At 42.5% G+C, this 144,179-nt stretch overlaps 1 non-coding gene across 1 annotated transcript; it reads left to right on the plus strand.

The window, feature by feature from the left end:
• The first annotated feature begins 13,548 nt into the window (after positions 1 to 13,548).
• Positions 13,549 to 13,622, plus strand: Trnat-ugu. Its single transcript has one exon. It is a non-coding gene; the product is annotated as a tRNA-Thr (tRNA).
• The last annotated feature ends 130,557 nt before the right edge of the window (positions 13,623 to 144,179 follow it).

The following is a 144,179-nucleotide window of genomic DNA, read 5'->3' on the forward strand; positions in this document are numbered from 1 at the left end:
ACACAACAGTCAGATAACGAACTTGTACGAGAACTTGGACACAGGGTGCACTACCTGGCCTCCACCAGATGGCCCGACGACCTACGCGAATAACAAGACTACACATCTTGCGTATATATTTTTATATAATTTTAATTTTAATTTTGATTTTAATTTATTTTAATTATATTTTAAATCTTATTGTATTTATTATTTATTTATTTATTATTTTTTATTACTTATTTATTCTATTATTATATACAGGTTATTACACAAAAGGTACGGCCAAACTTTCAGGAAACATTCTTCACACACAAATAAAGAAAAGATGTTATGTGGACATGTGTCCGGAAACGCTTACTTTACATGTTAGAGCTCATTTTATTACCTCTCTTCAAACCACATTAATCATGGAATGGAAACACACAGCAACAGAACGTACCAGCGCGACTTCAAACACTTTGTTACAGGAAATGTTCAAAATGTCCTCCGTTAGCGAGGATACACGCATCCACCCTCCGTCGCATGGAATCCCTGATGCGCTGATGCAGCCCTGCAGAATGGCGTATTGTATCACAGCCGTCCACAATACGAGCACGAAGAGTCTCTACTACATTTGGTACCGGGGTTGCGTAGACAAGAGCTTTCAAATGCCCCCATAAATGAAAGCCAAGAGGGTTGAGGGCAGGAAAGCGTGGAGGTCATGTAATTGGTCCGCCTCTACCCATCCATCGGTCACCGAATCTGTTGTTGAGAAGTGTACGAACACTTCGACTGCAATGTGCAGGAGCTCCATCGTGCATGAACCACATGTTGTGTCGTGCTTGTAAAGGCACATGTTCTAGTAGCACAGGTAGAGTATCCCGTACGAAATCACGATAACGTGCTCCATTGAGCGTAGGTGGAAGAAACTAAAATGAGCTCTAACATGGAAATTAAGCGTTTCCGGACACATGTCCACATAACATCATTTCTTTATTTGTGTGTGAGGAATGTTTCCTGAAAGTTTGGCCGTACCTTTTTGTAATGAATGAGTGTGAGAATGTGTTAACTGTAATATGTATGAGTGTGTACAATGTATATATCGTGTGAATGTGTGAGCGAATGGAAAAAAATGAATATATATATATATATATATACATATATATATATATATATATATAAATTAAGGAATAAAAAACATTAACATACAGTCAATGTATTTTTAAATCATTTAAAAGCAGAAAAAAACAAGACAACCGAAAAGCTATCGTTTTAATGTCAATTTTTATTATTGAAGGCGTAGCCGCATGGCTTGAGCTTCTATTTTAAGACTGGGCAATCGTAGATGCCCCAATATATTCAGCAGCGGCGGCTCTGGACCTCAGTTCGTCAGCGCACCTGACGATGCCGACATGTCTGATCGCCGAAATATTGTGCCCGTTGGACACTATGGACCGGCAGTACACCCGTGGACTGTTCGAGCAAGAAATACGCCGGGAGAAGTTGAAGAATCACAACACTCAACAACATTGCAACGGTTACGGAAAAATAATGTGGACTGTGAGGCGTAGCGCCGTATAACGATCGTGCCTTGGAGGCGGTTAAGTGGGAGATGTGTCTCAGAGCTGGAGAGTGACAGATGGTGACGCGAGACTGGACGTGCACGTAGTTTATGTATCAGCCGATAGAGGACAGTATTGGATAGGGGACTGATTTAGTTTCGATTGTGACCACTAGAGTGCACTAAAGTAATAGAATGTTTTTCGTAAACTGTTCTAGTATTTTCATAAAGTGGTATTATGTCTTTTTGTGTATTTAAAATGCTATAAATATGTTTTAGCAGTATGAATGATGCGTGAGTATGGTTTATGGTTAATATGAAGATAAGTTGTAAGTAGGCTGTTTATGTTTTCTTATTGACAACGTTACGTAGCGCTCTGTATGAAAATCACTGGCTGTGCTGTGTGCAGTCTGTAGCCAGTTTGCATTGTTGTCAGCCATTGTAGTGTTGGGCAGTTGGATGTTAACAGCGCGTAGCGCTCTGCAGTTGGAGGTGAGCCGCCAGCAGTGGTGGATGTGGGGAGAGAAATGGCAGAGATTTGAAATTTGTAAGACTGGGTGACATGAACTGCTATATATATTATGACTATTAAGGTAAATACATTGTTTGTTCTCTATTAAAATCTTTCATTTGCTAACTATCCCTATCAGTAGTTAGTGCCTTCCGTAGTTTGAATCTTTTATTTAGTTGGCAGTAGTGGCGCTCGTTGTATTGCAGTAGTTCGAGTAATGAAGATTTTTATGAGGTAAGTGATTTGTGAAAGGTATAGGCTAATGTTAGTCAGGGCCATTCTTTTGTAGGGATTTTTGAAAGTCAGATTGCGTTGCGCAAAACATATTGTGTGTCACTTTAGTGAATATTTGAGTACGTTCAGTTTTGCTCAGCTGTTTGAAAAGCAAATAATGTAAGAGGTATATCAGCACAGTAATCGAGAAAATGTTCTAAGGGGACGTTTCATAAATTGTTTAACGAGTTATGTAGTAGGATTTAGTGTGGGAACATTACGAAGAAGTATGGATATGGACAAAGGGGATTTTTGTAGAATAAATTTTTAAAGTAAGTTTATGGTAAAGGGAAAGTTAATTCAGGTATAAATAACAATAGTAAATAACTTTATGCATAAACAAAACTTCAGCATAATAGATAATTACGTCGGTATAAAGTGCAGGCGTTAGGTTTACTATTTTGCGATTGGTTATGGATGAAAAGCGCGGACTGACGCGGGAGAATGTTGTTTTGCTATTGGCTGTTAACTAAACTGACCAATGGTAAAGCAATATTCTTCGCGCGCCTTTCTCTGCTGGTAGAGAAGACTTAAGAGTATTCTAGAGGAGAGTCGAAGCCTAGCCATGAAAGAGATCGGAAGTGTGCAGTAGTACTTCCGATGGAAATGATAAGTTGCCGGATCTAGCAGTGTTTCATACATCAAAAGTGTTGGAAAGTGACGGCATAATTATTCCGATGTGTGTGTAGAAATTTCGGAATTTTTAAGTGAATTTTGTGACGACAAAAGACATATATTCCGCGTGACGTATTGAGCAGGTCGGCGGCTAAAAACTATGACTGCATTTGGTACCGGCAGACTTAATATTTGGCGAGCATTCTCAATCAAAAACAATCAGTATTTTTATAGCTGTTACGTTTTCGGGAAATGCAACACCATAAACTTGCTAACATGATTGAAAGGGATTATGAGTGACTGTGTTAAGACTAGCACGGGCTTCGCAGTGATACTTGTTCACCTAAGTTTCAGAATATATTAATTGAGGACAAAATTTACAAACTTTCATTTCGTGTTTCTCCCGAAACGTAGATTAGTGACTTAAATTGCAACCTGGTTCACGTCGAAGTACAGTAGGTTTCACTCGACTTTCCTCCTGATGATCTTCTGAGACAGTGTTCACAGGTAGGTGCAGGTCCGTCGTAAAGGGTCGGAAAGAACCGCGCAGCCGCAACTGGTAGGAAGTTCTAAGTAAAGAGACACGTATCGTTTTGACTAGCTGAATATCACGAGTGCAGGTACTTTCTCATTCGTACATCGCACCTGACATTTTACGCAGCATCTGAGCCAGGATTCGGTCACGCGCACGCTCGTGTTATAAGCAACACAGTTTTTAGTACTCTTGGAAGAACTGTGCCAATCGTAGACTGATAAAACATCCGCTGAACGTTGATTATTTTGTGCTCTATGCACCGTGTTTTTGCATTGGACGCCGTCATTTAGACAGCAACCTGATACTTCACAACGGACACGTACTTGGAGTATAAATACTGATCACGTCCATTATGGAATAATGTTAATTGTGAACGGTGCAGCCCCACCCTGTGCGAGTGTTTAACGAAATACAATGAGTTCTACCAGTGCAACTTGGTATGTTGGTGTTGTAAGCAGGCTGTTTAGGTTTTTATATTGGTAACGCCACGTAGCACACTGTATGAAAATCACTGGCTGTGCTGTGTGCAGACTGTGGCTGGTTGGCATTGTTGTGATATTCGCTATTGTAGTGTTGGGCAGTTGGCTGTTAACAGTGCGTAGCATTGCGCAGTTGGAGGTGAGCCGCCAGCAGTGGTTGATGTGGGGAGAGAGATGGCGGAATTTTGAGAGCGGACGATCTGGACGTGTGTCCATCAGAAAGAGTAAATTTGTAATATTGGATATCATGGAAATACAGTGAGTTCTACCGGATCAACTTGGTATTGTTGGTGTGAGTGGCTCCTCTCCCTGCTAGACAATAGTTAGTACAGGACACATCAGAGCAGGCAGTGCAGAGAGCAGCAGATTAATCGCCACGGGAAGGACCAGGTACATGGGTTTAGGCACAAGGTCGTTAAATATCCAACCCAGTTTCTGTGTCTAGGGAGTGTTGTACAGTCGCGACTGCTAAAGGCTAGCTTTTATTAGTACTGCCGCGTTTCCTCCCGGGCGGTTGCAAGCTGCTCTTCCACAGAATGCCCTCTGGAATTCTCTGTATGGTTTCTGTGTCAGAAAAGTGAACTCTTTAACCAAGAAGAACCACCACCTCCAGACGCCATTAAAAGGCAAACTCCGCCGCCAGAGGGCGTACGGCTCACTGCCTCAGCTCCTTCAGGGCTGCCGGCCTTCTTCGAGTCTGGGAGCCGCAGATAACTCTACGAAATCATTTAAAATCCACACCTTTCAGCCAGTCACACTCAGTAACCAGGTGTAGCTCCTGCAGAATATTGTCTATCAGGGCTTTTCAAAAATTTATTCCCAGCAGGTACTTTTAAACAACTGCAATGCTAGGAAAACCACTCGCCCCTGAGTCAGCCTTGCAAGCGTCCACGCCAACCCACTTAGGAGGATTAGGCAAAGACATGACCGTCATCTCAGCGCTCGAGAAAAAAAAATCCCTTCCCACATTATCGGAAACTGACCCTGGACACCAAAATAACGAATCAGACGAGAACACAGGTGTGGGCTCGAAGTGATATGTTACACAGGTCAGTGTCAAAGATGTTTTATCTCCGCCTTCAAGTTGTCGTGCCTCCATTGGAATGCATTTTGTAGTAAAAATCAGTTGCCATGACTTAAATAAAAATGGTTAATTGACAGAAAAGTATCTGCCACGAATACATCTCAGTAGGCTTCAGTGCTCTGGCGTAAAAGTTTTTAACAAGCTCGAGTCAGACATATTTAGCTACAAGCAGTGAATCCTTACCAATTCAAAAGAAATTGAATAAAGTAAGCTATTGGCTACACCTTCTGGAAATTATCTCATTTTCTGGCTTCAAGTACTGAAAATACTTGCAAGCTGCCTGATGAGGAGCTTTGCCGAATGAAAACATCATCTATTCTTAGAGAATGGGGGTTAATGTTGTCTTTGATATATATCAGGATATTAACAGATGATAACCTCACTCTTCTTCACCTTCTGCCGTTTTTCTGCGAGCTCGGAATTATTAAATGGGTTTGGGCAATGTTGGTGGCCCCGGATGCCCTTCCCTACACCATACTGCCCCGCCTCCCATTCCCCAACGGGGTAGGGATCTGTGTACCCCGTCCATCTGCGTCTAGTGTAGATCTCATACGGAAGTCTGGTGATCTCTTTCTAAGGGTTCGTGTAAAGTGTAGCTGAGGCGGCCAGTGTCTATCAGCCCACATTTACTTACGTGGACGTGGAAAACCGTCTGAAAACCAAATCCAGGCTGGCCGGCCCGCCACCTCTCGTCTTCCATCTGGAACCCGATCGCCTACCCTTCTCCCACAGGTGGCGCCTTATTGCGCTCGACTGTCCAAGTGAGTATTAATCCATTCGCACTATACAAATAGATGCACGAATACTTATGTAAGTATATATACACAAGTATGTATCACCTTTCCTCCTGGATCGATCTGAACCAAACTTAGTGCTAATATCACTTATTTCTGGAAAGAATTGTTCTGGGGCGTAAGAATCACCTACCTACCGAATGGGCTGGGATGGGCATGAAGAAGCAGTGCAGCCCACAATGCACCAATATCAGTACTCTATTCATCCAGTATTTCAGAATGAGAGCACTTACAACAAACTTAATGTATAATTTCAAACATTCACGAAATATTATCTCGCTGAGAACCCCCACAAATTAATGAAAGGAAAAAGACTATCTCTTGCTACATTTTCATGGTTCAGGAATAAAACTGCCACAACAATAAACGCTGCATTTTATTACTCCAATACTACTAATTGCATTTTTCAGACATTATTTATATATACCGCAAATGGTCGAGCAAAATTATACACTACTGGCCATTAAAACTGCTACACCACGTAGATGACGTGCTACGTCCGCGAAATTTAACCGACAGGAAGAAGATGCTGTGATATGCAAATGATTAGCTTTTCAGAGCATGCACATAAGTTTGGCGCCGGTGGCGACACCTACAACGTGCTGACATGAGGCAAGTTTCCAAACGATTTCTCATACACAAACAGCAGTTGACCGGCGTTGCCTGGTGAAACGTTGTTGTGGTGCCTCGTGTAAGGAGGAGAAATGCGTACCACCACGTTCCTGACTTTGATAAAGGTCGGATTGTAGCCTATCGCGATTGCGGTTTATCATATCGCGACATTGCTGATCGCGTTGTTCGAGATCCAATGTCTGTTAGCAGAATATGGAATCGGTGGGTTCAGGAGGGTAATACGGAACGCCGTGCTGGATCCCAATGGCCTCGTATCACTAGCAGTTGAGATGACAGGCATCTTACTCGTATGGCTGTAACGGATAGTGCAGCCACGTCTGGATCCCCGAGTCAACAGATGTTTGCAAGACAACAACCTTCTCCACGAACAGTTCGACGACGTTTGCAGCAGCATGGACTATCAGCTCGGAGACCATGGCTGCGGTTACCCTTGACGCTGCATCACAGACAGGAGCGCCTGCGATAGTGTACTCAACGACGAACCTGAGTGCACGAATGGCAAAACGTCATTTTTTCGGATGAATCCAGGTTCTGTTTACAGCATCATGTGGTCGCATCCGTGCTTGGCGACATCGCGGTGAACGCACATTGGAAGTGTGTATTCGTCATCACCATACTGGCGTATCACCCGGTGTGATGGTATGGGGTGCCATTGGTTACACGTCTCGGTCACCTCTTGTTCGCATTGACGGCACTTTGAACAGTGGACGTTACATTTGAGATGTGTTACGACCCGTGGCTCTACCCCTCATTCGATCCCTGCGAAACCCCGCATTTCAGCAGGATAATGCACGACCGCACGTTGCAGGTGCTGTACGGGCCTTGCTGGATACATAAAATGTTCGACTGCTGCCGTGGCCAGCACATTCTCCAGATCACTCACAATTGAAAACGTCTGGTCAATGTTGGCCGATCAACTGGCTCGTCACAATATGCCAGTCACTACTCTTGATGAACTGTGGTATCGTGTTGAAGCTGCATGGGCAGCTGTACCTATATACGCCATTCAAGCTCTGTTTGAATCAATGCCCAGGCGTATCAAGGTCGTTATTATGGCCAGAGGTGGTTGTTCTGGGTACTGATTTCTCAGGATCTATGCACGCAAACTGCGTGAAAATATAATCACATGTCAGTCCTAGTATAATATATTTGTCCAATGAATACCCATTTACCATCTGCATTTCTTCTTGGTGTAGCAATATTAATCACCAGTAGTGTATCATTCTATGACACACAGTTCATTAGATATGAGGTCAAATACTGCGTTTTGTGAAAAACTGCCGCATCATGCATGACGTTTTTATTTATTACTTCTTTTCTACTGAATGTATTTACAACACATTTCTCAGACAGTAGACAGAGTTACCGTTGGTTATACTTGCAGCCTTGTACGAAACATAGTTCAGGAGACACGACTTGATAAAAATTGAATTGCATGAAAACTAAACTGTGAGGCAGAATTCGGTAGAGATACAAGTGGAGTGTGTTTACAAATACATGTGAAACATGAAACTCTCTGACAGATTATAGCTGAATGCTGAACCGAGACTCGAACTCAGGACTTTTGCCTTTCTCAGGCAAGTGGTCACCTGACCGAATTACTCGAGCATGACACTTGTGCAATAAGTTAAATACGTGTGAAATATATTTGAAATGTGTATAGGTGGGCAAAGCCACAAGTAAAAATCTCATCCCAAACCTCTGGCACAACTTCAAGTAAATTTGTCACACACACTAGTTATGATCTGAAAAGAAATAGTGTGGGGATATAAGAACCACAAGCTTGCTGTAGGGGTGGTGGTGATAATGCAGAGAGAGAAATGGGATAGTGGAGATGGACAGAGAAGGGAAAGGGGAGATAGATGGGGTGGGATTGGGAGAAGACATGGGAAGAAGAAGGGGAAGAAGGAAATGACAGAGAAGGAGATGGACAGAGGAAGGGTGAGGATGAGATGGACAGGGGAGTGAGGAAGCAGGAGACGAATAAAAAGAAGAGGAGGAGGAGATGGATAGAGGGAGAAGGAGGAGATGGACAAATGGGGAAGGAGCAGACCAACAGAGGGGAAAGGAGAGGATGTGTTATGCAGAGAGGGGGTGGGGGGGTGCAGATGGACTAATACAACATTGGAATAAATACCAAGAAGGCAACGCAGCCAGTAGGAGATAAACAGCAGATACAGAATTTAATACGAGGGCTATTCTGAAGTAAGGTCCAACAGGTCATGAAATTGACATGACAGTGAAAATCTGATGAAGCTTTACAAAGATGTGTTGGGCAGTGCCTCTGGTACTCGTGTAGATGACGTTATATCGCTCTTTTTATTTCTGACCACACACTGAGCATGTAAAGATGTATAGAGAATCATGTCTCCTGCGAAGTATGGGTGCGCACTGCAACGTTTCGCCTGATTTCATGCGACCCCACATAACGTACCTGTCGCGCATTTCCTTCTTCATGACAGTTCTCGGCAGTAAACTGCAGGGGCAATTAGGATGCTCCCGCAGCGTTTTCTATGGAAAGTGTTTGATCTGCCACCATACAGCCGAGTCGTGGTTCCCCTTGAGTTTCATCTCTAGCTATGAAGACAACATTCTGGCTCAGACAACGAACTGCAGTCCAGTATAGAGAAGTGTCAGAAAGCATAGGCAGATGCGTTCTACGGCGAGGGTGTTGAAAAGTTGGTACAAGGCTGTGACAAATGTCTCAGTCGGAGTGGCGGCTTTGTAGAGAAGCAGCTGCAGTGTGTAGCAAACTGTTGAAAATAAAACATTTTTGATTTTCACTGTGGTTTCCATTTAGCGACTGATCGGACCTTACTTTCCGAACAGCCTTCGTGTAAATGAGAAAAAACAGATTTTTCTCTTTATTAATTAAAACTTCCGGGCTGAATTGCCGTGGTCCATACATAAAACTTCTTCTCCTTTCTATGTTTGTAAACTGGCATGCGGTGGCGGCGATGACGATAGACACGATGCCGAGGCCCACTGTTTCAATGCTGTTCCAGATAGAGCTGGATAACACCTTTGTGATATGGAATCATGCTGACGAGGAACTGAGTGAGTTTTTGGTGCACATAAACAGTTTCAATCCAAGGGTACAATTCACCATGGAGAAAGAGAGTAATGGACAACTAAATTTTTCGGATGTATTGGTTATTAAACGGGCAGGTAGGACTTTAGGGCACAAGGTATATAGGAAAGACACACACACCGATCGTTACCTACATAAGAATTCGAATCATCATCCTAGGCAGAAGAAAGGAGTCATAAAAACTTTAGTGGACAGAGCTAATAACATCTGTGAGCCAATTAACTTGCAAGATGAATTAAGCCATTTGCAAACAGCTTTCAAGAGGAATGGGTACACTGACAAGGAAATAGATCGAGCACTCCACCCTAGAAGAAAAGTGTCCGAAAATACACGACAACAACCGTCGGCTGGAAAAGTTTTTCTTCCATTTATTCATAACATCACGGACCGTATTGGTAAAGTTTTGGCCAAGTTTCAAGTGGAGACAATCTTTCGACCTACCAAGAAAATTAGTGAAAGTTTAAGATCGGGGAAAGACGCACGACACCCCTTAGCTACCGCAGGTGTGTATAAAATTCCGTGTAGCTGTGGCATGGTTTATATTGGAACAACTAAAAGGAGTGTTAATATCCGGCTAACGGAACACAAAAGGAACTGTAGATTGGGACAGATTGAGAAATCAGCTGTAGCGGAACAGGTTTTCAAATACGGTGATCACGAAATAAAATTTATTGAGACAAACATGATAACTAGGACCTCACATTATTATACTCGCATGTATAGAGAAGCTATAGAGATCTACAAGCACGGAAATAATTTTAATAGAAAAGAAGGGGGATTAAAACTAGACAAGATATGACGTTCGACTTTGTACCAACGAAGTGACAATCGATTACCTGTAATCGAGAGAGATGGCACTAGCCAGAGATAGTTTTATAAAGTCGAAAGCACGTGACGAGTGGTGGCGCCATCTAAGCGCTCTACATAAGTGGGACCACCAGCGCCTAGCAGCCAGTCGCCGACTCACCTCAGAAGATGTTGCCCGCAGCCTGCAACGAAACGTCAATAGGAAGGAGAAGAAGATTTATATATGGACCACGGCAATTCAGCCCGGAAGTTTTAATTAATGACGGCGCCGGCCGTGAAAGCTTACATGCTATGATTAGATTTTTTTTCTGTTGATTGCAGCATGTTAAATATAGCATAAGCAAATAGAAATATCTTCCGTTAATTTGGCGAAAGTTAATTATTAATACAGAGTACAAAATTAGCTTTCAATAGCTAATTTATTTCTTAATGTATACTCTGAGGTATTCTATAGCTATGAAGTAAGCAACGTCACATTATTGAATCTGTGCTCATTTCCGACTGTCCTTTCTCAGTAGAATACACTTCCCGTTTGTTACAACAGGAACTGCTCAACGTTTCAGCTTAGCGCTTAATGTGTTGTTAATGAAGAGTGTTTAAAACGAAACCGATACCGTGATTGCGTCACTTTGTTGGCGGTCTCTGTTACCTGATTGAATTTTGTTTCCATCTATTTTACGATCATCCCTCAGCAAAAGCGGTTTGTCCGCACTTTTTCCAGCATCATCAGCGACGGTTTTCCTCATTATCCCTTTGTGCCTTTGGTCTACGTTAGTGTGCGCAGAGCATCCTCATAGCAACATTGTCGATATCTGATGTGGGCGGCGTTGGTGGGGGGAAGGGGCAGGAGACATTGGAAGCCGGGCGAGGCGGCGGGGAAGGGGGAGGGGGAGGGTAAGTGGGAGGGGGTGGGAGGGGGGGTAGGCCATCGAGCACGTCATTAGCGCCCCAGGCCGATACCTGATAACCCTGTGGCGAAGGCGTCTCCTGGGAGCGTGTGCAGCTCCGTCCTGGCAGCCGTTCCTTCTCCCTCCTCCTGACGCAAAAAAGCTCTCATCGCGCTTGATAACATCCATCTGTATGGCTTTACAACATCTAAGTGTGCGCAACTCCTTAAGAAACAGCTGATACACCGACGATCTCGTTTTTGGGTAATCTATACCAATATAAACCAGTATAAATGGTTCAAATGGCTCTGAGCACTATGGAACTTAACATCTTTGGTCATCAGTCCCCTAGAACTTAGAACTACTTAAACCTAACTAACCTAAGGACGCCACACACATCCATGCCCGAGGCAGGATTCGAACCTGCGACCGTAGCAGTCGCGCGGTTCCGGACTGAGCGCCTAGAACAGCGAGACCACCGCGGCCGGCATAAACCAGTATAACTGCCATGTTTATCTGTTTAAACACGCTTGTCTCCGAAACTACTTGACAATTTTTTATAGGATTTTCACAGACAACATGAGCGTAGCTTGGGGCAATGTATAGGCTTTATTTCATCAAAATTGGAACACGAAAGAAAGATATTGTTGTGGTGTCACCGCCAGACACCACACTTGCTAGGTGGTAGCTTAAATCGGGCGCGGTCCATTTAGTACATGTCGGACCCGCGTGTCGCCACTGTGTGATCGCAGACCGAGCGCCACCACAAGGCAGGTCTAGAGATACGGACTAGCACTCGCCCCAGTTGTACAACGACTTTGCTAGCGACTATACTGACGAAGCCTTTCTCTCATTTGCCGAGAGACAGTTAGAATAGCCTTCAGCTAAGTCCATGGCTACGACCTAGCAAGGCGCCATTAACCGTATCTGAAGATAGTCTTATTTGTATTATCAACAGCGCTGTACCACAACATGGAATAAAGTTAAGTATTCAAGGAGCTGCATACTTTTCTTATGAGAATTCACTACTTATCCTGTTCCAGAATTCACGCCCGTCTGCGTTTGATAGCGTGCATTTGGGCCGCCTCTATCTACAAGGTGTTGGCACATTTGCCAACACATCAATTGTAATTAATATTTTATAAAAAAGTCTGCTCAGTTTAATAGTTCGGATGTTTACCTCAGTGACGTGATCACCATGGCATAGTATACAAAAGAACAATTAGATGGCTCTGTTAGTTTCGTAGTACACAAAAGAACCAGTAGACAGTGCTATTAGTCTTTTTAACTCAGTGACAGGTGTACTGAATATAACGCGAGTTAGGGAGACATATTTAGTCTTTGAAAAAGCTAAATCCTCTTTGAGATTAGAACATTATCACACTTATTCTTTGAAAAAGCTATATCCTCTTTGAGATTAGAACATTACCATACTTCTGAAAATGCTTTTATTGTTTGGTATGTTCTACTGAGAACATTATCATATATCTGAAATGCTTTTATTGGTTGATATTTCTACTTAAGACGATTCAACGCAATGAATACAATACTTATACGTTGATAAGCCATAACATTATGACCATTTATATACTAAGATGGTATCTGTTCTTTCAGACTTGTCCGAAAGAACGGATATCATCGGTGACCATGCAACTCGTTAGAATGAAATTACAATGAAATGAACACCCTTAGCTGCTTAAAGGCGTTGACATACGTCAACGGGGACAGACGAAAATGTGTGCCCCGACCGGGACTCGAAACCGGGATCTCCTGCTTACATGGCAGACGCTCTATCAATTTTTTTTTTTCATCTGCTCTGGGCGGACGTCGAAAGACACCCGTTTCAGTTTGTTGTTGATCCATTAACTCCGTTTTTTTTATTACAGAGGGCAGCTAGCCCTCTGACCGAACACGCTGAGCTACCGTGCCGGCAGTCCATCTGAGCCACCGAGGAGACAGAGGATAGCGCAACTGCAGGGATTTATCTCTGGCACGCCTCCCGCGAAACGCACATTCTCAACGTATTGTCCCGCACTACATTCGTAGTAATTGTAATTTCATTCTAACGAGCTGCATGGTCCTGCTCTTTCGGACATGTCCGAAAGAACAGATACCATCTTAGTATATATATAGTTATGGCTCACCGGCCACTTGACCATCATCTTCCTCTGTGCGAATGCACAAACAGTGCCCGAACTCTTACGGGAATCGGCAACGCGCCGCGAGTAATGAGTATAATGGGCGGGAGCACTACGAATGTAGTGCGGGACAATACGTTGAGAATGTGGGTTTCGCTGGAGGCGTGCTATCCTCTGTGTCCTCGGTGGCTCAGATGGACAGAGCGTCTGCCATGTAAGCAGGAGATCCCGGGTTCGAGTCCCGGTCGGGGCACATATTTTCATCTGTCCCCGTTGATGTATGCCCACGGCTGTGTGAAGTTAAGGGTGTTCATTTCATTGTAATTATGACCATTGCCCACTGCGGCGTTGGACGCAGCCGGGTGGCGTTGCGGGCACATGACGCGGTAACAGAAGGATGTGGTCCGGAACAGACACGGATGGGGGATCATCCTAACGAAGATGTGGGCTGCAAATGGGAAAATCCATTGAATAATCGACTTGGACAAAGGGCAGATTATTATTACGCAGAGCCTGTGAACGTGTATCTCGAAAACCGAAAGCTGGTCGACAATTATGTGCTACTGTCGTGGGCATCTACGGAAAGGGTTAGAAGAACAGTCAAACTACCACTAGACACTGAATGATCGGACGTCCGCGACTTTTCACAGAACGTGGGCTTCAGAAGTCTGTCTGCTCTGTGAAGTAGGATAGATCGTGATTTGTGGCATCTCTACCTAAAGAGAACAACGCTGGTGCACACACAAGTGTTTAGAAGCACATCGTTCATTGTACTCTGTTGAACATGGAACCACACAGCACACCACCGTTAGGTGTCCACATGTTGACCGAAAGACATCGTCAATTACGACTGCAGTGGTCACGGGACTATTGGCATTCGACCGTCGGTCAAAGGAAACGTGTTGACTGTTCGGGTGAATCACGTTTTTGCTATACTAGGTTGATGGTCATCTCCACAAACGTCGTCATTGACGTGAACGGCGGGTTGAAACGTACAGCGCGCCACGGATGCAGGCTGCTGGAGGCAATATTATATTACGGGAGACATTCTCCTGCGCTAGCATGGGACCAGTAGTAGTAACCGAACACACGCTGACACCTACGTACCACTTGCATCCCTTCGTGCTTGATGTCTTCCCTGACGGCTCTTTATTCGCACGAAGCAATGGCCGCTATCGACAGGGGATCAAAAGTTGATTTCGTATTTATAGATTTCCGGAAAGCTTTTGACACCGTTCCTCACAAGCGACTTCTAATCAAGCTGCGGGCCTATGGGGTATCGTCTCAGTTGTGCGACTGGATTCGTGATTTCCTGTCGGGGAGGTCGCAGTTCGTAGTAATAGACGGCAAATCATCGAGTAAAACTGAAGTGATATCGTCCTGGGACCTCTGCTGTTCCTGATCTATATAAATGACCCGGGTGACAATCTGAGCAGTTCTCTTAGGTTGTCCGCAGATGATGCTGTAATTTACCGTCTAGTAAGGTCATCCGAAGACCAGTATCAGTTGCAAAGCGATTTAGAAAAGATTGCTGTATGGTGTGGCAGGTGGCAGTTGACGCTAAATAACGAAAAGTGTGAGGTGATCCACATGAGTTCCAAAAGAAATCCGTTGGAATTCGATTACTCGGTAAATAGTACAATTCTCAAGGCTGTCAATTCAACTAAGTACCTCGGTGTTAAAATTACGAACAACTTCAGTTGGAAGGACCACATAGATAATATTGTGGGGAAGGCGAGCCAAAGGTTGCGTTTCATTGGCAGGACACTTAGAAGATGCAACAAGTCCTCTAAAGAGACAGCTTACACTACACTCGTTCGTCCTCTGTTAGAATATTGCTGCGCGGTGTGGGATCATTACCAGGTGGGATTGACGGAGGACATCGAAAGGGTGCAAAAAAGGGCAGTTCGTTTTGTATTATCACGTAATGGGGGAGAGATTGTGGCAGATAAGATACGCGAGTTGGGATGGAAGTCATTAAAGCAAAGACGTTTTTCGTCGCGGCGAGATCTATTTACGAAATTTCAGTCACCAACTTTCTCTTCCGAATGCGAAAATATTTTGTTGAGCCCAACCTACATAGGTAGGAATGATCATCAAAATAAAATAAGAGAAATCAGAGCTCGAACAGAAAGGTTTAGGTGTTCGTTTTTCCCGCGCGCTGTTGGGGAGTGGAATGGTAGAGAGAGAGTATGATTGTCGTTCGATGAACCCTCTGCCAAGCACTTGAATGTGAATTGCAGAGTAATCATGTAGATGTAGATGTAGATGTCATCTTTCAGCAGTATAACTGTCCGTGTCTCGTAGCCGGGACCGTGGTACAGTGGTTTGAAGAGCGTTATACTGAACTCACGTTGATGGCTTGGTGACCAAATTCGCCTCATGTAATTCGTATGGAACCCGAGTGCGTCACTATCATGTACCATCACCGCATACGCAGATCGGAGGCCCGTTATTTCCACGAATTACGTGGCCTGTGCTTAGACCTTTAACGCCACATACCTCCATAAACCTGCCAACGAACTGTCGGATCACTGATACGCAGAATCAGTGGTGTACTTAGTTCAAAAGAAGGACAAACGAGCTACTGCGTAAAACAAACAGCAAACACCGCTCTACAGCCCTTGATGGCCCAACGGTACCGACCGTTCGCCGTGTCATCCACAACTCTGCTCATGGGATGCAGATACGGAGGGGTATGTGCTCACCACACTGCTCTCCCGACCGTTGTCAGTTTTTGTGACCGGAAGCTATTAAGCAGGCGGTCACAATATTTTTGGATCATCAGTGCATAGTCCTTAACGTATTTAAACCACATATCCACGCCAATATGTCTGTTACGTTTTCACCCCTGAACCACTGAGCCGATTTCAGTGAAATTTGGTGTGGAGATAGCTTGAACTTTCAGGAAGAACATAGGCTATTTTACAAAGCAAAAGAAAGAAAACGGAAAAAATAGTCTCATAATATGGCGAAGTAGGGAATGGAACATCTTTTTTTACATCACTGAACATTAAGCATGGTTGTTGTTGTTCTTGTGGTCTTCAGTCCTGAGACTGGTTTGATGCAGCTCTCCATGCTACTCTATCCTGTGCAAGCTTCTTCATCTACCAGTACCTACTAAAGCCTACATTCTTCTGTTGTGTTGTGTTGTTTTTGGGAAGGAGACCAGACAGCGAGGTCATCGGTCTCAATGGATTAGGGAAGGACGAGGAAGGAAGTCGGCCGTGCCCTTTGAAAGGAACCATCCCGGCATTTGCCTGGAGCGATTTAGGGAAATCACGGAAAACCTAAATCAGGATGGCCAGACGCGGGATTGAACCGTCGTCCTCCCGAATGCGAGTCCAATGTCTAACCACTGCGCCACCTCGCTCGGTACATCCTTCTGAATTTGCTTAGTGTATTCATCTCTTGGTCGCCCTCTACGATTTTTATCCTCCACGCTGCCCTCCAATACTAAATTGGTGATCCCTTGATGCCTCAGAACATGTCCTACCAACCGATCCCTTCTTCTAGTCAAGTTGTGCCACAAACTCCTCTTCTCCCCAATCCTATTCAGTACCTCCTCATTAGTTATGTGGTCTACCCATCTAATCTTCAGCATTCTTCTGTAGCACCACATTTCGAATGCTTCTATTCTCTTCTTGTCCAAACTATTTATCGTCCATGTTTCTCTTCCATACATTGCTACATTCCGTACAAATACTTTCAGAAACGACTTCCTGACACTTAAATCTATACTCGATGTTAACAAATTTCTCTTCTTCAGAAACGCTTTCCTGGCCATAGCCAGTCTACATTTTATATCCTCTCTACTTCGACCATCATCAGTTATTTTGCTCCCCAAATAGCAAAACTCCTTTACTACTTTAAGTGTCTCATTTCCTAATCTAATTCCCTCAGCATCACCCGACTTAATTCGACTACATTCCATTATCCTCGTTTTGCTTTTGTTCATGTTCATCTTATATCCTCCTTTCAAGACACTGTCCATTCCGTTCAACTGCTCTTCCAAGTCCTTTGCTGTCTCTGACAGAATTACAATGTCATCGGCGAACCTTAAAGTTTTTATTTCTTCACCGTGGATTTTAATACCTACTCCGAATTTTTCTTTTGTTTCCTTTACTGCTTGCTCAATATACAGATTGAATAACATCGGGGAGAGGCTACAACCCTGTTTCACTCCCTTCACAACCACTGCTTCCTTTTCATGTCCCTCGAGTCTTATAACTGCCATCTGCTTTCTGTACAAATTGTAAATAGCCTTTCGCTCCTTATATTTTACCCCTGCCACCTTCACAATTTGAAAGAGAGTATTCCAATCAACATTGTCAAAAGTTTTCTTTAAGTCTACAAATGCTAGAAACGTAGGTTTGCCTTTTCTTAATCTAGCTTCTAAAATAAGGCGTAGGGTCAGTATTGCCTCACGTGTTCCCATATTTCTACGGAATCCAAACTGATCTTCCCCGAGGTCGGCTTCTACCAGTCTTTCTATTCGTCTGTAAAGAATTCGCGTTAGTATTTTTCATGAAGTCTGAGGGTATTTCGCCTGTCTCATACATCTTGCTCACCAGATGGTAGAGTTTTGTCAGGACTGGCTCTCCCAAGGCTGTCAGTAGTTCTAATGGAAAGTTGTCTACTCCGGGGGCCTTGTTTCGACTCAGGTCTTTCAGTGCTCTGTCAAATTCTTCACGCAGTATCTTATCTCCCATTTCGTCTTCATCTACATCCTCTTCCATTTCCATAATATTGTCCTCAAGTACATCGCCCTTGTATAAACCCTCTATATACTCCTTCCATCTTTCTGCCTTCCCTTCTTTGCTTATAACTGGGTTTCCATCTGAGCTCTTGATATTCATACAAGTGGTTCTCTTTTCTCCAAAGGTCTCTTTAATTTTCCTGCAGGCAGTATCTATCTGGTTAAATATGTTGCAGAATGTATACGTCGCGTAACGTATAGCTGCTTCAATAGCACAATGGACAGATGTGCGCTCCTACCCATTGCTCGGTTATTACAGTGTGCATGTCGCTGTATCACTTGTTGGGGCCATTGGGAGGGGTAGCAGTCGCACATCACGGGCTATGCCTACCCGAACTGGAAATCGCGTGAGGGCAGCTGACGTTATTGGGTGTACAGTAACAGCTTACTCACCATTTCTCATCTTAAAAAAAAAAAGTTATGTGATTGCAGCCACTGGTAACAGCTAGTACCAAACAAAAATACGGGAACTGGTACCAAGACAAGATTCAACTCTATATCCTTCAGAGAATAATGTCAGATAATTTCAGTTAGTTATGGAGGACGAAGTCCTGTTTGTACAGGGTGAGCAAAACGAAACTTCCCCAGAAAATATTTCAGACACCGGAAGATGGCAACTGTGAACAGATGATGTAAATTGAGTTGTTTGTCTTACGGTTCATGAAATATTTTCTGGGCGAGTTTCGTTTCGACCATCCTGCACAAAGCATTTGGTCCAATAACATTCATCTTCTTAAGTGACTGTCCTACACTCAGCATAACCACCTACCATAAGTTTTTCCACAACTTCATGTTCCATACTGCAATCCATAAACACTATTATCTTGATGTACGATGGTCTCCTCACTTTTCGTGATTTAATTCTTCTTAAATTCTAGCGTGCTATGCACGATAAAATTATCGTATCTGCGTTTTTTTAAAAAAAAAAAATTATATTGTGTTCCCATTAGGACCACTTAGACGTAAAACGTAACGATGGTTTTATGCAGTTAACATCTTATGGGCAATTTTCTCCAGTATCACTTTGATTTGATTCTGAGATCATTCGTGGCCAGATATAGCCTTCTGTAGAACCGTGCGTGTGCGTGTGCGTGTGTGTGTGTGTCGTACTCGGAAAGTTTTTCTTAATTAGTAATGAAATTATATGGCACTGTTCCTGTTGAACTGTTACTATTTGGAACACGCACTTAAGGCACTTAAGAATTATCCATTACTTAATGGAATAAAACTGCAACTGATTTGGCAAATGCAGCATTTTACTTTGAGAAACCTAGAATGAAAATTTAGTTCTTGTGTTTCTAACAGTGTGAAATCAGCCTCTCGTTCGCCATTGGCCAGGTAAGAAAGTCTAATGTTATTTCAAGCACATATCTTTTCTGCAGCAATAATTCATATTTACCCATTGGAATTCCGTTATCACAAATTATCAATTAGTCCTAGTAATATTTTATTCTATAGTCTAATTTGGGTTATTTTGTTTACCGTCCCTCCTGTCTTCTCATTTATTAACTGCTTAACTTTAATATCTGCTGATTCGTTTCGGTGTAAGTCTACCGTTTTATACTGTGTGTCTATTTCACTATCAAAAACGCTTTTACTCTACCAGTATTTCGTAAGGCGTGCTTTTTCCGAAGGCATTCGGCAACGTTCTAAGCTTTTTGACGATGATTGACCATTATTTACATCTCCACACATACTTCAGACCAATTGCACACTGCATGGCGGGAGGTACACTGTACCCATTGCTAGTCGAATCCTCTCGCAGATCAGTCCAAGGAAGAGTTGTTGCCTGTCCTCTTCTGCACTCACCCTGATCTCCCTCATCTTGTCCTTAAGGTCCCCACACGAGAGGAATGTTTCAGGTAGCCGGATCGTTCTGCAGTCTGCGGCAAATTCCGGTTCACTAAACTTCCTCAACAGCGTTTCGTGAATATATCGTCTTCTTCCCTCCGAAGTTTCCCATCAGACATCACACAACATTATTGTAACGCTCTCAAAATGATCGCAGTCGCTGGTAGTAAATCTCGCACGCACGCTACTGATTTGCTTCAGTGTCTTCCCTTAACCCGACCTAGTGGGCACCCCAAAAACTTGAGGAGTCGGAGACAGCGACTAGTTAGCATAGTTATTGTTTCTTAATTTTTCTGTTTTTTGTGCAGTACTTGGAGAGATCATGGTGAATGTGACGGATAGCTTAACCTTTTGGCTACAAAATCATGTAGGCTCCATTAATTAAGCACATGTTTCCGTAATCGCAAAAACATTTTCCCAAAAGCTTGCAGATCCTTCAAAAAATAAATTTCTTGTGACAAAATAGTACTTGAACAAAACTAAATTGTGCTTAAATGTATAAACAACAGTATGAATTTACCTCTATGAACAAACAATTAATTCTTCAAGAAAAATAATTTAGTTTTATTATTATAGCCACCTATAGTTATTCAAATGAATTAGCTAAATGTTTTAAATCAACCACGAATGTAAATGTTGGGCGTTCTTCTCTTTGAACGGGGGGGGGGGGGGAGGGGGGAGGGTTCAATTTACACATAATTTTGCTTTGGTCATATCAAACTGAGTCATCCTCGTTGGGCCGTTTCCAGTTTTTCTCCCTTTTGACCAAGGTGGACACGTGAATCTCGTTGCTAAAGGTTCGATGTCGATGTCTCCTAAATCAATACTGTTTTGTGGACAGAAGCTTTTTCTCTCTTCTAAATTCACCATATTCGAGCTTAGAATATGTTCAACGATCCGATAGCAGACCGATGCTTCGGATATTGCTCTACAATTTTCTGCAGCTATCTTCTGGCAATAGTCTTGTAAACCCCATCAACCATGAACCATGGACCTTGCCATTGGTGGTGGTGGGGGGAGGGGGGGGGGGGCTTGCGTGCCTAAGCGATACCAATAGCCGTATCGTAGGGGTATCTGTTGAGAGGCCAGACAAACGTGTGGTTCCTGAAGAGGGGCAGCACCCTTTCCAGTAGTTGCAGGGGCAACAGTCTGGATGATTGACTGATTTGGCCTTGTAACACTAACCAAAACGGCCTTGCTGCGCTGGTACCGCGAACGGCTGAAAGCAATACAGCTCTAATTTTCCCCGAGGCCATGCAGCTTTAAAGTATGGTTAAATGATGATGGCGTCCTCTTGAGTAAAATATCCTTGGGGTAAAATAGTCCCCCATTCCCCCATTCTGATCTCCGGGGTAGGGGGTGGCGGACTACTCAGAACGACGTTGTTATCAGGAGAAAGAAAACTGGTGTTCTACGGATCGGATTGGACCGTGGAATGTCAGATCCCTTAATCGGGCACGTAGGTTAGAAAATTTATAAAGGGAAACGGACAGGTTAAAGCTAGATACAGTGGGAATTAGTGAAGTTCGGTGGCAGGAGGAAGAAGATTTCTGGTCAGGTGAATACAGGGATACAAATACAAAATCAAATAGGGATAATGCAGGACTAGGTTTAATAATGAATAAAAAAAATAGGAGCGCGGGTAAGCAACTACGAACAGCATAGTGAACGCATTTTTGTAGCCAAGATAGACACGAAACCCACGCCTACCACAGTAGTACAAGTTTATATGCCAAGTAGCTCCGCAGGTGATGAAAAGACTGAAGAAATGTATGATGAGATTAAAGAAATTATTTAGATAGTTAAGGGAAATGAAATTTTAATAGTCATGGGGGACAGGAATTCGATAGTAGGGAAAGGAAGAGAAGGAAAAGTATTAGATGAACGAGAAAAGAGGAAGCCGCCTGGTAGAATTTTGCACAGAGCATAACTTCATCATAGCTAACGCTTGGTTTAAAAATCAATAAAGAAGCTTGTATACATGGAAGACGACTGGAGACACTGGAAGATTTCGGATAGATTATATGATGGTAAGACAGAGATTGACTAGAAGAAGGGATTGATTGGTAGGACATGTTCTTAGGAATCAAGGGATCACAAATTTAGTATTGGAGGGCAGCGTGGAGGGTAAAAATCGTAGAGGGAGACCAAGAGATGAATACACCAAGCAGATTCAGAAGGATGTAGGTTGCAGTAGGTCCTGGGAGATGAAGAAGCTTGCACAGGATAGAGTAGCATGGAGAGCTGCATCAAACCAGTCTCTGGACTGAAGACGACGACAACAACAACAACATCAACAACAGCAATTTCGATGCTTAGTATCGCTTCTTTCTACTTCCAAAACATCACTGGTTAGCAGTGCGCTCTGGTACCGCACCAATGAGTTGCATACAGATTCAGTAGTTACCGGCATCTAGTGTGTTATTATCACCAAACCGAGGCGGTAGCGTGGAATGAATTGTCTTCCGTTCCTGATCCTGCGTCAAGGAAACCTTATATTTAGGGACATGAGTTACTATTGAAAATGTGCCGTCTACAAGTTCTTGAAATGTACAATGGAAATTTAGAATCTCTCTGCAGAGAAGCACCACAGTCTATGGAGGGACTACTGTAAATAAGGTGCAAACCACACAGTTAATTCGTAGTTGTACTTGTGCTCGTCATTAGTAGTTAATGTTTCATTGGCTGGGTGAAGCACTCTTCACAAAAAGACAATCACAGAAGACAAATAACGCTCTAAGGGTAATTTATCCCATGGACCCTCCATATCGAATCCAGTAAAGTAAGAGGCCAGAAATGGGTTACAGGAAAAATGAAAGTAGCACAAAATGTTGTCTGAATAACATTTACATCCTTCGTTTCACGTTACTTCGAGAACTGTAATACTTAATCGTTGGAGATTAGAGGGAATGTAGCTACAGTCTATATCCAGAAAATCATTGCTGTAGTGCTGTTCGTGGAAAAAAATGCTTTTCAGACAGAACATAAGAAGAAAAGAGAAGAACATTTTTACTTGTAAACTAGGGATGACTGAGGGCTGTTCTGGCTGACTGGACAGCCCAACATGGAGGAGGCCGATGAAGAACTTCCTTTCGGTACACTCAAGACATGTATACACTAGCTAGTCACTTCTTAAATCGTAGGATCGTCTTTGCTATTTCAAACAGCATAGCTAAAACAACTCGATACACAGATACTAGAACGCAAATATTTATCTATAACTTACGACTGTATGTCCCCAAACGTTAGAAAGAAACTGAATTTTCCAGGAAATTAGGATTTATCTATTGACAGCGGTGTACAATAATCAGCTGTATATTAACCGAGAACGATCACTGTCTTACAGTCGCCGGAACTATACCAGATATTACGAGTAGCTTTCGTTCGTAAATAGATAAGACTCCGAAATTTCGTGGAAAAATCTATTGCGTTATTCTTATGTTCTAAGGCTTGTAGGTGTTGGAAACAGAAGGGCGATATTTCGGTTAACAGAATGACTGTCGAAGAACATTAAAAAAAAAAAAAAGCCACAACTTTTCCGTGTTTCTCAGTCGTAAACGTGAATGAGTCCACGCTAACATTTCTGGACCCATTTCTGGTAGCGCTGGACGACCTTGGAAGAACGAGGACCCAGACAGACCTGTGGTGAGTTGTGAGATATCTGCACAGGTTCTTTCGCCGATATATTCCCGCAACAAATATACTTCATAACGATTCCATCGATCCGTAAGTATTCTAGCAGTTTGCAAAGGCAATATGAAGCAGGCTGCAAAGCCAAATGTCAAACCTAAACGGCAGATTGTTTTCGGGACGGACTCACCAACGGAACTGGCTCGCTGCCTGCAAGTATACCCGCAGTGCGCCTTCACACGTTCTACAGAAACGCGCAAGACGACAGCTCTGAATTCCTCTTAAAAGGCACCGCCGCTTGCCCTCAAAACCTGTTCTCTAACGCAGATACCCATCTACGACAAAAAACACCTGCGCCGTCGATCCCACTTTAATGTGCCCAGTCTCGTCCACGTGAACAGCAAGATTCTTTAGCATTATCCCATTTTTAACAAATTCTTTTCTCGAATCTTCTCTCCTAATAATCAGACAATCCCTATAGCTCAACTTGTAAGTAGGCTGTTTAGGTTTTTATATTGGTAATGTCACGTAGCGCTCTGTATGAAAATCACTGGCTGTGCTGTGTGCAGTCCGTGGCTGGTTGGCATTGTTGTAATATTCGCTATTGTAGTGTTGGGCAGTTGGATGTGAACAGCGCGTAGCGCTGCGCAGTTGGAGGTGAGCCGCCCGCTCCATTTCCCTATGTACAGTTACCAAATTACTACTTTGAACGTCTGTTAATTCATTACACAGTGGTGCTGATAAGCTGCGCTCGTCGTCACTATTATTTCTCAGTTTACTTTGGAGCCTAGTGTTACGTTTTTCACACGCCATTATTGTCACAATATTTCACACGATAACACATAAAAGCACAATTTGAAGAGCAAAATAAGAAAACACATTAACATAGCACTGAAAATAATATCTAGTAAATTGCAAGTGCAGCTGCGAAATACTTGATGCAAATCTACAAGCATGCCACAACTGTTTTACTGTACAACAATGAAAAACTACAACTACAAAGGAAATTCTCTCTATAAATACGCGCTAGCAATAAACAATACCTACACTAATTACACAAACTACAAGAAAAAGTCAGAAGATTCCAGTGAGGTATCCTCGGCTAAGGGTCAACATATGAAACGTCCCCTTAGAAAAATTATTCAATTACTGTGCTGGTAAACCCCTTACGTTATTTGATTTTCAAACAGCTGAGCAGAACTGAACGTACTCAGACATTTCTCTATTCATTCTGATCAACACTAAACTGGCACACAATGTTTTTAGCGGAACGTAATCTGACTTTCAGTAATCTCTACAAAGGAGGGCCCTGACTGACAATAACCAATACCTTTCATGAATCACTTACCTCACAAAAATCTTCGTTACTCGAACTACTGCAATACAGCGAGCGCCAATACTGGGAGCTAAATAAAAGATTCAAACTACTGAAGGCACTAACTACTGATAGGCATAGTTAGCAAATGAAAGATTTTGATAAAGAACAAACAATGTATTTACCTTAATAGTGTTCAAAAGTCATCATATATATATCAGTTCATGACATCCAGTCTTACAAATTTACTGTCTCTGATGGACACATCCGCTCTAAAAACTCCGCCATCTCTCTCCCCACATCCACCACTGCTGGCGGTTCACCTCCAACTGCGCAGCGCTACGCGCTGTTCATATCCAACTGCCCAACACTACAATAGCAAATATTACAACAATGCCAACCAGCCAACAGACTGCACACAGCACAGCCAGTGATTTTCATACAGAGCGCCACGTGGCGTTACCAATATAAAAACCTAAACAACCTACTTGCAAACTCAACGTCGGTCTTCATTCTCAAATTTCCAGTTCTTTGAACATAGTCCTGGGAATGCTCGTCAGGTGGTACAGAGACCTCTTCCAGCCAACTCTTAGTAGCACCAATATGAGCGCCTTTACCAGAATACCATACGTGCTAAACTATCACTAAATCAAGACTATTATCTGTTACTTCCATAATCTTCGTGTCTTAAAGCTTTTAATAAACCTCCTTTTCCAAGAACCAGACCCCCATCAAATTGGGGAATGATCAACAAGAATAAGAAAACAGAAAGAACTTCCAGATCTCGGGATTCGAACGTGAACTTATGGTAGACAGTGACAGGAGTTGGACAAATAATGGAAACACCACGAAAAATGCGTGCTTCATAATCAATACAGAAGCCTGCAGGTTGCGCTGTTGTGTTTCACGGCGAACAGCACTTGTGCAATCTCTTCAGTACGTAGCAAAAAATGGCTCTGAGCACTATGGGACTTAACTTCTGAGGTCATCAGTCCCTTAGAACTTAGAACTACTTAAACCTAACTAACCTAAGGACATCACACACATCCATGCCCTAGGCAGGATTCGAACCTGCGACCGTAGCGGTCGCACGGTTACAGACTGTAGCGCCTAGAACCTCTCGGCCACCCCGGCCGGCAGTACGTTGCAACTGTCAATCGTCGTCAGAAGGTGTTCTGAGTACTTGTGAGTGCGTTATGTCGGAGCTGAGTGAACGTAGGAAGGTGCTTTTGTCATCACGGTACCCGAAGTGTTTCGTGTTTCAAGAGGCACCACCTCGAAGATTTATAGAGGACACAGGGAATGCGGAAAAGCATTATCCGCCAAGTCACAGCGCTGACGACCGTGTGTGTCGTGTGATCGTGTCGGACGGTCATTGCAGAGGATTGTGACGAAAATTAAGGGGACAACGACTGAAAAAGTCACTGCAGAACTGAACGTCACACTTTCGAACACTGTCAGCTCTAAAACCGTATGAAGTGAGTTGTGGGGCGAGTTGCAATTCGAGGACCGCTCATCAATGCTGCAAATGCCCGTAACATAGCGTGGTGACGCTGAAGTTATGAAACCTAGACTATGCAGTAGAGGAAGACAGTCATTTGGTCAGATGAGTCGCGTTTCATACCGTTTCCGACTACTGCCCGACTTTACGTCCCAAGGGTGAAACATGGCGGGGGCTTGGTGATGAGTTGGGCAATCGTATCGTGGTGTTCCATGGGCCTCACGGTTACTCTGCAAGGTGGCGTTACTGTCAATGATAGTGTAGCTATTTAAGTTGATCAGGTTCATTCCTCGGCACGATCTTCTCTTGCCAGTGGTTATGCTGTCTTCTGACACGACTGCGCTCCTTTCTTCACACAGCTCTCATCGATCAGACCTGGTTTTGTGAGCTCAGGATGAATTGTCGCATCTGCGCTGGCCAACACATTAACCAGGTTTCAGTTTCATATGGCCTACGTGGTCTACTTGTAACGCCGGAAATGCATATCCTCCTGTTTCCATCTATTGTACTATAAATTTATTTTCTTATTTTGTTACCTGAAGATATGACTTTTCTGTGTCTTTATATATTGTAATTGTTTAATACTTGTATATATACATATTTATGCATTTATGTCGATGTATAATTGGATTGTTTTGTAAATATTATTTGTATTTTTACGCTGGGTCTGACCTAGGGAAAACTATGCTATCGAACGATTACATCGATAGGTTGTGTGGAGAACCAAAGTGTTTAGGATCTTTGGTAGTGTTAACTCTGCCGCATGGAGCGCGGGCAGAGGGAGTCTGGCTGCAGTAGGGCGATGGAGCAGGTGTGCTGTGTGATGCTCCCGCGAGTTGCTGCGCTTTCGGGGTTTGGCAGCATGTAATTGCGCTCGACTTGCTATGATAGTTTCTGACACGGTGTCGCGGACGGGAAGCATTAGCTGGCGCACATCAAGAGCCCGTTTTGCCTGGTGACCGTGTCGAGAAGAAGGCGTGCCAACATCCAGCTTCTGCAACACCGACGGCCAACAATGAGTGACTATCGGCACCTCCTCGATCGACGACTTCAAACCTTCAATCAACCAACAAGGAAGACTGGAAGCACGTTAAGTTTTAGAACTGTATGGCAGACCTCAGCTTTTCAAACTGTTCAATTTGCGTCACAAAATTACAGCAACATAGCATGAACCTTTGTTGCTCGTTGTCGCAATTGCATTACCAAGTGTGGTCCCTTCCTTTTCTGGAATGAACCCGAGTGTCGTTGAAATTCAAACGCCAGCATTAAAGTAATATCATTCGATTTCACTGCTTTAATTTCAAAGTTCAGTTAAAGTATTCATAGCTGGCTACAATATTTAGGTTACACAGGCACAAATTAAGAGTGCGAGTTTTGTTACCATATTTTAGCTTACCTGTGACTGCAGCTCAGCTTGGTACGTACTAAATTTTACTATTGTTAATTGTTCAGAATCATTTAATTCAAGTTCAAAGTTAAATCTCTTATTTCTAAATTGCGTAGATTCAAGTAACTTTTGAAATGATTGTTGAGGTAGCCCAAGACTGACCTTATTTTATTGAATTTCTTAGTGCTTCAGAAACAAACCACACTACTAATTTCAGTCACTAAATTAACTTTCAATTTTCCGGTTTTATTAATTCTTTTGCTAAATTAAGTCAGAGTGTAGCGAAATTTATTATTTCTGACAAACATTGCGTTTTCACACAACACGTGAAAACCTTCAGTTGCCACGCTTTTAGTGCTAATTATATGTGCATTAATCTTTCATTTTCAGTTATTATAGTAGTTGTCCATAGGACTGGCGACCGTAATTTTCCCCAAATTTCAAATATCTAATTAACGTCAATTAATTGTTAACGTAACAACCGCACATTTGCTTTCTTTATTAAGTTTACCCTTTCCTCAAAATTAATTTCCACCAATTTTATTTGCATTTTTCCTTTCATTTAGGTGTAACCCTTTCCTCCCTCTTTACCGACAAATTAACTTCGGTGATGGTTGCTTTTCCCAAATTTCCATTAGGTGTACGCGGTTTAATTTTTCACTGTCATTAAGGTCGATAAGTGAGGGGGAGGTAGCATACTCTTGAGAGAACGATGGGTGATCAGTATCCGCCCCCACCATCGTAACCTGAACGCGCCACTATTTAGCAAGAAGAATGGTATAAGATTCATTTGGAAACCATACAAAATCTGTGTTTATCCATTCCGAGAGTGCTGTAAGCTGTTTTGAATGGTCACTGTTTTCGTACGTTCCATAAGGCTAGTAATGTGCTGCATTTTATTCGCAGAACACTTAGAAGATGCAACAGATCTACTAAAGAGACTGCCTACACTACGCTTGTCCGTCCTCCTCTGGAGTACAGTTGCGCGGTGTGGTGTCCTTACCAGATAGGATTATCAGAGCACATCGAGAAAGTTCAAAGAAGAGCAAGACGTTTTGTATTATCGAGAAATAGGGGAGGGAGTGTCACGGACATGATACAGGATTTGGGGTGGACATAATTAAAACAAAGGCGTCCCTCGTTGCGTCGGGATCTTCTCACGAAATTTCAGTCACCAGCTTTCTCCTTCGAATGCGAAAATGTTGCCAACTACATAGGGACAAACGGTAATCATAATAAAATATGGGAAATCAGAGGTCGCTTCAGAAGGTACGGCTTTTTGTTTTTTCTTTCCTGCACGCTGCTCGAGAGTGGAATAACAGAGAATTATTGCTAAGGTGGTCCGATGAATCCTTTGCCAGGCATTTGCGTGTGATTTGCAGTGTACCCACGTAGATGTAGATGTCTTTGCTGTTCCAATGTTTCTGTCCCCTCCTCGTTCATCTTGCAACAAACAGTGTATTACGACATAAGCGCGCAGGCTTCCCTAGCTGGTTTCAACTTTTATTAGAATGTTGCAGCGTGTGCTGATGCTGGAGGATATTACAGAAGACTTCGTCCGCTTGTGAACCAGCCTAAGGCTTGACCCTGCCACAACTACCCCCTCTTCTCAAACAAGCCGCGACTATCGCACACAGCAAGGCTAATCTGCCTCCGTAAGCAAACTCATTATCAGATTCCGGTGTGGTGACGATCGACCCGAGGAAAGGAGATTAAATTTCTGGCAGCAGAACAGCCAATGGTCGGAAGAATTAAGCTAGAAAAATGAGTATCTATGGTGCCGTACACTTGCCGATCACCAGGCTGGGCGTCAGGGATCCAGGACCAACCAGAAAGCGCCCGCGATGTCTGAAGGAATCAAATGTGAGAGCAGCTTCGGGCATAGCCCAAGGAAACGCCATAGGACGGTTACCGTTAGCTGCTCGTAAGAAAATCTAACGGATCAGCGTCGTGAGAGTGTTCCCGTACGATGCTGTTGTGTGTATCGCTACACCGGAAAAAAATATAGCGATACTCAAGAAGACCTGCTCCTGAGACAGACAGATAATTCTCAAAACAACAAGTGTGGTAATGAATAGGTGGAAGTATCCATTACTGATTACTCCTTCGCGAAGTTATGCTACCTTCAAAGCAAAATCACCGGTGATGGACGAAGCACGATGGACATGAAAAACAGACTAACACAGGGAAAGAGGACAATCTTGGACAAACAGGTCTACTAGTACCGTATATAGATTAGAATTTGGATAAAATTTGTGAGAATGTACGGGTGGTTCACAGTATTGTTATGATACTGAAATATGGACTCTGGGGAAACCAGACCAGGATAGAAGAACTTTGAAAATAAGGCGGACTGATAATGTAAGGTATGACGAGGTTCCCCGAAGAATCGGCAAAGAAAATAACCTATGGAAAATACCGGTAAGGAGAGGTGCGGGATGATGGAAGATGTGTTAAGACACCAGGGAATAACCTATACACATGGCACTAGATGGAGCTGTAGGGGGTAACAACTGTTGGAGGATAACGAAGGAGGAGATGAAGAGTTTGGCGCAAGAGGGGAGTTCGTGGCGGACCGCATCAAATCAGTCAGGAGACATTATTTCTTTTACTTTTTTTTTTTTTTAAAGAGACTCTATCGTACTACTGGCTGTGAAACATGGGAAACTGCAACAGCCGAAAATATCTATGGCTATGCTTCCAGGAGGAAGAGCACGCAAAATTAATTGTAAGAAGGGTAGATGAAAGAAAGAATCATTGGACGTATTCTAAGCAAATGCAAATAATTATCGGAATTCCTAATGGAGAGAGATTTTCAGACGTGAAACTAACTTCGGGGATATCGCAAGGAAGTGTCACGGGACAATTTTTATTCGCCTCGTATATTACTGAGTGGCAAAAAATGGGCAGCTGGACACCTAGTCTGCCTTGCAGGTTGCCTATCTAACAGTTTCCAGAGACAACAGAAAGTTTATATTCAGTATTGCAAATAATTATTGACCAAATATAAAAATTTAAAATGCCGTAGCAGTTTCCTTATTAACGGCCATAATTTTACATGAAAGGTTCAACACAGTAAGTCAATTTAATTATATATATATGATGTGCAGAACATGAAAGGTTCAACACAGTAAGTCAATTTAATTATATATATATATGATGTGCAGAACATGAAAGGTTCAACACAGTAAGTCAATTTAATTATATATATATGATGTGCAGAACTATAGACCTATATCTCTAACGTCGATCAGTTGTAGAATTTTGGAACACGTATTATGTTCGACTATAATGACTTTTCTGGAGACTAGAAATCTACTCTGTAGGAATCAGCATGGGATTCGAAAAGACGATCGTGTGAAACCCAGCTCGCGCTATTCGTCCACGAGACTCAGAGGGCCATAGACACGGGTTCCCAGGTAGATGCCGTGTTTCTTGACTTCCGCAAGGCGTTCGATACAGTTCCTCACAGTCGTTTAATGAACAAAGTAAGAGCATATGGACTTTCAGACCAATTGTGTGATTGGGTTGAAGAGTTCCTAGATAACAGAACGCAGCATGTCATTCTCAATGGAGAGAAGTCTTACGAAGTAAGAGTGATTTCAGGTGTGCCGCAGGGGAGTGTCGTAGGACCGTTGCTATTCACAATATGCATAAATGACCTTGTGGATGACATCGGAAGTTGACTAAGGATTTTTGCGGATGACGCTGCGGTATATCGAGAGGTTGTAACAATTGTACAGAAATGCAGGAGGACCTGCAGCGAATTGACGCATGGTGCAGGGAATGGCAATTGAATCTCCATGTTGACTAGTGTAGTATGCTGCGAATACATAGAAAGAAAGATCCCTTATCATTTAGCTACAATATACCAGGTGAGCAACTGGTAGCAGTTAATTCCATAAATGATCTGGGAGTACGCATTAGGAGTGATTCAAAATGGAATGATCATATAAAGTTGATCGTCGGTAAAGCAGATGCCAGACTGAGATTCATTGGAAGAATCCTAAGGAAATGCAATCCGAAAACAAAGGAAGTAGGTTACAGTACGCTTGTTCGCCCACTGTTTGAATACTGGTCAGCAGTGTGGGATCCGTACCAGATAGGGTTGATAGAAGAGAGAGAGAAGATCCAACGGAGAGCAGCGCGCTTCGTTACAGGATCCTTTAGTAATCGCGAAAGCGTTACGGAGATGATAGATAAACTCCAGTGGAAGACTCTGCAGGAGAGACGCTCAGTATGGGCTTTTGTTGAAGTTTCGAGAACATACCTTCACCGAGGAGTCAAGCAGTATATTGCTGCCTCCTACGTATATCTCGCGAAGAGACCATGAGGATGAAATCAGAGAGATTAGAGACCACACAGAGGCATACCGACGGTCCTTCTTTACACGAACAATACGTGACTGGAATAGTAGGGAGAACCGATAGAGGTACTCAAGGTACCCTCCGCCACACACCGCGAGGTAGCTTGCGGAGTGTGGGAGTAGATGTAGAAAATAACCAAAACAATACACAACCTAATTTCCAAAAAATAATTTTAAATTTTATGTTAAATAAATGAAGTGCCTGATTAAAGGGTTACCTTGATAGGGTAAATTAGAGAGAGCACTCCTTCTTCAGGCCACAAGTGGCCCATCGGGACCATCCGACCGCCGTATCATCCTCAGTTGAGGATGCGATTAGGGGGGGCGTGTGGTCAGCACACCGCTCTCCCGGTCGTTATGATGGTTTTCTTTGACCGGAGCCGCTACTATTCGGTCGAGTAGCTGCTCAATTGGCATCACGAAGCTGAGTGCACCCCGAAAAATGGCAACAGCGCATGGTGGCTGGATGGTCACCCATCCAAGTGGTGGCCACACCCGACAGCGCTTAACTTCGGTGATCTCACAGGAACAGGTGTATCCACTGCGGCAAGGCCGTTGCATAGGGTAAATTAAGTAAATAAAAATTAACTTCAAAGTTAGAAACTCCGTATATATCTTGAGTCAATATAGTTCATGGTGTGCAAGTTACCCAGATCATATTCACGCAGCAGTTGACAATGAGAGCACTTAATGACTTCCAACAAACAGCCAGCCGCGGTGGTCGAGCAGTTTTGGGCGCTTCAGTCCGGAACCGCGCGACTGCTACGGTCGCAGGTTCGAATCCTGACTCGGGCATGGGTGTGTGTGATGTCCTTAGGTTAGTTAGGTTTAAGTGGTTGTAAGTTCTACGGGACTGATGACCTCAGATGTTAAGTCCCACAGTGATCAAAGTCATTTGAACCATTTGAACTTCCAACGAACTTAACACATAATTTCAAATATTTTTCAAAGATTTCTCTGACACTTCCACAAAACAACGAAAGGAAAGAAATTCAGTATCAGGCATGGCATTTAAATTTACTTGCCTGTTACTCTATTCGCAACACGTTTTGCAGACCATAGAAACATATACCAGTGAACGTACGTGCAAAATTACAGCTTGGTATGACACATAGTTCACGAGATAATGTGGTGAATTTTACCAACTGAGTGTTACTTTTAATGCAGCCCAAACCTCCACGGTAGCAGAGAAGTATTTTCCTGCTGTAGTTCCTTGAGGGTAGCAGATTGCACATTTGCTAATGAAGCACTTGTTTGACCTGTGCAGCTCTGTAACAGAAATATGGCAACAAAATAAGAAATGACAAACGAAACTTATTAATAGTACGTTGCAAATTGGTACTTTGGTACAATTCGATGTGTGGCAGTTCATGTCCTAAACTTTGATGCAATGAAATGTAAATAATTTTTGCTGTCTCTGTAACTGTAACTGAGTGACTACAGACACACTTGATAGTCCAGTTAGTTCGTAAACAGCGACAGCTGAGTCGAAAGGCAGTCTTCAGCAAACTGTACTGAGGTGGCTGCAGGCCGTGAACCGAACTGTCTAGCTGCCAGTCTGGAAATGCCAGTGTGTCCGCAGCGCATCGTGTTTCAGTGCCTGTCGGCGGAACGATTTTCATGTCTGTCCGTACCAGGTGCAAGCAGAGCAGTCTGCGGTCGGCAGCGCCTCCAAAGGGAGCTGCCCACACAGTCGGCGGACGTACTCGCGTATGACACGCTGAAGGAAATGACGCAGAAGCGGGAAGAGGTCTGGCCTTGTGAGCGCCACCTGCTGTCTGCCTATGGAACTGAGGCAAGCGGCTGCGCCTGTGTGGTGAAGGACTCCTGTGGTACTTACTGTGTGCCTCTGGCGTGGTACGCAACAGATGAGAGCACTTAACAAGGAGACGGCACGACCGTGGGGTCCGGGATTTGTCCGAAATTTTGTGTAGTGAAAGAGGACCCGTAACACCTCACGTGGTTAAAATATTAGGACGCACTACTCGGAAAATCCCCAGAAAACTCGATCCAAAGTTTCTTAGGTGCCTTATGAGTGTATAATGTTAATCCACTGGCGAGCCGCCGTCTGGCCTACTTGTTAGAGGTCGAACTCTTACGCCAGAGGTCTCGCGTTCGATTCCTCCTCTGGCACTTTTTTTTTTCTTCTGTTGCTTGCAAAATTGCAGCGCATTCTTACAGGAGAATCGTGAAATTAATTCCCAGGAAGACTGTATAAAAATTCATTCTATAATTCACCATCAGTTATCGTCACCAATATTCCGAGACATGATTCAATATGCCTAGTTTGCCTCAAAATTATCAGAAACTCAAAACATTTTCGTAAATGTTAATGGGGCAAATTTTTGTACAGACGTGTTGCAAACGCCCTCTGATTGTAAAAAATCCGCTTTTATATGTTGCGCAAGGTGTCGCAAAATTATTGCTTTGTTCGTTTTTACGATAATTACCACTGCAGTTCTTGTTTATAATTATTGTATGTATAAAAATTGAATGTCTCCCAATCTAATTTGTTATTCTGATTCTCCTTATATACTTTACAATGAAAAATGGAAAATCCACCGCCATGAACTGTGTTGTCGGACAAAAAAAAAAAAAAAAAAATTTATTCAATAACGTAACTAATTTGTTAAAGATAATGTAGGTTTGGGAAACTTTCTGAATAGTTGGTGGAATAACAAAAGAAAATGAAACAGGAGAAAAAAAAGTGCCAGAGGAGGAATAGAACCCGAGATCTGTGACGTAAGAGTCCGAGCCCTAAATATCAAGGCCAGACGACAGCTCGGCAGTGGACTAACATTTTACACTCATAAGGCACCTAAGAAACTTTGGATCGATGTTTCCTGGGATTTTCCGGGTAGTGCGTCCTAATATTTTAACCACGTGAGGGTCCCCTTTCACCACACAAAATTTCGGATACATCCCCGACCCCACGCTCGTGCCGTCTCCTTGTTAGTGAATCCCAACATAAGTAGGGTTTTACGTCTTCAACTACAAAGATTTAGCGTTATTAACGGCATGTGTTTAACACGTTAACTCACTTCTTAACTAATATCACGGTTTCGGATGTTTTTACATCAGAGTTCGATTCTTCAAAAATCGCGGTGGTGTTACTACTACACAACAATGACCGCCGTCAACAGGTTCTTACGCGTCTATTGGTACCACCGATCGCCGTGTCATCCTCCTCCAGTGCCGTCGTTGGATGCGGTAGCGTGGGGTGTGAGGTCAGTACACCGCTCGGTATTCACGGCTGTGTAGTGTTGAAGGTGAACTGCGAGGAAGGGTTGGTATAGCTTTGCGAAACACCCTGTACTTGCTTCTTATTCTGTAGTTGGGTAAACAGACTGGGGAATCACCAGCTACCTGTTGAGCTTGCGAACCTCTTAAGGGGGGAAGTGACCTACTCTCTCTCACACTTCCACACTCCCCTCATTCCCTCTACTCTGTTCCACCACCAGAACACAGTTTACTTCTTATTACGGTTCTATTGTACTTAAATGGTGTAAGACGTCGGTCTCCTGACCTTCATTACTTACATATTCCGCCCTCACAATCATATTCCACACATCAAGACGCTTCATTCGAACCCGAACTCGATAAGATAAAGTCAATGTTGTATGAATTCATGTAAACGATATGCAAATAACAAGTGCGCACCGGGGTTGAAATACTTGAGGCTGGCGCACACACATACATTCCAGACACGACGGCCACAGGAGCTTTTAGTTCGAGAGAGGCAGACCACACACCGGGAGGCCGGTCCCTTCAGAGGAAGAGTCAACCTCGGCCGCCCATGGAGCAGACAGCGTGTGCCCAAGTGAAAGAGGGGGAATGACCCCGCGTTGAGCTTTAAAGCAAATTCCGCTACATTGTGTGGGAGTGTCCAACCTATGCATTCTTTACACATAGCACACAGTTACAGAGATTTTCACAGGGAGACAGCAAATGCCAAACGCCGATACTACAGATTTCCGGATTGGTCGCCTTAAACGAAACGTCATTCTCACATTTTAGAAGAGCAATGCTGATTGGCAGACGATATTTCTGACGCCTTGAGCTGAAGGAGTAATGGAAGAGACTGAAAGATATACCCCTTCACGTATGGTGTGGAGAGGCGCCGTTCCATTGTCGCTCTTGGAATGAGGAACAAGTCTCTCCTCAGTACTTCACTGGGAGAGCACCTCTGTCGAGAGTGAATCTAAGTCGACTTTATATTGAGTCCTTGCGATTAAGTGTTGTTCACTGTGTTGGCCGACACACTTATAGTGCGGTGTGAACGGACAGAGTTATAGTTAAACACCTACGAGCGAATTTTTGAGTGGCATTGTGGTGGACTGGTTATCTCACCGGTGTACCATGCCAATAGTTAGACTAGGGGTGAGTAGGAATCCTTAACTTCATCAGGGCGTAGGGAGAGTTTGATTGGCGAAAGTCAATCCAGATAGAACGAGAGCTATCGTATTTGTCAGCAGCGAGTGGCGCAGACAGCAGTCATCGCAGCTTACGGTATTGTATGCTACAGCTATTGCGAGCCCCATATTTCCTCCACAACAGTACACTTCACTGCATTTCACACGAAACAGCCTCGACCTTACCTAGCAACATTCTTATGGATAATTATTCAAGTTGAGTAGGCGCGCCTCTCAGGCATTCTGCCAAGTCAATAACAATCTTAAACTTTGTATGGAAATTTCATTAGCGAATCCTATCCTTGAGAGGTAACTTCACATTCCGAAAAGAACCAGGATATAACTTGTTCAATTCATAACTAAAAGTGCCATTGTGATTTCTCAGAATTTTTGCAAAATAAATAATAATTTTCGTTAGTTTAATGTTTCTCTTACACTAACTAGCTCTACTCCAGTACCCAAGTATCCCACTAGTTACGTAAAAAAGTTTGTGAATTTTTGTGTCAATTCCATTACAGCGGACGACTCCAGAAGATATTTATTGCTGAAAGTTTTTCAGGCATTTCTCTTTAGAACGTTAGGAGCGTCTGTCTGACTTCTGTAGTAGTGTGGGGGTGGAAATTGCATCTTGCAGGAGCCACAGGGTAGAGGGTACATCTCAGATTAATCCGTTGCACAGAATAGCAGATCAACCCCACGCTCACGATGGGGCACACACATTTGATATTTATTCTTAACCTCGCTTCATTTAAGAATAAACACATCAAATTATCATGATCTGAACCCAGTAGAACGCGTCTGGGATGCTAACAGGCGACAGCTGCGCGCCAATCAACCACCGGCACGTCATGTACTGGACCAGTGTGACCTGGTGCCACGTACCTCTGCAGACTTACCGAGGACTTGACGAGTCCACTCACAGTCACTACTGTACTGCGCTCCAGAGGTCTACCAACACCCAATTAAGCAACTGATCATAATATTTTGGATCCTACTACTCTTCCACATCATCATCATCAGCCTATTCGGTCACTTGGTGATGACGTCTCTTTCAGTCAGCGTGCAACATATTTTCCCCATAAGTTCTTCCACTTCTGCCACTATTGAGCTTCCCGTCGCCAGTTAAATGCGGCTGTCTTTCTTAAATCTCTTGCCCACCCATCTGGTGATCTGCACTTGGTCTTTTTTTTGGTGAATTGGGCTCCAATGTAATACTTGTGTCGTCCACCTGCCATCTTTGGACGACACGACCAGCTCACTGCTATTTCAAGGTACTCACTCTTTCCATTACGTCATTAATCTTTGTTGCCTGTTTGGTATCAACTGATATCTTTCTGTATTGCTTTGTGCAGCCCAACATTGAACTTTCCATATCTCTTTGCATGACTAACAACGAATCATTTAATGTACATGTGTCACAGCCATAAGCTATTAGGCCGGCTGGGGTGGCCGTGAGGTTCTAGGCGCTACAGTCTGGAACCGCGTGACCGCTACGGTCGCAGGTTCGAATCTTGCCTCGGGCATGGATGTGTGTGATGTCCTTAGGTTAATTAGGTTTAAGTAGTTCTAAGTTCTAGGGGACTGATGACCTCAGAAGTTAAGTCCCATAGCGCTCAGAGCCATTTGAACCATAAGCTGTTGCTGGCAGTAAACATTGGTCAAAAACTGTTTTCTTCAGCTCGGTCGATGTCTTAGATTTCGAAGCTGGCGAGTATCTTCCGCAACCTTGCCAGCCTAATTTACTACGTCGAAATATTTCTGGTTTTAGATCTCCTTTCATATTTACAAGTTGACTCAGATAGACATATGCTGAGACCCTTTGTAGTCGCATATTTCCAACAGATATACACTACTGACCATTAAAATTGTTACAGCACGAAGATGACGTGCTACAGAAGCGAAATTTAGTCGACAGGAAGAAGATGCTGTGATATGCAAATGATTAGCTTTTCAGAGCATTCACACAAGGTAGGGGCTGGTGGCAACACCTACAACGTGCTGACATTTCTCATACATAAACAGCAGTTGACCGGCGTTGCCTGGTGAAACGCTGTTGTGATGCCTCGGGTAAGGAGGAGAAATGCGTACCATCACTTTTCCGACTTTGATAAAGGTCAAATTGTAGCCTATCGCGATTGCGGTTTATCGTATCGTGACATTGCTGCTCACGTTGGTCGAGACCCAATGACTGTTAGCAGAATATGGAATCGGTGGGTACAGGAAGGTAATACGGAACTCCGTGCTGCATCCCAACGGCCCCGTATCACTAGCAGTCGAGATGACAGGCATCATATCCGCATGGCTGTAACGGATCGTGCAGCCACGTCTCGATCCCTGAGTCATCAGATGGGGACGTTTGCAAGACAACAACCATCTGCACGAACAGTTCGACGACGTTTGCAGCAGCATGGACTATTAACTCGGAGCCAGGGCCTGCGATGGTGTACTCAACGACGAACCTGGGTGCACGAATGGCAAAACGTCATTTTTTCGGATGAATCCAGGTTCTGTTTACAGCATCATGATGGTCGCATTCGTGTTTGGCGTCATCGCGGTGAACGCACATTGGAAGCGTGTATTCGTCATCGCCATACTGGCTTATCACCCGGCGTGTTGGTATGGGGTGCCACTGGTTACACGTCTCGGTTACCTCTTGTTCGCATTGACGACACTATGAATAGTGGACAAATTTTCAGATGTGTTACGACTCGTGGCTCTACCCTTCATTCGATCTCTGCGAAACCCTACATTTCAGCAGGATAATGCACGACCGCATATTGCAGGTCCTGTACGGGCCTTTCTAGATAGAGAAAATGTTCGACTGCTGCCCTGACCTGCACATTCTCCAGATCTCTCACCAATTGAAAACGTCTGGTCAATGGTGGCCTAGCAACTGGCTCGTCACAATACGGCAGTCAGTACTCTTGATGAACTGTGGTATCGTGTTGAAGGTGCATGGGCAGCTGTACCTGTACACGTCATCCAAGCTGTGTTCGACTCAATGTCCAGGCGTATCAAGGCCGTTATTACGGCCAGAGGTGGTTGTTCTGGGTACTGATTCCTCAGGATCTATGCACCCGAATTGCGTGAAAATGTAATCACATGTAAGTTCTAGTATAACATATTTGTCCAATGAATACCCGTTTATCATCTGCATTTCTCCTTGGTGTAGCAATTTTGATGGCCAGTAGTGTATTTCCCTCTAGTGTCGATTCATTTCATCATGATCGTCGTTCTGTCGCAGTTCATTTTGAGACCAACTTCAGGACAGACTAATTGAAGTTCACTAACCGTTATTTGAATTTATTTTATACTATTTTCAAACAGAACAATATTATGAGAATACGTAAGATTTTATATCTCTTTCCGAGAATTTGTATCCTCTTTTCTGTCCAATCCAGATTAGACACTGCTTTTCGTAGGACTGCTGGAAATAGTTTTGGCGATATAGACTCACCTCGTTTTACGCCCTTTTCAATGGGAAATTCATTGGTTTCTTAAACAACATTCACAAACGCGATGGAGGTTCTGTATATGTTGTAAAAAGTTTAATATAGACCTGTTCTATATTTTCGCTCATCGCTGATATATAAATCACTTAATACATAACTTCGAAAGCTCCAAGATGCTACTCGCGGATGACGCTGTTGTAAACTGAGAAGTCGCTACTATAGTGAACTGTAGATAAATACAGGAAGACCGGCAGAATATCGATGTCTGGTGCACAGTTTGACAGCTGACCCTCAACAAAAACAAACGTAACGTATTGCGGGTATACGGGCGGTAAGTCCCACTGTTGTATGATTACACTAGAGACTGCGTATCACGGGGTAGCTTACTGTAAAAATTCCAAGCATATCGATTGAAGACATGAAGTCTTTATATGTGTCCTCGATCATTTTTATTTCTGACACTTTTATTTTCACAGTTCCGTCTTGACCACATAGATTTCTTTACACTTTATGACCGGTATGCCTAACTAAAAATTCCAAGCATGTTTGGTAAACCAACATATTACCGCCACTCAGGTATGGACGACATTACCTTCGAGGTAAAATGAAAAAAATCGACTTATAGAAGCAGCGACAGTCATTCCTTCTTTGTGCCATTCAGGTTAAATAGGTGGATTATCAAGAAGCAGGAGTGTGTTAGGGGGAGGCGATGATGATGATGGTATACGATGTTCACTGCTTCACATGCCGTAGGCGGTTTCAGTGCAGGAATGAACGAGACTTCCATATATGAAATAGTATTTCGGATCTGAACAAGCTGAATATTCCACAAACTGCGTAGCATACGCTACAAATAAAGATATTGTTTTACCTGACAAATGCATTATCCGACATCGATTTTATTACGTATTGGCGCGAGCAGTAAATTGAAGTTCGTGCAACGAATTAAAGCGGAATGATGAAATTGGATTGGAATAGAGATGCATGGCTTTTATCGTTGCGGTTGTAACTGTTAAAATGTTTAAAATACAGTGGACTCTCTGTTATCTCTGGAGCTGTAAACGTATTTAGGCGCACTAAAAAAAGCCAGAGTTTTTGCGAAGAAAGTAAACAATATTGTTAACAACGTGGACCTAATTTAACTTGATTTTTAAGAAATCTCGTCTTTTTAAGGCTGACAGACAAACAGTCCTAAATTACAGTAAACCTTTATCGTAGCCTATACTGGTAGATCAGCTGAATCCACAAACGGATCTTTGTGAGTTTCAGACGTGCTTGTGCAGTCTCTCACTCGCTTCAGTCAATTTTTTTTATTTTTCTCCAGAAGACTATTCTTTTCCCATTCTCTTTAACTTAATAACACAGCAGATAAGTTATCGAAAAGGAATAATTAGTGCGAGTTTATTAAAGTGATTAGTGTAAGTTGTAACGTTAGAAGCGTGTCATGAAATTTGTTGTCATCGCGACAATACTAAAGAATATACATTGGCGGAAAAAAAGTAGTACTCGTCAAAAGAAGAGAAGATGATCTTCACTATTCTGGATTAAATCTCACTTTGGCACAGAAAGGGACGAATTATGCTGCCACAAAAATCTTTGGTCATTTGCCAAATAGCATTGGAAGTCTGACAGAAAGCCAACCATCATTTAAAAGCAAGTTAAAAGACTTTCTGAATGACAACTCCTTCTACTCAATAGATACATTTTTGGATATGAAGTAGTGACAGTAAAAAAACAATTATTATTATTTTGTGTAAAGAAAACTTATGTTAATGTGACACGTTCCACATCATTACGAAATGTCGTATTCATGTTCTATGGAACAAGCATTTATGTATGTACATATGTATGTATGTATGTATTCCGGAGTGTTATCATTTCTTGCGCCGTTCCATATCTTTATCTGTATGCTACTAAGGGCTTGGCGTAATTAGTCTAACCTTGTTTCCGCGCCCTTACGGGTTCGATACGTAGACGGCTGTAGTGTCTTCCCAGGTTCCTCCCTGGACTCCGGTTCTTGAAACTTGGTCAGTAGGCTTTAGCGAAACAGTTGACGTCTATCCTCAAACGTGTGTCATTTCAGGCCTCCACGCACATTCATGACGCTGTCCCGTGAGTCAAGCGAACTTGAGACCGCTCGTTGAAAATTTCCTTTTAGTCCTAATTAACATGGTTCCCAGACACGCGAGGAGTGGACTACGCTCCGCCACACTAGTGCTTTAAATGCAATCTCCTTTGGAGAATGACGACGTTTCGCAGTATCCTAGCAGTGAACGATGTCTGCCACCTGTTTTACTTAGGATTCAGAGTATGTGATCGCTCATGTCACATTCCCACACTCAGATACTGTATGAGTTGCTTGATTTCACTGGTGACTCACTCCACAACATATTGTTATTGGAGTTGAAAATCCAAGATGGCGCATCCTCTTGAGGAGATGGGCCCTCAACGTTTACAGTTAGTGAGCTGAGGCAAGTGGTGACGATTTGGTTGCCGAGTATGGAGACAATTACCCGAAAAAGAACGGTCCTGTTTTCAAGAGGCGTTGCAGTGCCAGTGTGGGCAAGGCAACTTACAAGATGAGGCCCCGAATTGGCCTCCGTTCCCAGCGAGGATCCAAAAATTGCCGCCAAGTGGGAAAGGGGAGGAAAATCACGGTTTAACGTCTCGTCGACGATGACGTAGTCGGAGATGAAGTACAAGGCAGGACTGGCAAGGAACATCGGCCGTGCCCTTTCAGAGAACTCACTTTGACATTCGCCTTAAACCGATAGGGAGACCACAGAAAATGTAAATCTGGATGGCTGCAGGGTGATTTGAACCGTCATCCTCCTGAATGCGAGTCCAGCGTCTGTCTTATAGCCACTGTGCCACCTGTCTCGGTTCGGGAGGGAAGCGTTCACTGAGTGGGCGTTTCGACCTCGTGCGTTATCGTGTTGGAGCATATACTGTATTCAAACACTATGAATCACCTCGAAGGGAACGATCTATTGATACGTAATCAGCATGGTTTCAGAAAACACCTTTCTTGTGCAACGCAGCTAGCTCTTTATTCGCACGAAGTAATGCCCGCTATCGACAGGGGATCTCAAGTTGATTCCGTATTTCTAGATTTCCGGAAAGCTTTTGAAACCGTTCCTCACAAGCGACTTCTAATCAAGCTGCGGGCCTATGGGGTATCGTCTCAACTGTGCGACTGGATTCGTGATTTCCTGTCAGGAAGGTCGCAGTTCGTAGTAATAGACGGCAAATCATCGAGTAAAATTGAAGTGATATCAGCTGTTCCCCAGGGAAGCGTCCTGGGACCTCTGCTGTTCCTGATCTATATAAATGACCTGGGTGACAATCTGAGCAGTTCTCTCAGATTGTTCGCAGATGATGCTGTAATTTACCGTCTAGTATGGTCATCCGAAGACCAGTATCAGTTGCAAAGCGATTTAGAAAAGATTGCTGTCTGGTGTGGCAGGTGGCAGTTGACGCTAAATAACGAAAAGTGTGAGGTGATCCACATGAGTTCCAAAAGAAATCCGTTGGAATTCGATTACTCGATAAAAAGTACAATTCTCAAGGCTGTCAATTCATCTAAATACCTGGGTGTTAAAATCACGAACAACTTCAGTTGGAAAGACCACATAGATAATATTGTGGGGAAGACGAGCCAAAGGTTGCGTTTCATTGGCAGGACACTTAGAAGATGCAACAAGTCCACTAAAGAGACAGCTTACACTACACTCGTTCGTCCTCTGTTAGAATATTGCTGCGCGGCGTGGAATCCTCACCAGGTGAGATTGACGGAGGACATAGAAAGGGTGCAAAAAAAAAGGGCAGCTCGTTTTGTATTATCACGTAATAGGGGAGAGAGTGTGCAAGATATGATACGCGAGTTGGGATGGAAGTCATTAAAGCAAAGACGTTTTTCGTCGCGGCGAGATCTATTTACGAAATTTCAGTCACCAACTTTCTCTTCCGAATGCGAAAATATTTTGTTGAGCCCAAACTGCATAGGTAGGAATGATAATCAAAATAAAATAAGAGAAATCAGAGCTCGAACAGAAAGGTTTAGGTGTTCGTTTTTCCCGCGCGCTGTTCGGGAGTGGAATGGTAGGGAAATAGTATGATTGCGGTTCGATGAACCCTCTGCCAAGCACTTAAATGTGAATTGCAGAGTAATGATATAGATGTAGATAGCCCATCGCTGGAACGATGACTGTAGGGCTGGACGACAACCTGGAACATCGTCACCCCCGTGCTGCACAGCCACCAAATTACCATGCACTGCAGTGAGAAGCGTCCGTCATGCGTACATAACACCGGCCCGAAGCAACGCTCTCCTACCCTCTTTCTGAACCCTTGGTGTCAAATGTCCTCTATCGGCTGATACATAAACTACGTGCGCGTCCAGTCTCGCGTCACCATCTGTCACTCTCCAGCTCCGAGACACATCTCCCACTTAACCGCCTCCAAGGCAGGATCGTTATACGGTGCTACGCCTCAGCAGCTAGCAGTCACCATCTACCGATGTTCACTCTCACTGACTATTCTGAGCCAGGTATTCAGTGTTTTGCGTCACACGGTAGCGGTGGAATGTCCGAACGAGCTAGCTGTGGAACACTTCGATTTGACGTCCAATTTCAGGAGATGACAATCCTTTTCACCATACAGTGACAAAGTTCGCACAGTCGTAGCTTGGAGAACCGCTTCGAGGCACGTTGGCATACCAAACATCGTAAACAGACCGAGTTCTCTGCTGGACTGCGAAGACAATGGACGTTTCCTCGAACCTCAGCTACACAGGTAGAGCGAAAGTCTTTGAATTAAAGCGATTTTTACAAGGGTAAGATATACACTAAATGACATTTCGAGTGTTACATAATGAACACCTGAACGGAACGCGACTAAACATATGCCACTGGGGTATGGTCATTAAAATTTCATCCTTGAGGCAGTTTATATTTTGTACATTTACAGTTCAGAAAAATGAATGTGAGTGAAATGACTAAATACAGTGGGGAGTCAACCTACAAAATGACACTCACGCACCCTTACATCACTTGCATTCACCGCCGGCCGCTGTGGCCGAGCGATTCTAGGTGCTTCAGTCCGGAACCGCGCTGCTGCTGCGGTCGCAGGTTCGAATCTTGCCTCGGGTATGGATGTGTGTGATGTCATTAGGTTAGTTAGGTTTAAGTAATTCTAAGTTTAGGGGACTGATGACCTCAGATGTTAAGACCCATAGTGCTTAGAGCCAACTTGCGTTCACCGAGACAATCACTCTATCTCACACGCCTTAAGATAACGGAGAAAGGGTGCAAGGTGCTGTACATGGGATTAAAACGTAAGCAAAACAACAGAGAAGCTATAATAGTAGCATAGGAGATTATAGCTGGCTGACTACTTATAAAAAACATACGTAGGCCATTCAACCTGTTGAAACGTCCCCTTATACAAATTTATGAATTGCTGTGCTGATAAAACTCTTACGCTATTTGATTTTCAAACAGCTGAGCAAAACTGAACGTACGCCGACATTTCACTCTTTACCTATTCTGATCAACACTAAACTGACACACAATATTTTTAGCGCAACGCAATCTGACTTCCAATAATCCCTACAAAAGAATTGCCCTGACTAACATTAAGCTATATCTTTCACAAATCATTTACCTCACAAAAATCTTCGTTACTCGAACTACTGCAATACAGCGAGCGCCACTACTGCCAGCTAAATAACAGATTCAAACTACTGAAGGCACTAACTATTGATAGGCATAGTTAGCAGGTGAAAGATTTTGATAGAGAACAAACGATGTATTTACCTTAATAGTGTTCAAAAGTCATAATATATATATATATCAGTTCATGACATCCAGTCTTACAAATTTACTGTCTCTGATGGACACACGTCGAGATCATCCGCTCTCAAAACTCCGCCATTTCTCTCCCCACATCCATCACTGCTGGCGGCTCACATCCAACTGCGCAACGCTACGCGCTGTTCACATCCAACTGCCCAACACTACAATAGCAAACAACAATGCCACCCAGCCATAGACTGCACACAGCACAGTCAGTGATTTTCATATAGAGCGCTACATGGCGTTACCAACATAAAAACCTAAAGAGCCTACTTACACTGTTAAAACATCAGGAACATCTCCCTGAAATTTCGGGAAACAAGTGGGGCATACCACTAAAACTTAAAACTCTAACCACATTCGTCTGAATGTCACATGAAATAGAAGGGAGATTTATAGGCAAACTTGCTGCTGCCCTCTGGTACGACAATAAAGCACGGTCTAGTAAAATGTGTCGCACAGCGATCTGTACCCCACAGGCGCCACACATGGGAGGGTCTTCTCGCCGGAGGAAGAAGCAGTGCGTGAGGGGGCTGTCGCCTATGCGAAGACGAGTAGCGAGGAGCGCCAGCCCGCCTGCGTGGCTGGGGGAAGGTACGTGACGGCCGCGTTGACAGCTCCACTGACGCAGCCACTCACGTCCCCATCGACGCTCGATTCTGTACCTCAGCATCGAGACGACAGCGTGCAGGCGGTGGCACACAGAACTTACCGAGGACCACCTCCTTGGCTGCTAGATCCACCCTTTCGTTCCCCACAGTACCCTTGTCCCCTGGTACCCAGCAGGAAGGTTCCCAGGTAGATGCTGTGTTTCTTGCCTTCCGCAAGGCGTTCGATACAGTTCCCCACAGTCGTTTAATGAACAAAGTAAGAGCATATGGACTATCAGACCAATTGTGTGATTGGATTGAAGAGTTCCTAGGTAACAGAACGCAGCATGTCATTCTCAATGGAGAGAGTGATTTCAGGTGTGCCGCAGGGGAGTGTCGTAGGACCGTTGCTATTCACAATACACATAAATGACCTTGTGGATGACATCGGAAGTTCACTGAGGCTTTTTGCGGATGATGCTGTGGTATATCGAGAGGTTATAACAATGGAAAATTGTACTGAAATGCAGGAGGATCTGCAGCGAATTGACGCATGGTGCAGGGAATGGCAATTGAATCTCAATGTAGACAAGTGTAATGCGCTGCGAATACATAGAAAGAAAGATCCCTTATCATTTAGCTACAATATAGCAGGTCAGCAACTGGAAGCAGTTAATTCCATAAATTATCTGGGAGTAGGCATTAGGAGTGATTTAAAATGGAATGATCATATAAAGTTGATCGTCGGTAAAGCAGATGCCAGAGTGAGATTCATTGGAAGAATCCTAAGGAAATGCAATCCGAAAACAAAGCAAATGGGTTACAGTACGCTTGTTCGCCCACTGCTTAAATACTGGTCAGCAGTGTGGGATCCGTACCAGATAGGGTTGATAGAAGAGATAGAGAAGATCCAACGGAGAGCAGCGCGCTTCGTTACAGGATCCTTTAGTAATCGCGGAAGCGTTACGGAGATGATAGATAAACCCCAGTGGAAGAGTGTGCAGGAGAGACGCTCAGTAGCTCGGTACGGGCTTTTGTTGAAGTTTCGAGAACATACCTTCACCGAGGAGTCAAGTAGTATATTGCTCTCTCCTACGTATATCTCGCGAAGAGACAATGAGGATAAAGTCAGAGAAATTAGAGCCCACACAGAGGCATACCGACAATCCTTCTTTCCACGAACAATACGAGACTGGAATAGAGGTACTCAAGGTACCCTCCGCCACACACCGTCAGGTGGCTTGCGGAGTATGGATGTAGATGTAGATGTAGAAGCCACCTTCCCCAGCCTTTGTAGTCCGAGGAGGGCATCCTGGATGTCCTGGACAACTTTATCGGCTGCGGGTACTGAAGAGCACGGAGGCAGTCGGAACAGACATGCAACATCTCAACTTTTTCAGCGCCCTCAAGATCGCCGATAATCCGGCCTCGAAGATAGTGAAGTATGGAAGCAACCGAAACGCGAGGACACGATCGGGGGAGACAACAGGGCAGCCAACGGAATTCAGCTGCCTAGACGTGTCCGTGAATACAGCTACATAGCTGTGGAGCCCACGTAAAATGTCGGAAAATAACGTATTAGCAACATAAGCCGGAGTGCTATCTCTCCCGCACTGCACTAAATCTAAAACAACTCCGAGCATCTGTAGTAGCCAGGTTGGCTGTGGTTAGAACCCTGTATTTGAGTCTGCATATGCCCTAATCGAGGGTCCACCAGCACGCACTTGACATGGATCCAAAACGGCCTCGTTGCCTGTGAACGACTCGTAAAGAGGCTTTCTGTGGCTGGACGAGCAACGCTATAGTGTGCTGGGGTATGGGGAGTAGCGAGGATCTTACAGCCTGACGCACCATAAGGAGTTGATGGGCAAGAGCAAAAAATGAGATGAAAGTTTCATCACTTAATATCCTTCCGTTAACAAAATCTGCACAGTTTTCATTCCCGTCAGTGAGATCAACTTTATCAAACCGCAGTGAATAGGTAATGCACAGCATTATGAGAGGACGCAGAGGACAAGTTTTCAATGATAATAATGAAAGGAAGGCTGTATGCAGCAGTAATACGGGAAATTCACCGTAAAGGTGGTGAATAGTGTATTGGCTGATCTTGCCAACATGGAGAACTGAGGAAGTAGAAATCACAGGAAACAGACGTCAAGGGAGGTAGTTTGCTGAGGAGGCGAAGGGGTATCTACAAGAACTGGTGCAAAGTAGAAGAAGGAGAGGGTTTCAGAACCGCCTGTTTGCTCAGATGTGCCTCGAAGTGAAGCATAAGTTGGAAATTTGCACTCAGTGGCAAATACAATTATCCTGTAACTTCAAAACATTTATAAAAGATGCTGGAAACGCAAAATATGCTCTTGAAGTTCCTACGTACAGTGCAACATACTATAACGTGACTGAGTGTACCGTCCCCTAATCAATAAAAGTTTGAGTTTCTCCATTTAACATGAATTTCGAGAAAGAGTTTAATTGCACTAGAGATAAGTACCAGAACATCAAATTGGCTCTTGCTTGCAAAGTGGACGATCTCGGAATTAAATTTTTGCAACATGGTGATTTAATTACGGGATATAATTCTATTTATATCAGTTTAATAAGTCACAGCTGCAAAATAGTAACACGAATTCTTTACAGACGAATGGAAAAACTAGTAGAAGCCAACCTCGGGGAAGATCAGTTTGGATTCCGTAGAAACACTGGAAGACGTGAGGCAATACTGACCTTACGACTTATGTTAGAAGAAAGATTAAGGAAAGGCAAACCTACATTTCCAGCATTTGTAGACTTAGAGAAAGCTTTTGACAATGTTGACTGGAATACTCTCTTTCAAATCTAAAGGTGTCAGGGGTAAAATACAGGGAGCGAAAGGCTATTTACAATTTGTACAGAAACCAGATGGCAGTTATAAGAGTCGAGGGACATGAAAGGGAAGCAGTGGTTGGGAAGGGAGTAAGACAGGGTTGTAGCCTCTCCCCGATGTTGTTCAATCTGCATATTGAGCAAGCAGTAAAGGAAACAAAAGAAAAATTCGGAATAGGTATTAAAATCCATGGAGAAGAAATAAAAACTTTGAGGTTCGCCGACGACATTGTAATTCTGTCAGAGACAGCAAAGGACTTGGAAGAGCAGTTGAATGGAATGGATAGTTTCTTGAAAGGAGGATATAAGATGAACATGAACAAAAGCAAAACGAGGATAATGGAATGTAGTCGAATTAAGTCGGGTGAAGCTGAGGGAATTAGATTAGGAAATGAGACACTTAAAATAGTAAAGGAGTTTTGCTATTTGGGGAGCAAAATAACTGATGATGGTCGAAGCAGAGAGGATATAAAATGTAGACTGGCAATGGCAAGGAAAGCGTTTCTGAAGAAGAGAACTTTGTTAACATCGAGTACAGATTTAAGTGTCAGGAAGAGGTTTCTGAAAGTATTTCGGTTGGTAGGACATGTTCTGAGGCATCAAGGGATCACCAGTCTAGTATTGGAGGGCAGCGTGGAGGGTAAAAATCGTAGAGGGAGACCAAGAGATGAATACACTAAGCAGATTCAGAGGGATGTAGGTTGCAGTAGGTACTGGGAGATGAAGAAGCTTGCACAGGATAGAGTAGCATGGAGAGCTGCATCAAACCAGTCTCAGGACTGAAGACCACAACAACAACAATTCTATTTACAGTAGAATATTTGTTTTGACATATGTCTGGCTTTGAACTGCGTAGATACCATTATTGAAGTGTTTCGGATTTTCACGTCAGAGGAATGTGAGATGTAAGTGCCGCGTTTATTCCGTGGGAACACCCATGCCCGAGTCAGGATTCGAACCTGCGACTGTAGCAGTCGCGCGGTTCCGGACTGAAGCGCCTAGAACCGCTCGACCACCACGCGCGGCTGGATAGAGGAGAGAGCGCTTTAGCTTGATTGTATTTTGTTGGACGAAGACGTGTGCAGGAATCAATAATTGGTCTTGGTGATTTCTGCGCATTATTTCTAGGGAAAAGTGCTACATTGTGTAATTGGTACATTAATCCAGTTTATGTCGCATGATAATGTCGACGAGAGCAGTTTAAAGTCACAGAGGGAACACAAATAACACTTTGGTATAGGACGCGCTCAGATGCATTGCGTTCGATTGACTTCGTCGAATTAATTGAAGACACGTAGATTTGAAAAGCCGCACGATAGACAATAGTGTGGTGCGTAAATAATTAGCGGAGACTTAAAGACTCACCCGTGCTAAGTATTAAAATATTGAATTTTGAAGTAATCGTCAATACGCAGTAGCTTATTGATTCCGTTGCTAGGTTCCATGAGTCATTCAGCACAATTACAGTTGTATACGAAATCACACTATTGAAGACGAGTGGATGCAGAGCGACTGCAGTTTTATTTCAGAAGGATCAATAAACCGCAGCTCGACATATTCAGTGTTGTTCGATTTTCTTAATGTAAAACCAATCTTTTGAACTTTGAGTACTAGTATACTACGTACCTGTCGGAATTTTGGTGAGGGTGACCAGACTTTCTTTTCGAGAAGAAAAAAAAATTGAGTTAAAAATACAAATCCACACTGGGACACTAGCTGAATAGTCACGCTTTCCGAAGCTCTACGTGCCGTTCTCCCTCGCTCCTTTCCTGAGACGAGCAAGCCGGAAGAGAAGAAGACACCACACCAAGCGGTTCAAGTGGTGATGCGAGAGGAGGAGGGGAAAAAGGGGTCAATACCTACACTATAAATAATTGCAATGTCGCAGCGGTATAGCCTACGATGGCGTGCTGAAAAGTAACGCCTCAGAATTTTTATGAGAAAACTCTTAAAGCTTTTTAAGTAAAAGAAACGTTATTAACATTCTACATGGCCATTCATCATGTCTACATATTTGCAGCCGTCTGCCTCCAGAGCGCTGCGAATTGTAGCGTGTAGCGTGGTGGTGTTTAGCGTAACTAAAGCGGTGCGTGAGAAACACTGTGCTGTAACAGAGTTTTGAATTTGAAGTGTTCGTTCAGCCGCCGTTCAGCATGACAACGTCACACCACACACGAGTGGTGCGGCGTCTGCCAGCAGTCCGACGCCTTGGGTTCACATCTCATCCGTCATCCTCCGCACAGGCCCGACTTCTCACCGTCCGATTTTCATCTGTTTCCAGAACTTGCAGAAACCTTCGAGGACTTCACTTTGATGGTGACGAAGCGGTGCGAGGAGAGGCGGGATTGTGCCTCGGCCAACAAAGTCAAACATTCTACAGTGACTTTATCTCTCGTTGAGAGAAATGTGTTTACGTCGAGGGCGACTATATTGAGAAATAAGTATGTAGATAAGAACAGTAAAGATGTAGAAAATTCATAAAGCATGTTATATTTAAAAAGCGTTATAGAGTTTTCACATAAAGAATTCGGAGCCGTCGTTCTTTTCGACGGTCCATTCCCCTCTCCACTGACGGCTCAGTTGCGAAATATCACCTGCTGGGATCAGTAATGCAACATATGTAGTAACTAAAGCATTATAACTGATGTCCATTACGGTTATCTCTTAAATAATAGTGCAAATGTTAAGAAAACTCCGACGTTACTGTGAGGTAATTTCAATTTTCTGCAAGCAGTGGGCTGGCTGTTTCAAACCATTAGTTACTATTTTCCCTAATCTTTGCCCGCCAGCAGGCTCCATGAATATGCTAAGCTCTCTCTCGCGGACCTCTGCGCAGAGGCGGTGTGCATTTATCGCGCCACACTGAACTGCAGCTCGCGCTTTATGATTCTCACTTTCCTAGTTGCAGGGTAGTGTTTCTGGACGTTTGGAAAGGACTGTCGGATTACTTATTCGGCTTTCTTGAAAGATTACAGTTGTTTCCAGTATTTGGTCCTCAATTTTATTTTATCCGTGGAAAGGACTTGTGAAAGCTTCCGACAGTAAAGACAATGGGTATGTTTGCAAAATAAATTTTTCTGTTTTCTTTTTAGTTATCTCTTCCACGACCCGTCTGGGAGATGATTCCCATCGTCAAAAATTTTTCGTTTATTTCGTTTATTATGCCTTCTAATTCCAATCCCAAATAAAGCAGGTGTTGACAGATGTGAAAATTACCGAACTATCAGTTTAATAAGTCACAGCTGCAAAATACTAACGCGAATTCTTTACAGACGAATGGAAAAACTGATAGAAGCCGACCTCGGGGAGGATCAGTTTGGATTCCGTAGAAATGTTGGAACACGTGACGCAATACTGACCCTACGACTTATCTTAGAAAAAAGATTAAGGAAAGGCAAACCTACATTTCTACCATTTGTAGACTTAGAGAAAGCTTTTGACAATGTTGATTGGAATACGCTCTTTCGAATTCTGAAGGTGGCAGGGGTAAAATACAGGGAGCGAAAACTATTTACAATTTGTACAGAAACCAGATGGCAGGTATAAGAGTCGAGGGGTATGAAAGGGAACCAGTGGTTGGGAAGGGAGTGAGACAGGGTTGTAGCCTCTCCCTGATGTTATTCAATCCGTATATTGAGCAAGCAATAAAGGAAACAAAAGAAAAATTCGGAGTAGGTATTAAAATCCATGGAGAAGAAATAAAAACTTTGAGGTTCACTGATGACATTGTAATTCTGTCAGAGACAGCAAAGGACTTAGAAGATCAGTTGAACGGAATGGACAGTGTCTTGAAAGGAGGGTATAAGATGAACATCAACAAAAGCAAAACGAGGATGATGGAATGTAGTCGAATTAAGTCGGGTGATGCTGAGGGAATTAGATTAGGAAATGAGACACGTAACGTAGTAAAGGCGTTTTGCTATTTGGGGAGCAAAATAACTGATGATGGTCGAAGTAGAGAGGATATAAAATGTAGACTGGCAATGGCAAGGAAAGCGTTTCTGAAGAAGAGAAATTTGTTAACATGGAGTATTGATTTAAGTGTCAGGAAGTCATTTCTGAAAGTATTAGTATGGAGTGTAGCCATGTATGGAAGTGAAACATGGACGATAATTAGTTTGGACAAGAAGAGAATAGAAGCTTTCGAAATGTGGTGCTACAGAAGAATGCTGAAGATAAGATGGGTAGATCACATAACTAGTGAGGAGGTACTGAATAGGACTGGGGAGAAGAGAATTTTGTGGCACAACTTGACCAGAAGAAGGGATCGGTTGGTGGGACATGTTCTGAGGCATCAAGGGATCACCAATGTAGTATTGGAGGGCAGCGTAGAGGGTAAAAATCGTAAAGGGAGACCAAGAGATGAATACACTAAGCAGATTCAGAAGGATGTAGGTTGCAGTAGGTACTGGGAGATGAAGAAGCTTGCACAGGATAGAGTAGCATGGAGAGCTGCATCAAACCAGTCTCAGGACTGAAGACCACAACAACAACAACAAGAGACAACACATTAACACAACACAATTTCAATTACAGTAGATTTTCAAAAATGCCTCCATTGACACGTAAACAAAGATTACAACGTCGGATCATGTTCTGTCCGACACGGGCAAAAACCCCAGGAGTATCCTGAATTGTTCCTGCTGCTGCTGCTACTATCCGGGCAACCAGATCCTCTTCTGATGGAACAGAAGTTGCGTAAACAAGGTTGCACATCTCTCCCCACACAAAAAGTCCAGAGGGTACATATCTGGGGATCGAGCAGGCCATGGTACAGGACCACCTCTGCCAATCCACTTTTCTGGGAACCGTCGGTCCAGGAATCGACGCACACGACGACTGAAACGTGCCGGCATGCCGTCATGTTGGAACCACATGCGTTTTCTCGTAGGGAGCGGGACGTATTCCAGCAATTTTGGCAAAGCTCTGGCGAGAAAATTGTAATAGTGCCTGCCATTTAATGGCCTAGGTAGCAGATACGGCCCAATTAAACAGTCCCCAACAACACCGACCCACACGTTAACGAAGAACCGCACTTGATGAGCGCTAGTAACTGTGGCATGTGGGTTATCCTCACTCCAATCATGCGAATTGTGCTTGTTGAAGACTCCATCACGCCCGAACGTTGCTTCATAGGTAAACAACATAGAGGATGGAAATGCAGGATGCATTTCACACTGATCCAGGCACCAGTGCCAAAACTGTGCTCTGAGTGGATAATCAACCGGTTCCAGGTTGTAGACACGCTGTAAGTGAAATGGACGTATCAAGTGCTCTCGAATGACTGTTCTTACATTCGTCTGATTCATCCCCATGTCACGTGCAATTGCACTTGTGCTCATTCAAGGATCCCGCTCCACATGCTGCAAGACAGCTTCCTCAAATTGCAGTTTTCTTACCGTGCGACGGCGTCCCTGTCCAGGTAATCTGCTAAACGACCCGGCCTCATGCAGACGTTGGTACACAGCAGCAAAGGTCGTATGATGGGGGATACGGCGATTAGGATATTGTTGTTGTTAAACCCGATGTGCAGCTCGTCCATTGTGGTGCGCTACGCAGTACGCACCAACCATCTCTGTGTACTCACTCCAGGTGTATCGCTCCATTAGTAAACAGAGACAATGCACTACTACACTGGTGGACAGCAGTTGCCTACAACTGAAGAGCGTAATACGCCCTCTAACAACTGAAGAGCGTAATACGGCTTCCACCGGTTTAAATAATCCTCATAGGAAAAAATGACATTAGGGAAAAATATTTCTTTTAATATCCCCTACAACCTCCCAGCGTTTGTCGGTTTAAATACTTTTCACACTGTATACTGTAAACAGTAACTGTCCTACCACGCTTCTTTGAGGTATTCCGGAAATTAGCTTTACAGCTGTCAATTTTGCCCCGTTAAGGGCGACGTCTCGAGTGCTATCTGTAAGGATGTCTTGAATGCAGTTGCAAATCTGCTCCTGTGCTGTGTAAGCTCATACCTTTCTGCACTAAACGGCAGGGCGGGACGGTGTCACATGCCCTCTTGAAGTCAAGGAACGTGGCAGCAACCTAAAGTGCTATCGATCTCATTAGGAACAGAGCGAGCTGAGTTTCACAAGATCTCTGTTTGCGGAATGCATGTTGATTTTTATGGAGATTTTCGCTCTCTAAAAACGGCATAATTCTTAAGCATAAAACATGTTCCATAATTCTACAACATATTGATGTCAACAATATAGGCCTATAATTACGTGCATCTGTCCTACGGCCCTTGCTGAAAGCAGGAATGACCTGCGCATTTTTCGAGTCGCTATGACCCTCCGTTGCTTCAGCGATGTACAATAAACTGCCGCTAAAAGGGGAGCAAGTTCTTTCGCACAACCTTTATAGTATCTTATGGGCAATTCATCTGGTCCTGATGTCTTTCCGCTGCTAAGCGATTATAGTTGCTTCTCTAAGCCGCGATCGGTTATCTCTATGTCTGCAAATGGTTCAAATGGCTCTGAGCACTATGGGACTGAACTTCTGAGGTCATCAGTCCCCTAGAACTTAGAACTACTTAGACCTAACTAACTTAAGGACATCACACACATTCATGCCCGAGGCAGGATTCGAACCTTCGACCGCAGTGGTCGCGCGGTTCAAGACTGTAGCGCCTAGAACCGCTCGGCCACCCCGGCCGGCCTCTATGTCTGCCATTTCGAGGTTCGTACGATGACAGAAAGGAGGGACCATATTACAGTTTCGGAAAACGGAACTCAGTATTTCGGCCTTCTGTCTGTTATCTTCCGTTGCGGCGTCAATAGGTCGCTGGGTGAATGAACAGAGGATTTCCAACTCCCATGCTACAGCGTGATGGTGCTATTTTTCAACAAGCGCATACTCGTCCACACACGGCATGTGTCCATAGGAATTGTCTGTGTGATTGTGAGGAACCCACGTGGCCAGCAAGATCCATAGATTTGTCCCGGATAGAACAAGTATGAGATCACGTCGGATGTTAACTCCGACCCACTGGCAAGTGTCCAGGATATCAAAGACCAGTTGGAACTGTTGTAGGCCTTGTTGCCTGGGGAGTGGGTGCAACAGCTATATGTTACTCTTCGTAACCAAATCATACTATGCATTGAGGCCAAAGGGGACGCAGCGTCGTACAACAACTGGTCTCATATCGCCAAGTAGTGTGCAAATTTGACTCGGTATTTTAATCACTGAAATAACATCACGCACCCTCTCAAGCCATGACGTCTCATTTCGTTTCTTCTTCCTCTACTATTTGCTTCAGTTTTTCGTCAGGTAATGAATAAACACACGCAATTTTGTGAGTAACCATCAGTCTTCATTTAGTGTTTACGACAAATATGAAGAAAAATTTACTCATAGTTTTGTTGCACTCCACCTGTACAAAAACTAACACACTTGTAAATGACTAATGTTTAGTACTTCTCTGTTTCTGCGTATGAGGACTACAAAAACACGTGAGAAATTTTTTTTTCAAAATTCGTCTTCAACTCAAATATCGATCGTTAATTAAAAAACTGCGCATGTTTATGTATTACAGTAAAGACAACAGAACAACACAGTAACACGCCAATGGAAAATGTGGTATATAAATGGCACAAAACACGAAAAACGCAGTTGAAAATGGGAATCATTTCCCGAAACGCGTCGTGCAAGAAATAAGTAAACAGAAAATCGAGGCTAGCAACAGAAAAATTTGTTTTATATACAAGCCGATCTGACTATTAGTTTCTCCGTTTCCTACAACCGTGTCTAACGAGATGGAATCAGTAGTATACATTCAGCCACCTTATCAACAAATGTATCCGCGCCATATCAGGAATATGAGAGATCCTGATGCAGATACAGGTAGAGACTGTTTCCGTGCATGCGCCAGACAGTCCTGTCACACTCCACAGCGGCCTGGCGTGTACCAGCTAGCAGGAATGGCTCAGCCAGCGCCTTGTGCTTTTGTTACCTGTGTACGGTGGCCCGGAAATCACAACATTCGTGCAGTAGCTCTCCCGGACACCTGCAGATGAGAGGTCCGCTAATTATCGCTGTGTTCATTCTTCCAGAAACACTTCAGGTGCGTACATTAAACGTGCAGCGCATAAGACAGTACAGTTTTACTGGTGTCACTGGCAGCGATTATTTTCATTGAGTTATAATAAGCTGCTGTGTTAATATTAACGTGCTCCAGTGAACAGGCTTTTTTGTTGTGATGTTAACTTCTTCCACCCTAGCATATCCTGTGGGAGTATCTTCATTTCTGCGTAATTACTGCTACTCAAATACACTTGAAGCGTCTTACTGCAGGTTTAGTCCCCTCCTACAATCTCTCGCCTCCCCACCACATCACACACACACACACACACACACACACACACACACACTTGCCACCGTTATCAAAATAATTATTTCTTCATGCCTCAGGATGAGTGCTGTATAAACAGCACTTCGCAGTTTTACTCCCATATAAGGCTACGCTCTATACATACACTTTGGCAAAAGGCTTCCTAACACTTCAACGTGCATTTTATATTGAAATATTTCTATTTTACAAAAACGATTTCTCCTACTATTGCCAGTCTGGGTTTTATCTTTTTGCTGTTGCCATCATCTCTTATTCTCCTCACCAAGTAGAAAAACTCGTTTTCTACTTGTAGTGTCTCATTTTCTAATCTAATTCCCTAACCTCCAACCAATTTAATTTCACTACACTCCATTATCGTGGCTTTACTTTAGCTCTTGTTCACCTTACAACCTCTACTCAAGGTATTATCCATGATCTTCCAAGTTCTCTACTGTCTCTGACGGAACTGCAATGCTACCGGAAATAAATATGTAGACATGAAGAATAAAGATGTAAAATGTTAATAAAGTTTGTTTAATTTAAAGCACGGGGGCATGCTGAGAAGTGAAGCCTTTTCTTTACGTGGAAACTCTGAAAGTTTTTTAAATAAAGCAAACTTTATTAACATTGGATAACTTTGCTCTTCATGTCTACATATTAATTTCTCAACACAGTCACCCCGAGGAAGAAAACATGTCTACCAACGAGAGGCCAGTTTGTTGACACCGCCACTGTAGGTCTGTGGTCGTCAAACTGCGCTTCCGCGTCGCAGATCGAGTATTCGTTCGGCCCACGGTTCTCATCCGTATTTTAGAATAGTATGCGTCTAGCATACTAGGCTGCAGACAAGGCTGTGAAAGTGTGCTTGGACCAGAGGGTTGCAGCTGCCGGAATGAGGGAGGCGAAAAACTATTGGAGTTCCGTCAAAGGAATGGCTTGCTGATTGGGAAATCTTGGTTCAGGAAAAGAGAGAGCCACAAGATTACCTGGTACAGTCAAGGCTTAAAGAGAAAGTCGATAGTTGACTACTTCCTGTACAATGTTGAGATGAATAGGAACATCATTGACATCAGAGGCCTTGGATGGCGACCACCGTTTGCTGGTAATGAACCCGAGAGGGACTAGGGATAGTAAAGAGATAGAACACCAGGAAAGACGTATAAGGGTACGGAAGTTGAAGGAGGAAGAAAGCAGGCTACAGTACCTACGAATAGTAAAGGAACGCATCCCAAAGGATCAACCAAAAACGGCAGAAGAGGAATGGCGTAGATTCAAGGGAATTTAAGTGCGGCAGAAACAGTATGTGGGAGGACAAGCAACAAAAAGACATTGGAATGGTAAAACAAAGGATATAGTACAAAAGAAGACTAGAGCCTTTAGGGTATGGTTCCAGATGAGAACAATAGAGACAAGTGAAGAGTATCAACAAGAAAGAAAGAAGCAAAGAGAGTGGTGGCGGAGGAGAGAAGAAAGTGGATGGAACAGTGGACCAGAATGATGAGGGAGGATAGTGAAGGTTCAAAAAAAAGGTATTGTGTGGGATGATTAAAAGTAAGAGGAAGAACGGTACGACAGATTATGCCCGAATGGTGAACAAAAGTGGCCAAGATGTAGAGAATAAGGTGGAACTCAAGAATATGTGGAAGAACTACTGAACCTGAATGGAGGCCTGGATGATGAGGAGGAAGCCGAGGAGAAAAAAGAGGAGAAAAAGCAAATAGAAAAAGACCTTACATCAGGAGAAGTGGAAGAGGCATTGGGTAAGATGAAGGGAGGAAAGTCACCATGTCTGGATGTGGTAAGTGTAGAGATGGTGAGAGCAGCAGGAGTGGTGGGGATACAATGACTATATCGAGTAATGAAAGTGGTGTGGAGACAGAAGATGATCCCAGAAGGCCGGAAGGAGGGAATCATTGTCCAGATCTTTAAGAAGGGGAACAGAAAAGAGTGCAAGAACTATTGGGGGATAACATTGATGAGTAAGTGTGCAAATATTTTTGAAAAAATTTTGGAAGCACGAATTCGGGAAAAATTAGAATGAGGTATGAGAGAAAAGCAACACGGCTTCAGAACAGAAAGGTCCACGGTGGATCTAATTTTCGCTATAAGACAACTCCAGGAACAGCATTATGAATATGGAATAGATCTATTAATGGCCTTCCTGGACACTGAAAAAGTGTATGACAGTGTACTTAGAAGCAAAATGTGGAAAGCCCTGGAGAACAGAGGAGTAGCAAAACAGATTATTTGGAGGATAAGGGAAATGTACCATGGAAGTGTGAGCTGTGTGAAAGTGGGAAGAGAGAGATTAGCTTTCACTGAACAGAAGAATGGCTTGAGGTAGGGAAGTGCACTTTCACCATTACGCTTCACTGTAGTGATGGATGGTAGCACAAGTAATTGGTGAAGGAAAGATGAAAGCTATGGTGTTTGCAGATGATCTGATGATTTGGGGGAATAAGGAGGAGGAAGTACAAGAGCAGTTGGACATATGGGAACGAACAGTACAAGAATATGGGATGAAATTTAGTAAGAGTGAGATGATTACCATATCAAGATCGAAGGAGAGAGGAACAACTAGAATAACAATTGATGGGGACGATTGAGGAGAGCGGAGAGTTTCAAGTACCTAGGACACCTGATACTGGAAGATGGAAAAAACGACAGAGAAATAAATGAGCGGGAGAGAAAAGCAGAAGCATTTCGGAAGAGTGTCAGGAGCCTGATGTGGAGCAAGGATGTACCCCATATCAGTAAAATGGTTATATACCGATCCTGACATATACATCCGAAACCTGGGCTATGAAAAGAAGAGAGAAAAGCAAAGTACAAGTTAGTGAGATGAAATTTTTGAGGAGCAGTATTGGAGTGACAAAGATAGGTTAAAATAATGGGAGGATCAGAGAGTTAATGAAGGTGGAACCATTACAGGAGGAGATATAGAAATCAAGGCTGAGATGGTATGGACATGTTAAGAGAATGGAGGAGAAGAGGATATCCAGGAGGATACACGAGATGAAACTGGAAGGAAAGAGACCAAGAGGAAGACCGAGAGACAAATGGCTGAAAGGAGTGGAGGAAAGCGTCCAGAAGAAAGGAGACGACTGGACCATGGTGAAGACGGAGAAATGGTGGCAAGACAGAAGACGATGGAGAGGCTTATGTTCCAAACAGACCCGACCATAGATTGGAAACTGTCCAAGATGATGATGATGGAGATGATGGTGATGATGATGCATCTAGCAACTAGCAGGAAAACGAAAAAAAGTTAACTAACGTTAAGAGCTCGTTAAAGATATATTTCTTGCTCACAAGGGAACCTCCCCATCGCACCCCCCTCAGATTTAGTTATAAGTTGGCACAGTGGATAGGCCTTGAAAAACTGAACACAGATCAATCGAGGAAACAGGAAGAAGTTGTGTGGAACTATGAAAAAAATAAGCAAAATATACAAACTGAGTAGTCCATGCTTAAGATATCTAACATTAAGGATAGTACTACCTCAGTAGCGCCGTGGTCCTGTGGTTAGCGTGAGCAACTGTAGAATTAGGGGTGCTTGGTTCGAATCTTCCCCTGACCGAAAAATTTTAATTTTTTATTTTCAGACAATTATCAAAGTTCAGGCACACACACATACAATCAACTTCGTTCTTCAAAATTCCAGGACATGTTCAGATTTGCTTGGACATATGCAGGATTTGACGGTCTACACACGGAAAAATTTGAAAACGTTAAAAACATATGTTTTGACAGAGCACAGGGAAAACTGTGCGACTGTTGCAGTCATTTGTTGCAGTTTATGTAACAAACTCTTACGTTTTCATCACTTTTTTGGGAGTGATTATCACATTCACAAGAAAACCTAAATCGGGCAAGGTAGAAGAATCTTTTTACCCATTCGCCAAGTGTACAAGTTAGGTGGGTGCACAACATATTGCTGTCATGTGACGCACATGCCGTCACCAGTGTCGTATAGAATATATCAGACGTGTTTTCCTGTGGAGGAATCGGTTGACTTATGACCTTGCGATCAAATGTTTTCGGTTCCCATTGGAGAGGCACGTCCTTTCGTCTACTAATCGCACGGTTTTGCGGTGCGGTCGCAAAACACAGACACTAAACTTATTACAGTGAACAAAGACGTCAATTAACGAACGGACAGATCATAACTGCGAAAATAAAGAAATTAAAATTTTCACTCGAGGGAGGACTTGAACCAAGGATCTCTCGTTCCACTGCTGCTCACGCTAACCACGGGACCACGGCGCTGCTGATCTCAGAGTGTCCTTGATGTTGCATATGTTGCACATAGACTACTCAGTTTGTATATTTTGCTTATTTTTTTCATAGTTCCACACAACTTCTTCCTGTTTTCTTGATTGAGCTGTGTTCAGTTTTTCAAGGCCTATCCACTGTGCCAACTTATAACTAAATCTGAGGGGGGCGCGATGGGGAGGTTCCCTTGTCAGTAACAACTAACGACTAACAGCAGAACTCAAAAACGTCAGATAAGGTTAAGAACTTCTTAAAAGTATATTTTTCTTGGCCAGTAACACATGAAATCATTTATAGAGATAGTAACATTTTAAGAAGTGCTTCATTTCTACTGACGTTGGTGAATTAGATCGTGAGCTGAGTAACGTTTGCCGCTTAGCTCAGGGGCACAGTGGCATGTCGTCCTCCTATGCCGACAACTCACGAAAGTGCGCAAGTAGCACCGGTCAGCTGATGTGGTGTAAATATGAAACGGAAATAACACGGATTCGTGAAGGTGCATTACAAACTCTGTCATCTTCAAATGTGGCACATTTTTGTAGCAAATAATATGAAATCAAATTGAGGCTTTTGTAAGAGAAAGCATTGCGTAATAGAAAAATTATATTCAAACATTTGTGATCGGGCCTCATATTGAAAATACCATTATTAATTAATATAAGATACTAAGTTCTGTATATTACCAGTTAATAGTGAGATCTGTAGGCAAAAGTGTGGTAAAGTAGTCAGGGCTGGAAAAGTGGCTACTGTATATGTTTTGCCTTGAAGTGTGCTGCTGCGTGCCGAGAAGTGATCGGACTAGTTGAAACATAAGTCGCCGTTGTTGTTGTCAGTGAGACTGACAGAGGAAGCTTGTTCCATTATTTTTTAGCAAAAGGTTTTTAGTCGTCTGATGTACAGTAAGTTTTTTATGCTGTATTATTCTTGTGACCTCACTTCTATGGAGAGTGCTGTACAGTACAAGATCAGTTTTTGAAGGATGTATTTTGGCCTAGAAAATTTCGTTCCCTCCCTTTTATTTAAGTTAGATAGTTTCTTCTGTGGATCATTAGCGCGACGATGGTGCCCAGTCGGGAAAAGTGGTGACGCTACTCGCAGGGAAAAGTGGTGCACGTGTTCGCCCAAACAGGAGTCAGTTACTTCCAGAAACACGCATAATATAACAGATAAATCTGACGTCTAGACCCTTTCATATACAGAGCTATCATCCGATATTCTATCCCCGTGCGACAATTTTGCATTAAACAAGTTTTATTATTAAAACCGCCCCTGATCTGTCAAATTTGGCCTAATAATAGTGCAAAAGTCCGATAGAAAAAGTCTGCTGAAGCCGCTGTAACATCCACGAGATAAATTTTAGCTACAGTGCGACGAAAGGAAATTATGTCTGTAACAGTTATAAACATTATCTTTTCGACATATAAAAAATAGTGAAAACGATGATAAATATTAATTATTTATGTAATATTCTATGATGTAATTGGATATATCGATGTGTATCATACAAAGACAATGGTAATTGTAACTTTCTTTTATGATCTGCGTTTGTCTTCCTTTGTTTTTACCTTTTGTTGGTTGGCTTTTGTAGGTTGCAGACGCATATCAAACTGAGGTCTGTTAAGAAATTGTAATTGTTTGTTAATTATTACTTGAGAAAAGAGTTCATTATTATAATAAATATGAGTGAATAACTATTCGTAACTTTAATTCCTCTCTCAGTAAGCATTATCTGTGTTAATTATTGCTTTCCGCTGCAAGGAGCGCAGCCATTGATGATAGCGATTTGTATCGAGTTTTTGTCTGTGTTTTCCTTAGAAACAAATCAAATGTTTGCTTGATGAAGTCTAAATAGTGCACAATACGAAAGTGGAGTTTATAGAGTTTAATAAGCATTTCAAATACTTACTTATTTGGTCTAACAATAGAAAGTCTCTATCAATTGTCTGCCGCCATCTTAACAATTACCTCAACGGCAAATTCAAATTACGCAACTCTGCAGACATAAATGACGAACGTAATACAAATGTGCAAAAATAAATGTGCACCGGTGGCCCCGAACTCATTTTAATGAAAATGATTCGAATCAGATTGGTTCTTCAAAAACAGTGCTCATAGCACGATCTTTATAACAAACTTTTCTAGCTGATGTATGGAGCCGAAATTAATTACGCACGAGTTGCGAAGAATATTGTTTCAGGTAACATACGTCAGTGTTGTGCGCGGCTGATATTCGGTGGTTTTAATGCTCGTTTTGCTGAAGATAACTATTTCCATCATATTCAATAGTTGTATAGAATCTGTTGTATGAACTGTGATTTAGTGACACTTATACAACTTGCAGACAACACCTTAACACGACGTTAACTTGGAGTTCTTTAGCAACTTGACCAAATCTTTAGCCGGAAGAAAAATTATTTAGTAATTATTCAATGTAATAAAATAAGATTATCATTTACATTTACAAATTAGTTAAATACCAAACTACTGAATAACACAGATATTTGTTCATGTGTAAGAATTGATATAACAAAAATATTTTCATAAGATTGAGTCATATAGTCCCACACACGTAGCGAGTGTTGGTGGTGTGTGAACTGTGTGACTGAAAAAAAAAATTAAAACCGCCCCCGATCTGTCATATTTGGCCTAATAAGAGTGCAAAAGTCCGATAAGAAAATGTCTGCTGAAGCCGCCTTGTGTTCCTACAGATATTAGGGAGCAAGGTGCATAGATAAAAGTCGCCGGAAATCAGAACCACAATCATGCAATCTGTTGCTATAGCACTGGCCATAGTACTCACTTAGGTACGGAGCATTAGTCACTATGTAAGGTTTCAGAAAAATGCACATATTTCCAAAATATTATAAAAATATTATCATTTTTCAGTTAAAAGTAATATATAGACTCAAAACGTGCAGGAGGTACGCTCCTATCAATAATCCCGGTTTGGTGAAAACTGAATTTCTCTTTGAGTGGCCACGTTAATCCCGTCCGAGCCTTTCCCGTGAAGTCCTCGAAGATTTTCTGTAAGTTTCGGAAACAGATGAAAATCGGATGGGGAAAAGTCGGGACTGTGTGGAGGATGACCGGGTGACGGTGAACCCGAGGCGTCGGATTGTCGCAGACGTCACATCGCTCGTGTGTGTTCCGGCATTGCCGTGCTCAAGGAGAGGCTGCTGCAAGTGTGGACGAACCCTTCGAATCCGAATCACTATTACGGCCTAGTGTTTCTCACGCGCCGATGTAGTTACGTCGCACACCTTAACGTTACACGCTAACGGCAGAAGGCTGCAAGTATGTAGACACGCAGAACAACACTACACCACGAAGATGACGTGCTACAGACGCGAAATTTAACCGACAGGAAGAAGATGCTGTGATATGCAAATGATTAGCTTTTCAGAGCATTCACACAAGGTTGGCGCCGGTAGCGACACCTACAACGTGCTGACATGAGGAAAGTTTCCAACCGATTTCTCATACACAAACAGCACTTGACCGGCGTTGCCTGGTGAAACGTTGTTCTGGTGCCACGTGTAAGGAGGAGAAATGCGTACCATCACGTTTCCGACTTTGATAAAGGTCCGATTTTAGCCTATCGCGATTGCGGTTTATCGTATCGCTACATTGCTGCTCGCGTTGCTCGAAATCCAATGACTGTTAGCAGAATATGGAATCGGTGGGTTCTCTCTCTATATCCGAATCCCGCTCCAGCTACTGCCGGGTCTGGGTGCTGACGAGTCCTCTCCATTTGGCTCGGTCCTCCCACCACTTTTCTTCCTCCACTTGCTGTCAGTTCACACCTCTCCTTTCCACAGATATTCTCACTCCCATTTTCCACCGTGTTCTTGGGCGCCCTGTAGGTCTTTTCCCATTCATCTTTAGTTCTTCCATAATTTTGGGGAGTCTCTGCCCATGCATCCTCTTAACATGCCCATACCATCTTAATCTCTTTCTTTCAATTTCTTCGCTCATACTTTCTTGCTTGAGGTCCTTTCTAATCTCTACATTCCTTACTCTGTCCATTCTTGTTTTTCCCGTAACTGCTCTGAGAAATTTCATTTCCCCTGCTTGCAGTCTGCTCCAGTTCCTTTCTGTCATTGTCCATGTTTCTCCACCATAGGTGACAATAGGGATGTAATAATTCTTATACATAAGGGGTTTTTCTCTTTCTGAAACTTCATTATTCCAAATCAGATGTTTTATTGTTTGGTAGAAATTACCTCCCTTCTGTAACCTCCTATTAATTTCGTTAGTTATTCTCCCATCTCTAGATATTTCACTCCCTAAATAAGTGAAACTTTCTACCACTTTGAGGGGTTCTCCATTCAAGGTAATATTTCCGTTGATTCCTTTCTCTCTTCCAAATACCATTACTTCACTCTTATCTTTATTTATTTTTAATCCATACCTTTTCATTATTTCCTTCCACGCATCAAGCTGTAACTGTACATCTACCTCTTTATCACCCCATATTACCATATCATCTGCAAAAATCATCTTTTTATCTTTTTCTTTTACTATATCTTTAACTGCCCTATTCATTCCCTCCATCACAACATTAAAAAGTGCAGGAGATAGAATACTTCCTTGCTTAAGTCCTTGTCTTATTTCGAAGTATTCAGAGTTCCCCAATGGTGTTCTAATTCTACAATTGTGGCCTCTGTACATTGTCCTTATAACATTAATGTATCCATCTTCTATATCTATCTTTTTCAGTTCTTCCCAGAGTCTTTCCCTGTCAACTGAGTCATATGCCTTTTCTATGTCTATAAAAACCATTATCACCCTTTTGTTATACTCCCAACTTTTTTCCATCAGTTGACGGATAGAAAATATTAGGTCGATCGTGCTCCTTCCTTTCCTAAACCCATGCTGTTCTTCACTCAGCTCCTTTTCTATCTTTTCACTTATTCGATTTAGTAAAATTCTTTCAAAAATCTTGGCTGTATGACTCATGATGGTTATTCCTCTGTAGTTTTTACAAAGTCTTTTATTGCCATTCTTGAAGATAGGAACAATGTCTCCTGTTCTCCAGTCGTCAGGTATTTTACTATTTCTCCACACGCTTGATAGTACTCTATATAGCCACTGCATTCCCGCTGGACCTGCTGCTCTTATCATGTCCACTGATACTTCATCAGGTCCTGAGGCTTTCCCCCCATTCATCTTCTTCACAGCTTTTTCCAATTCTTCCCGTGTAATTTGTCCTAATTATGCTTCCCAACTTCTCTCAATTTCTCCATTATTTGTTGTTTCCTCAACACTACTGCCCATTAAAATTGCTACACTACGAAGATGACGTGCTACAGACGCGAAATTTAACCGGCAGGAAGAAGATGCTGTGATATGCAAATGATTAGCTTTTCAGAGCATTCACACAAGGTTGGCGCCGGTGGCAACACCTACAACGTGCTGACATGAGGAAAGTTTCCAACCGATTTCTCATACACAAATAGCAGTTGACCGGCGTTGCCTGGTGAAACGTTGTTGTGATGCCTCGTGTAAGGAGGAGAACCGCGTACCATCACGTTTCCGACTTTGATGAAGGTCGGATTGTAGCCTATCGCGATTGCGGTTTATCGTATCGGGACATTGCTGCTCGCGTTGGTCGAGACCCAATAACTGTTATCAGAATATGGAATCGGTGGGTTCAGGAGGGTAATACGGAATGCCGTGCTGGATCCCAACGGCCTCGTACCACTAGCAGTCGATGTGACAGGCCTCTTATCCACAGCCACGTCTCGATCCCTGAGTCAACAGATGGGGACGTTTGCAAGACAACAACCATCTGCACGAACAGTTCGACGACGTTTGCAGCAGGATGGACTATCAGCTCGGAGACCATGGCTGCGGATACCCTTGACGCTGCATCACAGACAGGAGTGCCTGTGAGGGTGTACTCAACGACGAACCTGGGTGCACGAATGGCAAAACGTCATTTTTTAGGATGAATCCAGGTTCTGTTTACAGCATCATGATTGTCGCATCCGTGTTTGGCGACATTGCGGTAAACGCACATTGGAAGCGAATATTCGTGATCGCCATACTGGCGTATCACTTGGCGTGATGGTATGGGGTAGCACTGGTTACACGTCTCGGTCACCTCTTGTTCGCATTGACGGCAGTTTGAACAGTGGACGTTACATTTCAGATGTGTTACGACGCGTGGCTCTACCCTTCTTTCGATCCCTGCGAAACCCTACATTCCAGCAGGATAATGCACGGACGCATGTTGCAGGTGCTGTACGGGCCTTTCTGGATACAGAAAATGTTCGACTGCTGCCCTGGCCAGCACATTCTCCAGATCTCTCACCAACTGAAAACGTCTGGTCAATGGTGGCCGAGCAACTGGCTCGTCACAATACGCCAGTCACTACTCTTGATGAACTGTGGTATCGTGTTGAAGCTGCATGGGCAGCTGTACCTGTACACGCCATCCAAGCTCCGTTTGACTCAATGCCCAGGCGTATCAAGGCCGTTATTACGGCCAGAGGTGGTTGTTCTGGGTAGAGGTTTCTCAGGATCTGTGCACCCAAATTGCGTGAAAATGTAATCACATGTCAGTTCTAGTATAATATATTTGTGCAATGAATACCCGTTTATCATCTGCATTTCTTCTTGGTGTAGCGATTTAAAGGCCAGTAATGAATGATGTAGAATGCTAGTAACGTTTGTTTGATTTGCAAAGGTTTAAGAATTTTCACATGAAAAATTCGGAGACATTACTTTTCAGCACATCCTGGTATGATTCAGCAATTTGTTTTTCATCTTACTGTTATTTGTTTACTACGTCTGCTAACTGTACAATATTGCGCCTGATATTTGGATTTTTGTATTTTGCAGACGTGTGAAACCTGGTATGAGGACGTCCACCGCCGCGTCCAATCCGGCTGGGAAGAGGAATGCGGTGCTCACGCGAAGCGACCTGCTACGGAACGCCGTCGCGTCACGTATGTCAGGACACTATAGCCTGATGCGCCACACGTGTTGGGTATTTTGTGTGTTTCCCTGCAGCGTATTCTCTCGTGGGGATAAATATCGTAGTGTAACGTATCACTAATCATGTAGCAACCGCTGATTGAATGGTATCCAGCGGTGAAAGATAAACTTTGCGTCGACAGTGTTTGGTGGGTTATCGCAATTGTTCACGCTGGAGTGAGCTGGACCTAACACTTTAATCATGCAGAGCTCACACACGCAACTGGACTGGCGCAGCTGTTGGAGATATACTGCAGTGTGTTTTTGGTGGTGTCGCTGCGATGTTGACTGATAACAAGTTGTGCATCACTGATATTGCTTGCGCGTTTTCGTTTTGTGGAATGCCGTTTTCTGCCACGCGACTATAAGCTCTAAGCTCTAGTCGCTAGTACTCAGTGACGCCACTAACCTACCAACCCCCCCCCCCCCTCCCCCCGCACGACATTCGTCTCTTGCCTGGCGATTATATTTCGAAACTCTAGCGTTAGGTCTCAATTTTCGTGAAATAAGTTGTGCTGTGAGCCTTCGATTTCAGTGTTTTTTTTTTATTTCTACATCTACATACATACTCCGCAATCCGCCATACGGTGCGTGGCGGAGGGTACCTCGTACCACAACTAGCATCTTCTCTCCCTGTTCCACTCCCAAATAGAACGAGGGAAAAATGACTGCCTATATGCCTCTGTACGAGCCCTAATCTCTCTTATCTTTGTAGTCTTTCCGCGAAATGTAAGTAGGCGGGTAAAATTGTACTGCAGTCAGCCTCAAATGCTGGTTCTCTAAATTTCCTCAGTCGCGATTCACGAAAAAACGCCTCCTTTGCTCTAGAGACTCCCACCCGAGTTCCTGAACCATTTCTGTAACACTCGCGTGATGATCAAACCTACCAGTAACAAATCTAGCAGCCCGCCTCTGTATTGCTTCTATGTCCTCTCTCAATCCGACCTGATAGGGATTCCAAACGCTCGAGCAGTACTCAAGAATAGGTCGTATTAGTGTTTTCTAAGCGATCTCCTTTACAGATGAACCACATCTTCCCAAAATGCTACCAATGAACCGAAGACGACTATCCGCCTTCCCCACAACTGCCATTACATGCTTGTCCCACTTCATATCGCTCAGCAATGTTACGCCCAAATATTTAATCGACGTGACTGTGTCAAGCGCTACACTACTAATGGAGTATTCAACCATTACGGGATTCTTTTTCCTATTCATCTGCATTAATTTACATTTATCTATATTTAGAGTTAGCTGCCATTCTTTACACCAATCACAAATCCTGTCCAAGTCATCTTGTATCCTCCTACAGTCACTCAACGACGACACCTTCCCGTACACCACAGCATCATCAGCAAACAGCCGGACATTGCTATCCACCCTGTCCAAAAGTTCACTTATGTAGATAGAAAACAACAGCGGACCTACCACACTTCCATGGGGCACTCCATCTCAGTGAGATAAAAAACAGTTTCTCAGCAGATATAATTTTGTAGTTTTTGCTACTATAAGAAGATCGATCCTCCTTATAAAACCAAAAGGGCGACTCTCACAAATTACGTGGTTAGAGATATCGAGCCATGCTAGGAAATGTGGATTCCATGTGTGAAATGGTCCTCGAGTGTGATCTGACGGTTGCGAAAGGAAACATTAGAAGTATTGGAAATGCCTACGTTGATTAACAGTATTTGGCGAAAACGAAATGCCGTTTGCAAAGACGGCGATGAGTTATTGCAGGTTTTTTAATTTTTGAGACCGTAAAATTTTTCTGATAAATTCATAACCAGTTTCGGCCTTCAAAGGTCAGCATCTTCAGATGCTACAGTAGGCAACTAAAAAGCTGACATTAAGATCTGAAACAAGGACAATTATTTTCACTAGGATGGCGCTCAGTTTGTGTCCACCTTTTGGAAATATTCTAATCTAGACATATTCTGTGTATTTCAAAATTTTGGGAAACAAATTTTTTGCATTTAATAATTTGTTACACCAGTTTCCGTAGTTGTTATAAATTTTTTAGTTAGACTTAACCAAAGATGGTTCAAATGGCTCTGAGCACTATGGGACTTAACATCTGAGGTCATCAGTCCCCTAGAACTTAGAACTACTTAAACCTAACTAACCCTTTGGACATCACACACATCCATGTCCGAGGCAGGATTCGAACCTGCGACCGTAGCAGTCACGCGGTTCCAGACTGAAGCGCCTAGAACCGCTCGGCCACCGCGGCCGGCCAGACTTAACCCAAAAATTTAAGTCTTAGTAGTGAGAATGTGACTTTCCACAACAGTTGTCTTATTTTCAGGTTCAAGAGCCTTCTTATACATCTACATATCTTTAAAAAAAAATAGGTTTCTAATAAACTTCCACTTCAGTTAACTAAATCTGCATTTTTTATAAATTTTTTGTGGTGGTCACAAAGTAACCCTTCTTTTGGTGTACATAATACGGAAAATGTATTGGTATTACCAAGATAAAACCTATTACTGCGGTTCGTATTATTTCCTGATACGGCAGTGACTTTACATCCACAAATACACATGTATTGTTGCTTGCTTTTTGAGCCACACGCCCTGTCTCGTCATCTGTCATGCTTTCTGACGAAAACTAGGTGTTAGAACGATGTTTTTCATGTTCGCAACGGCAAAACCGCCAGACACACAGGACAGCATATTCGAGATAACATGACTCCACCAAATTGATGCTTCCGCACGCACAGCGATTGGTCTCATGTTTGAAAACGTCACTTAGATAACAAATACGTGATAAGCCATACGTGTAGCTCTCTTTTCCGTACTGAGCTTTGAAACAAACATCAAAGTCACGTGACAGGCGAAATGAAGGGGGAGATCCTGTCATTACGCGCGTTACTGAAGATGAGCACTCTTATTTATGGATGAAACACAGCACTGGCTTTAACATCACATCTGAGCGACCTGCTGCAACAGTATTTACGTATCACGACAATAATCTTTGTTTTAGGGATACCCTTAATATTGATGCGATACTTATCGTTTTGCTTTTAACATTGTACTAACAGTTCCTTTTGTATGCACTTCTCATATCGGCCAGAATTAACTTTGTTTCAGAGAAATCCCCTCCCGTCTTTGATACACTGTGCGACGACTGACTCGCGGGCCTCACAGAAAACGAAGTTAATCTGTCAATACAGTAAGAGGTATTTCACTTTCAGACGAACCTTGAGAAATACATGCAAAATCTTTTTTATGCTGGTTTCACAAATTACATGAGTTTTCATCCATCAAGTCCTCTTTTTGCACACAATGGACGTTTACTTGTTATGGATTTACTGATTACTGTGGAGGTACTAAAACGCTATTAACACAAGAAGCAGAAAATATTAGAAAACTTTGGTGATTTAAAAAAATTGTTGTAGCGAGTCAGATACAATGAACATTTTGTGGCCTCAAAATCTTCGTTATTCATTAAATCTTGGATCTGGCGATCCACATAAATCCCACATTTCGGTTCTGATTATCGACACAAATTAACAAAATCTTGCTACTAAGAATCTACAACTGAAGTTTTTCTCTCACTTTTATGACTGTTAATGTTCTGACAATAATAGTAGCTTTTATTCGATAACGCTAGCCTTGGCAATTCTCATGGATTTTTATAAAAACTAAACCAAATTTTAACCTAGTGTAGTATCAGATGGAATGAAACTAGTACATGTTCAAGTATAGAAAGTTCCTTCGAAGTCATATTTCTCAACAGCCGTAAACTGCCACGCAGCGACAAATTACCAGCCCCAAGATATCAATCTCTCGAGAGACAAGTTTTTCCTAAAACATGTCACTACCGGCACAGTACACAAGGCAATTATGAGAATCTCTTCCGAGGCAGTAGGAAATGATGGAGTGAGCATTGGCATGATTAAGAACGTCGTAAACACTATTACTCCAGTTATCACAGACATCTTCAACCTGTCTCTTGTCAGTAGTACATATCCTACTGAGTGGAAGCAAAGCTTAATTCAACCTATACCCAAGACTGACAACCCTAAGTCGCCAGGTGACTACAGGCCGATCAGCATACTTCCTGCAATATCTAAAGCCCTAGAACACATCGTCCATGAACAGCTGACAGATTACCTCAAAACTCATAACATCCCCGACAAATATCAGTCAGGCTTTCGAAAGCACCATAGTACAGCAACTGCATTAATCAAAGTAACTGATGACATTAAACATGCTATGGACAGACGTGAAGCTACCATCCTAACACTGCTTGACTTTAGCAAGGCTTTTGATACAGTTGACTTTGATATATTACTAATTAAAATGAAGCAGTTGAATTTCTCAAACAGCGCAATACACTGGTTCGACAGCTACCTCAAAAACAGAAGTCAACAAGTCATTTGTGGGTCGGAAAAGTCATCATGGAAAAACGTGCGCTCTGGAGTTCCCCAAGGCTCCGTCCTTGGTCCATTACTCTTCTCACTGTACATCAATGATATTTCTTCAATGATTCACTCCTGCAACTACCATCTATATGCCGACGACATCCAACTGTACATAAGTGCAAGCCCCAAGAACATTGCTGACGCAGTAGCGAGTATGAACGCAGATCTTTGCTCTGTTTCTCGATGGGCACAGAACCTAGGTCTGAAACTAAACCCCAAGAAATCCCAGGTCATAATTATATCTCATCCAAAGTTAATCAATCGGTACTTTCGCGAAACAGTCCCTCAAATACTCCTCAATGGTACCCAACTACCATACCAAAAAACAGTAAAAGACCTTGGAATAATCTTGGATGAACACCTAAACTGGGAAGAACAAACAGTCACAGCTTGCCGGAAATCGCTCTCCTCCCTACATGCAATTCAAAAGTTTAGAAAAATATTTCCATCCCATGTTAAACAAAAATTAGTCCAAACACTAGTCTTGCCTAATCTCTACTACTGTGATGTAGTTCAACATGGCACAAATAATGAAAATTCGAGATGCCTCGAGCTAGTGATGAATGCTTGTGTTAGATACGTATGCAACATACGGTTGTATGATCATATCAGTCCTTCATACTCCCAGCTAGGTTGGATACGCCCACATAAGGCACGCGATCTCCACACGATGTGCTTACTTCATCGATTTCTTAGCCACTGGTGCCCCCAATACTTATCTTCTCACATTAAACACCTATCATCATTCCACAACCGCAATACCAGATCGGATACGTCTAGCATCTTGGCTGTACCTTTACATAACACAAAATCTTTCTCCGTGTCATTCTCCATCTCAGCCATACGACTATGGAACGCGCTCCCCTGTGATCTGCGTCTTATCCAAAGCCACTCAACATTCAAGAGGGAACTTAAGACTTACATATTAGGGACGGTATAGCCACCATTGTTGTGCCCCCCCCTCATCTTTTTCTTTCTCCTCTCCATCATAGCTTCGAATTTTACCATTCTATTTCTCTTCCTCTAACCTATCTACCTCTTCTATATCTCTTTCACCCCATTCCATCGTCTTATGTCTCTGCTTGATGAGAATAACTTACAAGCTGCAAGAATATAACGAGAAAATTCCCAACTAGCAATAGGACTGACACTCATATAAGAAAAATATGTTTACTTTCATATACATAGTCATTATTATTATTATTATTATCATTATTATTATTATTCTTATTATTCTTGATTGTTATAATTATTTTTTGATTGTTATAATTATCATTGTACTACTTTTATAATCTCTATTTTCTTCTTTAACATTAATACTGTATAACATGTTATATGTCCTAATTTTCTGTAGACACTGAAATTTGTTGAATCTGAGTATGCCTGGTTAGGTGTAAGAGAGGGCCTGAAGGCCCTAATCTTGCCAGGTAAAATAAATGCATAAATAAATAAATAAATAAAAAATACTCATAAAATTCAACTAATATTCTGCTCTTCGATGCAGATAATGCCTCATCGCTATTTCTGCGAAAGAGTGGCTTTTTTTTTTCCTGGACACCAATGCCGAGAAAAAATGGTGGCACATCACCTTAATTTAGTTTTCGTCTGAGAGCGGACATGTTAATGAGAAAACATTCAGTCGAGAAACATTTGCTGTTTAGTACTGTATTGCCTTTTGTCTCAAAAATGTTTTCTTTTCGAAGCAAGGATCGAAACATTCCTTTGTAGCTCGTTAGTGGGTAAGCTTTTAATACTGATGATGATTACGTAAAAATATCTTATGACGTTTGACACGGGAACATAAAGAAAAAACACACTGTTATTGATGTTTAATAAGTTTCTACTCTTAATTTAACGAGGTTTATATAAAATTACCTTTAATACACAAATGCGTATTTTTACATAGAAGATCATTCATATATTTTCCTTAATGGCATCACTTCTTGCACTCGGCATGCAGTTTATTGGCTTGAATTCGAAGAAAGTACCAGCAATATTTGGTATTTTTTAAAACGACCTTACCTGTGGCGTGAAATACTTCTTCCTTTCATATAGTCTACCTTGTATCTAAACATTGCACAAACCAAGATTTTCAAGTAACTTTTCAGGTTAAGGAAATTTGCGATACCACTTTATTTTCAGTTAAGGTTGTGTTGAATTTCGGACATGTAGTATCTGATTCATGTTTTTGAATATTTACGCAATATATTACAAGTCTGACGAACTTTTTGTCTTGCCAAATGTTAGTCGAATATGTACCGATAACTGTACTTACTTCACAGTTGTGTTATGTAAATTAGGTTTCGTATAATTGTTACTGCAAAGCATAAAATAGAGCCATGTATTATTTCTATTTCATGCAATTATTGTAATATTATTCATAAGAGATGTCACCTGTGGTTTTACGATATGTAAAGCTTTGGGGAAAGTGGCCCAAAATGACATAGTAGGGCAAAACGACTAGAGGTGTACAAATTCCCCTTGCAGCCTGCTTGCCCCTAGCTCCTCTGCAACCATTCATGCAGGTCAGCCTGCCGCGACGTAAACACAAGAGTACGCATGTACTGAGGCATAGTGGGTAATGCGACCGACTTGGGCTCCCGCAAGCCCGGGCTACCTAGGTTCCCGCAGGCCTGCCAAGCTTCACGGGACCCGCTCAGCTTGCTGCGCCTGACAACAGGTTTCGCTGTCAAGCTATCGTGACTAAAGTAGCCAGGTAGTTAGCCCGCAGTTCATTTATGGCAACGGTGGGGGCAGCACAATGAATAGGCCGGACTTTAGTGAGATTGAAAAAAAATTAACAACTGGCGAATACATGCTGGTAACGAAACAGAGCACAAGTGCCGTATAGGAAACGTTTTCGTGTGTTTATGAGGCCGCTTCAAATAAATCGGTAGGTGTGTCTCAATTCAAACTATGTAAAAAGCTCTTAAGTACTTATTCAGGAACCTCGAGTATGTTACGACATGTGTGCGAATTTGACAAGCAGTTGCCTTACTCCGTAAATATCTTGAAAGAGGACAAAGATTTAGTGGCCGAAAAGGGCGTTGAAATGTGTGCTAAGGACCTGAGACCATTTAGCAGTATAGAGGGAGAAGGATTTCATGGTAGCCCGCAAACGATGTCAAAATCTTTTGTAAGGTACTCTATTCCATGCACTGTCCGAAATATTATATAGACAGTGATGTTCCTCTTGATGGTCAAGTGTGCAAAATTTCTTCGAGATCGGAATAAAACTGTAGGTTAGTGTAGAAGTGTGTAAGTAAAGTACCCTCCGCCATGCACCATTCAGAATTTTAAGCAGACAGCGCCCTTCATCCTGCTTTGAGTATCAAGTATGCCAAATTTCATCAAGATGGGAATAAAAACGTACAATTTGTCGAATTCCGTTATGTAAAGTAGCCTCTGCCATGCACCCTACGAAATTTTAAGTAGACTGTGACCTTCCTCTTGGTTTCAAGGTATACTGTGCAAAATTTCATCAAGATTATATGCAATACAAACACACGGACACAATGAAAACACACTTTCAGTTTTTCTCAAATTTTCCAATTTTTCGGTCGATTTTCGAAAAATTTTATTTCATAAAAACCTTGTCCTTATAATTACGAACACAGCAAAAAAAAAAAAATAAAAAATTGCCGAATTGGTCCAGCCGTTCTAGAGTTTTACGCTTATCAACGCATTTGGCAATTCATTTTTATTTATATAGATAATAAGCCCGAAATATACGCGTAAAGGAAGAATGTACAAATAAAACCCAATATTTTTTGACCTGAAATTAATATATAGATGTTAGAGTTTGTCTTTTGGTGCTCAGGTAAAATAAAAACTTTTAATTAACGTTCATAGTATGACAATGAAGCGCGCAGACTAAACGGCTGCGTAGCACAGCTCAGCGGTAATATGGGCAGGCAGGCAAGTTTCCCGCAGCCTGCCCGGGTTGGGTTCTGCTTGGCTTGGCTGGGAGTGAAGCAGCCTGCCCGTTCTGTTGACAACGCGCGGCGGCCTGCCCGCCTGGCCACCGGGCAAGCATGGGCGGGTTAAAAGCGGAACATGTACACCTCTGAAAACGACACAGTGCTTTTTTTTTTAATTTGGCAGCTGACAGGATCATAATCTTTGGTTTGCTTGATAGCTTGTGGTGGCTACACTTTCGCCACAAGCCATTAATCTTTGTCTGCTTCCATTTGGTGACGTGAAACGAGGGAAGCCATTTTTGAAGTCAACGAAACCAATATTTCTATTAGCAAACTTTCAAATTTGTGCAACGTTGATTATTTGTATGGAAAATTTACTATCAGGAGGACGTCTTAGAAAGTTAAAGCTTTAAATCTGTCTCAATATTTTCATGGTGTTTTTGTTAATTTTCGAGGTTATGGGCAAAGATTACACTTGTGTTGAAGAGGGCAAAATGACACAGGACTCTGTCATTTTGCCCTGCTCTATTACATAGCTTATTGATTGCTGAAATGCAGTGTGCCCGTTTATAAAAAGCCAAAGAAAATGGAGATGTTTTATTGTGTCTTCCGCTTCATTGTACCCACAAGCTTCAGCCCCTAGACTTGACATTCTTTGGACCACTTGACATATATAAGCAGGAAGTGAGGAAGTGGCTGAAGAACAACCCAGGAAGAATAGTTTCAGTTTATCAAATTGCCAAGCTTTTCAGGGGAGCCTATTTGCTAGGAGTACCTCTAAAAGTGCCAGAGCTGGCTTCGAAGTTTCTGAAATATTTCCGTTTAACCGAGATATATTTCCAGAGCATTTGTATGCACCCAGCAGAACAACAGATCAGCTACCTCCTATAACAGATGAATCCACCTTATCGACATCTGAACTTTTTGCACTCATGGCATCAATGAGGCAGTCACAGAGAGTGCAGTGACAATCCTCCAGGAGATTTCTCCAACTTCTTCCAGTTCCGGTATGTCTAAGAAACGCAGAGCTGATGATGACTGACAGGAGCTCATTGTAACACCAAAGCCGCAAGTTCTGAAGGGAAAGGAGATCCAGAAAAGAGAAAATGAGACGAGAAAATCAAACCGGGCTAATGTGAAGCGACGTTTGGCCATGGTCCTCCCCCCCCCCCCCCCCCCACCTTCTCCAGACGAAGAAGTAGCAGATATAAACGTCAGTACTGATGAAGAAGAGAACGCAGCTTGTATTTACTATTGTGATTTATGCAGCCGCTCAAAAGAAAGGGAAGCGTAGCTGAAGTGTACGAGATGATCAAAATGGAGCCATGCTGATAGTGCTGGACTTTCTGAGCGTACAAAAAACATTGTGTGTGAGTTGTGCCAATAACACATTTTTTTCTAACTAATTGAACTGAAAATACCATCTATCAATTGAATATTGTTCAAATTTTAAATGTGATTTGTAAGATTCTAAGTTCCTGGAAATAATTTGCAATATATTTTTGTATATTTTACTAATGCACATCCTTAATTTGGTAGGATTACTGTTGTAAGACTTAATTAAACTATATGTTTATGCTATAATTTATGCTTATGCTAGAAATTTATTAGTAAAAATAAAGGAATTATCCTGCTAAGAGAAAAGGTGTCATTTTGCCCCACCGCGTAGCCCAAAATGACATGTTGACAACGTTTTTGAAATTTAGTTCATAGCAAAACTAATTATTTTATACTGAATTATTTATGAATATTCTGCTTTAGAAATCGCAGTGAAATTTAAAATTGCATTTATATAATTTTAATTGACAAATATGAGCTGTGAAAGACAATTAACTTTTTTGTATGTCGTTTTGGACCACTTTCCCCTATGATGTAGCATACTGTCTGAAAATTGTCTAACTTATTTTCACGCTCACACAAATACCTTTTATTTTCGTTATATTTCTAAAAGTTTTTCATTCACAAATAATATAGCTTTATTTCGATCTGTCTTAAATCATAAAAGCGAGAATGACTGTACCACTAATTTGATGCATCGAATGTTCTGGTTGCTTCTAAAATAAAATGTAATTCATATGAACTGAAACCTGGCGCCAAAGGCGTCACTTGTATTTCTGCAGTTCAGATGTTCTTTTCACTACACTCTTTGCTATTAAACTGACAGAACAGGGAAATGCACATTAAGTGTTTGTGTGAATAGTGTAATGAAAATGTTCTGAGTTCGTTTCTGTAATTGCGTAAAGTTGTAAGTAGGCTGTTCAGGTTTTTATATTGGTAACGCCACGTAGCGCTCTGTATGGAAATCACTGGCTGTGCTGTGTGCAGTCTGTGGCTGGTTTGCATTGTTGTTGGCTATTGTAGTGTTGGGCAGCTGGATGTTAACAGCGCGTAGGGTTGCGCAGTTGGAGGTGAGCCGCCAGCAGTGGTGGATGTGGGGAAAGAAATGGCAGAGTTTTGAAATTTGTACGACTGGATGTCATGAACTGCTATATATATTATGACTTTTGATGATATTAAGGTAAATACATTGTTTGTTTTCTATTAAAATCTTTCATTTGCTAACTATCCCTATCAGTAGTTAGTGCCTTCCATAGTTTGAATCTTTTATTTAGCTGGCAGTAGTGGCGCTTTCTGTATTGCAGTAGTTCGAGTATCCAAGATTTTTGTGAGGTAAGCGATTTGTGAAACGTATAGGTTAATGTTTTCTTGTAGTTTGTGTAATTAGTGTAGATTTTGTTTATTGCTAGTGCGTAATTATAGAGAAAATTTCCTTTGTAGTTGTAGTTTTTCATTGTTGTACAGTAAAACAGTTGTGGCATGCATGTAGATTTGCAGCAAGTATTTCGCAGCTGCGCTTGCAATTAACGAGATATTATTTTCAGTGCTATGTTAATGTGTTTTCTTATTTTTGCTCTTCAAATTGTGCTTTTCTGTGTTATCGTGTGAAATATTGTGACAATAATGGCGTATGAAAAACGTAATACTAGGCTCCAAAGTAAACTGAGAGACAACAGTGAAGACGAAAGCAGTGTGTTAGCGCCACCGAGTAATGAATTAACTAATGGTCAAAGTAGTAATTTGGTAATTGTACATAGGGAAATGGAGCGGGCTGCAAACAATGGTGTAGACAGCGAAACAATTAGTGAACAGGGAAGCATTATCGATCGATCGGTCGGCAACAGCTTGCCTCAGGAATCCAAAATGACAGGACACAATCTTGCAAATACTGTAGATTCAGGTTTTGCGTCCTCACCGTTTTCTCAAATAAGTCAAGACACATTTTCTGCTTTTCAATCTGCGAATATTGCCGGTTCAAATGCACTGCCGAATAGCACTGAGGAACATGTTTCAGACACCAGTGCATTGTTATTACTATTAATGCAACAAATGTGACAAAAGCTTCAAAAGTTAGACACAATGGAACAAACTCAGAGACAAGCACAGCAAAAGCTTCAAAAGTTAGACACAATGGAACAAAATCTTCAAAAGTTAGACACAATGGAACAAAATCAGAGACAAACACAGCAACAGTTAGACACAATGGAACAAAATCAGAGACAAACACAGCAAAAGCTTCAAAAGTTAGACACCACACTTGAACAAACACGTGAAGATTTAACTACTGAGTTACATAACATTGAATCGAAATGTCAAAAAGTCTGTAATGACGTAAAAACACAGATTTGTGAGCATTTTCAACCTATTTTTTCGCGGCATGAAAATGCATGACAGAATCACAAAGCAGCCATAAAAGAACTACAAACTATTGTTCATCAAAATCATGAGACCTTGCAAGCTAAAATTGACTCAGTTGCATCTACCGATTCGGTTACGCAACTTGCGAAAACTCAAGAAAACTTAAAGGACACAGTAGATACTCTGAAAATTGGTTCAGAAAGACACATGGAGGAAATTAGTTCATTATCATAGAAAGTAGTTGATCTTTCGGATCAGCTAAATAATTTATCTACGAAGGTAGATGATAATCTGAATGACACAAAACCGGTAGTCTTTAATGACACAGAGGAGTATGAACAAATTAAGAAATTCAAACAAAATCAGAACCAAATTAATACGAAACACAAAAGAGAAATCCGGGAAGTACAAGATCAGTTGGCACAAGTAATACAAAAATTACATATTTCAGAGGACACTCGCGCCCAAACACGGGAAGAGGAACTTAGAAATACGAAAAAGCCACAAAATAATAACACAGCGCATTTCGGAAATTATGAAAGAAATTGGCAAGGTGCATCGAATTTTGAGGTGGAAGCGCCGACACGATGTAACAATGACCGATATGCTACTCGCCGACACGATGATTTTGACTACAAGCTGTTCATTACTACACGTAAATTCAAAACATTTAAGAATTCTGGCAACGACATTCATCCACAAGCGTGGCTCCATCAATTCTCTCATTGTTTTTTTCCCAACTGGTCATTAGAGCACAGATTAGAATTTATGTGTGGCTATTTAGAGAATGAACCAGCTGTAAGAATGCGATGGGTCATTCACGATTGTCACAGTGAAGGAGAATTTTACCATGCCTTCCTCTCAGCATATTGGTCTCAAGCTACACAAGACCGAGTAAAACATAGCATCATAATGATGAAACATTTCGAACAATCTGAATTTTCCAGTCTTGTGAAATATTTTGAAGACATGTTGCATAAGCATCAATATCTTTCAAACCCATACAGCCCTTCAGAACTCATCCGCATTTGCTTAATCAAATTACCTGAACATTTACGACATATTATTTTAGCAGGACGTTGCAAAGACGACATTGAAGCTTTTCAGGGACTGTTACAAGAACTGGAAATTGACACTGACAATCGCGGAACGCGAAAAGGAACACAACAATTACAGCTCACATCCGTCGCAATTCCGCGATGAAAGAAATAATAACTGGACACGACAACGCTATTCTCACAACACAAATCGTGACCAAAACAGACACCACCCATATGACAACCGTTGGCAGAGTAGTAATAATTACAGGGAAAGATCACCTCTCCGCGGTAATGACTATCACAGAGACAATCAGAGGAACAGACAATATGGGAACCAAAATAAATATTATCAGAGGAGACAGAATAACTTTAGACGCAACGGTCCAGCGTGCAGTTACGATTCAGGGAGAAATTCTCCACCACGTGACCGACAAGAAAGAAACTATGGAATCTACCGACGTGACGACAGACGATATGATCATAACGACAGCCCTGAATTGCATCAGAACTGGCGGGATTCAAACAGAGCAGGGCCCTCTCGACAAGGTGAATTTGTGGAAGTTAGGTCTCGAAATCCCAATAACGACGCGTGCCAACAAAGAGATAATAGGCAATGACTCATACCGCTGGCAGCCACAAAACGTACGTATGAAACTGACGACGCAGCTGCCGTAGCTAGTAATTACGTAAAAATGGAAAACATTAGGGACATCTTACTCCAGGAACACGACGTAAAACATAACAACATTGCTTATCCTGTGATTCACATTACCGTAAATTACGTAAAATTTACTGCAGTACATGACTCTGGCAGTCCCATTTCAGTAATTAGTGAAACATCCTTTAGCAAATGCAACACATCGAACGATTGCCCCACACTTCCATTACGTAAGATTAAATTACAAGGTGCAATCTTTGGAAAAAGTGTAGATGTACGCCAACAAACCAACTTAGAATTCTTTTGCCAAAGCCACAGCTTCTCTATGAACTTTCTCATTGTTCCATTATTGTCGACGGAAATTATATTGGGAGTAGACTTTTTGAATGAATACAAAGCAATCTTAAACTTTCACGATGCTGAAATAAGTTTAGAGAAAGAAGATAAGTCAATAGCTTTGAAATTTGAAGATTGGCTCTCAAACCATGACGAGGAAATTAATCGGCTTTACCCTCTGTTAGACAACAGTTCGGAATTTTCTACGGAACTAGACACTAACAATCACTCTGCAAGTACTGACAGGGATGATATCGACGACATATTTGATACTAATGAGTTAATTCAGAATAAAATTCGAACAATTGAGAATTGTAATGACACTGATAGGCAAGACCTTTTTGAGATTTTACAAGCACATTCCACAGTTTTTACTCACAAAACACGAACAATCAAGGGATTTCAATACCAATTTCTTGTTTGTGAGCATACTAAATTTTATGTTAGACCATACGTAATTCCGGAGCATTATAGGGACCGTATTAGAACAGAAAAACAATCTATGCTTAACGAGGGCATTATTGAGCCTGCAGTAAGCTCATACAACAATCCATTACATGTTGTTGAGAAGAAAAATGGATCGATCAGGCTTGTCTTAGATTCGAGACAAATCAATACTATCATCATTCCTGAAACAGACAGGCAACAGATGATGGAAGAACTTCTTCAAAATTTTAATAGTGTAAAAGTGTTGTCTTCCATTGATCTCAGATCCAGCTTTTATCAGATCGAACTTCATTCAGAATGTAGAAAATATACAGCTTTTCTTTGTTTCGGCGTTTGTTATCAATTTCGGAAACTTCCTTTTGGTTTGAACATTTCTTCAGCAGCGTTCATTCGCCGGCTAAATTCCATATTACCTGATTTCTTAAAACGTCACATCACCTTATATGTGGATGATATTCTAATAGCAAAAGCCTCATGGGAACAACATAATCGCATCCTCAACAGTTTGGTACGTATTTTTGCAGAATCTGGAATTACAATTAACTTGGAAAAGTCTGAATTCGGTAGGTCAAAGGTGAGGTTTTTGGGACATATTATTTCCTCTGAAGGCATTCAGCCGGATCCTGAAAAGTTAGAAGCAATCAGAGCCATTCCAGTTCCATCCACAAAAAGACAAGTCCGCAGTTTTCTAGGTCTCGTCAATTTTTACCGTCGTTTTCTGAATATGCAAATTCTACACTCCTGGAAATTGAAATAAGAACACCGTGAATTCATTGTCCCAGGAAGGGGAAACTTTATTGACACATTCCTGGGGTCAGATACATCACATGATCACACTGACAGAACCACAGGCACATAGACACAGGCAACAGAGCATGCACAATGTCGGCACTAGTACAGTGTATATCCACCTTTCGCAGCAATGCAGGTTGCTATTCTCCCATGGAGACGATCGTAGAGATGCTGGATGTAGTCCTGTGGAACGGCTTGCCATGCCATTTCCACCTGGCGCCTCAGTTGGACCAGTTGGACCTGGACGTGCAGACCGCGTGAGACGACGCTTCATCCAGTCCCAAACATGCTCAATGGGGGACAGATCCGGAGATCTTGCTGGCCAGGGTAGTTGACTTACACCTTCTAGAGCACGTTGGGTGGCACGGGATACATGCGGACGTGCATTGTCCTGTTGGAACAGCAAGTTCCCTTGCCGGTCTAGGAATGGTAGAACGATGGGTTCGATGACGGTTTGGATGTACCGTGCACTATTCAGTGTCCCCTCGACGGTCACCAGTGGTGTACGGCCAGTGTAGGAGATCGCTCCCCACACCATGATGCCGGGTGTTGGCCCTGTGTGCCTCGGTCGTATGCAGTCCTGATTGTGGCGCTCACCTGCACGGCGCCAAACACGCATACGACCATCATTGGCACCAAGGCAGAAGCAACTCTCATCGCTGAAGACGACACGTCTCCATTCGTCCCTCCATTCACGCCTGTCGCGACACCAGTGGAGGCGGGCTGCACGATGTTGGGGCGTGAGCGGAAGACGGCCTAACGGTGTGCGGGACCGTAGCCCAGCTTCATGGAGACGGTTGCGAATGGTCCTCGCCGATACCCCAGGAGCAACAGTGTCCCTAATTTGCTGGGAAGTGGCGGTGCAGTCCCCTACGGCACTGCGTAGGATCCTATGGTCTTGGCGTGCATCCGTGCGTCGCTGCGGTCCGGTCCCAGGTCGACGGGCACGTGCACCTTCCGGCGACCACTGGCGACAACATCGATGTACTGTGGAGACCTCACGTGCCACGTGTTGAGCAATTCGGCGGTATGTCCACCCGGCCTCCCGCATGCCCACTATACGCCCTCGCTCAAAGTCCGTCAACTGCACATACGGTTCACGTCCACGCTGTCGCGGCATGCTATCAGTGTTAAAGACTGCGATGGAGCTCCGTATGCCACGGCAAACTGGCTGACACTGACGGCGGCGGTGCACAAATGCTGCGCAGCTAGCGCCATTCGACGGCCAACACCGCGGTTCCTGGTGTGTCCGCTGTGCCGTGCGTGTGATCATTGCTTGTACAGCCCTCTCGCAGTGTCCGGAGCAAGTATGGTGGGTCTGACACACCGGTGTCAATGTGTTCTTTTTTCCATTTCCAGGAGTGTAGTTACACCAAAACTTTGTTGTCTCACTGGAAAGAATACTATTTGGAACTGGGATGAACAAGCACAGTTGGAATTCAATTCTTTAAAAGAATCGCTACTTAACGCGCCAATACTAGCAAATCCAGATCTCTCACAAGACTTTTGCCTTAGCACGGATTCTTCTAAAGTCGGTCTTTGTTCCCCTTTTGTTTCAAGAAGCCATAGAAAATGACATTACTGTTCAGAAAACCATTGCTATTGATAGCCGAGTGCTAACAAAATCTGAAAAAAATTATTCCGTTACTGAATTAGAAGCTTTAGCTATCGTTTGGGCATTTAACAAATTCCGTTTCTTTCTTTCTGGTAAGCACGTAAAAGTATACAGTGATCATCGTGCATTACAATTTCTTATGTCTTCAAAATTAAATCGTGACAGGTTGAAACGTTGGGCATTGTTTCTGCAAGAATTCCGCTTCACAATAGTCTACATTCCCGGCAAGGAGAACATTGTTGCGGACGCACTGTCACGCGCACCGGCTGGGCTTGAGAAAAGTAACACAGAAGGCAACCTCGAGAAAAATTTCAGTATTCTTTACATTCAGAAAGTCGCCTTTGAAAACTTCATCACCACATCTTTAAAGGACATTGCTCATGAACAAGATAAAGATCCGATTTGGAAAGACATCAAAAGTAAATGGCATGAAAAGCCGCACATTCAGATTTGGCATTATTATCTGGTTAGAAACAACATACTCTTCAAACGCTGCACTGTTGATGACAAGCTATGGGTACTTTGCATTCCAGACGATTTTGTTAAGAAGCTCATTTGGTACATTTATTTCAGCTACGCACATTTTGGTCCACGAAAATGTTATCATATTCTTCGAACGACTTTTATATTTTGACAATATGGAAAAGAGAATTCGAAGAGTCTTGTCTATTTGTAAACTTTGTCAAAAGGCGAAACCATCTACTATCTCACATCGTGCTCCGTTGTTTCCTATCATTCCTTCTAAATTAAAAGAATTTGCTGCTGTTGATCTGTTGGGACCGCTTGTCAGAACATCTAATGGATTTTCGTACGTTCTAGTCGCTGTTGAACTTACTTCAAAATTTGTTTCTTTCACTCCGTTATGTAAAGCCACTGGACGGTCTGTATCCAACGCCTTTGTTAAAAATTTCTTACGTGAAGTTGGACACGTTAGTAAAGTCATTTCAGATAACGGACCGCAATTCAGATCTGCTGTTTGGTCACGCATGCTTCGGAATCATAAAATCAAACCTGTTTTTATTTCATTGTACTCACCACATTGTAACCTGTCTGAACGGATTATGAAAGAAATCAATAAGCTTTGCAGACTTTACTGTCACAGAAAGCATCAGCATTGGGGCAGATATTTACACTTATTTCAAAACGTGCTGAATGAAATGCCTCACGACTCCACTGCTTTACCACCTGCTCTTGAGTCACAAATTCTTTCTAGTTTACAATGGACCTTACAGAATCCGACGTATACCACATGATAATTGCGTTGAAGTTGAAACTCTGCGTAATAGGAAGAGTAAAGGTTTAAACCACATTTCACATGTAAAACCATTTATTGAAAGATAATCTGCTTTTTAACTTAGTCTTTGCCATATAACTTTTCACTTTACATTACTAGTATGCATTGTCAGACTTAGAAACTGTTACCATGCAACAATGTTTGAAGTTAAATATCCAGTCAAGAACCAAGAGAACTTATTTAAACAGAAATTACGAATGCATTGTTATAGTGAACAGATGACACAGTGTTATTGTGTGTGTACATTCTTGCTTGTTAATTGCACGATTACGTAACGACTATAAGGCTTACATACTTAGAACATATACTGGTACTGCTAATGAGATTTTAATGCAACGTTTTGGTTTACTTGAAGATACATTCTGGATTTAAAGTACTTTCTGTGAGATACCAGATGACACAGTGGTTAGTTTATGTGACAACTACACGATTTTATCACGACGCTACTAATGAGTGACAATTTACAATGTTGCTTTTGCGGTGAATCTGTTTTATATCTGCACAGTTTTTCTTAATTATTCTGGAAAGTAAAACATGTTTTAGTAGTAACTTTTGTGGTATAGCTACAATGAGACAGCCTTTTCCGTAGCACAACAATACGTTACAGCACAGTACTTCCTTCATCACGGCAATAAGCGTAATAACTAAGATATCTATACGCAAAGCAATTCACTTTGTTTATTGCGAGGTAAGTACATTGACTTCAGCAGAACTTTGCTTACAGAGGACGATAACTACGACACTTCCACAGAATTATCTTACAACAAGACGCACATTTAGCGCTACAGGACACGCATTTGAGTGATTAATTTTGTACTTAAACCATTTATTTTTCAAGATTTTTCAATTACAAAGAAAGTTTTCTGTGATACATTTCATTCCATTGCTGTAATCTGTAACACCTGAGGGTATAATTACATTAATCCTCAGGGGGTACACGCCTACTTTGTGTACCATGTGTCTGGCAAGCACAAGGAGCCCTAGCTAATATGGTATTTGCTTTTACAACTTTACACATCGGTACCATATTTCTCTAACACATAAATTACACAGCTATCTGATCATTTAACTGAGAGACAAACATTTTTTTTACTACATCAGTGACAGAAGTTTACGTAATTACACGGCTGGATAACTTCACACTTAGGAAATTGTATTTTGTCTGTACTTTGTGAAATGTTCTTATTTTTTCAGAACCATTGTGATACTATGAGAGCTTTGAATGATGTATTTGGTATGCGATCATGATATTTAAAGTACGTTTGAGGCAAATGAGACTTTTGACACGAGCAGAGAATTTTTTTTATGGTTTGAAATTATTGCAGAAAGCTACGACGATTTTAAGATTTGACTGAGTTTTTATGATGTTATTATTACGATGACAATGTGTATCTACACATTTGCAATGCAAATTCTCGACCTGTGAAATTTTTTATATGAGACTGTCACTGTAGTGCAAACTGGTGTCGTAAATATTTCGGTGAGAAAGTTAAGTGACCACCTTCACGTAATGCGTCGTGGCACCCAGCTGCGCCACAGACACCTGGAAAAAAGCCATTAGTGTGTGCCTTTCAGAGGTACAGGTGGAGAAAAAAAAAGAGGCCACGCTATTGACATTTCTTTGTAGAAAGCATCGCAAATACGACACACTCAAACTTGAAAACATATGATTACACTGTGGAGCTCTTAATTTATGATATTTACTGAAATGCCTAATGAAATGATGAGAAACGTTTTACATTTATTGTCTTTCTAGTTGAGAGATTCTTTTGCCTTTGGAGACGCCATTTGCCTAGTGAATGACGTTTCATGCATTGCTCTATATAGGCTATATATATTTGCTCATTTCGTTTAATATCTAGTTTCTAGTTGCACTGCAGCATTGGTTATTATAAAATTTAATAGATGTGCTAATATCACTATTTTCTGTCTACAGACCCAGGAAAGAATACGTTTATGATGTAATTTCTTAGAAAAGAGAGCACAAATAGACATTTCCCTTCATAGGAACCGCATAAATAATTTTTTAAACGATTTGGTAACTTGTCTGCTACAGTAACTTATTGTGATGTATCACTCTAGTAATAAGATGTGACATAGGTATTAGACATGGCCATCTTTAGTGTAATATTTTTTCTGATTGAGCTTTGTCATGTTTAGATATAAGTTATTGCATTTGCTGCTGCTGTTTGCCAGGCATAGTGCTACTAAATTTCACTTTGTATTACTCTGTTAAGCTAGTTTTACTACTGATTTATTTTTCTTGTTGCTGTGCATTGGCTCATATTAGTTGTAATGTTGCATTGCCTGGTAATTTTGATTTACTGCAGCTTGTTTTGACAATTTCCATTTTTTTCATTGCTGTTTGTATTAATTGTTTTATGCTGCTGCATTGTCTCATCCCTTAGTTTAGCATCTGAGCTCAGTAGTTTTAAGTTAGCTTAAGAGGGGGTAGACTATATAAGAGAATGAGTTGCGATGAATTGGAAGAAATGCATTGAGAAGTTTTACGAAAAAAGTACAGAAAGCAGGTGTAGATAGCACTTTTTGAAATAATGAAGAACGAAGGGAGATCTCCAAGAAGTAAAGAAAGTTTTGTTTGCAAGATACTGCAGTAAAACGAACCCTGTCGTTCCTTTTGTATTATTCCGCTATGTGTTTATGTACCCTTGCGTATTTGTCTTTTTCCTGTCTTTATGTGTTTAGCTGATGAGAGTTATGTTGTAGAAATTTTCTAATACTATGTTATTTACTTTGTAAATATGTTTAGACATTATTTATTCTGTTTTGTTTTAATGCTCATATGTGAAGTTGATGTTTAAAAAGTTATTGTGATCTTTATGTATGTACATATGTCATAATTCCTGTAACAATGATGTATCTGTTTATTTCTATTCTTTTGTAAAGCCTGTACTACTACAGAGTAATCTGTATTGTCATGTTCTTTAATGATGTATTTTGTTCCTTTGTAATTGTATTCTTATGTTATAAAATTGTAATTGACACCAGTTCATCATATTATTAACTTGTAAGTTCCATTTCACTGTACACGTTTCTATTGGTCATAGTATATGGACAATATGTGAGAAGTAGGGACTGTTAGTGTTTGCACGTGTGTTAATAATTCAGCAAGGGACTGGATAACAGCATTGCTGGTTCTAAGGACAATTCCAAAAACTTTGTGAGTGCACAAGTGGTGGTTATGGACTTGCTATATTATCCGCAAGACTCTTCAATGGTGATTGTGCACCTGCACAGTCACAACAGATGGCTGCTGGCCATCTCTACAAGGACTACAGTGGGTCTGTATCTTTGATGACTCACCAATACCATTATTTCTGGAAGGACTACAGTGGGTCTACACCTTTGCTGACTCACCAGTACCATTATTTCTACAAGGACTGCAGTGGGTCTGCACCTCTGGTGGCCCACCAATACCGTAATCTCTACCAGGACTACAGTGGGTCTACTCTGTGATGACCTACCTACCAATAGTCTTCAAAACTTCGAATGACTCTGTTGTGGGTTTGCTCTGTTGTGGCCCATTACCTGTCTGCATGTTGAGAGTCAGCACTGTCTTTCCGTTCGAAGGACAACACTACTTCTTCAAGACTGCATGGAAATCCACTACTTCTGTGTGCATTTTCCTTTACTGCTCAGACTTTGAGAAAAACACTGAAATTTTACTGTGATGAATGATCAGGACTGTCTTTATGGACTGGGAGAAAATTTTAGCTTTTGACCAACATTGTATGAATAACTGTGTGCATTTGATATCTTTGTTATTGTAATTATGAAAAATTTTATCAAATCATTATTGGCCACTGCCCAAAACAATTTGTAAAATTTTTTGTGGGTAGCATGGGGGCTATGTAAGTAGGCTGTTCAGATTTTTATATTGGTAACGCCACATAGCGCTCTGTATTGAAATCACTGGCTGTGCTGCGTGCAGTCTGTGGCTGGTTTGCATTGTTGTTGGCTATTGTAGTGTTGGGCAGCTGGATGTTAACAGCGCGTAGCGTTGCGCAGTTGGAGGTGAGCCGCCAGCAGTGGTGGATGTGGGGAAAGAAATGGCGGAGTTTTGAAATTTGTAAGACTGGATGTCATGAACTGCTATATATATTATGACTTTTGATGATATTAAGGTAAATACATTGTTTGTTCTCTATCAAAATCTTTCATTTGCTAACTATGTCTATCAGTAGTTAGTGCCTTCCGTAGTTTGAATCTTTTATTTAGCCGGCAGTAGTGGCGCTCGCTGTATTGCAGTAGTTCGAGTAACGAAGATTTTTGTGAGGTAAGTGATTTGTGAAAGGTATAGGTTAATGTTAGTCAGGGCCATTTTTTTGTAGGGATTTTTGAAAGTCAGATTGCGTTGCGCTAAAAAATATTGTGTGTCAATTTAAGCACAGTCATGTATAATTTTTCTAAGGGGACGTTTCAAAGTGTAAATAAAAAGTGCAATGAAAATCAAGATCAAAAGATTATACTTCCGTCTAGTGTGAAATAACACGCGGGAACACATTTATTTTCAACAAGGTTGTTATGTGAACTACGCCTGAACGCTGACGCCATTCCAAGTTAAGTAATATCATTCAATACTCGTATATAATCACTGCCCCTTAATACTTTACTGCAAATATTGCACTAACAATGTAAAGCACTAGATTGCAGTAACATTCCAGCGTTAACAGAAAACAGCTCGCTGGCGACTTTGTAACTTCACGTTTCTAGCAAAGAAATCTTGACTGAAAGCACTACAATAAAGAAAAATTCAACGTTTAGTTCAAGTACCGCCTGCAACGGGTCAGCTGATCGAAATGTTGGTTTCAACATGACGACTTCACGCACTATCTTCTCTATCTTGTCTGTCATCTAACCTAACGTTAAGGTCAAAACAGAGCGTAGCAGAGACACCTAGGAAAAGATCCGTCTTTATCAACCCATTCGTCGGCAGGTGAGGAATTTTCGTACCTTTTGTGTCCTAATGCGAGCTCACTTATTTCCGACGTCGCACTCTTGGGGAAACAATGTGTCCACCGCTGTGAGCGTTCTACCTGATCGTGTTTAGCGTCGGATACATTGCCTGGGGTTGCAAACAGGTCGTTTACTGTTTAGTTCCGGCCGCTTCATGTGGGTTGAGGTACGTTTCCAAGGCCCATAGAGATTGCATGTTCCTCGGCAACATTACTGGTCACACGAATTACAGCCACGTGTTGAGTAACATCGTCGGCCAGTGTTTCCCGGCAGTGTTTGCGGCAACATATTTCGAGAGAAGAGGGGCTTACTCAACCCACAGTGTAGCCGCGAATGAGCGAAGGACAACTACACAGTGGAAATGAGTGCGACTCTCTTGCATTTGCATTCCTCAAAGAAAAAGGTCAGCTCTAAATAGAGAAAGCATAATTTCTTGATAATCTTCTTTTTTAAATAAGCGAACTTTTTCCGAAACTTTTAACTCGTGCTGTGATGCTTGACACAGACATTTTCCAGAATGTTGAAACGCGATTTTGAATGTATCGTAAAGGCACTCTGCCAGTAATTAGTAAGATGAATAACAACACTGAAGACCATATACCAGTTAGCAGTTACAACCAGACTAGGTGTGACCCTTCAGTGTTTTACTACTGATGATTCATTCAGAAGCTTGATGCACTTGTAGATCACACTTCTCACCGATGTGTGCCCGTTGGTGCCAGATGTCTGCAGTGCTTTGGTGGAAGGACTCAACGAATTCATTAAGAGAAGTTGGAATTAACAGTCAAATGTGCGTGTTAAAATCTTGTTATGGTTCACTTGTACAGTGACAAGAGTTGTGAATGTCATAAATGCGATGTATATGTGACCAGAGTTTGGGACGTGAGAAGAAATATTCACTAAAACCTCTATTAAAGATAATGCCGTTGGCAAATATCTGTCTACGAACACGGGAACACGCAACTTCAAGAGTTTCTAAGACCTGAGAACTTATGCCGCATACAGTTTCGATTCATTACTCGAGAACTTTTACTACGACGGTAACAGCGAGCGAGTCCTCCTTCAAAACGTGAACTTTATGTACGCTACTTCCCGTGTTGTTCCTTACATGCGGATGCAGAGCTACGTATCACATTTACGAAACTCGTTTGTCCACGTTTCCATTGCTGCAGAGCAGGGTTACCCACACTGCGTTCCGCAGAAAACAGGTGTTCCGCGGGAAGTGAGTAAGTACTCTATGAAAAACTAATAACACCACTGCTACTTTTTACATTTGGACAATACTACTCTTTTTTAAAAAAATATTACGATTTCTGGGTTATTAGTTATGATTTAAAATTGAAGTAATCACTGAACTAAACAAGTTTTTCTCATTTTTTATAATTGTGTTAAGCTTCAAAATAAACAAGGCGTTCCATGAAAGTACCATGATTCTCAAAGTTTTTGCAGCAGAGGAAAAGTTTGGGTAAACCCGCTGAAGACAACAAACAAGTCAGGTACCCATGGGCCTGATTCACATCGAGGGACGCCTCCTCACGTGACGCGACAGTGGTGCCCCTAGTGCATAAAGTCGGAGCTGTAGCGTCCGTGACATTAATCTTTCATTTATTAAACCCCATCTACAGATGTTTGCATTTATTTACGGGGAACGACAAGGTGGCGGACGAAAATATTGCTCACATTCAGGACTTTTTTCTGTACTGGAATGCAGCAGACAAATGGGATTAGCTGCTACGAATAAAACATACACTGAAGTTTTTATTGGTACTTTTTATTGAAAAATATTAATTTCTTCACTGTGTATCTGGGATTTTCCCGAGGCAGCTCTAAAAGAAGGTAGACCGACGGTTGTCGCTGTAAGTACGGTTGTGGTTATTTGAAACATGATATTAACATATCAGCCTGATCCTTACTGATATAATTTTAGTGCATCCAAGATATTTATAAAAAATGTTTTTGCGAAATTTTAGATATTTGAAAAACAGCAATTTTTTACCTCTCTTTTTTGGCTGAAAAAGTACTATCAACACAGAAAGGTCGGCTACAATGAACTGAAGACAATTCATTTTCCTTCAATAGAGACCTAAACGCATTAAAATCGGATGAAAATTGTAGCGTGAGCGACGACAACCATCCCAAAAACTTGGTTTCGAAAAAAGCGCGTTTAAAGCTTGACAAGTATTTTTCATATAAAAAAGGGACAAAGCTTGAAACTTACGGAATATCATCGATGCCTGGTCCACAATAACTGTCGCCCCGGCTATTGGATGGCCACTTTCTGCTACTTTGATCTGAAAAGCCCTCGTTTTCGTCCTCAGATCCCTTTTGGTCGCTGAACGCATCGCCGCTGTCATCTCTGTCTTCACTGAATCGGAGCATTTCATAGCCGATTTCGATTCGAGGGGCATTTTCCACGTGCGTTAATTCAGTACAGAGAATAGACATACGGCCAAATTTGAATCACTGCTTACAATTTCCCTTCTGCTGGATGTTGTTTTTGGAGCGTATCTCCAAGTGGGACTATTGAAAGTTTCGTTCACATTTTGAGTGAAACCGCCTCAACAAAGCTCCAGCAAATTGTTGTTGTTGTTGTGGTCTTCAGTCCTGAGGCTGGTTTGATGCAGCTCTCCATGCTACTCTATCCTGTGCAAGCTTCTTCATCTCCCAGTACCTACTAAAACCTACATCCTTCTGAATTTGCTTAGTGTATTCATCTCTTGGTCTCCCTTTACGATTTTTACCCTCCACGCTGCCCTCCAATATTAAATTGGTGATCCCTCGATGTCTCAGAACATGTCCTACCAACCGATCCCTTCTTCTAGTCAAGTTGTGCCACAAGCTCCTCTTCTCCCCAATTCTATTCAATACCTCCTCATTAGTTATGTGATCTACCCATCTAATCTTCAGCATTCTTCTGTAGCACCACATTTCGAAAGCTTCTATTCTCTTCTTGTCCAAACTATTTATCGTCCATGTTTCACTTGCATACATGGCTACACTCCATACGAATACTTTCAGAAATGACTTCCTGACACTTAAATCAATACTGGATGTTAACAAATTTCTCTTCTTCAGAAACGCTTTCCTTGCCATTGCCAGCCTACATTTTATATTCTCTCTACTTCGACCATCATCAGTTATTTTGCTCCCCAAATAGCAAAACTCGTTTACTACTTTAAGTGCCTCATTTCCTAATCTAATTCCCTCAGCATCACCCGACTTAATTAGACTACATTCCATTATCCTTGCTTTGCTTTTGTTGATGTTCATCTTATATCCTCCCTTCAAGACACTGTCCATTCCATTCAACTGCTCTTCCAAGTCCTTTGCTGTCTCTGACAGAATTACAATGTCATCGGCGAACCTCAAAGTTTTTATTTCTTCTCCATGAATTTTAATACCTACTCCGAATTTTTATTTTGTTTCCTTTACTGCTTGCTCAATATACAGATTGAATAACATCGGGGATAGGCTACAACCCTGTCTCACTTCCTTCTCTACCACTGCTTCCCTTTCATGTCCCTCGACTCTTATACCTGCCATCTGGTTTCTGTACAAACTGTAAATAGGCTTTCGCTCCCTGTATTTTACCCCTGCCACCTTCAGAATTTGAAAGAGAGTATTCCAGTCAACATTATCAAAAGCTTTCTCTAAGTCTACAAACGCTAGAAACGTAGGTTTACCTTTCCTTAATCTTTCTTCTAAGATAAGTCGTAGGGTCAGTATTTCCTCACGTGTTCCAACATTTCTACGGAATCCAAACTGATCTTCCCAGAGGTCGGCTTCTATCAGTTTTTCCATTCGTCTGTAAAGAATTCGCGTTAGTACTTTGCAGCTGTGACTTATTAAACTGATAGTTCGGTAATTTTCACATCTGTCAACACCTGCTTTCTTTGGGATTGGAATTATTAGCAAATTAGGGTTACCAAAATTGGTGTAAATAGGGAGCATGAGCTCGAAACCGGTTCCATAACTTCGAGGCGCGCCGTGCACGCTCGGTTGCAAACACTTACAGAATTGTTCCTTTTTGGAATTCGCACCTAATATTTTGGAAAATAATTCTTCAATGTATATACATTCGAATTCCAAAATAAAAAACTCGAGTTTTTTGACCGTCACCCTGTCGTTCCTCCCTAGCGCTTCGTGAACATTGCAACAGCTGTCTTAAGAACTTTCGTGGTAAAATTCTGCAACGCGCGTGATAACGAAATAATGTTCACGACACGTAAACAGCTGAAGATAGGATGCAACGCATGTTCAGATATCATGGAAAAACAAATGCCTACAAAAGCAACTGCTTGCAGCTAATTCATTGCAAATTTCCTACAATTTCAACAGCTGCAGTGTTCCAATACGCTCTCAAAGGAGAAAACTTATTTACTAATATTGATACGAGAAAGAATAAAACAAGATACGACAATGAAATAGGCAGACCCGCGGGCCGCCGGTAGCCACCCGTGGCCCAAAGGAAGCCAGCGTCCGATCTAAAGTGAAATAATACTGTTTTCACTGGTCATGTGAAGTGATTTTGTACTGTAGCGCTCTTGGCATGAGAAGGAAGAAGCAAGAGCAAGAATGAGAAGTTAGCATTTACAGATAGAGGTAGATATGACCCTGGCATAGAGGTATTTTCTGCCCTTCGTGGACAACAGCGGCAACTGCCTGCTCCATCAGCGATCTACGGCCGGCCCATACTACGATACTGCCGTATACTGCAGCCATATTAAAGCAACGTTGACGGCAACACCGTTCCGGCCACACACTGACGTACGTCGCGGGACTTGTAGAGGCAGCTTTAAAACGTGGAACCATCCTCCCTTCCACGCCTGTCAAGACCCTGGTCCCCGCAGGGGGGCGCCGAAAACACAGCGTCGCGCCCAGTGCAGTGGGTGCACCAGCAGACAGAGGGAACACGCGCGCCGCTATTATAACACGAGTTGAACAAATTTAACGAGCTTGTCTGTTCCGCCCGCAATAACGACCGCTGGGGGGCCGGGGGGGGGGGGGAGGGGGGGTCTGCCCAAGAAACGCCGCACCGGCGCGGTAATCCCATGAAATGCTGCCCGCCTCCTTCGGCGCTCCCAGCACTGCCGGCACTAATTAAGAAGGCTGCTAGATAGTGAATAGCGACCAGCAACACTAGCAGAGAAAGCATCCGCATTCAAAACACAGTCACTAATTACACCCAAGTACCAGAAATATCTACGGTTCTAGGCGCTCCAGTCCGGAACCGCGCTGCTGCTACGATCGCAGGTTCGAATCCTGCCTCGGGCATGGACGTGTGTGATGTCCTTAGGTTTAAGTAGTTCTAAGTCTAGGGGACTGATGACCTCAGATGTTGAGTCCCATAGTGCTCAGAGCCATTTGAACCGCTTTTGAAATATCTACGCTGCCAACACAGATTACTGCAACATTTCATACGCCTATGTCTCTAAGAACGTGGGGTATAAATACATTGTCTTACCCATCATCTCAAACAGAAAATTTTGGAGCTTTGAGAATCAATATTCGCAGCATCTGAATCGAGGAAGGAACATCACAGATTAATACATGTGTGACAAAGTCACGTAGAGGGCTAGCGACTATTCTAGATCACATGCGTAGGTACGTAGTTAAGCTGTCTATGTCGGATTTATTTATTTATCGTATGACATGCCAGCAGCATATTTACAAAAATTGTCATTACATTTAAAAAAAATGGTTCAAATGGCTCTGAGCACTATGGGACTTAACGTCTGAGGTCATCAGTCCACTAGAACTTAGAACTACTTAAACCTAACTAACCTAAGGACATCACACACATCCATGCCCGAGGCAGGAATCGAACCTGCGACCGTAGCGGTCGCGCGGTTCCAGACTGTAGCGCCTAGAACCGCTCGACCATCCCGCATTTCATTGCAAAAGAATATATATACAAGTATATTGAAAATAATGAACTAGAGAATAAAATATTTCTTATCGTGCTAGTGGTCAATGTGATATGATATACAGAAACGTGACATGTATCATGCGAGACAGACCGCGCGGGGTAGCCGCGCGGTCTGAGGCGTCTTGTCACGGTCCGCGAGGCCCCCCCCCCTCCTCCCCTCGGAGGTTCGAGTCCTCCCTCGGGCATGTGTGTGTGTGTTGTCCTTAGCGTAAGTTAGCTTAAATTAGATTACATAGTGTGTAGGCTTAGGGACCGATGAACTTAGCAGTTTGGTTCCATTAGACCTTATCACAAATTTCCAAAAAATTGTCATGCGAGACTATAAGCTATTGGCTACAAATCGATATCCAGGTCTTGGATCCACTTCATAGCTCGAGGTGTGGCTTCTATGAAGACCTCTTCTGATCCACTGAATTTCCTAGTAGGGCACACTTTTCTGATGTGATCCAGAGTTTGCTCTGGTGGTCCACAGTCACAGCTTGGGTTATCTACGAATCCCCATTTATAGAGCGTGGCCTTGCATCTAGTGTGGACACTTCGGATTCGATTGAGCTTAACCCTGTCTTTCGTAGCAAAGTCGAACCCTTTTAGTGCTTTATGGTGTTTGTTATAAGGTGATAATTACTGACTGAGTTCTCCCATTTCTTTTTCCAAGAGTCTGTAAGGCTGATGCTATCCTATCCTCTTATGTAGCTGTTATTCCATATCGGGTTTCGTAACTTCAATCGGTGATTTGGTAAATTTCTAAGGACGTCTTCAATAGGTAGGCACTTTACGTCTTCTATTTGTGTTATTTTTCCCATTCTTTAATAGATGTTTTTTGTCGTCTTAGTTTTGGCGGTGCTATGTTGACGATGACGGAGAGCCATGTTATTGGGGTAGATAATACGCATGTTATCGTGGAGCTGCACGTCTACCATGTTGGTATGGTGACTTCTCTGCCAGAGCAGTGGTGTAGACTATTGATGTTGCTGCTGTTTGTAAAGTTGATGCATCTCCACCCCAGGAACTACACTCCAATTTCCTAATAATATTATTCCGTATTTTGAGCTTCTGAACAACATTTTTAAGGTGTTCTTTGTAGGTTAGGGTCCTGTCCAGTGTTACGCCCAAATATTTAGGATGAGAGAAGGGTAGAAGGACGGATCCTCAAAATTACAGACCAATATCCTTAACATCGGTTTGTTGCAGGATTCTCGAACATTTCTCAGTTCGAATACAATGAATTTCCTTGAGACACAGAAGTTGCTGTCCATGCATCAGCACGGCTTTAGAAAGCATCGCTCCTGCGAAACGCAACTCGCCCTTTTTTTCACATGATATCTTGCGAACCATGGATGAAGGGTATCAGACGGATGCCATATTCCTTGACTTCCGGAAAGCGTTTGACTCGGTGGCCCACTGCAGACTCCTAACTAAGGTACGAGCATATGGGTTGGTTGGTTGGTTTGGGGAAGGAGACCAGACAGCGTGGTCATCGGTCTCATCGGATTAGGGAAGGATGGGGAAGGAAGTCGGCCGTGCCCTTTCAGAGGAACCATCCCGGCATTTGCCTGGAGTGATTTAGGGAAATAACGGAAAACCTAAATCAGGATGGCCGGACGCGGGATTGAACCGCCGTCCTCCCGAATGCGAGGAGCATATGGGATTGGTTCCCAAGTATGTGAGTGGCTCGAAGACTTCTTAAGTAATAGAATCCAGTACGTTGTCCTCGATGGTGAGTGTTCATCGGAGGTGAGGGTGTCATCTGGAGTGCCCCAGGGAAGTGTGGTAGGTCCGCTGTTGTTTTCTATCTACCTAAATGATCTTTTGAATAGGGTGGATAGCAATGTCCTGCTGTTTGCTGATGATGCTGTGGTGTACGGGAAGGTGTCGTCGTTGAGTGACTGTAGGAGGATACAAGATGACTTGGACAGAATTTGTGATTGGTGTAAAGAATGGCAGCTAACTCTAAATATAGATAAATGTAAATTAATGCAGATGAATAGGAAAAAGAATCCCATAATGTTTGAATACTCCATTAGTAGTGTAGCGCTTGACACAGTCACGTCGATTAAATATTTGGGCGTAACATTGCAGAGCGATATGAAGTGGGACAAGCATGTAATGGCGGTTGTGGGGAAGGCGGATGGTCGTCTTCGGTTCATTGGTAGAATTCTGGGAAGATGTGGTTCATCTGTAAAGGAGACCGCTTATAGAACGCTGGTGCGACCTGTTCTTGAGTACTGCTCGAGCGTTTGGGATCCCTATCAGGTCGTATTTAGGGAGGACATAGAAGCAATTCAGAGACGGGCTGCTAGATTTGTTACTGGTAGGTTTGATAATCATGCGAGTGTTACGGAAATGCTTCAGGAACTCGGGTGGGAGTCTAGAGGAAAGGAGGCGTTCTTTTCGTGAATCGCTACTGAGGAAATTTAGAGAACCAGCATTTGAGGCTGACTGCAGTACAATTTTACTGCCGCCAACTTACATTTCGCGGAAAGACGACAAAGATAAGATAAGAGAGATTAGGGCTCGTACAGAGGCATATAGGCAGTCATTTTTCCCTCGTTCTGTTTGGGAGTGGAACAGGGAGAGAAGATGCTAGTTGTGGTACGAGGTACCCTCCGCGACGCACCTTATTGTGGATTGAGGAGTGTAGATGTAGATGTAGATGTTTCACTCTCTGCTGTTCAAATATTACGGTCAGCCTTTCATTCAAGGCCGGATGAAAAGCCTTACAACAAGTAAAAATGACTTTACTGATCACGACGTGTGTATGACGCAATTCGGCATTGCTTCCATCTTCAGAAACCCAAGTGCAAAGGTAGCAAGAGGACAAGAGCGTTACCGATTGTGTACACAAAATCAGATCACAGACTACTTCACTTCTAGCCTGTCATCTCACGTTTCGTACACAACTGGTAACGCACTTGGATTTCTGAAGATGGAAATACATCCGAAATCCGTCAGGCCGTCACACACATTTCGTGTCCAGTAAAGTCATTCTTCAGCTGCTGTAAGACTTTTTATGCGACCCAGCCAGTTTAAGCTACAGATATACGTGTAATTACAGTTTAACGTCCCGTAGACAGCGTGGTCATTAGAGACGGAACAGAAGCTCGGATTACAAAAGGATGGGGATGGAAATCGGCCATGTCCTTTTCATACGAGCCATCCCGACATTTGCCTGGAGCGATATAGGGATATCACGAGAAACCTAAATCTAGATCACAAGACGGAAATTTGAAGCGTCGTCCTCCCGTGTGCCAGAGCACTGTGTTAACTAGTGAGCCACCAAGCTCGATTACACGATTTGAGACCCATGTGAAATAAAGCAGAAATCGAAGTGGGTTGCCTCAGGACGCCAGCATTTCGTCAGTCAGTATCTATTTTATCTTCATTGTTTACTAGCACCTCGTCGATATTGTTCTAGCCTGTGGAGATTACCAAGCTTGCAAAAATGACTGGTTGAAATGGCTCTGAGCACTATGCGACTTAACTTCTGAGGTCATCAGTCGCGTAGAACTTAGTACTAATTAAACCTAACTAACCCAAGGACATCACACACATCCATGCCCGAGGCAGGATTCGAACCTGCGACCGTAGCCGTCGCTCGGTTCCAGACTGTAGCGCCCAGAACCGCACGGCCACTCCGGCCGGCACCAAGCTTGCATTCCCCGTTGTATACTTTGATGTAACCCTGACACATAATACCAGAGCACATTTATCCAGTTTTTACGCGTTATTTGTCGCACCGTAGGTTATTGTGCACTTAAGAACACTATCAACGTCAAAATGCGATTAAAAAGAAATTGTAGGATCTTTGAGCGCAGAATATACTTTGTCGTCCAGGGGGTACGGGGCACAGTCTACACGGAACAGAGCAGAGCCACCCATGACACAGGCGGAACACCGTTTAGGTTAGACTTCAGAGGAAGTGCACACAGCGGCTGTGTTACGCTTACGCCTGACGTCACACAAATATAGTGGTGTGGAAAACTTAAGAACAAAGGTATCTGTCACATGATACGCGACTGCCAAGTACCATAGCTCGATGAAACTCGGACCACACGTAGGAAAACGTCTCCATTATAGTACAGAACGTACCTGACAGAAATACTCAATGAGGCGAGCAGAAATAACACTTTTATTCAAGCACTGTAATTGCACTGAAGCCGCCGCGATTCACGACACTCCCATAGATATTCCAAAACGTGGAACATGGTTCTCAGCAGAGTGTGTGATTACCATGGGTGCCAATCATGCTCTCCAATGTCCTATGACGCTTATAGTTTACGGTGACGCCCAATTTTTTTCGCCAATTTTATGTACTGTGAATCGATATCAAGTGAAACTGTAATAATTTTCTATTTATTTGAAATGTAAATACGTCAAATGTTGTGTTATCTAATGTAGAATTACTAATGTTGAACATTGTGAAGATACTGGGTAATTGCCAATGATAAAAGAGTAACAGCCAGCTAGATAGCACTGTCTCTGGTCAGTGGAACGTGACGTCAGAGAGAGCGAGCGAGATAAGATGTTCACTGAGAGCTGGGTGTGATGGAAGTGGTTGTGGCTGTGGTTATGTGTAGCTTTTTAATGCATACCTATTGGGAGGCACTATTCCATCGCAAGTGAGGGCAGATGAAGGAAACACGTGTTACATCCAGATACTGTCCCTGAATCTCCTGTGGTTGCTGCAAGTGCGCTCGCTATTAAGTTGGAGTTGTTGGAGCATTGTCGCCTACACCGACAACAGCTTCTCGACGACCACAGTAAACTGTAAGATCATATAAAATCATTCACGTTGTGTAGAAACTCTTAAGCATTACCCCCTTATATTTTAACTAAAGTTCAGTCTTGATCACGACACTTATGTCTCAATAACATAGGTGACTGGCTTCGGTTATATTTATATAACCATCTTCAGATCCATGGCTTCCTTGGAGGATGATAGGCGGACCTCTCTTCAGATGCTACGAAGTCAAGTTGACTTTGTAGCAGCTGAAGAGAACTCCGCCTACCATCCTCCAAGGAAGCCATGGGTCTGAAGATGGTTATATAAATATAACCGAAGCCAGTCACCTATGTTATTGAGACATAAGTGTTGTGATCAAGACTGAACTTTAGTTAAAATATAATAATCTATTGATCACTGTATTCCAAAAATGTTTACCAAAATCACCCCCTTACTTGATTGTTATCATTTTTCAGGTAATAAATGAGACAATGACATTTTGCTATTACGTTCTTTAAACTAGACAGGGTCGAAACCTTCGCCGTGTGTGCTAATCCGAGTGTCTTGTGTGAAAGAAAAGAAATGAATAAGTAAATTAAAAGTCTGCCAGTTTGCTCTGCTAGTTAGAGATTAATTAAATACAATTATTAGAAATACCTCATATAGTTAGCTGTTCGTCTTACATAACAATCGGAGGCACTTTCAGTTTGAGAAAAAAACATAAATGTAAATTAGTGGCAAATATAGTTAAGTAGTAATTATAAATACAATTTCTGAATATTATCATCCTGGAGTGTTCTGGCTTGGTTCAGAGTTCATTATCAGTAACGTGTTCGAAGGCTCATAATCAAGCACATGATTAGTTTCCAGTGAAATTAACTTTCAAAATTGATAAAGAATCATAAACTATTTCATTAAACTTCAATTAATTTGCGTTTTATCAAAAACTGCTAGTACTGTGTAATCACGTATTGTGTAATTACGTAAGTTTTATCGTAATAATAGTGAGCTTCAGTTCCACTAAATTCAGTGTCACGTATTTAAAAGCACATGCCAGTTTCTTTTATTTAACCGGATTATATTATTTAAAGTTACTTATTGCAATATTGAATTATTCCTATCTTTCGTTTGTAGCTTTAACTACGTGTACGTATGCCTCCTGTAGCTACGCGATTATTTCACTATTCTTCCCAACAACAACTGTTCAGCTCATTATTAATTTATCGAACAGTAATTTCTCTACTGGGAAATCCTTTCACTTGAGTTGTTGTGGCCACGTCGATTCTTGTGGTACCCCTTTTCTGTTAGTACTTTACGTGAACGGTAGTACTAATTATCAGCTAAGACAACTAGTTGAATTTATCTGTATTAATGGCTCACTTTGCTGTCCCTCCTGCTGCAGGCACGAGACCAGACCGTTCACCTGCGTCTCCCTCTAGGCTCTGCTACCAGAGAGGCTCGGGGCGGCGGTCCAGGTCCTGAAGCACAGCTCGTTTCTGCCGAGTGTTCTGCCACTTCTCAAGAGCCTCTTCCCTCTGCGCTTCCCTCTGGGCTACTACCTTGGGGGGGGGGGGGGGGGGGAGGATGTCGAGGCGGACACTGCAGTGATAAATGGCCAACAGGTGCGCCATCGATGCCCGCCGGCTTGATCGACAGCTGGCAGCTGCGGTGACGACCTGTTTTGCTCGCAGTTCGGTCTGGTCTCAGTTGATCATCAAGAATATTTTTTAAACATTTATTGAGATAGTCAGACTAATTATCTGCTTTCAGGCTGCCTACCTGGATAGCCGTGCACGTTAGCACGTCACTTTCATGATTCGGAGGGGGGCGTGGGGAAGGGGGTGCCAGTAAAAGATCGAATCCATTCGGTAAATTAACGAGGAAGGTGAGTGTACCAACCGGCCGCAGTGCGGTTTCCCACATCCCGTTAGGTGAACACTGGGCTAATGCCCACAAAAACATTTCGAAATCGCTCACACGCTAGAGATAAAACTGGAGACAGACAGATGCGTTACTCAAGTTCCTTCCCAGGAGTGAAGGGGAGGCGACAGGAACAGCATCTGGCCGTCCTCTACTACTAACTAGATTAACATGGCGACCACGTGAAGATATGGGATGAAGGCCAGCAAGAAGAAGCAGATGCTGCCTACCATATTTATTTACATCATATGTTAATTGCCTTACACACAAAAGAAAAGTAAATAATAAAAAGCACCTATAAGAGGAGAACTCAAACTTTTGATATGTTGTCCTTCTGAGGAACGACGAATATTTGATGAGTAAATCGGATAATTAAGGATCGAATACCAGGGGAAAGAAATTTATGGTACAACTTGATTGCAAGAAGGGATAAGCTGATAGTACATACACTCAGGCATCACGTAATTGGTAATTCGCACTTCCAAGAACCGAAACAAATGAAAGGTATGCAGTAGTTGATAAGGCACTAAGACAACGTTTTAACCTATCCCCGAAGTTATTCAGTCTGTACACTAAGGAAGTAGTAAAGGAAATAAGAGGAGATTTGAAGACTGGATTTAGGTTTCAGACAGGATAAGATAAATTTTTAGCTTTGGGGCTGACAGACCAGTCCTGACAGAGACGGAGAAGTTGCAACACCAGCTCAACGGAATGCCTGTGTCTTGGAAAGATATAAAGTAAGATTAAACAAGGGTAACTGAGTGTAGTCGAATTCAGTTTGCCGATCCTGAGGAAATTAGATTACGAAACAAGACAATGAAAGACTTGGACTATTTGGGCAGCAAAGTAAATGAAGACGGTAGAATTGAAGGCTGTGTAAAATGCTGACTGGGAATAACAAGATAAGTTTTCCTATAAAGACGAATATGTTACCACAGAACAAAAATGTTTTTGGAAAGTGTTTTTCAGGAATATAGGCCATTATACCATACTAAAGCGAAACACATACGATTAACAGTTTGGACAAGGAGAAAATAACATATACTTCTGAAGTTTGGCACTACAGGAGAACGCTAGAGAATTGATTCATAGATCGAGCAACTAACGAAGAGGTGCTGTATCGAATTAGGGCAAAAGACATGTATGGTACATCTTGACTAACAGAAGAGAGATGCTGACAAGACAAATCCTCATGCATTAATGAACAGTGAATTCAGTAATGGAAGAAAGTTCGTTGCGTATGGAGGAGTGTCTAAAATTGTCTGAAAATGGTTCTAAACCATCACAATATGCGTATGAACCAGCAATAATTGTTACAATCGTTTATGTGCTTTATCCAAATACCGCATCCAGAAGAACGGAGAAATGAAAATGGTTTCCTATAGACCCTTTTGGGGCATTATTTGAGTGCAGAGATAAGAAATTCTCCCTTTGCGCTTATTGTGTTTACACGTAATGTTAATTTTCTGCACAAAAATAACTTATAGGCGCCAACAGGACGCTTACCTCCTGATTCAGATGATAATTCTATATTTGCGATTCTATCAACTTCTGCTTTGACTGACAGGATTAAAACAGTAACCTTTCTCCCTTCTCCAGCAGTAAAAGAAGTTCCAACGATGATCTAGCAAGTTCCTGCGCTCTAGCAAAAACGTAGCTATCCATGAAAAACTCCTACGAAGTTATCGACTTCACAGTTTGGGGCTTATGCCCTATCAATAACTTTCACTGGAATAATATGGTTGCAGCTGTAACTCCAAGTAGCTGAAATCTTCAGGTTCGAAACAAGGCTTTTCGAAAGCTTCCCATCGTTGAGAAGCATTTGGCCGAACAAATTACGTCCCCAAGTGTTTACACACGTGGACTCTCTTGTTTCATTCCTAGCTAGCTAGACAGGTTATGCCAGAAAATAGCCGAGCTCTAAAGCAGCCCTAATTTCTCATTTGTTTACGTGACACTGGAAAACCAGATAATGTGTTATAGTGTTATTATTCCTCTTATTAAAATCCAATAAAACCTGGAAAATTCAGGAGCTGTTAGAATATTAGGAGAAACAGAGATTATATTTTTGTAGATTAAAAGAAGCAATATATAAAGTTGGCCCTGACTACCCAGTCACAAAAATTATTATATATGTTATACACTAAACTATTCCTCATGGCTCTGATCATGTAAGTGTTCAACACATATATTACACACATCCCCTCATCTTCCCCCTCTGTGTCCACCTCGTCTGCCTCATCTCTCTGTGACCTGATCCTCCCATCTCTGTATGTCCATCTCCTCTTTCCCATTCTATCCTCCATCTCCTCCTCGGCCCTCCAATTGTCCATTGCCTCTGACATCCATCTCTCTGCGACCGCACCTTCCTCCTCCTCCTCTTCCTCCCCTCTCTCTCTCTATCTCCTCCTGACCCTTGTCTCTCTTTGTCCATCCCCTACTGTTCCCTCTGTCGATCCCTCCCTGGCCCCCTCTCACTCTGTCCGTCCCCTCCGCTACCCATGTCAATCTTCCCCTCGTCATGTCCATTTTCACATGTGGCTGATGCAAAACAGGTCAACACAGCAGATCTGTATTACTCCAACACTTATGTCATAGAGGGCAGTGTACACGTCAAATGTCAAGGTTTTGAAAACCATTGTTTGCCTTTAATCTACAGGCTGCTATGCAAAGCAGGTCGATTAAGCAGGCGGATACTATTCCAATGCAACACACCTGTCATGCACAGCAGCCTATATGTCTGGCGCCACAAAATTGTTTCTTGCCTCTGACATGCAGGCTGCCCTGCAAATCAGGTCGATAAGGCAGGTTGATACTATTCCCACACGTCACACAAGTTATGTAGGGAGCCCTATGCAACACGGGTTGGAAAAAACAAGTTTCTGTCAATATCGCTGCTACTATTGGAGCTAGGAATTATAAACCCCACTTTGTTGGTAGTTGTGAGGGCTGCTATTTCTGTAGCAAATTTGGTTGAAATCGATCCACGGGTTTGGGAGGATGCTGAACATAAAGACATTCGTGCATCCACTCTGCTTTGTATATAGAGAGATTGCTATACTCATTTTTTAATTATTATATTATTATTATTATTATCATTAGTTTATTTATTGTCTACATCTGCATCAACATTCTGCAATTCACACTTAAGTGCTTGGCAGAGCCGCGAGGGATTAGCCGAGCGGTCTGAGGCACTGAAGTCACGGACTGTGCGGCTGATCCCGGCGGAGGTTCGAGTCCTCCCTCGGCCATGGTTGTGTGTTTGTCCTTAGGATAATTTAGGTTAAGTAGTGTGTAAGCTTAGGGACTGATGACCTTATGTAACACCTGCAACGCCTCTCAGAGTTAATAAACCAAAATAGCTCCCAAATTAGCTCCAATGCCCTCGAAATATAAATTCAGAAAATGTCCCAAGCCCCTCCACAAGTAGTAATTTACGAAATAGAAATAAGAGACGAATAGAGGGAAATCTATAGTAGAAAAATAATAGAAAAAGAAAAGAATTTTAATCATAAATTTTGGGAGCATGGGAGGGGGGAAAAACGATAGAAATGGTTAAATTATTAGTTATTCTTATATATGAGAAAATCAATATTGTAGTCACAGAACGTTGGTCTTGAACACCAAAGTTAGCGTTTACTAAAGTATAAATAGACATACAATGCAATTATGATACTCCAGTCTCTACCCTCTAGTCTGTTCGAAGTCAATTAGGATGTACAGCTTTAGGAAGCAACAATAGGAGCTATATTAAACCAGGGCGCAAGAATAAATGGCGACGAGATTGGTTTTTGGAAAGCATTAATTTTAGATCAGAATTAGAACTTTTGTCATATTAAAGGAACGGGGAGGTGATCAATAATGTCTCTGACTTTAACGTCAGTTCGTGTGAAGATTTCAATATTTTACGGAACTAACGATTTTTGGACAGATTCGGACTTTGTATTGTGATAGTGGAAAAGCTTTACTTCACGCGACTAGTAATCATAGTTCGTGACAGTTTATGGATATTGAACGGGAACAATCTTTTTATCGAAAGTGAAAGAACATTGTTTAATATCTCTGATATTGACGGGATTCCAGATTAGATACTTATTCAAAGAACCCCTTTGAATGCGATCGTGTGAATGAAATGATTTATTAATAATCATTGTTAAATAAAATAACGTGTTAATTTGAAACTGACTATTCGTCCTGAACTTTACTTCGATTTAGGTTCATAAATAATTAGGTTACGTGATCTTCACCAAGAATATACTGCAGACTAGTAACTGAAACAAGTGAACGAGAATCTACTGAAAACACTAGTATTAATTTACTTATGGCGTTTTCCTTCAGAACTGAGAAGACAATACGTGTAGTGACTCTCTGGGGTTAATTTAAGAACTAGCCAGGATAAAACAAAATCCCTCAATACCAGTCAATGTACGGATAAATTAACATTCCTACTATCATGCAAGATACGGAAGTCGGGATAGAAAAAAGGGTCGCTAGACTTAGCAGTCCTGACAAAACTCTACCATCTGGTGAGCAAGATGTATGAGACGAGCGAAATACCCTCAGACTTCAAGAAGAATGTAATAATTCCAATCCCAAAGAAAGCAGGTGTTGACAGATGTGAAAATTACCGAACTATCAGTTTAATAAGTCACAGCTGCAAAATACTAACACGAATTTTTTACAGACGAATGGAAAAACTGGTAGAAGCCGACCTCGGGGAAGATCAGTTTGGATTCCGTAGAAATATTGGAACACGTGAGGCAATACCGACCTTACGACTTATCTTAGAAGAAAGATTAAGGAAACGCATACAAACGTTTCTAGCATTTGTAGACTTAGAGAAAGCTTTTGACAATGTTGACTGGAATACTCTCTTTCAAATTCTAAAGGTGGCAGGGGTAAAATAGAGGGAGCGAAAGGCTGTTTACAATTTGTACAGAAACGAGATGGCAGTTATAAGAGTCGAGGGGCATGAAAGGGACGCAGTGGTTGGGAAGGGTGTGAGACAGGGTTGTAGCCTCTCCCCGATGTTATTTAATCTGTATATTGAGCAAGCAGTAAAGGAAACAAAAGAAAAATTTGGAGTAGGTATTAAAATCCAGGGAGAAGAAGTAAAAACTTGGAGGTTCGCCGATGACATTGTAATTCTGTCAGAGACAGCAAAGGACTCGGAGGAACAGTTGAATGGAATGGACAGTGTCTTGAAAGGAGGATATAAGATGAACATCAACAAAAGCAAAACGAAGATAATGGAATGTAGTCGAATGAAGTCGGGTGATGCTGAGGGAATTAGATTAGGAAATGAGACACTTAAAGTAGTAAAGGAGTTTTGCTATTTGGGGAGAAAAATAACTGATGATGGTCGAAGTAGAGAGGATGTAATATGTAGACTGCCAATGGCAAGGAAAGCGTTTCTGAAGAAGAGAAATTTGTTAACATCGAGTATAGATTTAAGTGTCAGGAAGACGTTTCTGAAAGTATTTGTATGGAGTGTAGCCATGTATGGAAGTGAAACATGGAGGATAAATAGTTTAGACAAGAAGAGAATAGAAGCTTTCGAAATGTGGTGCTACAGAAGAATGCTGAAGATTAGATGGGTAGATCACATAACTAATGAGGAGGTATTGAATAGAATTGGGGAGAAGAGGAGTTTGTGGCACAACTTGACTAGAAGAAGGGATCGGTTGGTAGGGCATATTCTGAAGCATCAAGGGATCACAAATTTAGCATTGGAGGGCAGCGTGGAGGGTAAAAATCGTAGAGGGAGACCAAGCGATGGATACACTAAGCAGATTCAGAAGGATGTAGGTTGCAGTAGGTACTGGGAGATGAAGAAGCTAGCACAGGATAGATTAGCATGGAGACCTGCATCAAACCAGTCTCAGGACTGAAGACCACAACAACAACAACAACACTTAGCAGTTAAGTCCCAGAAGATTTCACACACATTTGAACATTTTTAATTTTTTTGCTTGGCAGAGGCTTCACAAAACCACTTTCAGACTATTTCTCGACCAATCCACTCTCAAATAGGCGCTTCCGTGGCTGAGTGGTGAGTGTCGCTGTCGGCCAGCTGGGGGACTGGCACGAGGTGCACTCCCCCTCGTGAGGGCAACTGGGGATCTGCTCGGCCGATTAGTGGCGGCTCCAGGGCCAAGGGGGGTCGCGACGACCAGGAGGGCGGCAGGGCTTTAGACGGCGGTGGGTCGGGCTCCACCAGCCCGTCCAGGACCAGTAGGCAGGTCTTTGCTTTTCGTCACACTCACTCTAGAAAAGAATTTGGGCAAAATGAACACCTGAATCTTTCCATGTGAGCTCTCATTTGTCTTATTTTATAAAGACCGTCACTTGTCCTAAAGTAGGTGGGACACAACAAAATATTTTTGGATTCGGAGGAGGAAGCAAGTATTTGAAATTTTGTGAAAAGATCCAGCCACAACGAAATACGCCTTTCTTTTAATGATTGCCACCCCAGCATCCGTGGATTGGTGTCAAACCACCAGCTATCGGAAGCTTGCAATTATCTTTGACTGTCACTTCGTTGTCATTGTTCTCGTGGAGGCCAAGTAAGTAATGAAGTGGATGGTACCGAAAACAATTGCACTGTGTGATTTTTCACCTTTACTATCGACTAAGGAATAAATGAAGACCAGCACTCCAAGCATTGCACAGCCCCAAATCAGTATCTGTGCCCACCAACAAAACTAATACACTACTGGCCAATAAAATTGCTACACCAAGAGAAAATGCAGATGATGAACGGGTATTCATTGGATAAATATATTATACTAGAAAGGACATGTGATTACATTTTCACGCAGTTTGGGTGCATAGATCCTGAGAAATCAGTACCCAGAACAACCACCTCTGGCCGTAATAACGGCCTTGTTACGCCTGGGCATTGACTCAAACAGAGCTTGGATGGCGTCTACAGGTACAGCTCCCCATGCAGCTTCAACACGATACCACATTTCATCAAGAGAAGTGACTGCCTTATTGTGATGAGCCAGTTGCTCGGTCACCATTGACCAGACGTTTTCAGTTGGTGAAACATCTGGAGAACGTGGTAGCCAGGGCAGCAGTCGAACGTTTTATATATCCAGAAAGGCCCGTACAGGACCTGCAACATGCGGTCGTGCATTATGCTGCTGAAATGTAAGGTTTCGTAGGGGCGGGTGAAGGGTAGGGCCACGGGTCGTAACACATCTGAAATTTATCGTCCACTATTCAAAGTGCCGTCAGTGCGAACAACAGGTGACCGGGACGTGTAAACGATGGCACTCTATACCATCACGCTGAGTGATACGCCAGTATGGCGATGAGGAATACGCGCTTCCAATGTGCGTTCACCGCGATGTCGCCAAACACGGATGTGACCATCATGATGCTGTAAACACAACCTGGATTCATCCGAAAAAATGAAGTTTTGCCATTCGTGCATCCAGGTTCGTCGTTGAGTACACCATCGGACGCGCTCCCGTCTGTGATGCGGCGTCAAGGGTAACCGCAGCCATGGTCTCCGAGCTGATAGTCCATGCTGGTGCAAACGTCGTCCAACTGTTCATGCAGATGGTTGTTGTCTTGCAAACGTCCCCATCAGGGATCGAGACGTGGCTGCACGACCCGTTACAGCCATGCGGATGAGATGCCTGTCATCTCGACTGCTAGAGATACGAGGCCGTTGGGATCCAGGACGGCGTTCCGTATTACCCTCCTGAACCCACCGGTTCCATATTCTGCTAACAGTCATTGGATCTCGACCAACGTGAGCAGCAATGTCACGATACGATAAACCGCAATCTCGATAGGCTAGAATCCGACCTTTATCAAAGTCGGAAACGTGATGGTACGCATCTCTCCTCCTTACCCGAGGCATCACAGCAACGTTTCACCAGGCAACGCCGGTCAACTGCTGTTTGTGTATGAGAAATCGGTTGGAAACTTTCCTCATGTCAGCACGTTGTAGGTGCTGCCACCGGCCCCTACCTTGTGTGAATGCTCTGAACAGCTAATCATTTGCATATCACAGCATCTTCTTCCTGCCGGTTGAATTTCGCGTCTGTAGCACGCCATCTTCGTGGTGTAGCAATTTTAATGGCGAGTAGTGCAAATTTAACACAGTAAAGGCTAAGAAATTCTTGCGTGTCACAGTACAAGAGACGTGTCTGCAGTGCTTTTCAGAGCACTAACTTCCACCCTGCTCTCAGACATATAATAATTTGTTACGTGCAGCAGACGCAATGGCACGTTTGCACGTGACAGTTCTTGGCAACAGTTCTGCATCGGAGAAGTTCGAGGAAAACAGTAAAGTAAATACTGCAGATGGACTGGACGTTATATGAAACGCAAATAGTCAAACAGCGGAACACTGTTCTGCAGCACAGTGTTTGTGCACAACTATCGCGCAATGGACGACTCGGACGCCAGCTGTAGCCGTAAAGCCTCGCAGCGCCGCGCTGCCAATTAACGAACGCTTCACTGTTGTGTGGAACAGACGCGCGGTCTCTAATCCGAAATGTATGGAGCGGAACTGAGGGCGGCGGGCTGGCAATTTCGGGCCGGTCTGGAAATCTCCGGAGGGCAAACAGAGCGGGGCCATTCTCGTTCGGCGCGCCCCACACACGGCCCGGCTCGCGGTATGGGAGGGCGCCGCAGCTGCGGCATTCGATATGCGCGCCGCGCGGTAAACAGCTGGCGCCACGTGTCTGCACTGGCGCCAGCGCACCGCCACTGGCGCGCCCACGGTCAACACGGCCAGGCGGGCCCAGCCAGGGCCGGCGTGTTTGTCCGCGGCGGCCGCGCTGCCCCGTCCCACAAAACTGCGCCAGACCGCCGTCCCACGCGGTGGCGAGTTTGCCTTCACTGAAACAGTAACCGGCTTTGCTGGAAACACATAGTCACTGCAGCTGTAAATCCCTCGACGTGTCTCCTGCTGCACAACTAATCTTCAGGTCCAGAGTGTATACCGATTAGGTTCCTTTCAGATTACGCTGATACAATAGCTCCCTGCTTACAAGGGAACCTCCCCATCGCGCCCCCCTCAGATTTAGTTATAAGTTGGCACAGTGGATAGGCCTTGAAAAACTGAGCACAGATCAATCGAGAAAACAGGAAGAAGTTGTGTGGAACTATGAAAAAAATAAGCAAAATATACGAACTGAGTAGTCCATGTGCAACATAGGGAACGTCATGGGTAGTGTTAGATCACGAGCGCCGTGGTCCCGTGGCTAGCGTGAGCAGCTGCGGAACGAGAGGTCCTTGGTTCAAATGGTCCAAATGGCTCTGAGCGCTATGGGACTTAAGATCTGTGGTCATCAGTGCCCTAGAACTTAGAACTACTTAAACCTAACGAACCTAAGGACATCACACACATCCATGCCCAAGGCAGGATTCGAACCTGCGACCGTAGCGATCGCGCGAATCCGGACTGAGCGCCTAGAACCGCTAGACCACCGCGGCCGGCGTCCTTGGTTAAGTCTTCCTTCGAGTGAAAAGTGTTATTTCTTTATTTTCGCCAAAGCTATGATCTGTCCGTTCGTTCATTGACGTCTCTGTTCACTATAATAACTTTAGTGCTGTGTTTTGCGACCGCATCGCAAAACCGTGCGATTAGTAGATGAAAGGACGTGCCTCTCCAATGGAAACCGAAAACATTTGATAGCAAGGTCATAGGTCAACTGATTCTTCCACAGGAAAACACGTCTGATATATTCTATACGACACTGGTGACGGCATGTGCATCACATGACAGGAATATGTTGTCGACCCACCTACCTTGTACACTTGGCGAATGGGTAAAAACAGTCTTCTACCTTGCCCGATTTAGGTTTCCTTGTGGATGTGATAATCACTCCCAAAAAAGTGATGAAAACTTAAGAGTTTGTCACATAAACTGCAACAAATGAATGCAACAGTTTCACAGTCGCACAGTTTTCCCTGTGCTCTGTCAAAACATATGTTTTTAACGTTTTCAAATTTTTCAGTTTAGGTATAGCGTCCCCATACTACGGTGCAGTTACCTCGCATCGGACGGACGGACAGATAATAATTGACTGAAAATAAAAAATTAAACTTTTCACTCGAGATAAGACTTGAACCAAGGACCTCTCGTTCCGCAGCTGCTCACGCTAACCACTTTTTTTTTTAATCTCATTTTCTTCGCTTTTGTCCGTTGTATCTGCTCTGGGCGGACGTCGTAAGACATCCGTTTAAGTTCGTTGTTGATCGATTAACTCAGTTTTTTTTTTATGACAGAGGGCTGTTAACACTCCGACCGAACACGCTGAGCTACCGTGCCGGCATAACTTCTTCCTGTTTTCTCGATTGATCTGTGTTCAGTTTTTCAATGCCTATCCACTGTGCCAACTTATAACTAAAACTGAGGGGGGTGCAATGGGGAGGTTCCCTTGTTAGCAATCATACACAACCGCTCGCTCACCGATAGATCTGTACCTACAGATTGGAAAATTGCGCAGGTCGCACCAGTGTTTAAGAAGGGTAGTAGGAGTAATCCATCTAACTACAGACCTATATCATTGACGTCGGTTTGCAGTAGGGTTTTGGAGCATATATTGTATTCAAACATTATGAATCGCCTCGAAGGGAACGATCTATTGATACGTAATCAGCATGGTTTCAGAAAACATCGTTCTTGTGCAACGCAGCTAGCTCTTTATTCGCACAAAGTAATGGCCGCTATCGACAGGGGATCTCAAGTGGATTCCGTATTTCTAGATTTCCGGAAAGCTTTTGACACCGTTCCTCACAAGCGACTTCTAATCAAGCTGCGGGCCTATGGGGTATCGTCTCAGTTGTGCGACTGGATTCGTGATTTCCTGTCAGGAAGGTCGCAGTTCGTAGTAATAGACGGCAAAGCATCGAGTAAAACTGAAGTGATATCAGGTGTTCACCAGGGAAGCGTCCTGGGACCTCTACTGTTCCTGATCTATATAAATGACCTGGGTGACAATCTGAGCAGTTCTCTTAGGTTGTTCGCAGATGATGCTGTAATTTACCGTATAGTAAGGTCATCCGAAGACCAGTATCAGTTGCAAAGCGATTTAGAAAAGATTGCTGTATGGTGTGGCAGGTGGCAGTTGACGCTAAATAACGAAAAGTGTGAGGTGATCCTCATGAGTTCCAAAAGAAATCCGTTGGAATTCGATTACTCGACAAATAGTAGAATTCTCGAGGCTGTCAATCCAACTAAGTACCTGGATGTTAAAATTACGAACAATTTCAGTTGGAAAGACCACATAGATAATATTGTGGGGAAGGCGAGCCAAAGGTTGCGTTTCATTGGCAGGACACTTAGAAGATGCAACAAGTCCACTAAAGAGACAGCTTACACTACACTCGTTCGTCCTCTGTTAGAATATTGCTGCGTTGTTGTTGTTGTTGTTTGTTTGGAGGGAAGAGACCTAACAGCGAGGTCATCGGTCTCATCGGATGAGGGAAGGATGGGGAAGGAAGTCGGCCGTGCCCTTTCAAAGGTACCATCCCAGCATTTGCTTGGATCGATTTAGGAAAATCACGGAAAACCTAAATCAGGATGGCCGGACGCGGGATTGAACCATCGTCCTCCCGAATGCGAGTCCAGTGTGCTAACCACTGCGCCACCTCGCTCGGTATATTGCTGCGCGGTGTGGGATCCTTACCAGGTGGGATTGACGGAGGACATCGAAAGGGTGCAAAAAAGGGCAGCTAGTTTTGTATTATCACATAAAGGGGGAGAGAGTGTGGCAGATATGATATGCGAGTTGGGATGGAAGTCATTAAAGTAAAGACGTTTTTCGTCGGGACGAAATCTAATTACGAAATTTCAGTCACCAACTTTCTCTTCCGCATGCGAAAATATTTTGTTGAGTCTAACCTACATAGGTAGGAATGATCATAAAAAAAAAGAGAAATCAGAGTTCGGTCAGAAAGGTTTAGGTGTTCGTTTTTCGCGCGCGCTGTTGGGGAGTGGAATGGTAGAGAGATAGTATGATTGAGGTTGGATGAACCCTCTGCCAAGCACTTAAATGTGAGTTGCAGAGTAATCATGTAGATGTAGATGTAGATGTTACAACTGGCAGCTACAGGGTATTCGTCTCCTTTATACGTTATTTATTTATTTTGTTTGTTTTCTTTTAGGGTGCAGAAACAACTAGGGTCATACGCGCCCGTGTCAAAGCTATAGAACACGAAGACAGCAGTTAGAAAACTGCTACACGTCAATCCCAATCGACGTAAGAGAAGACAGCTAAAAACAGGAACGTGAAGACACCATAAAGATACGGAGGTTGTCATATTCGCTATTTTTGGCTTCATTAAAATAGCAAATAGTTAACACTTTCAGCAGACAAATACTTGTTTATAAAGAATGATTAATGTATAATAAGGCGTCGCATAGCGACGGTGGAATTTCCTGAATAATGTAATTCGTCGTCTTTGGGCGGCAATGTAAACAGAAAAATACGGATAGATATGCGATCCTTCACTATTTTGTTCGCTGGACAACAAATGAAGCCCTGAGCGCTAAACACTTGTACTGTTTTTCTTAAGTAAGACGGACGCAGATTTGTGGCGATCTGATCTAATTTTTTACTAAATAAATAAAAACGTGTTCCGTCTAAGTTTGAGTGAAGTGTGAAAAGAAGAACTTTTTTACCTTATCGTGACGACGCACCAGCGACTCACAAGGACAATGGCTATATAAGAGAGCGCTCAATGGACATGAAACGGACATAAAAATCTACCGTCATTGTAGTACTAAGCTTAAGGTTATAATAAATATTTGTTCTGGGAATACTGAATCATTTAGCAGTGCTCATTCCTATCTTCTCCACAGTATTATTTTCATTTTAATTATGCATTTTACTAAGATTAAAGACACCAAGATCAGCAGCAGCCCAACGTGCGTGTTACATTGACAAAAAGGAAACTATTTTATCGTCTTCTTGCATCAGCTTTAGTATTGAATTTCCCCTTGTGTGATGTTACAGTTGTTTTTGCACCCTTAAGAACTTTCTGGTCCCTTAGGAAATTGTTTTGTCATAAGAATAACTTCACGACCGGGTATGACCGTATCTACTATCATGAAGTAATTAGAAAGACGATAATGCAATTTCTTAATCAATAGCACGCTAGCTGTGACTGCTTCGAGCCACGCGAAACTGCAAGTAAAGACTATTCACACTTCATAATGCCATATTTTGTGACAATGGTCAATCCATGATTCTTACGCCAATTATGATTGATAAAGCAGTAAGCTAAATCTCAAATTCCAACCTTTCCATTGAATAACAACATCACTTATTTTGTTACACCACAGGATGCAGAACTAAAATTTAAATGTCCTTCGCCATATTGCTACGACGGATAAAAAGAAAAACGCGGTCGACAGCCCGCGCGTTGTTTGCTAAAATGGCCGATAACTCAGACGGCAACGCCAAGCGGGAACGTAAACGGTTAAAAAATGGCATTCCGTCAGGAAATGGCGGACAGTTAAAACTTGGGCACAATGTATACAAAGTGGTGCAGCAGCGCCACCTAACAAATAGCGATGGCTAAAAAGGCAGTGCCCTACACGCACCCTAGTTAGAATGACCTCCTCGCGGGGGTCGTCCGAGCCGCTAGGAGGGGCATAATAACCTGGAGCTTATTCCCACGAAGGGAGGAAGATGCCAAAGTGACACCGCCTCCCGACTGGAGGCTACACAGAGATCATCGGACGGAATGTAAGGACTATTGGGCTGAGCTACGAGGACTGCGGCTTTGGCAGCAGCGTCAGCAGCCTTGTTTCCTGTCAGACCGACATGACCAGGAACCCGCAAAGACGGCGCTGTGGCGCAGTCAAGAGTGAGCAAGTGACAGTTTTCTTGGACTCGCCGCACCAAGGGATGGGCAGTGTACAGCGCACAGAAGCTTTGAAGGGCGCTGAGTGAGTCTGAGCAGATGACACAATCGAAAATCCTGTGTCGCCGGATGTACTCCGTCACCTGATACGAGGTGAAGGGCTCTCAGTAAATATTGAGCAGAGTGCCGGAAGCCGATACCGCAAAACGTCGGCGCCAATGACGAAATTTGCCCAGGACTTAGATATACAAACTAATTAAAATGCAACGTGAAAAATAAAAGTACAGTAAAGTAATACATGATACTGAAAGTACAGCAACATACATATACACTCCTGGAAATGGAAAAAAGAACACATTGACACCGGTGTGTCAGACCCACCATACTTGCTCCGGACACTGCGAGAGGGCTGTACAAGCAATGATCACACGCACGGCACAGCGGACACACCAGGAACCGCGGTGTTGGCCGCCGAATGGCGCTAGCTGCGCAGCATTTGTGCACCGCCGCCGTCAGTGTCAGCCAGTTTGCCGTGGAATACGGAGCTCCATCGCAGTCTTTAACACTGGTAGCATGCCGCGACAGCGTGGACGTGAACCGTATGTGCAGTTGACGGACTTTGAGCGAGGGCGTATAGTGGGCATGCGGGAGGCCGGGTGGACGTACCGCCGAATTGCTCAACACGTGGGGCGTGAGGTCTCCACAGTACATCGATGTTGTCGCCAGTGGTCGGCGGAAGGTGCACGTGCCCGTCGACCTGGGACCGGACCGCAGCGACGCACGGATGCACGCCAAGACCGTAGGATCCTACGCAGTGCCGTAGGGGACCGCACCGCCATTTCCCAGCAAATTAGGGACACTGTTGCTCCTGGGGTATCGGCGAGGACCATTCGCAACCGTCTCCATGAAGCTGGGCTACGGTCCCGCACACCGTTAGGCCGTCTTCCGCTCACGACCCAACATCGTGCAGCCCGCCTCAGGTGGTGTCGCGACAGGCGTGAATGGAGGGACGAATGGAGACGTGTCGTCTTCAGCGATGAGAGTCGCTTCTGCCTTGGTGCCAATGATGGTCGTATGCGTGTTTGGCGCCGTGCAGGTGAGCGCCACAATCAGGACTGCATACGACCGAGGCACACAGGGCCAACAACCGGCATCATGGTGTGGGGATCGATCTCCTACACTGGCCGTACACCACTGGTGATCGTCGAGGGGACACTGAATAGTGCACGGTACATCCAAACCGTCATCGAACCCATCGTTCTACCATTCCTAGACCGGCAAGGGAACTTGCTGTTCCAACAGGACAATGCACGTCCGCATGTATCCCGTGCCACCCAACGTGCTCTAGAAGGTGTAAGTCAACTACCCTGGCCAGCAAGATCTCCGGATCTGTCCCCCATTGAGCATGTTTGGGACTGGATGAAGCGTCGTCTCACGCGGTCTGCACGTCCAGCACGAACGCTGGTCCAACTGAGGCGCCAGGTGGAAATGGCATGGCAAGCCGTTCCACAGGACTACATCCAGCATCTCTACGATCGTCTCCATGGGAGAATAGCAGCCTGCATTGCTGCGAAAGGTGGATATACACTGTACTAGTGCCGACATTGTGCATGCTCTGTTGCCTGTGTCTATGTGCCTGTGGTTCTGTCAGTGTGATCATGTGATGTATCTGACCCCAGGAATGTGTCAATAAAGTTTCCCCTTCCTGGGACAATGAATTCACGGTGTTCTTATTTCAATTTCCAGGAGTGTATTTTTGTATCAAATGAAATGCAATATCCAGAATTCCGCGGTTTTTATGGCCTTATAACTTGCTGCTCAATGGTCTTCTGTGATGCAAGGATAGGGTAGGTTTCTCTAGACCAGGAGATGCTGTATGTCTGTAGGTCGCCATAATTCCTCCTCAGTGGTGTAGCCCCATTTCCTGAGGTTCGCCTTTCATCTTGACAGTCCTGTCCTCAGTCAGTTTACAACCGTCTACGTCACATTTGGCACATGAAAGATCGCGATAGGTTCCTTTTTGATGTTCTTCCTATCCCTTTCAGTTAATGAATCTTGCCATAGCTGTGTTCGGCGAGTTCCAGGTGGTGATGGAGTTGCTGATGTTATGTGCACCAAGTATGTGCCTAGCAAAAATATAGTGGAGGGAAAGGATCCACCTTGGTACAACAAACATATAAAGAAGTTGCTGAGAAAGCAGAGAATTTTGCACACTCGTTTTAATCGTAGTGGCTGCCCCGCTGACAAGCAAATTATGCAGAATGAAAGCAGCTGTCAAAATGTCAATGAGAGATTCTTTCAACGAATTTAAAAGCAGTATTTTATCTGTAGATTCTAAAAATAACCCCAAAGAATTTTGTTCGCACGTAAAATCTGTGAGCGCTGCAATACCTTCTCTTGCTGACAGTACGAGTAATGTAACGGATGATGATAAACAGAAGGCCGAAATTCTAAACCTAGTTTTCAAAAACTCGTTTGCGGTAGAGGACTACAGCACCATTTCCCCTTTCATTTATCGAACAAACGCAAGGATGGCTGACATAGTGTTTAGTGTATCTGGGATTGTAAAACGGGTAAGATCCTTAGACACCAGGAAGGTATCTAGCCCAGACGGTATATCCATAAGATTATATCTTGTCTATGCTACAAATATAGCACCATTCTTATCCATCATCTATCAGAGATCATTGGAACAGCGGAAAGTTCCACGGGACTGGAAGAAGGCCCAGGTCATAGCAATCTATAAAAAGGGTAGAAAATCGGATGCACATAATTACCGGTCAATTTCACTGACATCTGTTTGTTGCAGAAACACGGAACGTATTTTGTGTTCAGACATAATGACCTTTGTAGACTCTGAGAAGCTCATCTGCAGAAACCAGCACGGTTTTAGGAAACAGCGGCCATGCCAGACACAGCTGGCCCTCTTTGTGCATGATATACAACAGGCTCTAGATACCGGCTCTCAGGTTGCTGCCATATTTCTCGTCTTTCGAAAAGCGTTAGACTCAGTTCCGCACTGTGGCTTGCTCCAAAAAGTGTGCGCTTGCGGTCTATCCGATGACATATGCGATTGGATAGAAAGTTTTCTAACAGACAGAGAGCAGTATGTCGTCCTGAATGGGGTGACTTCAACAGAAACAAGCGTAATTTCAGGTGTGCCCCAGGGCAGCGTAATAGGTCCGCTGCTTTTTACGATTTACATAAACGATCTGGTTGATGGTACTGACAGCGGCATTAGACTATTTGCCGATGATGCTGTAGTCTACAGGAAAGTAGTATCACACGAAAGTTGTGAACAAGTCAATGAGGATTTGCAGAACATAAATGCGTGGTGTAATGATTGGCAGTTACCTCTCAATATTAGTAAGTGTAACCTACTTCGTATAACAAGGTAAAAATCCCCATTAATGTACGAGTACAAAATAAATGCCCAGTCTTTGGAAGCGGTAACGTCCGTCAAGTATCTGGGTGTGACTATTCGAAGTGATCTCAAATGGAATGAGTAGATTACACAAATAACGGGCAAGGCGAACTCTTGGTTGCGGACTATTGGTAGAATCCTGACGCGATGCAGTCCTTCAACAAAGGAAATTGCTTACAATACGTTAGCTCGTCCGGTCTTAGAGTATTGTTCGTCTGTTTGGGACCATTACCAGTTGGGTCTGATTCAAGAGATTGAGAAGGTCCAAAGAAGAGCGGCAGGAATTGTGACTGGTACATTTAGCCATCGTGAGAGCGTTACAAGTCTCACTGAAAGTTTGAAGCGGGACACACTTGCAGATAGACGACGCGTTAAACGGAAAGGGCTGCCCACTAAATTCCGAAATCCGATCTTCGCCGAGGATGTAGAGGATATATCATTACCACCAACTTTCAAATGGCGCAATGATCACCATTTAAAGATAAGGGAAATTAGAGCTCGTACTGAGACGTTCAGACAGTCGTTTTTCCCTCGCGCGATCTGCGAGTGGGTGGGTGGGTGGGTGGGGGGGGGGGGGAATATGACTTTGGCGCGTATTGTGCCCTCCGTCACACACCGCTTGGCGCTAGAGGAGTATAAATGTAGATGTAGATCTGGAAACTCCTTCTTCACCTCAGCCTAGGTCTTTGTGCCTCATGTCTGAAGAGGGGATGCCTGGCTTAATTTTTGCGGCTGTTCTTATGTGTATGTCAGGTGACGTTATACCCATAGTTGGTCGTAAGCAGCTAGTCACAATGCATCCAGTCTCATTCAATGCCCTGCGCACCTGTTTAGATTGTGTGGAGTTGCGCCAGACTAGTGCTGTATATTCTGATCCAGAGAAGCATAGTGGCAGGGTGGATGTACAGAGCACGTACGCTGTCATCCACAGTACGTTTACGTATGATGTTGTTCCCAGCAGATACTTTCAGCCTTGTTTCCTGGCAACGATCTTTGAATGTGAGACTACGATCCAACTTTATTTCGGAGTACAGTAGTGGCTTAGTTGTTTCCCTCTCCAGGTAACACTTAACATCCTCCTGCCGTACCGGTTTCTCAGACGAAAGGCACAGACCTGCGTCTTTCTGGGATTTGGCTTCACGTGGTTATCATCATAATATTTGCCAAGATCCTCGAGGACTGCTGTCAGCTTCGTCTCCACTTCCTCAAAGGTTTTGTCTTGGGCTGCAGTTGCTGTGCGATCTGCATAAATAAATGTTCTTATACCAGGGTTGATTGATTGGTATTTAGTGTAGATGTTATATAGCAGCGGTACCAGTATGCTACATTGAGGGAGACCGTTCTTCAAGGTGCTCCATCGGCTCTTTCTGTTATGCAGAGTGAAAAAAAAAAAAAAAAAAAAAAAAAAAAAAAAAAAAAAAAAAAAAAAAAAAAAAAAAATCTCCTGTTTTACAGCAAACACTAGATGACCTGTGTTAAGCGGTAGTCTTTTGTAACAGAATATACCTTTCTAACCAACTTATTATGGTTGACAGTGTCATACGCTGCTGACAGATCTATGAATGCCACTCCTGTGATTTGTCATCTTTCGTATCCATTTTCTACATACTGACTCAGGTTGAGGATTTGACAGCAGCATCACATTCCTGGGAGGAAACACGATTGCTCATTTCTAAGGTTTTTATCAACATGTTGCGAGATGCGATTGAGGATCAGCCTTTCCAGGACTTGGTACAGTCGACAAAGAAGAGAAACTGGTCGGAAGTTTTTAGGATCGGTTGGTTACTTTCCAGTCTTCAGAACTTTGGCTTTGCGCCAGATCTTATAGATCTGTAATTTTGAAAAGCAGGTGTTCATTAAATTTAAGATCCTTTGCTTTTTTACTGGCCCAAACATTTTAATTTGCTCTGGTCTTAGATCATCTAGACCTATGGCTTTATTGTTCTTCATGGATTGAGAAGTCGCTTCTATTTCTTCCATGGTGAAGGGAGTACCAATGTAGCCTTCCTCATGAGTATTTCTTTGACGTTTCCAGTTCACAGTTCTTCTTTCAGTTTTACCATTCAACGCAGTTGATGTGCTGTTTCATCAGCTGTTACATTAAGTAGGCTTGGAGGAGAATATGTGGGGTCATTGTTAAGTTCCTTCAGCAGCTTCTACGCCTTATGGCTGTTCTGTTTCCTATTTGATTGTGTCATTATACCACACCATTTCTCTTATCTTGTTGCTGATATAGCATTCAATAGATCCTCACTTATCTGAGCTTTTTTTTCAGAGAGTGGAGCAACTTCAAAAGATGTTCGTATTTTTGGAGGAGGGATCTTGAATCATTATCGAGTGGAGGGATGTAACATGTTCTGCAGCCTCTAGGAATATGTCTATGAGAGATGATTCTAACTAATTTGATAAACGTATCATACATCTCAGGTTTGCCTAAAACTGTATGACTTCTTTATGGAGTTCATGGCTGAACTTCTCTCAGTGGAGTCGCTTAAAATTGAATCGTCTTTTAAATTGGGCAGTTTCTGGCTTCGCCACTGTTGCCACAGTGCAGCTCACTGGTCGGTGCTGAGAGTGAGGGAGAGACTCCAAAACTTCTTTCGTTGCCTACTGGGAAACGTGGTCCTAACATATATGTTGTTTGTGTTATACTATCCACGCCGCCTCCCACTGTTGAAGGAGGATGGCACTTTTGGATCACGCAGTAGTATCAACCCCATTTCTCACGACCTTCTCCATTCTTATTAGTCTCCTGGTAGTCCCAAGACGTGCTATGGCAGCTGAAGTAACCCGCAACCAGCTTTGACTGGATTGCAGATTAGGGGGTTCCATGAACATGAACTCAGCACTTGGTAATTTATACACTGACGTCACCATGCATGGCCGGATGTTAACCGTCAGAATCTCTGTATCATTTTTGGAGATTATACATGCTGACATGATGTTTAGGCCAGATTCGATAAACACAGCACTACCATACTTTGTATGTGATCGTTCAACAATAAGGTCCAATCCATCTATTTTCGGCATTCGGTCTTGTGGTCCTCTGCAGGTCTCATGTAGCAGCAAAATGTCGCAGGCTGTATTGCTGCAGATGTCTGACAATAATACTTCTTTACCTGGTGATATGCCTTCAAAATGAATTGATACTACTGTGAGAGTTGGCTTTGGGAAAACCCCTTGTAATTGAGGTTGATCTTGACCTTGGTCCTGGTCGTGGAAGGATCTGCCACTAGGATTCCTCCTAAGGTTGCCCAGGGTACGTCCGATTGTTTCGTATTCCATATTTCAAGCACGATCTGCTGGGAGGTTCCTGTGTCTCACCAGCGACTTCTGAGGGAATTTTCCAGATGGGGTAGGTTGCAATTACCTGCCTGGTTTTGACCTCCAAATCCCTGCACTACTGGTGTCTACCTGTCTCACCACCATCGGGGTGATTACCAGTAATAAGGGCCTGAAAGGCGTTGCTTTAAAATCAAACTGTCCCAAAGTCATCAGTCTTCTGACTGGTTTGATGCGGCCCGCCACGAATTCCTCTCCTCTGCCAACCTCTTCATCTCAGAGAAACACTTGCAACCTACGTCCTCAATTATAATGTTTATAATTTCCGTCTTATTCTCACCTGACTTCTTGTTGTTATGGTCTTCAGTCTGAAGACTGATTTGATGCAGTTCCCCATGCTACTCTATCGAGTGAATACCTGTTCATCTCCGAATAGCTACTGCAACCCACATCGTGCTGAATGTGCTTACTGTATTAATCTCTTGGTATCCCACTATAATTTTTACCTCCTACACTTCCTCCCAATACTAAATTGGTGATCCCTTGATGTCTCGTGATCTGCCCTATCAACTGATATCTTCTTCTGGTTAAGTGTGCTGCAAATTTTTTGTCTCCCAAATTCTGTTCAGTATCTCCTCATTAGTTATGTAATCCACCCATCTAGTCTTCAGCACTCTTCTGTAGCACCACGTTCCAAAAGCTTCTGTTAACTTCTTGTTTAAACTGTAAGTCCGTGTTTCACTTTCATACATGGCTGCCCTCCAGACAAATACCTCCAGAAAAGACTTCCTAACACTTAAATGTGTATTCGATGTTAACAAATTTCTTTACTCCAGAAATGCTTTTCTTGTCATTGTCAGTCTAAATTTTATATCTTCGGCCATCACCAGTTACTTTGCTGCCCAAATAGCAAAACTCATCTACTACTTTGTCTCGTTTCCTAACCTGATTCCCTTAGCATCGCGCGATGTAATTCGAGTACACTCCATTATCCTTGTTTTGCCTTTGTTGATCTTCATCTTGTATCCTCCTTTCAGGACAGTGTCCATTGCCCTCAGTTGTTCTTCAAAGTCCTTTGGGTCTCTGACAGAATTACAATATCATCGGCAAACATCAAAGTTTTTGTTTCTTCTCCCTGAACTTTAATTCCTACTCCAAATTTTTCTTTGGTTTCCTTTACTGCTTCAATGTACGTACTGAATACCATCGGGGATAGGCTACAACCCTGTCTCACTTCCTTTTCAACCACTGCTTCCGTTTCATGCCCTCGACACTTATAACTGCCGTCTGGTTTCTGTATAAGTTGTAAATAGCCTCCCCCCCCCCCCCCTGTTTTTTACGCCTGCTGCCTTCAGAATTTCAAAGAGAGTATTCCAGTCAACATTGTCAAAAGCTTTCCCTACATCTACAAATGCTATAATTGTAGGTTTGCCTTCTCTTCTTAGATAAATCGTAGGTTTAGTATTGCTTCGCATGTTCCTACATTTCTCCGGAATCTAAACTGATCTTCCACGAGATCGGCTTCTACCGGTTTTTCCATTCTTCTATAAAGAGTTCGTGCTAGTGTTTTGCGACCATGACTCATTAAACTGACAGTTCTGTAATTTTCACACCTGTCAGCAACAACTTTCTTTGGAATTGAAATTACTACATTATTATCGAAGTATGAGGTATTTCGCTTGTCTCATACATCTTGCATACCATATGAAAGAGTTCTGTCATGGCTGGCTTTTCTAAGCCACCAATTGTTCTCACGGAATATCGTCTACCCCAGCTTTCTCACATTATTCTCGAGTATCATATCTGCCATCTTATCTTCATCTAAGGTCATTTCCATTTCTATAATATGGCTTTCAATTTCATCTCCCTTGCATAAACTCTCTATACACTCCTTCCACTTCTCAGCTTCCCCTTCTTTGCTTAGGGCTGGTTTAACGTCTGAGCTCTTGATATTCATACAGCTATTTCTGTTTTCCCCAAAAGGCTTATTTAATTTTCCCGTAGGTGGTATCTGTCTTTCCCCTAACGAAATATGCTTCTAAATCCTTACACTACATTCCTGCTTAGCAATTTTGCACTTCTTGTCAATCCCATTTTTGAGACGTTTCCATTCCTTTTCGCCAGCTTCGTTTACTGCATTTTTAAATTTCCTCCGTTCATCAGTTACATTCAATATCTCTTGTGTTATCCAATGATTTCTGCAAGACCTCGTCTGTTTACCTATTTGATCCTCTGTTGCCTTCACTATTTCATTGCACGAAGCTGTGTCAAAGAAAATATCTAAATAAGAGCAGAAGTAGTTGCAGTTTTTATTGAGGTAAGAATTTTTCCTTTCCTTTTTTTTAAAATTCAGAATACAGGGCCGAAGGGCAGCGCTGCTGTCCTTATAAAATTTACCAGGTTACGAATATTTTTTATTATTATTTACGGATTTACGAATTGAATTTTGAGGTTACATTAAATGTGAATGCATTTCTGCACACAGATTACAAATGGAAGCCAATTTTGTTCAGAGGTTACAATATTAGAAAAATTCATTTAATTATTAATTTTGTGGCGAGTTTACATTTGGTTCATGGTCCACTGTCATTATTATTTTTCTGTGGGGAGGTTACACTTGGTTCATGGTTCATGGTCCATTATTTTCATTAATATTTTCTGTGTGGGAAGGTTACACTTGGCGACCCTGCCAGGATCGTATTTCTTTGTGAATCTTCTAAGAAGTAGTCATATATCTGCTCTTATTTACTTAAATGTAGTTTGCATCTGGCACGACGCATTTACTAATTTGTCACCCTTTCTTTCACAGATCATCGGCAATTTGTTGCTCTTTGTTGTAATTGTGGTTCTTGCATTTTGTATTGTCCTTTTTTCATTTCTGAATAATTTTTATTTGTGTAAAAATGCCGCGAAAAACTTAACAGTACATCGCGATGTGTAATGAGTGAAATAGCCGACTCGATTAATTTGACTGATAGTATTTGTGACACTCAGTGTAATGATGATAATCCCCTAATTGTAGACAATCAGTGCGTACCGACCACTAATATCGATTTTTATCCTAGTGATGAGCAAACAAACTCAGTTGTGTCCTCTGTTAATTTAACGACTATTGATGACGCGGCACATTCTGATACAATGAACGCTGGCCAGCTTGACACACCAGGTTTGCAAAATTTACGTAATGAACAAACAAATTTTTCGTATGAAAATGAACAGTGTACTCAAAGTACATCAGATTTATTTTGATTCCGAGGTAGTGACTAACAGTGCACATCTGATTGGCAAACCTTTTTGTGAATTACAGAATGACCAAATGGTTACACAAAACGCGACAAAAGCAGGTACGCAATCAAACAGTACAGAGAATAGAGTAGGCAATATTGGCTTGGATAAAATTATGGCAATATTGCTACAACAAAATGAAGATTCCAAACAACAGAAAAAAGAACAAGACTACAATCTCAAACAACTTAGTGAAAATCTCAAACAACAACTTAATGAAAATTTCAAACAACTTAATGAAAAACATGACACCCTTAATGAAAAATTAGACAACAATTCCAGACAGCTTAGCGAACAGATTACAGCCGTTGCAGTGCAATGTCATGATACTAAAGAACAATTACGTGTGGAAATTGAGGCTTGTGCTAGGAAAAGTAGTGAAGAAATTAGATCTGTTGCTCATGAATTAAGGAATATGCAAACAGCTACAACAGAATCACTTAGAGACGAAATTAGTGCAGTCGGTAAACAATGCTCTGAAAACGCAACACAATTACGCGACGAGTTTAAATTAATGTCAGCAGAACTTTCACGCACACTGGATGCAAAAGTAGACGCGAAATTCGACCAACAGAACAGCCAAATTGACGAACGCTTTAATCACCACCTACAAAACAGTGAAACGCGTTACCGTAAATTCATACAGGAACAAAATAAAGTTAAACGACAAGTCATGGAAACAATTACGGCACAGAGACAGGAAGATAAACGTAAATTGTTTACGAAAGCAAAAACATACGTAGACAACAATATTGCCACAGTATCAGACGAAATTAATACTATCAAACAGTTGAACACCAAATTGCGTGATGAAATTTCCGATCTTAAATCAAAAACAGACACACACACAGTAGGCTTTCAGACAGTGACCGACAGACTTGAACAATTAAAACTAATACAGGATCCCGATGTCATCAAAGCAGGCGTTAAAAGATTGAGCGAAACCACACGTAAAATACAAAAACAGATTAATGCTTGTGACACTAAAAACGATGATCAGGTAAAAATACTGACTGAAAAATATGATGAATTGGCCAGTCGTATTGACGTTATTGAAAGTAATAATGACAGCAAATCAGACGATACTTCACCGATTTCGTTTAATCAAGCACCTGAATTCCCAAATCTACAGCAGACAATCAGTGAGATAGATTCGTCTAATAATACATTACGTAGAAAATTGTCAACTCTACAGCAAGAAGTGACAGAGATAAAAAATATTTCAGTCAATAACACGTCACAGCATACGGCACATTCCGAACATTTGTCACACTCACACAGCCAGTATAACTTAAGTAATTTATAGAGACTACGCGACTTAAAATCCGAAAAGACACAGACAAACAGATTCTTATGCAATCGTGAACCTGTTCACACATTCAGTGACGATAACGTTGATTATAAGCAATTTATATGTGTAAAAAAATCTAAGGTATTTAAAAATGACAGAGCACAGGTACACGCTTTGAACTGGATACGTCGATCTATTTTTGTACTTTCACTGTCATTGCCTGTAATGCAGAAACTAGCTTTGGACTGGATATAACAATTTTCTTTTGAATTTTCACCGGCATTGCCTGTAACGCAAAAGCTAAAATTTATTTGCAGCGCGTAATAGACCTCAGGGGATTCATTACGCTTTAATGATTATGTGCCGTAGCGTGCACAGAGCCCTGAGCCGTAGTAGTGCTGTTTCATCTTTAGGGTTCTGCACTGCTGCCTTTTCTTCTACTATCCTTTATATCAATTAACAGTTCTCTTTAGACACTCCCGAAATGACAACTACCAGCGTAATTTTAATAACAGATAAAATTTTAATCATCAGTATGTACAAAATTTTCAGCAGTCGCAAACACATTTTAGTAACAATAGACGTTTTTCACCGCAACAACATGAAAGCCAATCGGTTAGCATACCTAACCAACAATGCAATCTACAATGTCAACCAAGCTTTAATGTTTCGCCGCGTGCACGTATAGCATCAGCTCCAACAAATAGTAACGCACAGCAACAAGGAAATAACTACGTACAGAAAACACATTTTAACTCTTAGCGCAATGCACCGTATAGAAATGACTATCATGACAGACGTAAAAATAATGAGTACAATTTTCAGCGTACGTTTAATAACAGTCGGTCTTATCAGCAGCAAGAACATCAGCAACAACATACTCGTATTATCATGAATGAACCAGACAGTAGATATCATCCCGAACGTAATACGTCAGGAAGAAATAACAGAACAGTTCAAATAGTGGAAATGCCACAGCATCCTCCCGAAAATAATAGCACATCAGATAGAATTTGACTAAATATAGTACAGGTTGCATCTTCCAATAACGTAAGCAATACTTCAGATACACAGAATCTTGTTCTCGAAAATGTTATTTGAAACATGTTTTGTTGAATGCACCACTTTTATCGCACCCAGATCTTACTAGAAATTTTTCCATTGCCACCGACAGTTCTAACACCGCTTTAGGCGTACATATTTTTCAGGAAATTGAAGAAGATGGTTCTAAAGTAATTAAAAAACATAGCCTTTGCGAGTCGCATTCTGTCACCTGCTGAACGCTATTATTCTGTTACAGAACTTGAAACATTATGTGTTGTATGGGCTTTTACGAGATTTCGGCATTTTCTTTATGGAAGACATACCACCGTTTACACAGACCATAGAGCGATACAGTTTTTACTTTCGGCTAAATTTACACACGACAGATTAAGTAGATGGAAACTTTATTTGCAGGAATTTAATTTTACAATTGTTCACATTCCCGGAACACAAAATATTGTAGCAGACGCACTATCCCGTTCTCTTAGCAATAATCAGCAAGACGTCGCCACCAACTTCTGCAAAGCAAATTTCAGCGTCATGTACATTCAACAAGTTACATTTGGAAATTTCATTTCGTCGTCATTACAAGACATAGCACAAGAGCAGAGTAAAGACAACGTGTGGAAAGAAATTAAACACTTTTGGCAAGATAGGAATAATGTTACCATTAGAAACCATTACACTGTATGCAATAATATTCTGTTTCGCCGCTCTCATCCTGACAGCAACAATTGGTTATTATGCATTCCTGAAGAACTTGTTAACAAATTAATCTGGTATACTCATTTAAGTTACGCACATTACGGAGCCAGAAAATGTTTTCTTATACTGAGACAGAACTGTTATTTTGCCAATATGGAGAAACGTATTCGACGAGTTTTAGCGTCATGTAAAATCTGCCAGAAAGCTAAATCAGATACTACTTCACATATTCCTCCATTACATCCCATTGTACCTGTTAAATTAAGACACATGGCCGCTGTAGACATTTTTGGTCCGATTCCCAGAACTAATAGAGGTTTTTGCTACATCTTTGTCGTTGTTAAACTCACTTCAAAATTTGTTACCTTCACTCCGTTACGCAAAGCTACTGCTAACACTGTTTCGAAAGCATTTGTAAAACATTTTTTATTTCATGTAGGGCATGTATTGAAAGTAATTTCCGACAATGGATCACAGTTTCGATCTGCTATATGGACACGTATGTTGCGAGCTAGAAACATTTCTCCGATCTATATATCCAGGTACCATGTTTCTTCGAACCCTTGTGAACGATTAATGAAAGAAATTGGTAAACTGTGCAGAATATACTGCCATAAAAGACGTATTGATTGGGACACACACATACTCTCACTCCAGGATGTAATTAATTCCATACCAAATGAATCTACTATGCTATCTCCGTCTGTTATACTGAAAAATGTTGAACCACCTAACAAAATTAAAGAATTAGTAACCTTTCCTACATCTCGTCGACTACGACACCATGAAATAATTGACATTGCGCTGAACAACATCAAACGTGCCGCAGAGCGCCGGAGAAGACAGCAAAAACAGGTTTGTACACGCCGTTACTTTCACATTGGACAGAAGATATTAGTACGTACACGCTATTTATCCAACAAAGGAAAGAGTAAATGCAGTAAATTTGAGCTTCTATACGCAGGTCCATATCGAATTCGCAGCATTCCTCGCCCCAATGCAGTACACGTCGAAACTTTGAGAACAAGAAAAACCAAAGGGAACCACCACGTGTCGAACGTCAAACCTTTTATTGAATGAACATACTTTATGATTTATCACACTGTAATGCCATTTCCTAATTTTTTTATGACCACTTATGGAATTATATTCACATGAACACTTACTGATGAGTATCGTATTTTTTCTTGGCAAGTGCCCGGCAAGGTAAGGTTAGCAGGTCGTCTTCTTGTCGTTACACATAAGACCGTGCATATTTTTCCAGATGAACTTACACATTTTATGACCACTTATGCAATTATATTTATGTGACTACTTACTGATAATTGTCGTATTTTTTCTTGGCAAGTGCCCGGCAAGGCAAGGTTAACAGGTCGCTCTTCTTGTCGTTACACATCAGACCGTGCATATTTTTCCAGATAAACTTATGTATCTTATGAATAATTATGCAATTCTATCTAGTGACATATTAATTTTATTAAATTCTCTCTCCATTAAAGTCTACAATTCTCGCCTCTATTAACTACACAACATACAAGCTGAACACAAAGAAGGTCACATTTCTTGTAGTTACACCTCAGACCGCGCATATTTTCCATTTTTCATGTATGTATGATTGTTTTCCTGTTTTGTTTGTATGCACTATGAAATATTTAAGATATAACAAACACCAGTTGACTTTAACATTTTGCCTTATGATATCTCAACATCGTGACTATTTTACACTTTTTTTTTTGCTGCTACACTGTGATACTCTGTGTACATTTTTTGCACCTGCACACTGTCAATGTTTTTGACGTATTACGTTTTCTGTCATGCTATGCTGTATGCTCAATTATGTTACTATAAACCAGTTTTTATTTAGTGGGTATATGATTTAAATGCAAGACATTAATCTTTGTTCATCATTTTCAGAAAGAAATAACGTGTAAAAGAAATAAATTAAACAGAAATGGGAATGTCACCTTCGGAATGAACGAAAGAAGATGCAATACCTCGTGACGAAGAGTAAATGGATCAGAATTAACAGGCATTAACAAGAATATACAATACACATCGTAGAATAGCAGTCTTAACTAATTTTTTCTTTCCGAATACGAGGCGATTGATGCAGGCTGTCAGACAGAACTACACATCTTAGTTTTAGTGATGAAATATGGTAGAAATAAGGAATAGTTGTATAATGAATAATGAAGTGACTTTTTTGCAGATGATAATGAATGGTGATGAATAATGATGAAGAATATGCTAATATGGATAATGAAGTTTTTCTTTACAGGTGATGATAATAATGGAGTTATGATGATATGGATAATGAAGTTTTTCTTTGCAGATGAGGATAATGTTGAAGTTTATGTATTTATGCTATGTAGTTATTTAAGTATTTGTTGCAGTTCGTTTTGACATTATGTCTTATGTCGCATGGTATGATGACTGAAGGTTTTGGAAGGGACAGCTAGAGAACATATATATTTTATACACATTTCACTACCTGTTAGTTCGAAGTTCACTACTTTTCAGCATAATATGCGTTTCTTCTTTCAGTTTAATAATCCATTTTGTATTTTTTGCAGGAGAAATTATTCATGAAATTAATGTGCTATAAGCAGTTGGTCATTAAACCTGCGTCATTCATAAATGTGATCACATATACTCTATTTGTTTCATAACCTTGCTACAGCTGACTCATGACGAGTGACGTTACACATCTTCATTTGCAGCAATAAGTCAAAATCAAATATTGTTATGCCCCGGTAATTAATTATCGATCTCAACGCAATGCATTGCTAGCACAAAAAAAGGGGAGTTCTAAGTAATTCTGAGTAATGTTTCTAGTCACAGATGTTGAATAATAGTTACAGTATGTTACATTTTCAATATGTCCTATGTCACTGGAATGATCAGTTCTGAGTAATTTGTTTTGAATGATGATTTCTGATGGTTTGTAACTGGCCAATGAGTGCCAATAATTATTTTAAATATGTCGTATGTCACTTGAATGATGAAAAATGTTTTGTACTATTCAATACTTGCTACATGTTTTGTAACTGGACAATGAGTGCCAGTGATTACTATAACTAAGTGAATTATGTTAATACTATGCCATTCATTAGCTCCTGTTTTGAATGATGACTTCTGATGTTTTGTAACTGGCCAATGAGTGCCAAAGTTCTCTGTACACAGATTACTTATGAACATTATTCTGTAATACTTCATACATGGTACAGAAATGTTCAGTAACTGGGCGATGAGTGCCACCAATTACTCAAATCAGTTGTTAGACTAGTGTAATTCTCAATGAAGACTAGTATGTGACTTAATGTCCTTCACCTTCCGACCTAATTACCAGAAATTATTGCAAAATCCGTTTGTCCTGTCTATCCTCATGATCATGGAGCACTATATTTGGTTTTTGCACTAATTCTACGTTGGTGTACTTTACAAGAACGTGGTGTTGACACGACATGCTGTCCACCACCTTGAGCGATGGAGATGTTATTATGGTCCCACTGTTTGGTGTACCTAATGTACTACCAAAATGATAACATGGAATATTATTACGACATTTCAGTGTCTTGGCTACACTGATTAATACTTCAAGGAAAAGAACTTCAGATTGTCTCACTTGGCGTTGCGCTTCTGTAGAAAGATATGGACTTTCAGTGCAGCTGCGTGCAACCTAATGTGCTACAACCATGACGCAATCCTTCCCATTCCTTTCCTAGTTCTTGTAAAATGGTAAACACTTATACTAGGCGTTTAAATTCATGTAAAAATGATAAAGACTTCTACAGTGCGTGTGCACTTTATTTCACTCGTTGATATGTTTATTTGTTGTAAAAATGCTAAAGAGTTTTACAGTGCGTGTGCACTTTTTCCATTTGTTAATATGATTTGTACTCATTACGTATACATTTTGTGATTTTCTGATATGTTCTGAACTACAGTGCGTGTGCACTTTTGTCATTTGTCAATATGATTTGTACTCATTGCTTATACATTTGTGATTTCCTGCTATGTTCACTACTACAGCGCGTGTGCACTTTTGCCATTTGTTAATATGTTTTGTACTCATTGTGTATACATTTTGTCATTGCCTGATATATCTGTACTCAGTGCATGTGCACTATATTTTATTTCATGTTCTGCACCTATATATACGTATATATTCTGTGATTGTAAAGTTAGTTAAATAGGAAAAATTTGTTGCTCATGGCAAGTCCAATTGACTCACCATCGCTGCCAAATTTTTGCCCCCCCCCCCCCCCCCCCAGTGGTGGGTTATGTAAGACGTATGCTTTGCCGGCGATGGGCGAGGCATCACAGAGTCTCTGACCAGAGAGTAGTATGTCGTTAGTTGTTGCTTGTCGCTAGTCTGCGCTAGTCGACAGTCGGCTTTAGTAGTCAATCGGCTTCAGTAGCGAGTCGACAGTAGTTGGGGTTGGGTTGTTTGGGGAAGACCAGACAGCGAGGTCAGCGGTCTCATTGGATTAGGGAAGGACGGGGAAGGAAGTCGGCCGTGCCCTTTCAAAGGAACCATCCCGGCATTTGCCTGGGGCGATTTAGGGAAATCACGGAAAACCTAAATCAGGATGGCCGGACGCGGGATTGAACCGTCGTCCTCCCGAATGCGAGTCCAGTGTGCTAGCCACTGCGCCACCGAGTCGACAGTAGTCTTCCGTAGTCTGCGTGAGTCGGCGGGAGTCGGCGCGTGTCGGGTGTCCGCTCTGCTCGGGACTCTGGTCAGGACTCTGCAGGATGGGTATTGTTGTAGAAGGTAAAGAAGCAGCCTTGCGCATATCTAATAATGTACGTTAATTGTCATTTAATTTTTCCAAAAAAAATGCCCCAATAATAATTTTTACAATATAAAGTAACTTTTTTTTTAAAGAAAAACATTCATTTCAATTTAAAGAATATTTCCTATGCATTCCTTCTAAGAATTATATATATATATATATATATATATATATATATATATATATATATATATATATATATATATGCCAGCATTGCACGAAGCTGTGTCAAAAAAAATATCTAAATAAGAGCAGAAGTAGTTGCAGTTTTTATTGAGGTAAGAATTTTTCCTTTCCTTTTTTTTTATTCAGAATACAGGGCAGAAGGGCAGCGCTGCTGTCCTTATAAAATTTACCAGGTTACTAATATTTTTTTTATTATTTACGGATTTACGAATTGAATTTTGTGGTTACATTAAATGTGAATGCATTTCTGCACACAGATTACAAATGGAAGCCAATTTTGTTCAGAGGTTACAATATTAGAAAAATTCATTTAATTATTAATTTTGTGGCGAGTTTACATTTGGTTCATGGCCCACTGTCATTATTATTTTTCTGTGGGGAGGTTACACTTGGTTCATGGTTCATGGTCCATTATTTTCATTAATATTTTCTGTGCGGGAAGGTTACAATTGATGACCTCAGATGTTAAGTCCCATAGTTCTCAGAGCCATTTGAACCATTTTGAACCTCGGGGAAAATTACGGCTGTGGTTTCCTCTTGCTTTCAGCCGTTCGCAGTACCAGCACAGCAAGGCCATTTTAGTTGATATTACAAGGGCAGATCAGTCAATCATCCGCAGTATTGCCCCTGCAACTAATGAAAAGGCTGCTGCCCCTCTTCAGGTGTCTCAGCAGATACCCTCCGCTGCTGTTTCACTTATGGTACGGCTGTCTGTATCACTGAGGCAAACAAGCCTTCCCACCGTCGCCAAGGTGCATGGTTCATGAGGGGTGGGAGGTGGGGAGGGGGGGGCGAACTTGCGGAAAATCGGGAGAAAGAGTTATTTATTTGTACCTTAACACCCTAATGAAGTAACAGTAGCGTCACATAGCTCGTAGAACGGACCAGCAGCAGCATCCACCTCAAAGAACACTACTAACCATAGACCAAGCTTGGTGGACGTGAAAATGGGTGACACGAGACACAAGAGTCTGCACTCCCTTTCGGCAGGACAGCGTTTCAAGTCCCCGTCCAGACATCTAACAAAGAACCACTTGAGTGCCACGTCGCAAGTTCATTCTTTAATCAGCCAGTGTTCAGTCTCTAACGATGTCATCGTCGCTGCCCTTTCATCCGCCACTGCCTACAGGGTGATGGTAAGTAACACACCAAAATGTATTAGCAGCGAAGCGTAAGTGAAAGGAGACATCTGTCTTCTTCTTGAGTCTTGAATGAACGGTGACAGGAGCCCGAAAAACAGGGGACTGACGTACTGGGACATGTATTAAGACTGTGAAATATTGCATTGGTAATGGCTGGGCACTAGCCGAAATCTAGGTTTTTCTTTAATAAAGCCTGAAAGGAATGGACGACTGATTGCTGTGCCCCATCATTCTGAAAGTCATATCACAGTCGTTGAGAGCATTCTATATTCCTCATGGAAGGTAGGTTGATGTTTTCACCTTACGTTAAGTTACCCCAAGTACGCATTACTCTGTCCCAGGAGCACAGAACTGACAAGATCTGCAGAGCGGCCTTCTTCCAGAATACTAAGCGTAGTGCTGACAATTACGTCGTCATCGAGTGGAGAGCACCTGTTTTCTTTCCAGTGCTAACTACTGGAAACGGTCGTCTACTGGATGTGGGGAGAGTAGATTGAGCAGGACTGTAGGAAACAGACGTCTTATTCCGTAAAACTGTACGAACACGAGTAATGGTCTTAGGCTGTGCGCTCACTGACTTATTCAGAGGCCTGCAATAGGACCATCGATAATTCGCCATATCTCCCTAGACCGAAACCACAACTACCACCACGTGTTTCATTTGCGAAGCTGCTCCACCAGCAATTTGTACGAAGTGGGTTTTAGTGCATCCCATCACCTCCAGATAGATTTCGGCCTGGAACAATGCCGCGCTGCCCAACATGTGAAAGCATAGAGGTCGAAGCGTGGGTATGAAAGGGCCCACACACAGCTGCACGGCTGCACAGCTGCGCAGCTGCACAGCTGCCGGCGCTATATGGACTCGCAAACTCTCCTCCACAGACGGACCGCGCGTGCTGCTCTCCGGAGAACGCAAACGCTGTTATTAAATTTTGCCGTCAGCGTCAAAGTGATGATGAAGTATCAGCAGCGCGGTGCGCTCTTCAGTTGCTGGTACGAAGATTGAATTTCGATAGCCCGACTCGTGTTTGTCTGCCTAGGTTTAGCGAAGTTAACGTAATGGACAGAAACGGTTCGAGTGTGATAAATGGAAAACACATTTCCTTTTATCGTGGACACACGAGCCGTGCTGCTAATAGCGTCTGCTGTAAGACCGCGGCCTGCATTCATCACGTTATCTTTTCATGACATTTCGCCCCACTGTGTTTGCGAGAAGGAAATAATTTACTTAATTCATAACGTGAGGGCGAGACTAAATTACTGTACTAAATCTCTCGAATCTGTGGAACTCGTTTGTTTCTCATGTGCGTATGTGTGTGTGTGTGTGTGTGTGTGTGTGTGTGTGTGTGAGAGAGAGAGAGAGAGAGAGAGAGAGAGAGAGAGATGAACGAGGAAGAAAATAAATGTTACGTTAGAAATAAAAAACAGCTGACTTACCTAATAACAGTATGTGCAAAGACTGCAACAACGGAGTGGGAAAAACCGTGAGTTAATGACAAGAACCGGTGTTGCTCAAAGCACACTTTCTGAAACGCGAGCATTTTGCGATTCCCTACCTGAGTCGGTAAAAAAGGAACCTTTTGTACGAGCGCTTTCTTGTCCGTTCGTCTGTCTGAGTGTTAAGACCCCTTTATTCCGGAACGGGTAGACGTACTAAGGTCTGCGGTCCCTTGGGGTTATGAAAAAGTTAAGCTTTTACATCAATGCAGCAAAAAGGTAGTGTGGTGTCACCGCCAGACACGACACTTGCTAGGTGGTAGCCTTTAAATCGGCCGCGGTCCGTTACTATACGTCGGACCCGCGTGTCGCCACTATCAGTGATTGCAGACCGAGCGCCGCCACACGGCAGGTCTAGAGAGACTTCCTAGCACTCGTCCCAGTTGTACAGCCGACTTTGCTAGCGATGGTTCACTGAAAAATTACGCTCTCATTTGCCGAGACGATAGTTAGCATAGCCTTCAGCTACGTCATTTGCTACGACCTAGCAAGGCGCCATTACTAGTTACTATTGATGCTGTAAAACATGTAACGTCAAGAGCGATGTTCACCAATTATGGAATAAAGTTAAGTATTCCAGCAGCTGTGTACGTTTTTGGCTATTCTCATTTCCATGTCCTGTTCCAGACCTCACGCCAGCCTGCGTGAGCTTAAACGCGTGCCTTTCGGCTTCCTCCTAGTGGATTGGCTGTCTTGCCAATCCACAACAGGAAGTACCATTTATGTCACATATTTCGATACAGTACTAGCAAACCCACTCATCAAAACGTATAGGATACTTCCTGTTGACCTAGAATCGTAATATTTAGCAAGAAGCACAACTAAAGGAAAAATTCGAAAACTGATAATTTGTAATTACATCACATAAAACTACATATTTCCTTTTTTTGCCGTTTGTTGTTTCTCTGTCTATCCGTCTGTTAAGACCCTTTTTCTCAGGAACGGATAGAAGTATCAAGTTGAAACTTAAGTCACATACAAAGGTCTTCAGTCCTTTGGAGGTGTAAACAATTCAAACTTCTAAGTCAATGCCATCAGATGTGCCAATATTTTGATACTCGCGAACTCAAAAATGGTTCAAATGGCTCTGAGCACTATGGGACTTAACATCTGAGATCATCAGTCCCCTAGAACTTAGAACTACTTAAACCTAACTAACCTAAGGACATCACACACATCCATGCCCGAGGCAGGATTCGAACCTGCGACCGTAGTAGTCGCGCGGTTCCGGACTGAAGCGCCTAGAACCGCTCGGCCACCGCGGCCGGCTCGCGAACTCACTCTTCAGACCCTACAGGTGAAGCATCTGCACACATGTCGGGCATGATCTGACCTTGTGTGATCTTTATTTTCATTACAAATGAAACCTTGAGTGAGAAATAAAGTCACTTAACATGAATTGGTAAATCGATTGACGTCAGTAATATAATGATGTCTTCAGGTGCTGGAACTTTGAGGATAGTAGCTTCAATGATAGTATCTGGCATGGTTTGAATAAGAACGGTTAGGACTGCAAAATTTCAGATTCCGTAAAAGTAATCATAAGTCGGTAAGTCATAAATAGAACATTCCTGTTTCTTATTAAATCAGAGTGCGACAGAGGTAGCAAAACAACACACTGATGCACGAACAACCTCCGTCTAAAATTATATAAAACGAGAAAGAATATGTGTGGAAGAAACAATTTGTCTACTAGCTCAAGTGTCCTCAAATCTGAGTTAATAATCACTGTAAGAAAGTACACCATTTTCATTCTCGCAGCCGGTTTTTAACAGAAAATCAGTAAATTGTTTAAAAAGTTCATCTTTCATGTCTACATGTAGGTTGTATTGTGTCATACTTTGTGTAATACTTTTCTGCAAACAGTATTTCTTCTTGATGCATTATATGTACAGTTGTGTACCACATACACTCCTGGAAATTGAAATAAGAACACCGTGAATTCATTGTCCCAGGAAGGGGAAGCTTTATTGACACATTCCTGGGGTCAGATACATCACATGATCACACTGACAGAACCACAGGCACATAGACACAGGCAACAGAGCATGCACAATGTCGGCACTAGTACAGTGTATATCCACCTTTCGCAGCAATTCAGGCTGCTATTCTCCCATGGAGACGATCGTAGAGATGCTGGATGTAGTCCTGTGGAACAGCTTGCCATGCCATTTCCACCTGGCGCCTCAGTTGGACCAGCGTTCGTGCTGGACGTGCAGACCGCGTGAGACGACGCTTCATCCAGTCCCAAACATGCTCAACGGGGGACAGATCCGGAGATCTTGCTGGCCTGGGTAGTTGACTTACACCTTCTAGAGCACGTTGGGTGGCACGGGATACATGCGGACGTGCATTGTCCTGTTGGAACAGCAAGTTCCCTTGCCGGTCTAGGAATGGTAGAACGATGGGTTCGATGACGGTTTGGATGTACCGTGCACTATTCAGTGTCCCCTCGACGATCACCAGTGGTGTACGGCCAGTGTAGGAGATCGCTCCCCACACCATGATACCGGGTGTTGGCCCTGTGTGCCTCGGTCGTATGCAGTCCTGATTGTGGCGCTCACCTGCACGGCGCCAAACACGCATACGACCATCATTGGCACCAAGGCAGAAGCGACTCTCATCGCTGAAGACGACACGTCTCCATTCGTCCCTCCATTCACGCCTGTCGCGACACCACTGGAGGCGGGCTGCACGATGTTGGGGCGTGAGCGGAAGACGGCCTAACGGTGTGCGGGACCGTAGCTCAGCTTCATGGAGACGGTTGCGAATGGTCCTCGCCGATACCCCAGGAGCAACAGTGTCCCTAATTTGCTGGGAAGTGGCGGTGCGGTCCCCTACGGCACTGCGTAGGATCCTACGGTCTTGGCGTGCATCCGTGCGTCGCTGCGGTCCGGTCCCAGGTCGACGGGCACGTGCACCTTCCGCCGACCACTGGACACAACATCGATGTACTGTGGAGACCTCACGCCCCACGTGTTGAGCAATTCGGCGGTACGTCCACCCGGCCTCCCGCATGCCCACTATACGCCCTCGCTCAAAGTCCGTCAACTGCACATACGGTTCACGTCCACGCTGTCGCGGCATGCTACCAGTGTTAAAGACTGCGATGGAGCTCCGTATGCCACGGCAAACTGGCTGACACTGACGGCGGCGGTGCACAAATGCTGCGCAGCTAGCGCCATTCGACGGCCAACACCGCGGTTCCTGGTGTGTCCGCTGTGCCGTGCGTGTGATCATTGCTTGTACAGCCCTCTCGCAGTGTCCGGAGCAAGTATGGTGGGTCTGACACACCGGTGTCAATGTGTTCTTTTTTCCATTTCCAGGAGTGTATATTAAATAAATAGGTGGATTATGTTTATCCGAAAGTATATTAGACCGTTGTGTAAAAATTTGAACTAAATCGATCAAGAACTTTTGGAGGTAGTTGCTAACAGTGTTTCCTCTTTATGTTTTACATATATCTCTATATACATTATATATTGAAAAATATGTAGCCTATGTCCGTCAGAGCTTTTATTAAAGTATTGTGTTAAAATTTCTACATCTACATCCATACTCCGCAAGCCACCTGACGGTGTGTGGTGGAAGGGTACCTAGAGTACCTCTATCGGTTCTCCCTTCTATTCCAGTCTCGTATTGTTTGTGGAAAGAAAGATTGTCGGTATGTCTCTGTGTGGGCTCTAATCTCCCTGATTTTATCCACACGGTCTCTTCGCGAGATATACGCAGGAGGGAGCAATATAATGCTTGACTCCTCGGTGAAGGTATGTTTTCGAAACTTTAACAAAAGCCCGTACCGAGCTACTGAGCGTCTCTCTTGCAGAGTCTTCCACTGGAGTTTATCTATCATCTCCGTAACGCTTTCGTGATTACTAAATGATCCTGTAACGAAGCGCGCTGCTCTGCGTTGGATCTTCTCTATCTCTTCTATCAACCCTATCTGGTACGGATCCCACACCGGTGAGCAGTATTCAAGCAGTGGGCGAACAAGTGTACTGTAACCTACTTCCTTTGTTTTCGGATTGCATTTCCTTAAGATTCTTCCAATGAATCTGTCTAGCATTTGCTTTACCGACGATTAATTTTATATGCTCATTCCATTTTAAATCACTCCTAATGCCTACTCCCAGATAATTTATAGAATTAACTGCTTCCAGTTGCTGACTTGCTATATTGTTGCTAAATGTTAAGCATCTTTCGTTCTGTGTATTCGCAGCACAGTACACTTGTCTACAATGAGATTCAGTTTCCATTCCCTGAATCATGCGTCAATTCGTTGCCCATCCTCCTGCATGTCAGTACAATTTTCTACTGTAACAACCTCTCGATATACTACAGCATCATCAGCAAAAAGCCTCAGTGAACTTCCGATGTTATCCACAACATCATTTATATATACCGTGAATAGCAACGGTCCTACGACACTCCCCTGCGGCACACCTGTAATCGCTCTTACTTCGGAAGACATTGAGAATGACATGCTGCGTTCTGTCATCTAGGAACTCTTCAATCCAATCACACAATTGGTCTGATAGTCTATATACTCTTACTTTGTCCATTTAACGACTGTGGGAAACTGTATCAAACGTCTTGCGGAAGTCTAGAAACACGGCATCTACCTGGGAACCCGTGTCTATGGCCCTCTGAGTCTCGTGGACGAACAGCGCGAGCTGAGTTTCGCACGATCGTCTTTTTCGAAACCCATGCTGATTCCTACAGAGTAGCTTTCTAGTCTCTGGAAAAGTCATTATACTCGAACATAATATGTGTTCCAAAATTCTACAACTGTTCGACGTTAGAGATATAGGTCTCTAATTGTGAACATCTGTTCGACGTCCCTTCTTGAAAACGGGGATGACCTGTGCCCTTTTCCAATCTTTTGGAACGCTACGCTCTTCTAGAGACCTACGATACACCACTGCAAGAAGGGGGCAAGTTCCTTCGCGTAATCAGTGTAAAATCGAAC

The sequence above is a fragment of the Schistocerca piceifrons genome, chromosome 7 (genome assembly GCF_021461385.2).
Source record: "Schistocerca piceifrons isolate TAMUIC-IGC-003096 chromosome 7, iqSchPice1.1, whole genome shotgun sequence".
Classification (NCBI taxonomy): domain Eukaryota; kingdom Metazoa; phylum Arthropoda; class Insecta; order Orthoptera; family Acrididae; genus Schistocerca; species Schistocerca piceifrons.